Source organism: Delphinapterus leucas, chromosome 1 (assembly GCF_059928025.1).
Source record: "Delphinapterus leucas isolate spDelLeu-1000000601 "Yukka" chromosome 1, BTC_Dleu_Yukka2, whole genome shotgun sequence".
NCBI classification, from domain to species: domain Eukaryota; kingdom Metazoa; phylum Chordata; class Mammalia; order Artiodactyla; family Monodontidae; genus Delphinapterus; species Delphinapterus leucas.
The window spans coordinates 54,003,478-54,147,656 of NC_143129.1; the positions used below are offsets into that span (position 1 = coordinate 54,003,478).

The 144,179-nt window shown below is 44.1% G+C and overlaps 3 protein-coding genes, 1 long non-coding RNA gene and 1 pseudogene across 5 annotated transcripts; 4 read left to right on the forward strand and 1 right to left on the reverse strand.

Annotated features, from left to right (window-relative positions):
* The first annotated feature begins 22,813 nt into the window (after positions 1-22,813).
* LOC111165666 (RNA-binding protein with serine-rich domain 1 pseudogene) lies at positions 22,814-23,804 on the forward strand (annotated as a pseudogene).
* Positions 23,805-57,536: 33,732 nt separating this feature from the next.
* On the forward strand, positions 57,537-66,811 carry RGSL1 (regulator of G protein signaling like 1). The gene is given in 6 exon segments (XM_089895587.1): positions 57,537-59,634; positions 63,474-63,548; positions 64,395-64,704; positions 65,741-66,409; positions 66,412-66,671; positions 66,674-66,811. Coding segments are annotated over 6 exon segments (1,698 nt in total). The 5' UTR covers positions 57,537-59,388.
* Positions 66,812-80,482: 13,671 nt separating this feature from the next.
* On the reverse strand, positions 80,483-92,018 carry LOC111165667 (uncharacterized). The gene is made up of 3 exons (XR_002642418.3): positions 91,881-92,018; positions 90,897-91,551; positions 80,483-84,901 (listed from the first exon to the last, which is right to left on the reverse strand). It is a non-coding gene; the product is annotated as an uncharacterized LOC111165667 (long non-coding RNA).
* On the forward strand, positions 85,364-86,709 carry TEDDM1 (transmembrane epididymal protein 1). Its single transcript, XM_022556535.3, has one exon. It carries the CDS (start codon positions 85,691-85,693, stop codon positions 86,648-86,650), a length of 960 nt encoding a protein of 319 aa, XP_022412243.3. The 5' UTR covers positions 85,364-85,690; the 3' UTR covers positions 86,651-86,709.
* Positions 92,019-92,234: 216 nt separating the features above from the next.
* Positions 92,235-101,540, forward strand: GLUL (glutamate-ammonia ligase). 2 transcript variants are annotated; one of them, XM_022556525.3, is made up of 8 exons: positions 92,238-92,367; positions 93,392-93,505; positions 94,959-95,137; positions 96,432-96,593; positions 98,183-98,329; positions 98,741-98,868; positions 99,069-99,268; positions 99,846-101,540. In XM_022556525.3, the coding sequence occupies exons 2-8, from the start codon at positions 93,495-93,497 to the stop codon at positions 100,162-100,164; spliced, it is 1,146 nt and encodes a 381-aa protein (XP_022412233.1). In that variant the 5' UTR covers positions 92,238-92,367; positions 93,392-93,494; the 3' UTR covers positions 100,165-101,540. The 2 variants fall into 2 exon arrangements, with proteins under 2 accessions (XP_022412234.1, XP_022412233.1); XM_022556526.3 differs by lacking the exon at positions 93,392-93,505 and having other exon boundaries at positions 92,235-92,367.
* The last annotated feature ends 42,639 nt before the right edge of the window (positions 101,541-144,179 follow it).

Here is a 144,179-nt window from a genome sequence, read left to right on the forward strand (position 1 = left end):
AAGCAGTGACAGTTTTACTTTTTCTTTTCCAACTTGTATTCCTTCTATTTCTTTTCCTTCTCTGATTGCCATGGCTAGGAGTTGAAGAACTATGTTGAATAATAGTGGCAAGAGTGGATATCCTTGTCTTGTTCCTGATCTTAGAGGAAATGCTTTCAGTTTTTCACAATTGAGAATGAAATTTGCTGTGAGTTTGTCATTTATGACCTTTATTATGTTGAGGTAGGTTCCCTCTATGCCCACTTTCTGGAGAGTTTTTATCATAAATTGGTGTTAAATTTTGTCAAAAGCTATTCTGCATCTATTGACATGATCACATGGCTTTTTATTCTTTAATTTGTTAATATGGTGTATCACATTGATTGATTTGTGTATATTGAGGAATGCTTGCATCCCTGGGATAAATCTCACTTGATCATGGTGTGTGATCCTTTTAATGTGTTGTTGGATTCTCTTTGTTACTATTTTGTTGAGGATTGCTGTGTCTATGTTCATCAGTGGTATTGGTCTGTAATTTTCTTTTTTTGTGATATCTTTGTCTGGTTTTGCTATCAGGGTGATGGTGGCCTCATAGAATGAGTTTGGGAGTGTGTTCCTCCCTCTGCAAATTTTTGGAAGACTTTGAGAAGGATGGGTGTTAGCTCTTCTCTAAATGTTTGATAGAATTCGCCTGTGAAGCCATCTGATCCTGGACTTTTGTTTGTTGGAAGATTTTTAATTACAGTTTCAATTTCCTTACTTGTGATTTGTGTGTTTATATTTTCTAATTCTTCCTGGTTCAGTCTTGGAAAGTTGTACCAAGACTGAACCAGGAAGTTGCTTGTAGTAGTCCCTTAGGATGCTTTGTATTTCTGTGGTGCCTGTTGTAACTTCTCCTTTTTCATTTCTAATTGTATTGATTTGAGGCCTCTCCCTTTTTTTGTTAATGAGTCTGGCTAAAGGTTTATCAATTTTGTTTATCTTCTCTAAGAACCAACTTTTAATTTTATTCATCTTTGCTATTGTTTTCTTCTTTTTCTATTTCATTTATTTCTGCTGTGACCTGTATGATTTCTTTTCTTCTACTAACTTTGGCTTTTCTTTGTTCTCTTTCTAGTTGCTTTATGTGTAAGGTTAGATTGTTTATTTGAGATTTTTCTTGTTTTCAGTTTCAGGAACAGAAAAAGTATTCCCTTTTTCAGCTGTAATAGATACTGATAAATGTCCCATCAAAGTGGTGGTACTAATTTTCACTTAACCTCACAGCCCATTAATCAACAAGTTCTCAGATTCTCCTTCCTAAGTAACTTTTCTGGTCAGTTCCTTTCACTCCATCCCCACCCACTGCCCTTGTCCAGGCATCACCAACCCTGCATTGTTGCAATATCTCTTAACCTCTTAACCTCTTAATGAGGTTCCAATCCTCATTGATTCCTATCCACATTGCAACCACACTGAATGAAGACCTAATCTTGGGAATAAAGATCTAATCATGCCACTGGCTAATCTGAATTCTCTAGTGGCATCCCCTTGACTTATGGATAAAATCCACCTCCTTAGAATGAGCTTCAAGTCCCCTCATGTTTTGCCCTGGCCTCATTTCCAGTCCCTTCCCACATTCTCTCCAGACATATCAGAAGCTTCCAGCTCGGTCTGAAATGGGCTTCCTATTACACATTTTTTCTCTATCTGAGAAACTCTGCCTTTCCTTCAAGGCTTAGCTCAAGAACTGCCTCCTCTCAACTGGGAAGGATATCTCTCCATGCAACTTCTAGTCATCTCTATCGGTACACTTGTCACCCTGTTTCACCAGTCTTTTTTACTGGGAAGTCTTTGAAGTAGGAAACCATGTCCTGTCTTGTCTCTTTAGAATCTAGCCCTATGCCTGGAGGTGCTCAATGGATGTTTGTTGGATGAATGAATACATGAACACATAAACACATGAGCTCCACCATAAAATGCTTATGTTATAGTTATAAAGACAGGACAGATACATACAAATGATGCAAGTCACTAATGCTAAGAGTGAAATACCAAATGAGTGGAACAAATGACCAGAGCTATGCAATTACAAGGGAGAATTCACCCCAGCTGTCAAAGGCAGGGCAAATTGGATCATTCCCAAAGAACAGCTGGAGAGACTAACATATGTGTGTTCAAAGTTTATCTTGACTCCTTTCTCCTCAATTAAACACAGAAGAGGCCGAATGAAAGGGTGTGGATGACTTGGCATAATTATAACTTCCCAGAGACATAGGCCCCTTTTGTGTAAACCAGTGTTTTTCAACCCTTTTTTCATTTTTGTCCTCCTTAAGGAAGCTTTTCAACATATGTTCCCTTATCTCGTCCCCCCCGCCGCATGAAAATTTAATAACGAAATATACTGTCTATCTGTTTTATGTCCTATAGCCCTCTGGAAAGCCACACATCGTTGTAATATCTAAAATCACAAATGTGTACTTCCTTGGGGGTCATAATGCCCCCTTTGAGAGCACATGGTGTAAACCAAAGGCAGAGCGCGATCCCAGCAAAGAGCTTGGTGACGCAGCACAGAGCTCATCTTCAAAAACACTGGTCTTCAAGAAATGTGTTTTTAGCAATAGGCAGTGAGGGTTCTTTAGTGAGAGGCAGACTAGATGGCCTCAGAGGCACTTCCAAATTCTACATATGGAGCTGTCAGAACCCAGAGATCTCAGGGGGAATGTCCTGGTATTTAATTAGAAAACTAATTTAATTTGGAAAGAAAGTAATTAGGAAATTCATGTTCTATTACAGGGACTTGAATGAAAATCGTTTTCCTCTTACTCTTCTCCAGTCAATAACCAGGGTGACAACTATAGGAGAGAGGGAAGTGTTACCTAAAAGGATGAAAGGGATAAGCATACCTCTGGTTTAGGGACTTGTAGCCCAAAATAGATGAAATGCAAATCAGGAGACTGAGCTTGCCCAGATGTGGTGGAAGCAAGGAGCTCCCTTCTATTCAGCCACACATAGCACCGATGGGGTATCCAACTAGGACGGGGAAGGAGCAGCTGCCAAACTCACTAACTGATGTTCTGTGATCTGCAAGTAAGGCCTCCTCCGGAGACAACACTCCTGGTACTGTGGTGGACACTTGGCCACTCACTGGCTTACCCTCACGGACAGGGTCTGATGGGCACTTGTCTCAACAGTAAAGTATGCGTCTTGCTGCACATCAGAATCATCTCAGGAGAGCTTTTCTAAAATACAGAGTACTAAGTTTTGTATGACCCTACTAAATAAAGGCTCTGGGTTGGGGCCCAGGAATCTGCAGTTTGAATCATCCCCCCCTCTCCCACCACTGGTGATCCCAATGCAAGGGCATCTTTCACCTGATGTTTGGAGACCATTGCATTCGACTGGAAAGCACCACCCTGGTCATCAGGTCACACCTGGAAGCTATCTTCCTGCCCTCACTGACCCACAGACTCACACAGGAGTGTGGGGCAACGTCTTTGTAAAAGCAGAACTGAAAAGAATTTCCCAAGAAAGGCTGGCATGCAGGAGGAAAGGGAGGCAGGGGGAGGGAGGGGGATAAGGGGGGGATGAAGCGGGAAGGGAGAAGGAAGGGAGGGTGGAGGAGAGAAAGAGAGATGGAGAAGGCTGAGGGAGAACATGGAGAACTCCGCAGAAGGAAGACAAAGGGTGAACGCAGACCAGACCCTGGAAAGGAGAGGTGAGGAAAGGAGGAAACAAGGGAGCCAGAGGCCTGTGCTTCCTCTCTCAAGGTGGGAGAGAAGTAAAAAGTCCTCATGTCCAGGCCAAGGAGATAGTACCAGTTGGTGATTAAGAAAATGTGTGTTTGGCCAATTGCTAGGCGGGTGTTCTAAGACAAGGTACTTACTTTCTCTAACATTCATTCTCCTCACAGGTAAATGTGGAATTGTAATCGTGAGGACTCCATGAAGAGTGCATCTTAAAGCAGGTTATAAATATAAAGCACTTTAAGTTGTTAATCTTAGGGCTGGATGAGACCATTGGGTCTATTTCCTCCAAATCTCTCTTTTCACAGAGGAAGAAACGGAAGCCCAGAAACAAGTGACCCACAGGGTGTCACATGGTGAGCGGTGCGTCAGTAACAAAGTATATGCTGAGATACTCAGTCACCAGCTGTCAAGAAGTACGAGAGAACTCCAGCCCACCCTCAGGCAAAAGGGGAGGTAAGTGGGCGAAGGCTGTGAGCCCTCTTTCCCAATCAGCACCCTCAGCTGACGGCCCCCAGGCCACAGGAGAGCACAGCACTTGGGCCAGCCCGCGAGCTGGATCTTGGTCTGTCCCACCCTGCCCACCCCCTCAGCGGTCTTGTCAAGAGGAGAGGCCAAAGGAGGCATCCCCAGAATTGGGGGACGAGGAGAGTCAGCATCAAACAAGCAGAATTGTCCCTGCAGGAGCACCCCACCCTAAGAGGTACTGGGCACCACACACATGTCCACCATTAAAATGCTCACTTGAATGTACCCTCAAGACTGGAATGCAGCTGGAAAAAGCAAGAATAAAATCAGTTATTTTGAAGCTGGGCTTCGTGGTAGAAGGATGTGTTGGCTGAAGGGGAGTGGCTGGTCAATATGGAGTCCAGAAACACATATAGTTAGAAGCAAGAATTTATCGTCTTCATCCAGTGCTAACCAAGGAGAAAGACTGTACTGGGGAGGAAATAAGCATTACAGAAATGAAATCCTTTTGGAGAAGGGGCAACTTGTCAAGCTTTTCCTTTACCTGCTTTATTTTCCCCACGAGTCCATTTAGTTATGTATGTTCTGAGTCAATGTTCTGAGCTAAGCTATCCCTTGCTACTTTGATCTCAGGTGAGGGGCAGGGTGGGGGGCGGAGCGTGGATGGGTGGGGGCGGGGAGCATCTCATAAGCAGGCACAAGTAATTCAGTCACTGCAGAGACATACCCCTTAATGTTAATGAATACACGGGGCTTCTGGTTTATAAGCATCGGTCAGTCCTTCGGAACCTAAACAGACTGATAAACATGAGTTTCTGCATCTGTAAAGCTGAGGTCTTGGTCCTACTCAGGACTTATCCTGCCTTGCTGCGAGCCCCAAGCCCTGCCCCACCCTACTTGCCACCATCTCAGCTACAACAATACTCTAATACTGCCCAGATCACACACTTACATTAAGGGAAACACCCCAGAAACACCAGTGCCTTAACCCATTTCACTTCAACAAATGTATTAACCAGCTATAATCAGCCAGACACTACACTAAAAGCCGGTATTACAAAGATGAGTAAGACATGGCACCTGCCTTCAGGGAACTCGGAGGCAGAACCTTGCCACTGCAAGTGTGGTCCATAGGCCACCAGTGTCAGCATCACCGCGGAGCTCGTTAGAAATGTAGATTCCTAGGCCCTACGCCAGACCTACTGATTCTGAATCTGTATTTCACTAAGATCTCCAGGTGATTTGTATGCATATAAAGTTTGAGAAGCGCTGATCTAGTAGCAAAGATTCAACTAAAGCCATCTTGAATTAAACTTTATGACGATGAAGTAAACTAAGTATGGTGGGAACATCGAGAAGGGTTTGGTTAATTCTGAGGGAGAAGTAGCCACTTGCACTGAAATTGAACTGGCCAACAAGTTGGGGCTGGGGGCAACTGAGAGTAGGTAGGAGCACTCACCTGTGGAAAAGGGCATGAACAAAGCTGTGAATGTGCATTTTGTGTCGGTGGGGGTGGTGGTGAGGGGGAGGGTAGGCCATGTGCAGAGCCAGACTGGGACAGACTGGAAGAAACGTCTTTCAAGGGCTCCTAAATCTCACCCCAGGATGGATGGCTGCCCAGCCTATAGGTGCTGTGTTCTTTGCACTGCCCTTGTTACCAGCCCTCCATGCTAGGATCTGACCAGTGCATGGACAGGGAGAGGCCTCTTCCCAACTTCTGGCCCTCAGTGACCCCTTGGGGACGAGGGGCTGATGTTTGCAGACAGCAAAGGATGCCGAGTCTCAGATCTCACGCCAGGACACCTGGTCCCTGGCAACAGCTCTGCAGAACGACCTTGGTAGGAAGTGGATGCACAGATTCCCATGGATCCCACGGATTACTGGCAGCCCAAGCAGCCTCCGAAGAGAGGGCTTCCCCCTTATTCAGCTTGTAAGAGAAGCTGACCCTGGAGAAAGTTGAGAAAGTAATGACATGTTATGGAAGGGGATTGGGTCAGAGTCTGGAGGCTGGGTTCCAGTTCCGACCTGGCCTCTAGCTGTATAATCATAAGGAAGTCTCTGGGTCTCAGCTGTAAAATGAAGAAGATGGACAAGGTGATTCCCAGGTCCTTTCCAGCCCTGATAGTCTGTGATTCTGGAACCTTCCAGTTTTAGAAAGGTCTGCCATGTTCCCCTTTTTCAGACTACTTGGATTCTTGTGGAATTTACTGCTGACTGTCAAAATAAAACATCCTGAGGACAGGATCTCCATCCAACTAACAAGGGCATCTGGATTATATTGTCCATTGGGTTACATTTAGAGGACTAGATAGACTGATAGATAGATAGATAGATAGATAGATAGATAGATGACACACAGGCAGATGGGCAGATAGATAAATTATGAAACTGACATTAAACCTCTACCATGGGTTGTGTTTGGCAACTGAGTTAAACACCAAAAATGCAGAACCTTTGATTCTGGCCAAAATGTTGTCATATATATTTGGAGAAATATGACACATATTGACAAAGAAGAAAGCACTATATAATTTCATAATAAAGTGTTCTGTTAATGATAATTGTTAACATTTTACAGTGCTAAACACTTTATAGGAATTTCCTCATTTATCTCCCTCAAATCTGTAAGGTAATAAGTCATGTAATATGTTTTTGCCTGTAAATAATAGAAAACCCTGACGATGCTGGCCTAAGCATTAAGGAATTTATTCTCTCACTTAACAAGAACTCCAGAGGTAGTGTAGCTCCAGAGCTGGTTAATACAGTGACTGAATGAAATCATCAAGGGTCCAGTTCATTTCTAGTTTTTCTCTCTGCCATTCTCATTGGCCTTGTCCTCAGATTAGCGACCATAATCGTTTCAAGATGCTGTCACACTTAAAGATGCCATATCCTCATAGAATGTCCAGAGGCAGAAAAGACAGCTCTATCATATACATAAAGTATTCCTTTATGATGGGGGAGCACTTTACCAGAAGAACCAGAGCAGGCTTCCCCTCGCATCTCCCTGCCTGGGCTTGCATTTCACGCCCACCCCTAAACCCACCACCAGCGAGGGAATCACTGCGGGCTCAGCCTGTTTTACTGTTGTTTTACTCCTTGCCTGTGGTGGGCATGCAGGCCCACCTTCCTCGGAGAGGGAGGGGAGCTAGTGAAAAGAAAAGGAGGGGGTGTTCTACAGGAAAAAAGAAAGGCAAGTGGTTTTAAGGCAAAAAAAGAAAAAATATCATTTTACAGTATAAGATATGGAAGTTTCGAGAATTAAGTGACTTGTTCAAAGGCATGCAACTTGCAAGCAGCAGAGTTGGGATTCAAAACAGAGCCCATACCCTGACACATTCCAAATCAGGTCAAAGTCACCTGCCCCCTGCAGCCTCCTGCATTCCTGACCTCAACCCCCAGGCAGTTACTCACTCTGGGGTCAGAGGCTTCTTGCCCCATCAAGGTCACAATGCACAGATGTTATTTGCTCTCCCAGCCTTCTCCAGTGCAGGGACTAGATTTCATCCATCTTTTTATTTCTCTTTTATCCCCACCCTCTAACACCATGCTTAGTTTCTTTTTTTTTTTTAATTAATTAATTTATTTATTTTGGGCTGCATTGGGTCTTCGTTGTTGCCTTTGGATTTTGTCTAATTGTGGCGAGCGGGGGCTACTCTTCATTGCGGTGCGCGGGCTTCTCACTGCGGTAGCTTCTCTTGTTGTGGGGCACGGGCTATAGGCACGTGGGCTCAGTAGTTGTGGCACGCAGGGTCAGTAGCTATGACTCGCGGGCTCTAGAATGGAGGCTCAGTAGTTGTGGCGCACGAGCTTAGTTGCTCCGCGGCATGTGGGATCTTCCCGGCCGGGAAGTGGGATGTGGGGATTAAACCCTTCTGCTATGTTGCCAAACAATGGAAGTCCTTGGACTAGCTGTTCAAGAAAAGCTCATTTTCTAATTCATTTATGCAAATGAATTACTTTTTAGTGACAATAAAACCTGTTTATTTGCCATCAAGTTGTCTAGGAAGCTGGAATTAAATTCGGCGTTTAGTTTCAGTTTTTAAAATAATTTTAGACATGAATATTGCTAAAATATGTTGAAACTTCTCTGCTACCTTTAATAAGGGATGGTGAAAACAACTGAAGTTTTTATTTTTTATGGCTCAGTTAGTTATCTTGTTGTGCTATCATATAGGAAGGAACACCATGAGGTAGGGGGTGGGATACAGAGGGAGCGCTGTGATTATCTACACTTAACCCCAAACTGGTAAGATCGTTTAAGTTTTGTTTTGCTTGTCAGAGTTTTTTCTCTTAGGCTACCAGCTAGTTCTTCTCTGCTGTCAATATGTCAATTTTCTCTTCAATTAACATACTATTTCTAACTTACGACCTAATAAATGAATCAGGAAGATACACTTATTAACATTGCATATAAAAGAAGAGCGAATTGGCGCTGAGTGAGGTTTCCAGGTGCCTCTCTGCGTGATTGCCACTGCTTGAACTTTAGAACGTTGATTCCAGCTAAAGTGTTTAAGGGGGCTCTTTTCTCTTGGACCTTCTCTGTATTCTGGATACTTGAGGTTTCCGATCTATAATCTTCCAGAAGTGAGTCAAGTATAAGTATGGATAGTAGTCTTAGAGATTCCACTCTTTAACACCTAACTCCATGTGTAAAAGTGTGGATCTGAGCACTCTTTCATTTTTCCTTTCTGTGTTCCCTCCCTCTCCCGGCTAATATTGCCCTGTCCCCTTCTCTCTAAGCATTCATGCCAGCAGCATATTGTCAGGAAATAAAATTGGCCTCTGAATTTTCACCACTCAGTCGAATTCCTAATTTTTCTTAGGACGTAAATTTGGAACGTCAAATGGCTGCTCTGAACCTCAATCACCTAATTAAAAAGAGTGATGATTCTTAGATGGGAAAACTGAAGGTGGTAATGCTGTGAAAGCATTTCCTAAAAGTATTGTCATTAAGCAGTGTAACCTTCTCACATATCCTTGCTAACAATTATTGACAATTATTCTGTGACAGACACTGAATTAGCTTCATAGGTTTTTCTCATTTAATCTTCACCAAAAAATCCTAATTTATGCTACAATAATGCTAATTTTATCCTCATTTTAAGAAAGAGGAAACTGATGCTTAGAAAGGCTAATTAACCCAAGTTGATGCAGGTAATAAGTGTTAGAGTTAAGGTTTAAGCTCAGGCAGGAGGACACCAGACCCCCAATCTGAGTCTCCATACAATGGCAGAATTCAGATATCTTGTCTGGTGGGGGGATCAGGGAAAGAGGAGGGGTGAATTAGGGAAGCAGATTAGCAAAGGCCCCTCAGACCACAGCCCCACCGGTGGCTGTCTCTCCATCATTCTCCATTCAGGCCCAGGGCAGCCCTGGCCCCGCATTCCCACGACAGCTTTCAGAGTCCCACTTCAAGAATGATTCAAACCCCCTTCCAGGTAGAGGTCGGACCACCTCCCTCACAGGTCATGCTGAATTTCTCTGGATTCCTGTATGTAGCTGGCATTGCAACTTTTCGGTGGTGAAGTGGGGCAAGCAAGGCCCTAACACCCATGGAAACACATCTGTGTCTCCATCATGCCAGCCAGCACTTGCTGACCTAAGAGAAAGCTATAGCTCTATAGAGTTCCACATCTCTCCAAGCTGCTGATGGAGCCCAACGTCACTGGTTTACAAGCACTTTCTTTGCCTGCTCCTTCCCTCTGGCTATGCACCTGCCTGATCTCTCTATGTGAAAAGCCCCAGGATCAAAAAGGATATTGAGTCATTACCTAATAATCTAGCAATCTAAAGAATTCAGCAATGACTGCAATCTCCTGTGAGAGCTTTCCTTGTAACTTGGACCATGTAAACAAAGTAGGATTACCAAAGAGGGGACTATAATCTGGGGCTAAGTGGGGTCTAACTAGGCGGAACTGTCACGTTCTGGCCAAAAAGTACTGGCGCTTCTCTCCATTTACCCCATCGTTTATTGACTCCTCACAACTGGCTGGCATTTAAACATAAACTAATGGCATAACCCTTCTTATGCAACACACTCTGTGGGTAGCAGATCCTTACAATAAGCGTCACCCTATTTGACAGATAAAGTAATTGAGGTTTAAGGACTTGTCAGAGGTCACATAGGCAGGAGGTGAAAGACTGGGATTCAAACCCAGGTTCAGCTGGGACCAAAGCCTGGTGCTTGCCCCAGGACCACATTGCCTCTTGGACTGACCGTCACCACTCATTCCCCGGGTAACTTGACTGTGCCAACCATGCCTGGTCAGAATCTCAATACCGTACGTGATAAGATGAATAATCCTACCTCTAAAATAGCCAGCCGGCTAGCAGTTTTCTCGCCCTGATTCATTGGAATGAAGAGGCATTGTTAAAGCATATATTAGGCCCCTGCCTGAGAAACCAGAGCCTGCTGCTAACAGGCAGCTGACAGTAGTGCCTGGCTTTCTGCAGACACAGGCTGCTTTAAAGCCAGCATCAAATGCACTCATTCAGGAGGACCCCTTCTTCCCACCCCTCCTTAGATCCCTGGTGAGTTTCTATTCCCCATTAATCTTTATCCCAAGAATTGTATTCCCAGGATGGCCCTAACTCAGGAAGGAAACTGAAGGTTGGATTAGCATAAAAATATGTGCTTTTCATTAGATTGTCGGCAGGCAGCATGAGTTGTAACCTGCCCAACTTCAACACTTGGAATAGAAGCATAGCTCACAGTCTGAGAAATACAGTCAGTGCTAGATTCCCACTATGCCCCTGACTGTTCGGGATCTCTGGCTCCCTACTGGTGCATCAGACCCAAAATAAATGCCATAGTCTGGCATTCAAGGTCTTCTGTCCGCTGTCTCCAGGGCTCCCTAGTCAACCCTGGCTGCTCCGCCCAAAGCTCCCCGACTTGGCAGGCAGCTGCCCCCAGCTCCTCCCCATCTTGGTGCCTTGACTTACGCCTGAAACACCCTCTCATCTCCATCCTCCCCTTCTAAGCCCATCATTCCTTTTAAGACTCACAAGCCTCCAGGAAGGTCTTCCTGACCAGCCCCTATGTCTGCATTTCTTTCCATTAGCCCTTACTCGGTAGACCTCCCATGGGTCATCAAGCCCTTCTTTGGCCAACATTTTCTGAGCCCTTTCTGTGTGCTAGGCACTGGGATAAGTGCTTTGCATATGATCCTCTTGCTCTGCTCCCGTTTACAGGAAACCTCCTCAGAGAAGTTTTTTACACTCGCGTCTCAATTCCTGTCCCCTCATGCTCTTTTGAACCATCTTCAAACAGACCCTTTTCCCCACCTCTCTGCTGAAATTGTTCTTTTCACGGTCACTGATGATTTCTACACTGCTAAATCCAATGATCACTTTCCAATCCTCTTCCTCGTTGACGTTTCAACAGGATTTGATGCAAGCATCGGACTCTATCATACCTTCTCATGTTGAGTAAGTTTTACTAAAGAGAAGTTAGATAATACCCCACCAAAATTGTCTATTTCTTCCTATTTGACCTTAAGAAATAAAGGCTGAATATAAATACACACACTCCCCTACAATTACTATAATTGTTTCAGCTGCAACTGTAATCTCATATGAGGTGTGACTACTCAAATAATGGGTCTTGCTGCTAACAATGTATTTTGTCCCCCAAATGGTAACTTTCGATAATATTCTGAACAAACCAAAGTACAATGTTCCTTTGATTTAAATGATTAAATATTAAGCGTATATTGCCATACTAAAAAGAATTTTTTTTTTTTTTTTTTTTTTGCGGTTGCGGGCCTCTCACTGTTGCGGCCTCTCCCGTTGCGGAGCACAGGCTCTGGATGCGCAGGCTCAGCGGCCATGGCTCACGGGCCCAGCCGCTCCGCGGCATGTGGGATCTTCCCGGACCAGGGCACAAACCCGTGTCCCCTGCATCGTCAGGTGGACTCTCAACCACTGAGCCACCAGGGAAGCCCTATAAAGAATATTTTGTAAAGTGGAAAGAGAGTCGAGGTTCAAATAATTCAAAGAATTATAATTTTTTTCATTTCAGTGAATGCTTGACAAAACATTCAAAGTTGTGTGGGACATGAGATCGTTCTCTTTGTGTGATACTTGTCTCGCACATTGCAGGATATCGAATAGCCCTGGCTCCTGCCTATGAAGTGCCAGTAGCACCCCCAGGCATTGCAAAAGCCAACAGTGCCCCTTAAGAATTCCACAGTGCTGCTTCAGGGGTGACACCATGTGGGGAGACAATTGTCCTGCACTCCTGAACAGCTCATGAGCAGAGATGCCGACTGGCTTTATTCCGGACTGTCTTTCCAAGGATCTTTGTGTAGCAAACAGCTTTGGAACATACAGATAGTGTCCGTCTCAGAACAAAGGATAGGCGTGCCTATTGCCTGTTACAAAAGCTTCAGGCTCCCTCAGCCTGGGGTTCCTTTCCTGTCATGCAACCCACTGTGTGTATGCAGGCACCTCTGGCCCTCTCCACATTGCCTTAGGCAACTGAGACTCAGGGAACAGGGCAGGGAAGGGCGGGTACTCTGGTTACTGCTGTTGCTGAGAGTAATAATGTCTTTTGTCTGTGACCCCAGGAACACATGTTTTCTGCCAGCATCCGTGAGGCTGGGGTAAGCTGACCTTAAATAGGGTCAAACTCAGATCCTTCACACTTCCTGACAATCACTCCACTGAAAATCAGTAGAACTCTACGTTAACTCCCATTTCTGTATACTAGTCCTGACCCCTTCCTGAACTCCAGACACTTATAACCAATTACCATCAACACTTGAACGTCCAACAGGCATCTCAAACTTAAAGTGCCCCCCAATACACTCCTTAACTTTCCCCCAAATCCTTTCCTTCCTGAAGCATTTGTCATCTCAATGGAATGCAAATTCATCTTTTCTTGCCTCAGGCTGAAAATCTTGGCGTTGGGGTTTGGGGAGGTGCTTTCCTTCCTCTTGTATCACACATCTAGTCAGTCTCTTAGTCCTCTTGACGCTGCCTTCAAAAACCATACCAACTCTGACCACTTCTCACTGTCTTCACCTCTCTCACCCTGGTCCACACCACCATCACCTGCCATCTGGATAACTGCCATCGTCTTAACTGGTCCCTTCCCCAGACAGTGCATGACTCACTAGCTCATGTCACTTCTTTCAGGTCTCTGCTCAAATGTCACCATTATCGCACAGGTTTTCACGTATGACCCTATTTAAAATAGCATCCCCTTGCAGGCCTGGTGAAGCCTATTCCGTTTCTCTGCTCTATTTTTCTCTCTAGACTTTACTAGCATCTCATATATACATACATTGCTTGCTTATCTTTTATGATCTATTTCCTCCCATTAAAATGTAATTGTCTGTTGAATGGGTGAATCGATTGATACAATCTTCACAGCACACCCCTAGAATTCCAAAAGTAAAATTTGCAATAGTTGCCAGAACTGAACTGCTCATAACCTGTGTGGAGGGAGAGGATTAAATGCCATGAAACAACTGACAAACAAAACCTGGAACCAGGAAGCCTAGGGTCAGATCCTAGTTATATCGTTGGCTAGCTCTGTACTACTGGGTAAGATAATAACACTGACCTGCAGTTATTTCATTTGTCGAACAAGTACATTCCCTGCTGATCCCATGGGTTGCAGTGATTGTCAAACTTAGTAAGTTATCTCCCAAAGTTCTGCAAACTGTAAAGGACTGTAGGATTTGTTTTTTGCTGTTTATCTTTAAAACAAACATACCACATTTTTCATTCCCATTGTCACAGTTACAGCCCGTATGGTCTTGATCGGCAAGCATTCCTGTGCTTTGTTGTACACCTGGATTGTCTCAAGCAGTTCTGTCTGTTTTACATGCCTTTGCCCCACCCTTGCCATTTGCCCTGACCCAGATCCCCTGCTACAAAGACTCCAGGTCCTAAGATGGAATGTCTTTCCCATCCGTGTACTGCTTTGGAATGGTACTGTCAGGCTTCTCAGGGTGTGAGTGTTATTAAAGGTGTTACTGCTCCTTAGCAGCTCCTAGGTTGCAGGTATTGGGCCTATTCACCTTTGTGACTCCGTGACTCCTAACACAGTGTGGTTATAGCACAGCCTCTACTTGGCTGAATGAGCTCAGCATGTCGGGGAGCAAACTGGAAGCAGTTTATGATTTGTCACTGACATTCTCTGTAAAGAAAGCGCCACTTTCCAATCTCTTGTCAACCTCAGCTTCTTACATGGGCTGCGTGATGGACAACAGCCAGCAGCGGGACTCCAAGCCTCCCTTAGAAAGTCTTGCATAGGGGCTCCAGCATCTCCCCTTGGAATGACAGCAGGATTTCCCATCAACGGTTGTGTTACTAACCATTGAAGCCTCTGCCGAAACTTAGAGAGAAAAGAGTGAGGTACAGTGTAGATCTTATTTCAAGCATTTGTTGAATTGAATACAAAAATTCAAAATGACAAGATATACCTCCAAACGAGGTGTACGACACTTGAGGCGAGTCCAGAAGACCCACTCTGCTAGGAACGGAGCGGCTGGTGAACTCTTAAGCTCCTCTCTGGAAATGTCTGCAAACAGAAGACCGGGAAAGCAGTGAAGGAAATGCCTTTGAAAGAAGAGCTCTTTGGTGATGCGGATGTGAGAAGACACTTGGAAAGATGCTCATGCCATCCTGCAGTTTGTAACAGGATGGGGACAGTTCAGTCCTGGACCCGAGGGCCCTTTGATGACAGGGAGGAGCTACCTCAGCTGGGGACTGCCTGTGGCAATCCTAAACCTCCTCAGTTAACCCTCAGTATTGACCTGCCGATCCCTCCCTTTTCTGCCCCCAAATTCCATGTCCCAGTAGAAGTTCCTGGGAATCTGCTTCTCACCAGCGTAGGGACCGCCGTGAAGGGGAGAAACAGAAACAGGCATGAGGGACACTAACTTCCATTATTCAGGCACGTACAACGATCTACACACTTGCCTATTTTAAGCCATTTAATCTTTACAATTATTGTGAGGCGTACACAGAAGTAGCCCCATGGGGAAACCGAGGCTCAGGTTGCTGAAGACATTGTCCCATGAAAACACAGCTAGAAGAAACAGGGGAGGTACAATTTGCTGTTCCCAGAACCTTCCCGGACTGCCCTGCTGGCGCTCACCCTGTGTGCTCCACCTGAAAGACCACAGCTCATCTCTACTGGTCCAGAGCCCACTCTTCTTAAAGGGGCAGCTCCCATCTAATTACCTGCATACAGCAGTCTTGGTTCCTTCCAAGGTGGAAGCAACAGCTTCTTCTTCCATCAGATGGAACTTTGTACCTTTTATCCGACATGTCACAGTCCGCCCCCCACCCGCCCCCAACGAGGCCATTTGTGTACATCTTAGTTCCTCTACTAGAGGAAACAATCCTTGTGGGCTGTGACAGTGTCTTATTCACCTTGGTATTACCAAAGCATATAAGCAAAGCATTAGAGCAAGTTTCTTGCTCATAGTAGGTATTCAACACATGTTTGTTGAATGGGGAACACAGAGGCATTGTAAAAGGTGAAATCTCAGGTATTCTGGTCCCAGAGTCCCTTGTTTTCAGCTAGATGAACAAGATCTGAGGGTTCGCTGTCATCAAAAGCAAACGCTGGCCCAATTCCAGAGGGCATCTACCCCTTCCTGGCTTCTGCTTCAAAGTTTCCCCTAAGTCCCAGTCGCAGCCCTCTTGATCTTTCCCTGTTTGCTCATTAAAGTTAATTTGGGACATGAAAAGATCCAGGACTGAATACTTCGTTCAGTCCAGGTCTCCTTAATACAGCAACTGCAGACAAAACGTACCAAGATGGCAGAGGTTATCAGTACGAGGCCAGTGCACCGAGCACCTGTTTACACCCTGGACCCTCTGTTCACGGATATAGATCTTCAGTCAGCTTTGGGATGCTAAGAATAGCAGGAGAAGTAGATTGTGTCTCTTCATAGAGATGTCATGAGTCTTCAAGAAGTTCCACAGCTCTCCTTCTGGGAGGGATTAAGAAAGTGCCGATTTGTGTGAAAATGGTCTTATGTTGAGTCCTGGGTATGGAGGAAGATCATTGTTAAGAATATCAGTTGTTGGGACGTCCCTGGCAGTCCGGTGGTTAAGACTCCACGCTTCCCTTGCAAGGGGGCACAGCTTTGATCCCTGGTTGGGGAACTAAGGTCCCCCATGCCGCATGGCGCAGCCAAAGAATAAAGAAGAAAAGGAATATCAGTTATCATCTTCCGAGTTCTTACAGTGTGGCGAGGATTGTGCTGAGTGTTTTCACATGGATTACCTCTTCCAATCCTCCCAGCAATCCTCCGAGTGGTATTATAATTGGCCTTGTACTTCTTATGAGGAAAGCATGGCCTAGAGAAGTTAAGTTACTGGACTGAGATCTTACAGCTATCGGACGACAGGAAAGGTGACAAGGCTGAGATTCCAGCCACCGCAGAATAAGCCCAGGGTCTGGACTACTAACCACCACATCCTATTGTTTCTTAGGATGTCTCAAAGTGTAGTTTTTAGCAGGCAGAAAAGATACGAACCAATAAGTGCTCCCTTAGATGGTGCCGCTCTGAAGAGTGGGGTAAGGCCTTGGCTTTTGTGAAATTTCACATATAAAACTGATTTATTTGAGGAATGAAAGAACAGAGGTTGTCGCATAAACAGTTGGTGCCGTGAGAATCCAAGGACGACTTTGCCTTTGCGACATGCCTATATGGCATGTCAAGGTTTCAGGATTCAACGGGATGGTCTGTAAAGTTTACAAAGCTGGAGCCAGAGGGTGAGGAAAGTGGACGAACACAGAAGCACAGTAAAGTATCGCCAGTCTCAAGTGCCCATCGCCTTTGATACTAACAGACATATATTTGTTTTCGAAGAAATTGTAATTCTAGTCAATGTAAGTTACTCAGTCCTATGGAAATATTTTTAAAAGCGGAACTGGGGTCAGGACTAAAATAAGAAACGATGCAAGCATAAAATAAAATTCTACAAATAAGTCCAAATATATCAATGATCACGGTAAATGTAAGTATCTTAAATTCTTCTGTCAAAGTAATAGCTTTTCAGAAGAGGTTAAAATACAAAGTCAAGCTATATGCTGATTATAAGACATGTGCTTAAACAACTGGGCACAGAAAGGCTGAAAACATAGGCATTAAAGAAGACTAGAAAAATAATAAAAGAAAATAGATGTTATAATACTAACATCAGACAAAATAACACTAAAGTTGAGAATCACTAACATTAAAAGGGACAAATATATTTTGTCCTTTCTGTTACCTTCAAGTCACAAAGAAGATAGAACAATTATCAATTGTAATGCGTTAACACTGCGGCCTCTATATGCATAAAATAAAACCGATAGAAATAAAAAGAGAAATGTTTTCCAGATAACTTTTGGGTTAAATAAAAAATAAATAAAGTAATAATGACAATATACATGGAAAAATTATTCAGAAGTGAATGACGGTGAAAGCGCTCTACGTACCAAAACCCATGGGATGCAGCGAGACTGGACTCAGCTCAAAAAGAAGTCACCTTGCCATTTCCTGAGCCTTCAGGCTCTTTACACCAGCACTGCACCATTTGCTACAGTGGCCACTGTCCACATGTGGCTAGTTAAATTTCAGTCTATTACAATGAAAAAGTCGCTTCCCTATTTGCACTGAGCGCATTTCAAGTTCTCAATAGCCACAAGTGGCTAGAAGTTATCATAGTGGACAGCACAGATTTTAGGAACTTCTCATCCTTGAAGAATGTTCTGCTTGGCAGTCCTTCTCCAGAGTTTGCCAGGGAAGTTCCAGTATGTCAACTTTGCTGACTGTAGGCCGCCACTGAGCCCAGGTTTCAATTGGTCAAACTAGCCAACTATCCATATTTATACCATTCCCAGATGCTCAAGCCACGTATTAAACCTAGAATTTCAGGAGAGTCAACTCATATTGATAAATGAGGCTCAATCAACTCTTCAGTTTCATTTTACATAGTCAAACACCTTTAGAATTCATTCACATCCACGTTCCTCATACTCTTGCCAATGCCGATTGGTGAGGTCTTGTTACACTTTTGGTGGGTCGATTCCCTCTCTCACCTCAGGGCACGTCTTGTACCCCTTTTCTGGGCTGTGCTGGGATCTACTCTTGTTAGGGAGATGCAGGTATTAAGAGTGGTGGGAGTAGGACCTACAAAGACTGGCATCCTCTGGTGACGGGATCCTCCCGGGTGCAGTCACTGAAAGGTGTTTATGCAGAGGAAGACATTTTCTCTCAAGTGGGAAGACGTGTTTCCTCCATCAGAAATAGAGGTCCTATGGAATTGGGGAGTTCAAACCTCAGCCTCCCCTGTTTACCAATTCCAGATCTCAAGGTCCCATGCCTTCCTCTACAGGGCCTTGTCTTAGCACTAGAGACTGGGGGAGCAGGCCTTTAATTGGCCCTGCCACTCTACAACACACCCAGTACAGCACTGGGTTCTTAGCCATGTCGGCCCTGCAACGATAAGAACTGACGGATTCCTTTCAAGTTGGTATAAAGGCTTTTGAAAGTACTTGACACTAGAACCTTCCCTGAGTTTCTGGCAGTTTTCTAAGACATATCCAGGGATGATTCTGGCCAACCTTGAACCTCCCCCAGGAACACCTCCTGTCATGCAGCTATTCTAATCTGCACTCGACCCCTCATTCAGCGTGACATTCTCTCATTAGTGTGTAATTTGTGTATTTCCTGTGCGTGTCTGAGTCTGCTACACCTTTAACTATATCGTAAGCTTTGTGAGGGCAAGATTATCTCAAACATTTAGTAAATTCATATGTACTGAATTCCTGAAGGCATTCTGGCTCATCCTGGCATTTCATGCCAGACAAGTGGCAGTGGCTGTGCCTGGGGCCCCTCAAGCACGTGGGGTGGTGGTCAGGGAGACAGGTCTGAGGGGGAGTCTCGCCATGGAGCAGACAGGCCACGAAGGACGTCCGTGGGCTCCTGTGGTCAAGCTGAGTTTTCCTCAGGAAACTCTTTCGAGGCACTCGGTGTCCACAGGCTCTGGAGCTGTCTGCCAGCTCTGCTAATCATTCACCATCTTTGGCTTCCTTCTGACGACTGGTGGGCCGTGTCTGGTTTGGGATGGGTGATTCCTATCTTCAAAGTCTTGGTCAGGAGGTTCCTATTTTAATGAACACCATGCAGCCTTGGTGCCTGGCCAAGGTGGGGCCTGAGCAACCCGGACGGGACCTGAAGTGGGGCCCCTTGTCCTCATGCATGCCACTTGCAACCTCACACTGCTGTGGGCTCAGCGCTGCTGTTCTCTCTCCTCCTCCGGCCACTGGCAATCGGCTGCCGGAAATGGCCAAGAGGTGGAGAGAAATGTGGTGGTCAGGAGATGGCTGGTGTCTGCTTGTCCCTGAGTGTCCACTCTGTCCCTGAGATCTACAGCTCTGAGGTGCTGGAGATATCATTAGGAGCAACCGAAAACAGCCTTTTTGGACACCTGCAGTCCAATCTAGGCAGAACTGGGCTACCCAGAAACATGCACTGGCTCCTTGCTGATGGTGAATACTCAGCGGAGCAACGGCCTTTGCTGCACAGAGGGCCACTTCCGCTCACAGCAGCTCCACAGCTCCCCAGAGTGCGGGCAAGAATGAAAGAGAATACTGGAGATTTCTCCTCCCTGGTTCACTCATCACAGTGTCACGTGCATGGCTTCCCTTTGTACCTCCTCTCCCTGAGCATTTAGCTTTTTGAAGTTTTCTGTGTGTTTTGATCACTAGTTAAAAAGGAAATACTGTGGGGTTACACAATCACTCCCTTCTAGGCAACAACCCCATGCTTCCCTCCCTCCTTCTCTCTCTCCCTCCTTCTCTCTCTCCCTCCTTCTCTCTCTCCCTGCTTCTCTCTCTCCCTCCTTCTCTCCCTGCTTCTCTCTCTCCCTCCTTCTCTCTCTCCCTGCTTCTCTCTCTCCCTCCTTCTCTCTCCCTGCTTCTCTCTCTCCCTCCTTGTCTCTCTCCCTCCTTCTCTTTCTCCCTGCTTCTCTCTCTCCCTCCTTCTCTCTCTCCCATCATGCAAATGATGCTATATCATTTGCAAATATTTTCTCCCATTCTGTAAGTTGTCTTCTCATTTTTTCTTTTTTTATGGTTTCCTTTGCTGTGCAAAAGCTTGTAAGTTTGATAAGGTCCCATTTGTTTATTTTTGTTTTTATTTCTATTGCCTTGGGGGACTGACCTAAGAAAACATTGGTATGATTTATGTCAGAGAATGTTTTGCCTATGCTCTCTTCCGGGAGTTTTATGGTGTCATGTCTTACTTAACATGTGTTTAGTTCTCACACTGCATGTTTCTGTTTCTGGAGTCTCTGTTACATCATACTATGTTAATTTATGGGCATATGATACTTGCTTGCTCCTACACCACAGTTTTAATTATTGAATATGTATAATGTATTATGAAAATTGGTAAAGCAATTTATTCCTCAATTTTTCTTCTGGGAAAAAAAGAAGAAAAAGACTTGGGTTCTTCTCTAAATGTCTTTCCCAGATATATTTTAGAATGGGTTTGCTGAATTCCATTAAAATTATGTGGACAATTTTTTTTTTTTGGATTGGGAGTGCATTTAATTTAAATATGTTTCTATAAATGCAGGTATGTTACCCAAAAGATATGTTTTATGAGGTATTATGTTGGTAGAAATTCATTAATTATCAGAGATTTGCCTAGCAGTTTAGAAATGGAGCACAAATAACTTGCTAAGAGCAAGGAGGAAGTGTTTTCTGAGTTATTTCATCGTTTTCCATGAGTGCATTAAAAAACGGCGATAAAAAAGTGACATCCCAGAAGAAAAGTAATGGGAAAGAGCCAAGTAACTAAGTGTAACAGGAGAAACAAGAAGGATTTGAAACACTCTGACCTGTACCCAGAAAGGTAAGCTCCAGCCGGGAACGTGGAGGCTTGTTAGCCTCTCCACACCCTGGGGAACCTGGGGATAGAGACAGAAAGTATGATGTATACATACTGTTTAGGAGGATGGGGGGTATTTTCACTGTTCTGCTCATGCACACTGGGTCTCCTTGCTGCCCACTTTTTACCCATTTTGTTGTCTGATTAATCACCCCGTTCTCTGCAGAGAAGTCAGTGGAAGCCAGATGACAGAAGCAGGGGCTTGGCCTTCAAGCCTACCAGCTTAAATCCCTGTCCTGTCCCTGACCAGCCATGAGTCTTTGGGCAAATTAACCTGTTGGAGTCTCAGTTATGGAGATTTCTGGAAAACCAAGAGGGCGCACCTTACGTAGATATTAAGCAACGATATACAGAGAAACTCTTTCAAAGTCAGTGGCGTGTTTTTACACACAGACCAGAAAGAGAGTGGACCCGCTGCTTAGATAATTCAGACTTTAGACCATTGATGCCTCCCTGAGAGTTCACAGGGCAATCAGACATTACACTGAGGAGCGACAAGAAAGGGAGGCACTAGAAGCAAAGGAGACTTTATTAAGCATCAACTGTGTAGAGGACAACATTATATTCTTCTGGAACTTGCAGAGCAAATTAGGTAGCTAGGATATGATAAAGTCTCTGCTCCCTTTTTTTTTGTTCTGGCCATGTCCTGTGGCATGCAGGAGTTCCCTGATCAGGGATCGAACCCATGGCCCCTGCAGTGGAAGTGCGGAGTCTTAACCACTGGACCGCCAGGGAAGTTTCACAAAGTCCCTGCTCTTAAGCAGCCTCCCTTTTAGTTGGTGAGGCAAAACCTCCCCCCAAAAAACAATATGAGAAACAGGACAAGGCAGAATCCATCTGTCTAACAAAGCAGAGAAGAGCAAAACTCAGGAGGTCTCCACCCGCCTTCTCCCTGAGGGCTCCTCAAGTTTGGGGCTGTATATACAGAGCTAACTCCTACCTACTTTTGTCATCTCCCTCTGGCCACTGCCCCCAGGCAGAATGGAAAGTTGTGGACACGAGCTTACACGTCTGGTGAACTGGTTCTCACTGTTCCCTTCCATTCTAGCACACTGGGAACTAATTGCCTTCTGCCAAAGGAGGAAGGTAAATACTCCCCAGTGTGCACCTGCGAGAATGTGTGCACTCCTGACGTCTGTTTGGGCCTTTGAGATGCTTCTGGTTACACTTGTCCCTCTCTCCCATGGCCTGCTTTCTTCTGCTCCTGTCCAGTGCTTAGAGGAGAGGCGGACAGGTGCACAAACACGGAGACTATCCAGAAAAGGCCTGGGTTCCTCACAAACATTTGCACATCGTTTAAGATCCCTTACTCATATGTTTGGTCATATATTGAAAGCATGAAACCGTATAAACATTGGGGAGTGTGCTCACATTACACATACTGAGCATCTATCCAGCCTCTTCATTTTTCTGTAACAGACAGATTTGGGGGAGCACCTAGAAAGCCCCTCACCTGCCCCTAAATCTCTCTCCACTGGACAGTAGATGAACCTGAAAAACTAGCTTTTGAGATTAATTTTGGGATGTCAGGGTATCATTTATTAATATCAAGATATGTTGTTGAATATTACATATTCAACATATCTGCATATGTACTGGGTATGAATTAGCTCATCAACTTTATTCTCTAATCTTCATCTGCTGTGTGTCTAACACACAATAGGGCCTCCCCGCTCCCTAATTGTGACGCCCGAGCGGCGCGGGCCTCAGCGGCTGAGGAGAGGGGGAAGAGGTCGCGGCGGCGGGAAGATGCTGCACTTTGGCGTAAATTGCAATCGATTAGGGATCATTTCTCAGACTCAAGTTAGAAGTGAGAGTTCAGATAAGTGAGGCCGCCATTGCTGCTTTGAACACCTCAGAAGGGGAGAATGGATTTATCAGGAGTGGAAAAGAAGAGCTTGCTAAGAGTCAAAGAAAATAATACAAAGTCCAGCACTGGGGTCCTTCTACCAAACGCAAAGACCGCTCTGATGAGAAGTCCAAGGGTCGCTCTAAAGATAAGGGGGCCGCCAAGGAGTCCAGCGAGAAGGATCGTGGCAGGGATGAAACCCCAAGGAGGCGCAGCACTTCCAGTGGTAGCAGCAATACCAGGTCTCGGTCCAGCTCGACCTGCAGCTCGGGCTCCAGCTCATCTTCAGCATCGAGCCGCTCAGGAAGTTCCAGCACATCCCGCAGCTCCAGCTCCGGCAGCTCCCCTGGCTCTCCGAGTCCTTCTCGGCGCAGGCAGGACAACGGGCGGCGTTCCCGCTCCAAATCCAAACCACCCAGAAGAGATGAAAAGGAAAGGAAAAGGCGGAGCCCTTCCCCTAAACCCACCACAGTGCACATTGGAAGGCTCACCAGGAATGTGACCAAGGATCATATCCTGGAGATATTCTCCACCTATGGGAAAATTTAAATGATTGACATGCCTGTAGAAAGGATGCACCCCCGTGGAGTCTGAGAATCCAGATGAGGCCGAGAAGGCACTGAAGCACGTGGACGGAGGACACATCGATGGCCAGGAGATCACTGCCACCGCTGTGGTGGCTCCCTGGCCTCGGCCACACACCCCTGCCCCGCCCCCCAGCGATTCAGCCGTCCCTGGAGAATGCCGCCACCGCCTCCCATGTGGCGCAGGTCCCCTCCACGGATGAGGAGGAGGTCGCGTTCCCCTCGGCGCAGGTCCACGGTGCGCCGGCGCCACAGGAGCCGCTCCAGCTTCAACTCCTCCGTATAAGCAGGGCCACGGAAGCTCTGCCCTGTGACTTGTATCCCATCCAACTCACTTTTGTCACTTTTCTAGCCGAAGGAGGATCGGTAGGAAAGAAATCCCTCACTCAGGGGCAGGCTTTGGAGGTGAAGGCAGTAGTTGCTACGTTTCCCCTGGCGGCAGAGTTCCGGCTGCAGGGGCATTGTTGGTTTGGGGGTCACGCTTATAAAGATGCCCTCCAGTTTTCTGGCTAGAAAGCTTCCACATTTCTAGTTCCTGAGAGGCAGTTTAGTGGCAAAGCCAGCAGGGATGAGCAGGGGCCTCCAGGAGGTGGTACAGCCCCAGTCTGGGAGCATGTTTTCCCCTTCCACAGATGACCCGGGGCCGATCTGGTGGCCTGCTCGTGCCCTAACTGCTGGCCTGCAGGGTCCCACAGGAAAGGGTGTGCTTTTACGCAACTGCCGTTCCTGTTAGCCTGGCCCTGCGCCCCTGTTTGAGTCCTCTTCTGACCTCTAGGGCCAAATACCCGAAATGGTTCTTTTCACGTGTACTCATGTGCGTGCATACACACACACACACACACACACACATCTCCCTTTCCCTCTGAAACTGGTAAGTTGAGAGCCAGCTCTATCGGGTCATCACAGAACTTCCCCCCTCTCTCCCCCCCCCGCCCCCCCCTCCCGTTGTGTTGGTATTCATGGTGGTCGTGTAGGTTACCTTGCAATGTGTTCATTGCTTTTTTGGCTTTTATTGTACAGTCAGTACTATACATTTTCTCTGTTTTCAGTTTTGTAACTTTGTAGCATTTTAGATAATATTGTGTTTGTACTTTGTTGTGTAGAGAAAAGAATTGTGTTGAATAAACCTAGGATTAGAGTGCAAAAAATAAATAAATAAAACATACACAGGTAGAAAGAGTTCTAGGCACTAGGTGACTTTCAGTTGCATTTGCAGGACTGTATTCAAGGCAAGAGTCTACATGTAAAGGGGATGGTGAAGAACAAGGTACAGGGAATGTGAGACATGCCCTGGGAACACCAGTGGTTCTGGATTTATTGTAAGAGGTACATGGAACCAAAGTTTCTCTGGGAGGGAGGGACAGGAGTGCTTAGAGGAGAGGAAGGCCATTATTCAACATGAATGATGCTGACCTCACAGTCTTCTGCATAATCATCTGTCCTTACCGTGTAAGCAATGCTGTGGGGCAGAGAGGCAGCACTCATGTACTGACAGCGCCCCTAGTGGAGAGGAGCAGAGTTTGCACCCAGGTCACAGCACTGCCTGTGAACCCTCAGTCTCAGCCCTCAGCTTCTCCGTTTCCTATAACTCTTTAATATCAGAAAGTCCAATCTGTCCATGCCCTTGAGGATGAAGGTCATTTTCTTGACTGTGGGAGAGTGGGGATTTCAGTGTGAAAATGCTGTGGGAGAGAGAGCTTAAGATTGCTTTATGGAAGGGCTTACCTTCCTTATTCCATGTTAACTTCAACTTTCTTTTCTTTTTCTTGTGCAAGTGTGACATAGATTGGCCAGCAATTCACCATATTCATTTCCTTTTCCTCTGTATGCTGATAAACTACATTTTCCACCTACCTTGCAGGTGGATACAACTGGGTTCTGGCCAATGGAGTGTGAATGGAAGCGACATATATTACTTTCCGGTCACATCCATAAAATCCTGTCTCGCACACTCTTCCATGCTATTTTCCTTTCCTCTGGATTTATACAGAATATCACAGCTTACTTGAAAGCCATGTGTTGCTGAGGATGCAGGAGCTACAAGATGAAAAGGAAAGATTTCCTGGATTACACCTTTTAGGAGGCCTGTACATTGTTCAGGAACACTCATTTTAGACTACATGTGGTCAAGAAACAAACCGTTTTTGATTAAGCCATGGAAATTTTTCACATAGTTTGTTATAGCAGCTAGTTTACCTGAGCTAATGCAAAACTAATATGGAGCCTTTAGAGGAAAATTTGGAAAAATCTGTAAGCAAAAAATGAGAGAAAAAATAAGCACCTGCAATTCTAAACCTGATGATAACCACTGTTAATATTTTGCTGTAGAATCCTAGCTTTTAAGAAATCAGAGTGGTGAAATGGGGTAAAAGAATGACTGGAAGTAGAGAGACCAGGAATCTGGTCACCATTTCCCCCTAAATAGCAGAGCTTTGGTTTCTCTATGAAAAAAACCAAAGAGCTTTGTCACCTGTCTTGTCTAAGGATGGGCGTTGTGGGGTAGGGGGTTGGAGAGCAGAGAAGGGAAAAGAAGAGGGAGGGAGAGAGAGAAGGAGGGAGGGAAGTATGGGGTTGTTGCCTAGAAGGGAGTGATTGTGTAACCCCACAGTATTTCCTTTTTAACTAGTGATCAAAACACACAGAAAACTTCAAAAAGCTAAATGCTCAGGGAGAGGAGGTACAAAGGGAAGCCATGCACGTGACACTGTGATGAGTGAACCAGGGAGGAGAAATCTCCAGTATTCTCTTTCATTCTTGCCCGCGCTCTGGGGAGCTGTGGAGCTGCTGTGAGCGGAAGTGGCCCTCTGTGCAGCAAAGGCCGTTGCTCCGCTGAGTATTCACCATCAGCAAGGAGCCAGTGCACGTTTCTGGGTAGCCCAGTTCTGCCTAGATTGGACTGCAGGTGTCCAAAAAGGCTGTTTTCAGTTGCTCCTAATGATATCTCCAGCACCTCAGAGCTGTAGATCTCAGGGACAGAGTGCACACTCAGGGACAAGCAGACATCAGTCATCTCCTGACCACCACATTTCTCTCCACCTCTTGGCCATTTCCGGCAGCTGATTGCCAGTGGCCGGAGGAGGAGAGAGAACAGCAGCGCTGAGCCCACAGCAGTGTGAGGTTGCAAGTGGCATGCATGAGGACAAGGGGCCCCACTTCAGGTCCCGTCCGGGTTGCTCAGGCCCCACCTTGGCCAGGCACCAAGGCTGCATGGTGTTCATTAAAATAGGAACCTCCTGACCAAGACTTTGAAGATAGGAATCACCCATCCCAAACCAGACACGGCCCACCAGTCGTCAGAAGGAAGCCAAAGATGGTGAATGATTAGCAGAGCTGGCAGACAGCTCCAGAGCCTGTGGACACCGAGTGCCTCGAAAGAGTTTCCTGAGGAAAACTCAGCTTGACCACAGGAGCCCACGGACGTCCTTCATGGCCTGTGTGCTCCATGGCGAGACTCCCCCTCAGACCTGTCTCCCTGACCACCACCCCACGTGCTTGAGGGGCCCCAGGCACAGCCACTGCCACTTGTCTGGCATGAAATGCCAGGATGAGCCAGAATGCCTTCAGGAATTCAGTACATATGAATTTACTAAATGTTTGAGATAATCTTGCCCTCACAAAGCTTACGATATAGTTAAAGGTGTAGCAGACTCAGACACGCACAGGAAATACACAAATTACACACTAATGAGAGAATGTCACGCTGAATGAGGGGTCGAGTGCAGATTAGAATAGCTCCATGACAGGAGGTGTTCCTGGGGGAGGTTCAAGGTTGGCCAGAATCATCCCTGGATATGTCTTAGAAAACTGCCAGAAACTCAGGGAAGGTTCTAGTGTCAAGTACTTTCAAAAGCCTTTATACCAACTTGAAAGGAATCCGTCAGTTCTTATCGTTGCAGGGCCGACATGGCTAAGAACCCAGTGCTGTACTGGGTGTGTTGTAGAGTGGCAGGGCCAATTAAAGGCCTGCTCCCCCAGTCTCTAGCGCTAAGACAAGGCCCTGTGGAGGAAGGCATGGGACCTTGAGATCTGGAATGGGGAAACAGGGGAGGCTGAGGTTTGAACCCCCCAATTCCATAGGACCTCTCTTTCTGATGGAGGAAACCCGTCTTCCCACTTGAGAGAAAATGTCTTCCTCTGCATAAACACCTTTCAGTGACTGCATCCGGGATGGTCCCATCACCAGGGGATGCCAGTCTTTGTAGGCCCTACTCCCACCACTCTTAATACCTGCATCTTCCTAACAAGAGTAGATTCCAACACAGCCCAGAAAAGGGGTACAAGACGTGCCCTGAGGTGAGAGAGGGAATCGACCCACCAAAAGTGTAACAAGACCTCACCAACCGGCATTGGCAAGAGTATGGGGAACGTGGATGTGAATGAATTCTAAAGGTGTTTGACTATGTAGAATGAAACTGAAGAGTTGATTGAGCCTCATTTATCAATATGAGTTGACTCTCCTGATATTCTAGGTTTAATACGTGACTTGAGCATCTGGGAATGGTATAAATATCGATAGTTGGCTAGTTTGGCCAATTGAAACCTGGGCTCAATGGTGGCCTACAGTCAGCAAAGTTGACATACTGGAACTTCCCTGGCAAACTCTGGAGAAGGACTGCCAAGCAGAACATTCTTCAAGGATGAGAAGTTCCTAAAATCTGTGCTGTCCACTATGATAACTTCTAGCCACTTGTGGCTATTGAGAACTTGAAATGCGCTCAGTGCAAATAGGGAAGCGACTTTTTCATTGTAATAGACTGAAATTTAACTAGCCACATGTGGACAGTGGCCACTGTAGCAAATGGTGCAGTGCTGGTGTAAAGAGCCTGAAGGCTCAGGAAATGGCAAGGTGACTTCTTTTTGAGCTGAGTCCAGTCTCGCTGCATCCCATGGGTTTTGGTACGTAGAGCGCTTTCACCGTCATTCACTTCTGAATAATTTTTCCATGTATATTGTCATTATTACTTTATTTATTTTTTATTTAACCCAAAAGTTATCTGGAAAACATTTCTCTTTTTATTTCTGTCGGTTTTATTTTATGCATATAGAGGCCGCAGTGTTAACGCATTACAATTGATAATTGTTCTATCTTCTTTGTGACTTGAAGGTAACAGAAAGGACAAAATATATTTGTCCCTTTTAATGTTAGTGATTCTCATCTTTGGTGTTATTTTGTCTGATGTTAGTATTATAACATCTATTTTCTTTTATTATTTTTCTAGTCTTCTTTAATGCCTATGTTTTCAGCCTTTCTGTGCCCAGTTGTTTAAGCACATGTCTTATAATCAGCATATAGCTTGACTTTGTATTTTAACCTCTTCTGAAAAGCTATTACTTTGACAGAAGAATTTAAGATACTTACATTTACCGTGATCATTGATATATTTGGACTTATTTGTAGAATTTTATTTTATGCTTGCATCGTTTCTTATTTTAGTCCTGACCCCAGTTCCACTTTTAAAAATATTTCCATAGGACTGAGTAACTTACATTGACTAGAATTACAATTTCTTCGAAAACAAATATATGTCTGTTAGTATCAAAGGCGATGGGCACTTGAGACTGGCGATACTTTACTGTGCTTCTGTGTTCGTCCACTTTCCTCACCCTCTGGCTCCAGCTTTGTAAACTTTACAGACCATCCCGTTGAATCCTGAAACCTTGACATGCCATGTAGGCATGTCGCAAAGGCAAAGTCGTCCTTGGATTCTCACGGCACCAACTGTTTATGCGACAACCTCTGTTCTTTCATTCCTCAAATAAATCAGTTTTATATGTGAAATTTCACAAAAGCCAAGGCCTTACCCCACTCTTCAGAGCGGCACCATCTAAAGGAGCACTTATTGGTTCGTATCTTTTCTGCCTGCTAAAAACTACACTTTGAGACATCCTAAGAAACAATAGGATGTGGTGGTTAGTAGTCCAGACCCTGGGCTTATTCTGCCATGGCTGGAATCTCAGCCTTGTCACCTTTCCTGTCGTCCGATAGCTGTAAGATCTCAGTCCAGTAACTTAACTTCTCTAGGCCATGCTTTCCTCATAAGAAGTACAAGGCCAATTATAATACCACTCGGAGGATTGCTGGGAGGATTGGAAGAGGTAATCCATGTGAAAACACTCAGCACAATCCTCGCCACACTGTAAGAACTCGGAAGATGATAACTGATATTCCTTTTCTTCTTTATTCTTTGGCTGCGCCATGCGGCATGGGGGACCTTAGTTCCCCAACCAGGGATCAAAGCTGTGCCCCCTTGCTAGGGAAGCGTGGAGTCTTAACCACCGGACTGCCAGGGACATCCCAACAACTGATATTCTTAACAATGATCTTCCTCCATACCCAGGACTCAACATAAGACCATTTTCACACAAATCGGCATTTTCTTAATCCCTCCCAGAAGGAGAGCTGTGGAACTTCTTGAAGACTCATGACATCTCTATGAAGAGACACAATCTACTTCTCCTGCTATTCTTAGCATCCCAAAGCTGACTGAAGATCTATATCCGTGAACAGAGGGTCCAGGGTGTAAACAGGTGCTCAGTGCACTGGCCTCGTACTGATAACCTCTGCCATCTTGGTACGTTTTGTCTGCAGTTGCTGTATTAAGGAGACCTGGACTGAACGAAGTATTCAGTCCTGGATCTTTTCATGTCCCAAATTAACTTTAATGAGCAAACAGGGAAAGATCAAGAGGGCTGCGACTGGGACTTAGGGGAAACTTTGAAGCAGAAGCCAGGAAGGGTAGATGCCCTCTGGAATTGGGCCAGCGTTTGCTTTTGATGACAGCGAACCTTCAGATCTTGTTCATCTAGCTGAAAACAAGGGGCTCTGGGACCAGAATACTTGAGATTTCACCTTTTACAATGCCTCTGTGTTCCCCATTCAACAAACATGTGTTGAATACCTACTATGAGCAAGAAACTTGCTCTAATGCTTTGCTTATATGCTTTGGTAATACCCAGGTGAATAAGACACTGTCACAGCCCACAAGGCTTTTTACTTCTAGTAGAGGAACTAAGGTGTACACAAAAGGCCACGTTGCGGGCGGGTGGGGGGCGGACTGTGATATGTCGGATAAAAGGTACAAAGTTCCATCTGATGGAAGAAGAAGCCGTTGCTTCCACCTTGGGAGGAACCAAGACTGCTGTATGCAGGTAATTAGATGGGAGCTGCCCCTTTAAGAAGAGTGGGATCTGGACCAGTAGATGAGCAGTGGTCTTTCAGGTGGAGCACACAGGGTGAGCGCCAGCAGGGCAGTCCGGGAAGGTTCTGGGAACAGCAAATTGTACCTCCCCTGTTTCTTCTAGCTGTGTTTTCATGGGACAATGTCTTCAGCAACCTGAGCCTCGGTTTCCCCATGGGGCTACTTCTGTGTACTCCTCACAATAATTGTAAAGATTAAATGGCTTAAAATAGGCAAGTGTGTAGATCGTTGTACGTGCCTGAATAATGGAAGTTAGTGTCCCTCATGCCTGTTTCTGTTTCTCCCCTTCACGGCGGTCCCTACGCTGGTGAGAAGCAGATTCCCAGGAACTTCTACTGGGACATGGAATTTGGGGGCAGAAAAGGGAGGGATCGGCAGGTCAATACTGAGGGTTAACTGAGGAGGTTTAGGATTGCCACAGGCAGTCCCCAGCTGAGGTAGCTCCTCCCTGTCATCAAAGGGCCCTCGGGTCCAGGACTGAACTGTCCCCATCCTGTTACAAACTGCAGGATGGCATGAGCATCTTTCCAAGTGTCTTCTCACATCCGCATCACCAAAGAGCTCTTCTTTCAAAGGCATTTCCTTCACTGCTTTCCTGGTCTTCTGTTTGCAGACATTTCCAGAGAGGAGCTTAAGAGTTCACCAGCCGCTCCGTCCCTAGCAGAGTGGGTCTTCTGGACTCGCCTCAAGTGTCGTACACCTCGTTTGGAGGTATATCTTGTCATTTTGAATTTTTGGTATTCAATTCAACAAATGCTTGAAATAAGATCTTCACTGTACCTCACTCTTTTCTCTCTAAGTTTCGGCAGAGGCTTCAATGGTTAGTAACACAACCGTTGATGGGAAATCCTGCTGTCATTCCAAGGGGAGATGCTGGAGCCCCTATGCAAGACTTTCTAAGGGAGGCTTGGAGTCCCGCTGCTGGCTGTTGTCCATCACGCAGCCCATGTAAGAAGCCGAGGTTGACAAGAGATTGGAAAGTGGCGCTTTCTTTACAGAGAATGTCAGTGACAAATCATAAACTGCTTCCAGTTTGCTCCCCGACATGCTGAGCTCATTCAGCCAAGTAGAGGCTGTGCTATAACCACACTGTGTTAGGAGTCACGGAGTCACAAAGGTGAATAGGCCCAATACCTGCAACCTAGGAGCTGCTAAGGAGCAGTAACACCTTTAATAACACTCACACCCTGAGAAGCCTGACAGTACCATTCCAAAGCAGTACACGGATGGGAAAGACATTCCATCTTAGGACCTGGAGTCTTTGTAGCAGGGGATCTGGGTCAGGGCAAATGGCAAGGGTGGGGCAAAGGCATGTAAAACAGACAGAACTGCTTGAGACAATCCAGGTGTACAACAAAGCACAGGAATGCTTGCCGATCAAGACCATACGGGCTGTAACTGTGACAATGGGAATGAAAAATGTGGTATGTTTGTTTTAAAGATAAACAGCAAAAAACAAATCCTACAGTCCTTTACAGTTTGCAGAACTTTGGGAGATAACTTACTAAGTTTGACAATCACTGCAACCCATGGGATCAGCAGGGAATGTACTTGTTCGACAAATGAAATAACTGCAGGTCAGTGTTATTATCTTACCCAGTAGTACAGAGCTAGCCAACGATATAACTAGGATCTGACCCTAGGCTTCCTGGTTCCAGGTTTTGTTTGTCAGTTGTTTCATGGCATTTAATCCTCTCCCTCCACACAGGTTATGAGCAGTTCAGTTCTGGCAACTATTGCAAATTTTACTTTTGGAATTCTAGGGGTGTGCTGTGAAGATTGTATCAATCGATTCACCCATTCAACAGACAATTACATTTTAATGGGAGGAAATAGATCATAAAAGATAAGCAAGCAATGTATGTATATATGAGATGCTAGTAAAGTCTAGAGAGAAAAATAGAGCAGAGAAACGGAATAGGATTCACCAGGCCTGCAAGGGGATGCTATTTTAAATAGGGTCATACGTGAAAACCTGTGTGATAATGGTGACATTTGAGCAGAGACCTGAAAGAAGTGACATGAGCTAGTGAGTCATGCACTGTCTGGGGAAGGGACCAGTTAAGACGATGGCAGTTATCCAGATGGCAGGTGATGGTGGTGTGGACCAGGGTGAGAGAGGTGAAGACAGTGAGAAGTGGTCAGAGTTGGTATGGTTTTTGAAGGCAGCGTCAAGAGGACTAAGAGACTGACTAGATGTGTGATACTAGAGAAAGGAAAGCACCTCCCCAAACCCCAACGCCAAGATTTTCAGCCTGAGGCAAGAAAAGAGGAATTTGCATTCCATTGAGATGACAAAGGCGTCCGGAAGGAAAGGATTTGGGGGAGAGTTAAGGAGTGTATTGGGGGACACTTTAAGTTTGAGATGCCTGTTGCACGTTCAAGTGTTGATGGTAATTGGTTATAAGTGTCTGCAGTTCAGGAAGGGGTCAGGACTAGTATACAGAAATGGGAGTTAGCGTAGAGTTCTACTGATTTTCAGTGGAGTGATTGTCAGGAAGTGTGAAGGATCTGAGTTTGACCCTATTTAAGGTCAGCTTACCCCAGCCTCACGGATGCTGGCAGAAAACATGTGTTCCTGGGGTCACAGACAAAAGACATTATTACTCTCAGCAACAGCAGTAACCAGAGTACCCGCCCTTCCCTGCCCTGTTCCCTGAGTCTCAGTTGCCTAAGGCAATGTGGAGAGGGCCAGAGGTGCCTGCATACACACAGTGGGTTGCATGACAGGAAAGGAACCCCAGGCTGAGGGAGCCTGAAGCTTTTGTAACAGGCAATAGGCACGCCTATCCTTTGTTCTGAGACGGACACTATCTGTATGTTCCAAAGCTGTTTGCTACACAAAGGTCTTTGGAAAGACAGTCCAGAATAAAGCCAGTCGGCATCTCTGCTCATGAGCTGTTCAGGAGTGCAGGACAATTGTCTCCCCACATGGTGTCACCCCTGAAGCAGCACTGTGGAATTCTTAAGGGGCACTGTTGGCTTTTGCAATGCCTGGGGGTGCTACTGGCACTTCATAGGCAGGAGCCAGGGCTATTCGATATCCTGCAATGTGCGAGACAAGTATCACACAAAGAGAACGATCTCATGTCCCACACAACTTTGAATGTTTTGTCAAGCATTCACTGAAATGAAAAAAATTATAATTCTTTGAATTATTTGAACCTCAACTCTCTTTCCACTTTACAAAATATTCTTTATAGGGCTTCCCTGGTGGCTCAGTGGTTGAGAGTCCACCTGACGATGCAGGGGACACGGGTTTGTGCCCCGGTCCGGGAAGATCCCACATGCCGCGGAGCGGCTGGGCCCGTGAGCCATGGCCGCTGAGCCTGCGCATCCAGAGCCTGTGCTCCGCAACGGGAGAGGCCGCAACAGTGAGAGGCCCGCAACCGCCAAAAAAAAAAAAAAAAAAAAATTCTTTTTAGTATGGCAATATACGCTTAATATTTAATCATTTAAATCAAAGGAACATTGTACTTTGCTTTGTTCAGAATATTATCGAAAGTTACCATTTGGGGGACAAAATACATTGTTAGCAGCAAGACCCATTATTTGAGTAGTCACACCTCATATGAGATTACAGTTGCAGCTGAAACAATTATAGTAATTGTAGGGGAGTGTGTGTATTTATATTCAGCCTTTATTTCTTAAGGTCAAATAGGAAGAAATAGACAATTTTGGTGGGGTATTATCTAACTTCTCTTTAGTAAAACTTACTCAACATGAGAAGGTATGATAGAGTCCGATGCTTGCATCAAATCCTGTTGAAACGTCAACGAGGAAGAGGATTGGAAAGTGATCATTGGATTTAGCAGTGTAGAAATCATCAGTGACCGTGCAAAGAACAATTTCAGCAGAGAAGTGGGGAAAAGGGTCTGTTTGAAGATGGTTCAAAAGAGCATGAGGGGACAGGAATTGAGACGCGAGTGTAAAAAACTTCTCTGAGGAGGTTTCCTGTAAACGGGAGCAGAGCAAGAGGATCATATGCAAAGCACTTATCCCAGTGCCTAGCACACAGAAAGGGCTCAGAAAATGTTGGCCAAAGAAGGGCTTGATGACCCATGGGAGGTCTACCGAGTAAGGGCTAATGGAAAGAAATGCAGACATAGGGGCTGGTCAGGAAGACCTTCCTGGAGGCTTGTGAGTCTTAAAAGGAATGATGGGCTTAGAAGGGGAGGATGGAGATGAGAGGGTGTTTCAGGCGTAAGGCAAGGCACCAAGATGGGGAGGAGCTGGGGGCAGCTGCCTGCCAAGTCGGGGAGCTTTGGGCGGAGCAGCCAGGGTTGACTAGGGAGCCCTGGAGACAGCGGACAGAAGACCTTGAATGCCAGACTGTGGCATTTATTTTGGGTCTGATGCACCAGTAGGGAGCCAGAGATCCCGAACAGTCAGGGGCATAGTGGGAATCTAGCACTGATTGTATTTCTCAGACTGTGAGCTATGCTTCTATTCCAAGTGTTGAAGTTGGGCAGGTTACAACTCATGCTGCCTGCCGACAATCTAATGAAAAGCACATATTTTTATGCTAATCCAACCTTCAGTTTCCTTCCTGAGTTAGGGCCATCCTGGGAATACAATTCTTGGGATAAAGATTAATGGGGAATAGAAACTCACCAGGGATCTAAGGAGGGGTGGGAAGAAGGGGTCCTCCTGAATGAGTGCATTTGATGCTGGCTTTAAAGCAGCCTGTGTCTGCAGAAAGCCAGGCACTACTGTCAGCTGCCTGTTAGCAGCAGGCTCTGGTTTCTCAGGCAGGGGCCTAATATATGCTTTAACAATGCCTCTTCATTCCAATGAATCAGGGCGAGAAAACTGCTAGCCGGCTGGCTATTTTAGAGGTAGGATTATTCATCTTATCATGTACGGTATTGAGATTCTGACCAGGCATGGTTGGCACAGTCAAGTTACCCAGGGAATGAGTGGTGACGGTCAGTCCAAGAGGCAATGTGGTCCTGGGGCAAGCACCAGGCTTTGGTCCCAGCTGAACCTGGGTTTGAATCCCAGTCTTTCACCTCCTGCCTATGTGACCTCTGACAAGTCCTTAAACCTCAATTACTTTATCTGTCAAATAGGGTGACGCTTATTGTAAGGATCTGCTACCCACAGAGTGTGTTGCATAAGAAGGGTTATGCCATTAGTTTATGTTTAAATGCCAGCCAGTTGTGAGGAGTCAATAAACGATGGGGTAAATGGAGAGAAGCGCCAGTACTTTTTGGCCAGAACGTGACAGTTCCACCTAGTTAGACCCCACTTAGCCCCAGATTATAGTCCCCTCTTTGGTAATCCTACTTTGTTTACATGGTCCAAGTTACAAGGAAAGCTCTCACAGGAGATTGCAGTCATTGCTGAATTCTTTAGATTGCTAGATTATTAGGTAATGACTCAATATCCTTTTTGATCCTGGGGCTTTTCACATAGAGAGATCAGGCAGGTGCATAGCCAGAGGGAAGGAGCAGGCAAAGAAAGTGCTTGTAAACCAGTGACGTTGGGCTCCATCAGCAGCTTGGAGAGATGTGGAACTCTATAGAGCTATAGCTTTCTCTTAGGTCAGCAAGTGCTGGCTGGCATGATGGAGACACAGATGTGTTTCCATGGGTGTTAGGGCCTTGCTTGCCCCACTTCACCACCGAAAAGTTGCAATGCCAGCTACATACAGGAATCCAGAGAAATTCAGCATGACCTGTGAGGGAGGTGGTCCGACCTCTACCTGGAAGGGGGTTTGAATCATTCTTGAAGTGGGACTCTGAAAGCTGTCGTGGGAATGCGGGGCCAGGGCTGCCCTGGGCCTGAATGGAGAATGATGGAGAGACAGCCACCGGTGGGGCTGTGGTCTGAGGGGCCTTTGCTAGTCTGCTTCCCTAATTCACCCCTCCTCTTTCCCTGATCTCCCCACCAGACAAGATATCTGAATTCTGCCATTGTATGGAGACTCAGATTGGGGGTCTGGTGTCCTCCTGCCTGAGCTTAAACCTTAACTCTAACACTTATTACCTGCATCAACTTGGGTTAATTAGCCTTTCTAAGCATCAGTTTCCTCTTTCTCAAAATGAGGATAAAATTAGCATTATTGTAGCATAAATTAGGATTTTTTGGTGAAGATTAAATGAGAAAAACCTATGAAGCTAATTCAGTGTCTGTCACAGAATAATTGTCAATAATTGTTAGCAAGGATATGTGAGAAGGTTACACTGTTTAATGACAATACTTTTAGGAAATGCTTTCACAGCATTACCACCTTCAGTTTTCCCATCTAAGAATCATCACTCTTTTTAATTAGGTGATTGAGGTTCAGAGCAGCCATTTGACGTTCCAAATTTACGTCCTAAGAAAAATTAGGAATTCGACTGAGTGGTGAAAATTCAGAGGCCAATTTTATTTCCTGACAATATGCTGCTGGCATGAATGCTTAGAGAGAAGGGGACAGGGCAATATTAGCCGGGAGAGGGAGGGAACACAGAAAGGAAAAATGAAAGAGTGCTCAGATCCACACTTTTACACATGGAGTTAGGTGTTAAAGAGTGGAATCTCTAAGACTACTATCCATACTTATACTTGACTCACTTCTGGAAGATTATAGATCGGAAACCTCAAGTATCCAGAATACAGAGAAGGTCCAAGAGAAAAGAGCCCCCTTAAACACTTTAGCTGGAATCAACGTTCTAAAGTTCAAGCAGTGGCAATCCCGCAGAGAGGCACCTGGAAACCTCACTCAGCGCCAATTCGCTCTTCTTTTATATGCAATGTTAATAAGTGTATCTTCCTGATTCATTTATTAGGTCATAAGTTAGAAATAGTATGTTAATTGAAGAGAAAATTGACATATTGACAGCAGAGAAGAACTAGCTGGTAGCCTAAGAGAAAAAACTCTGACAAGCAAAACAAAACTTAAACGATCTTACCAGTTTGGGGTTAAGTGTAGATAATCACAGCGCTCCCTCTGTATCCCACCCCCTACCTCATGGTGTTCCTTCCTATATGATAGCACAACAAGATAACTAACTGAGCCATAAAAAATAAAAACTTCAGTTGTTTTCACCATCCCTTATTAAAGGTAGCAGAGAAGTTTCAACATATTTTAGCAATATTCATGTCTAAAATTATTTTAAAAACTGAAACTAAACGCCGAATTTAATTCCAGCTTCCTAGACAACTTGATGGCAAATAAACAGGTTTTATTGTCACTAAAAAGTAATTCATTTGCATAAATGAATTAGAAAATGAGCTTTTCTTGAACAGCTAGTCCAAGGACTTCCATTGTTTGGCAACATAGCAGAAGGGTTTAATCCCCACATCCCACTTCCCGGCCGGGAAGATCCCACATGCCGCGGAGCAACTAAGCTCGTGCGCCACAACTACTGAGCCTCCATTCTAGAGCCCGCGAGTCATAGCTACTGACCCTGCGTGCCACAACTACTGAGCCCACGTGCCTATAGCCCGTGCCCCACAACAAGAGAAGCTACCGCAGTGAGAAGCCCGCGCACCGCAATGAAGAGTAGCCCCCGCTCGCCACGATTAGACAAAATGCAAAGGCAACAACGAAGACCCAATGCAGCCAAAAATTAATTAATTAATTAATTAAAAAAAAAAAAAAAAAGAAACTAAGCATGGTGTTAGAGGGTGGGGATAAAAGAGAAATAAAAAGATGGATGAAATCTAGTCCCTGCCCTGGAGAAGGCTGGGAGAGCAAATAACATCTGTGCATTGTGACCTTGATGGGGCAAGAAGCCTCTGACCCCAGAGTGAGTAACTGCCTGGGGGTTGAGGTCAGGAATGCAGGAGGCTGCAGGGGGCAGGTGACTTTGACCTGATTTGGAATGTGTCAGGGTATGGGCTCTGTTTTGAATCCCAACTCTGCTGCTTGCAAGTTGCATGCCTTTGAACAAGTCACTTAATTCTCGAAACTTCCATATCTTATACTGTAAAATGATATTTTTTCTTTTTTTGCCTTAAAACCACTTGCCTTTCTTTTTTCCTGTAGAACACCCCCTCCTTTTCTTTTCACTAGCTCCCCTCCCTCTCCGAGGAAGGTGGGCCTGCGTGCCCACCACAGGCAAGGAGTAAAACAACAGTAAAACAGGCTGAGCCCGCAGTGATTCCCTCGCTGGTGGTGGGTTTAGGGGTGGGCGTGAAATGCAAGCCCAGGCAGGGAGATGCGAGGGGAAGCCTGCTCTGGTTCTTCTGGTAAAGTGCTCCCCCATCATAAAGGAATACTTTATGTATATGATAGAGCTGTCTTTTCTGCCTCTGGACATTCTATGAGGATATGGCATCTTTAAGTGTGACAGCATCTTGAAACGATTATGGTCGCTAATCTGAGGACAAGGCCAATGAGAATGGCAGAGAGAAAAACTAGAAATGAACTGGACCCTTGATGATTTCATTCAGTCACTGTATTAACCAGCTCTGGAGCTACACTACCTCTGGAGTTCTTGTTAAGTGAGAGAATAAATTCCTTAATGCTTAGGCCAGCATCGTCAGGGTTTTCTATTATTTACAGGCAAAAACATATTACATGACTTATTACCTTACAGATTTGAGGGAGATAAATGAGGAAATTCCTATAAAGTGTTTAGCACTGTAAAATGTTAACAATTATCATTAACAGAACACTTTATTATGAAATTATATAGTGCTTTCTTCTTTGTCAATATGTGTCATATTTCTCCAAATATATATGACAACATTTTGGCCAGAATCAAAGGTTCTGCATTTTTGGTGTTTAACTCAGTTGCCAAACACAACCCATGGTAGAGGTTTAATGTCAGTTTCATAATTTATCTATCTGCCCATCTGTCTGTGTGTCATCTATCTATCTATCTATCTATCTAGTCTTCTAAATGTAACCCAATGGACAATATAATCCAGATGCCCTTGTTAGTTGGATGGAGATCCTGTCCTCAGGATGTTTTATTTTGACAGTCAGCAGTAAATTCCACAAGAATCCAAGTAGTCTGAAAAAGGGGAACATGGCAGACCTTTCTAAAACTGGAAGGTTCCAGAATCACAGACTATCAGGGCTGGAAAGGACCTGGGAATCACCTTGTCCATCTTCTTCATTTTACAGCTGAGACCCAGAGACTTCCTTATGATTATACAGCTAGAGGCCAGGTCGGAACTGGAACCCAGCCTCCAGACTCTGACCCAATCCCCTTCCATAACATGTCATTACTTTCTCAACTTTCTCCAGGGTCAGCTTCTCTTACAAGCTGAATAAGGGGGACGCCCTCTCTTCGGAGGCTGTTTGGGCTGCCAGTAATCCGTGGGATCCGTGGGAATCTGTGCAACCACTTCCTACCAAGGTCGTTCTGCAGAGCTGTTGCCAGGGACCAGGTGTCCTGGCGTGAGATCTGAGACACGGCATCCTTTGCTGTCTGCAAACATCAGCCCCTCATCCCCAAGGGGTCACTGAGGGCCAGAAGTTGGGAAGAGGCCTCTCCCTGTCCATGCACTGGTCAGATCCTAGCATGGAGGGCTGGTAACAAGGGCAGTGCAAAGAACACAGCACCTATAGGCTGGGCAGCCATCCATCCTGGGGTGAGATTTAGGAGCCCTTGAAAGACCTTTCTTCCAGTCTGTCCCAGTCTGGCTCTGCACATGGCCTACCCTCCCCCTCACCACCACCCCCACCGACACAAAATGCACATTCACAGCTTTGTTCATGCCCTTTTCCACAGGTGAGTGCTCCTACCTACTCTCAGTTGCCCCCAGCCCCAACTTGTTGGCCAGTTCAATTTCAGTGCAAATGGCTACTTCTCCCTCAGAATTAACCAAACCCTTCTCGATGTTCCCACCATACTTGATTTACCTCATCGTCATAAAGTTTAATTCAAGATGGCTTTAGTTGAATCTTTGCTACTAGATCAGCGCTTCTCAAACTTTATATGCATACAAATCACCTGGAGATCTTAGTGAAATACAGATTCAGAATCAGTAGGTCTGGCGTAGGGCCTAGGAATCTACATTTCTAACGAGCTCCGCGGTGATGCTGACACTGGTGGCCTATGGACCACACTTGCAGTGGCAAGGTTCTGCCTCCGAGTTCCCTGAAGGAAGGTGCCATGTCTTATTCATCTTTTTAATACCGGCTTTTAGTGTAGTGTCTGGCTGATTATAGCTGGTTAATACACATTTGTTGAAGTGAAATGGGTTAAGGCACTGGTGTTTCTGGGGTGTTTCCCTTAATGTAAGTGTGTGATCTGGGCAGTATTAGAGTATTGTTGTAGCTGAGATGGTGGCAAGTAGGGTGGGGCAGGGCTTGGGGCTCGCAGCAAGGCAGGATAAATCCTGAGTAGGACCAAGACCTCAGCTTTACAGATGCAGAAACTCATGTTTATCAGTCTGTTTAGGTTCCGAAGGACTGACCGATGCTTATAAACCAGAAGCCCCGTGTATTCATTAACATTAAAGGGTATGTCTCTGCAGTGACTGAATTACTTGTGCCTGCTTATGAGATGCTCCCCGCCCCCACCCATCCACGCTCCGCCCCCCACCCTGCCCCTCACCTGAGATCAAAGTAGCAAGGGATAGCTTAGCTCAGAACATTGACTCAGAACATACATAACTAAATGGACTCTTGGGGAAAATAAAGCAGGTAAAGGAAAAGCTTGACAAGTTGCCCCTTCTCCAAAAGGATTTCATTTCTGTAATACTTATTTCCTCCCCAGTACAGTCTTTCTCCTTGGTTAGCACTGGATGAAGACGATAAATTCTTGCTTCTAACTATATGTGTTTCTGGACTCCATATTGACCAGCCACTCCCCTTCAGCCAACACATCCTTCTACCACGAAGCCCAGCTTCAAAATAACTGATTTTATTCTTGCTTTTTCCAGCTGCATTCCAGTCTTGAGGGTACATTCAAGTGAGCATTTTAATGGTGGACATGTGTGTGGTGCCCAGTACCTCTTAGGGTGGGGTGCTCCTGCAGGGACAATTCTGCTTGTTTGATGCTGACTCTCCTCGTCCCTCAATTCTGGGGATGCCTCCTTTGGCCTCTCCTCTTGACAAGACTGCTGAGGGGGTGGGCAGGGTGGGACAGGCCAAGATCCAGCTCATGGGCTGGCCCGAGTGCTGTGCTCTCCTGTGGCCTGGGGGCCATCAGCCGAGGGGGCTGATTGGGAAAGAGGGCTCACAGCTTTCGCCCACTTACCTCCCGTTTTGCCTGAGGGTGGGCTGGAGTTCTCTCGTACCTCTTGACAGCTGGTGACTGAGTATCTCAGCATATACTTTGTCACTGACGCACCGCTCACCATGTGACACCCTGTGGGTCACTTGTCTCTGGGTTTCGGGTTCTTCTTCTGTGAAAAGAGGGGTTTGGAGGAAATAGACCCAATGGTCTCATCCAGCCCTAAGATTAACAACTTAAAGTGCTTTATATTTATAACCTGCTTTAAGATGCACTATTCATGGAGTCCTCACAATTACAATTCCACATTTACCTGTGAGGAGAATGAATGTTAGAGAAAGTAAGTACCTTGTCTTAGAACACCCGCCTAGCAATTGGCCAAACACACATTTTCTTAATCACCAACTGGTACTATCTCCTTGGCCTGGACATGAGGACTTTTTACTTCTCTCTCACCTTGAGAGAGAAAGCACAGGCCTCTGGCTCCCTTGTTTCCTCCTTTCCTCACCTCTCCTTTCCAGGGTCTGGTCTGCGTTCACCCTCTTTGTCTTCTTTCTGCGGAGTTCTCCATGTTCTCCCTCAGCCTTCTCCATCTCTCTTTCTCTCCTCCACCCTCCCTTCCTTCTCCCTTCCCTCTCCATCCCCCTCTTAGCCACCTCCCTCCCCCTCCCTCCGTTTCCTCCTGCATGCTAGCCTTTCTTGGGAAATCCTTTTGGGTTCTGCTTTTACAAAGATGTTGCCTCACACTCCTGTGTGAGTCTGTGGGTCAGTGAGGGCAGGAAGATAGCTTCCAGGTGTGACCTGATGACCAGGGTGGTGCTTTCCAGTCGAATGCAATGGTCTCCAAACATCAGGTGAAAGATGCCCTTGCATTGGGATCACCAGTGGTGGGAGAGGGGGGGATGATTCAAACTGCAGATTCCTGGGCCCCAACTCAGAGCCTTTATTTGGTAGGGTCATACGAAACTTAGTACTCTGTATTTTAGAAAAGCTCTCCTGAGATGATTCTGATGTGTAGCAAGACGCATACTTTACTGTTGAGAAAGTGCCCATCAGACCCTGTCCCTGAGGGTAAGCCACTGAGTGGCCAAGTGTCCACCACAGTACCAGGAGTGTTGTCTCCGGAGGAGGCCTTACTTGCAGATCACAGAACATCAGTTAGTGAGTTTGACAGCTGCTCCTTCCCCGTCCTAGTTGGATACCCCATCGGTGCTATGTGTGGCTGAATAGAAGGGAGCTCCTTGCTTCCACCACATCTGGGCAAGCTCAGTCTCCTGATTTACATTTCATCTATTTTGGGCTACAAGTCCCTAAACCAGAGGTATGCTTATCCCTTTCATCCTTTTAGGTAACACTTCCCTCTCTCCTATAGTTGTCACCCTGGTTATTGACTGGAGAAGAGTAAGAGGAAAACGATTTTCATTCAAGTCCCTGTAATAGAACGTGAATTTCCTAATTACTTTCTTTCCAAATTAAATTAGTTTTCTAATTAAATACCAGGACATTCCCCCTGAGATCTCTGGGTTCTGACAGCTCCATATGTAGAATTTGGAAGTGCCTCTGAGGCCATCTAGTCTGCCTCTCACTAAAGAACCCTCACTGCCTATTGCTAAAAACACATTTCTTGAAGACCAGTGTTTTTGAAGATGAGCTCTGTGCTGCGTCACCAAGCTCTTTGCTGGGATCGCGCTCTGCCTTTGGTTTACACCATGTGCTCTCAAAGGGGGCATTATGACCCCCAAGGAAGTACACATTTGTGATTTTAGATATTACAACGATGTGTGGCTTTCCAGAGGGCTATAGGACATAAAACAGATAGACAGTATATTTCGTTATTAAATTTTCATGCGGCGGGGGGGACGAGATAAGGGAACATATGTTGAAAAGCTTCCTTAAGGAGGACAAAAATGAAAAAAGGGTTGAAAAACACTGGTTTACACAAAAGGGGCCTATGTCTCTGGGAAGTTATAATTATGCCAAGTCATCCACACCCTTTCATTCGGCCTCTTCTGTGTTTAATTGAGGAGAAAGGAGTCAAGATAAACTTTGAACACACATATGTTAGTTTCTCCAGCTGTTCTTTGGGAATGATCCAATTTGTCCTGCCTTTGACAGCTGGGGTGAATTCTCCCTTGTAATTGCATAGCTCTGGTCATTTGTTCCACTCATTTGGTATTTCACTCTTAGCATTAGTGACTTGCATCATTTGTATGTATCTGTTCTGTCTTTATAACTATAACATAAGCATTTTATGGTGGAGCTCATGTGTTTATGTGTTCATGTATTCATTCATCCAACAAACATCCATTGAGCACCTCCAGGCATAGGGCTAGATTCTAAAGAGACAAGACAGGACATGGTTTCCTACTTCAAAGACTTCCCAGTAAAAAAAGACTGGTGAAACATGGTGACAAGTGTACCGATAGAGATGACTAGAAGTTGCATGGAGAGATATCCTTCCCAGTTGAGAGGAGGCAGTGCTTGAGCTAAGCCTTGAAGGAAAGGCAGAGTTTCTCAGATAGAGAAAAAATGTGTAATAGGAAGCCCATTTCAGACCCAGCTAGAAGCTTCTGATATGTCTGGAGAGAATGTGGGAAGGGAGTGGAAATGAGGCCAGGGCAAAACACGAGGGGACTTGAAGCTCATTCTAAGGACGTGGATTTTATCCACAAGTCAAGGGGATGCCACTAGAGAATTCAGATTAGCCAGTGGCATGATTAGATCTTTATTCCCAAGATTAGGTCTTCATTCACTGTGGTTGCAATGTGGATAGGAATCAATGAAGACTGGAACCTCGTTAAGAGATATTGTAACAATGCAGGGTTGGTGATGCCTGAACAAGGGCAGTGGGTGGGGATGGAGTGAAAGGAACTGACCAGAAAAGTTACTTAGGAAGGAGAATCTGAGAACTTGTTGATTAATGGGCTGTGAGGTTGAGTAAAAATTAGTACCACCACTTTGATGGGACATTTATCAGTATTACAACTGAAAAAGGGAATACTTTTTCTGTTCCTGAAACTGAAAACAAGAAAAATCTCAAATAAACACTCTAACCTTACACATAAAGCAACTAGAAAGAGAACAAAGAAAAGCCAAAGTTAGTAGAAGAAAAGAAATCATACAGGTCACAGCAGAAATAAATGAAATAGAAAAAGAAGAAAACAATAGCAAAGATGAATAAAATTAAAAGTTGGTTCTTAGAGAAGATAAACAAAATTGATAAACCTTTAGCCAGACTCATTAACAAAAAAAGGGAGAGGCCTCAAATCAATACAATTAGAAATGAAAAAGGAGAAGTTACAACAGACACCACAGAAATACAAAGCATCCTAAGAGACTACTACAAGCAACTTCCTGGTTCAGTCTGGGTACAACTTTCCAAGACTGAACCAGGAAGAATTAGAAAATATAAACAAACAAATCAAAAGTAAGGAAATTGAAACTGTAATTAAAAATCTTCCAACAAACAAAAGTCCAGGATCAGATGGCTTCACAGGTGAATTCTTTCAAACATTTAGAGAAGAGCTAACACCCATCCTTCTCAAAGTCTTCCAAAAATTTGCAGAGGGAGGAACACACTCCCAAACTCATTCTATGAGGCCACCATCACCCTGATAGCAAAACCAGACAAAGATATCACAAAAAAAGAAAATTACAGACCAATACCACTGATGAACATAGACACAGCAATCCTCAACAAAATAGTAGCAAAGAGGATCCAACAACACATTAAAAGGATCACACACCATGATCAAGTGAGATTTATCCCAGGGATGCAAGCATTCCTCAATATACACAAATCAATCAATGTGATACACCATATTAACAAATTAAAGGATAAAAAGCCATGTGATCATGTCAATAGATGCAGAATAGCTTTTGACAAAATTTAACACCAATTTATGATAAAAACTCTCCAGAAAGTGGGCATAGAGGGAACATACCTCAACATAATAAAGGTCATAAATGACAAACTCACAGCAAATTTCATTCTCAATGGTGAAACACTGAAAGCATTTCCTCTAAGATCAGGAACAAGGCAAGGATATCCACTCTTGCCACTATTATTCGACATAGTTCTTCAACTCCTAGCCATGGCAATCAGAGAAGGAAAAGAAATAGAAAGAATACAAGTTGGAAAAGAAAAAGTAAAACTGTCACTGCTTGCAGATGACATGACACTATATGTAAAAAATCCTAAAGATGCCACCAGAAAACTACTAGAACTAATCAATGAATCTGGAAAATTTGCAGGATACAACATTGATGCACAGAAATCTCTTGAATTCCTATTCACTAACATTGAAAGATCAGAAAGAAAAATTAAGGAACCAATCCCATTTACCATTGCAACAAAAAGAATAAAACACCTAGGAATAAATCTACCTAAGGAGGCAAAAGACCTGTATTCAGAAAACTATAAAACACTGATGAAGGAAATCAAAGATGACACAAACAGATGGAGAGGTATACCATGTTCTTGGATTGGAAGAATCAATATTGTGAAAATGACTAAACCACCTAAAGCAATTTACATGTTCAGTGCAATCCGTATCAAATTACCACTGGCATTTTTCAAAGAACTAGAACAAAAAATTTTACAATTTGTATGGAAACAAAAAAGACCCCAACTAGCCAAAGCAATCTTGAGAAAGAAATATGGAGCCAAAGGCATCAGGTTCCCTGACTTCAGACTATTCTAGAAAGCTACAGTAATCAAGACAGTATGGTAGTGGCACAAAAATAGAAATATAGATCAATGGTACAGGACAGAAAGCCTAGAGATAATCCCATGCACCTATGGTCAGTTAATCTATGACAAAGGAGGCAAGAATATACCATGGAGAAAAGACAGCCCCTTCAATAAGTGGTGCTGCGAAAACTGGATAGCTGCACATAAAAGAATGAAATTAGAACACTCCCTAACACCATACACAAAAATAAACTCAAAATGGATTAAAGACCTAAATATAAGACCAGACACTGTAAAACTTTTAGAGGAAAACATAGGAAAAACACTCTGACATAAATGACAGCAAGATCTTTTATAACCTACCTCCTAGAGTAACGGAAATAAAAACAAAAATAAGCAAATGGGACCTAATGAAACTTACAAGCTTTTGCACAGCAAAGGAAACCATAAACAAGATGAAAAGATAACCCTCAGAATGGAAGAAAAGATTTGCAAATGAAACAATGGACAAAGGATTAATCTCCAAAATATACAAACAGCTCATGCAGCTCAATATCAAAAAACAAACAGCCCAATCCAAAAATGGGTGGAAGACCAAAACAGACATTTCACCAAAGAAGACATACAGATGGCTACGAGGCACATGAAAAGATGCTCAACATCACTAATCATTAGAGAAATGCAAATCAAAACCACAGTGAGGTATTACCTCACACCAGTCAGGATGGCCATCATCAAACTAAATGCCGAGAGGGTGTGGAGAAAAGGGAACCCTCTTGCACTGTTGGTGGGAATGTAAATTAATACAGCTACCGTGGGGAACAGTAGGGAGGTTGCTAAAAAAACTAAAAATAGAACTACCATATGACCCAAAATCCCACTACTGTGCATATACCCCAAGAAAACCATAATTCAAAAAGTCACATGTGCCCCCATGTTCATTGCAGCTCTATTTACAGTACCTGGGTCATGGAAGCAACTCAAATGCCCATCGATAAACAAATGGATAAAGAAGATGTGGTCCATATATATAATGGACTATTACTCAGCCATAAAAGGAGAGGAAATTGGGTCATTTGTAGAGATGTGGATGGACATTGTCTTACAGAGTGAAGTAAGCCAGAAAGAGAAAAACATATATCGTATATTAATGCATATATGTGGAATCTAGAAAAGTGATACAGATGAACCTATTTGCAGTGCAGGAATAGAAATGTAGACGTAGAGAATGGACATGTGGACACAGGGTAGGGGAAGGAGAGGGTGGGATGAATTGGGAGATTAGGTTTGACATAAATACAGTACCATAGATAGCTAGTGGGAAAATGCTATATAGCACAGGGAGCTCAGCTCAGTGCGCTGTGATGACCTAGATAGGTGGGATGGAGGGGAGGGAGGTCCAAAAGGGAAGGGATATATATATATATATATATATATATATATATATGGCTGATATAGTTCATTGCACAGCAGAAACTAACACAACATCGTAAAGCAATTATACTCCGATACAAAATCCAATGGCTTGTTTATTCTGCATATTTTTCTTTTTAATCCTCACTACTATTCTATGAAGTAGACTTATAGATGATAACCTAAAACTCCAAAATTGTAACAAAGTGGCTTAATGTAGGTAGACATTTAGCCATGTCACATAATGCTATAGCTGCGAGTCAAAGGGAATAGAATTCTGTGCGGGTAGAGTTCAAGTATTGGGATCTTGCAAAAGAATGTCTTTATGCCACCCATTCTGCTTTTTTCCCTGCTGTCCCCAGGATGTGGAGAATCTAAGCTTCCCTACTTGTGGTCACGGCTAAAATATTTATGCTTCGAACAGAGTGAGGCTGGGACAAGGATTCTAGAGAGCTATTATCCTTCTAGTTTCCCCCTTACTTCTAGTTCCTAGGAAAACAAGATGTAACCCTTTTCCTTTGGTTCTGGCGTTATTCTTCCGTGTTAATTTTCTTGTTCAAAAGTTAAGGTGTAGCAGGGGTAAATTGTTGTCTGGCTGTTAAGAGCCTCTACTCTCTGGTTTTGGGGATCTGTGAGCATTCTGACGATTGCAAAGGAGGGAGGTACTACCCAGTGTTATTTACAGGGGGCTCAGCAGTGTCTCAGGATGCAGGCTGGCATGCATGTGCTGAACGTCCAGTGTGTGAGCAGCGGGCAGCTCTCCACGGGAGGTGTACACCCTGCACCAGGGGGATGATCAGGTAATGATGCTGTCCACAGGAGATGAGCCATGGTCCCCGGGGTGGAAATAAAATATTCCCCAGACATTAGTTCAGCTTCTGTGCTTCTCCTTGCTCCTGGTGACCGTGGAGCTCTGCACTTTCCCCTGGAGGTTCTTCTCTGTTCCTGGTTGTCACCTCTGGGTCCCGTCCCCTTGTTTCTTACCCACAACCTTGGGTACATTTTCAGGCCTTGCCCAGCCTTGCAGCTCCTCCTTCCTGTGGCCTCGTTCGAACTCCTCTAGTGCCTTGAGTTTGGGGTGGCAGGGAGTCTGGTTTTCCTCTATATTCGTTCCTAGTGATTTGACAAAACTCTGTTTTCTACTTCATGCAGGCCTCCTCTTCTTCATATTAAAAGCATATTTTCGATTTATTTTAACCTAAAAATTGACTTTATTTTTTTGGTATTACAATATGACCTCATCTTGAGGCAATGCCTTTCACTAATGGGAGAAAAGTTATATACAAGGGCAGAAAAGAACAGACAAAATATTACTATTTTAAGGTATTTTCTCTCTACAAAGGTAGAAGTTGAAGAGATACCTAAGCCACTTTTTGACAGATCTGTCTTGCTTCTGAGTACTTTTGAGATCAGATACTGATGAGCTCATCTCTTGTAGTAAATTAATGCCTCAAAATATTATTATGTCTCACAATGTGTACCTTTGAGGTAAAATAATAAATAGTAGCAGGGACCTTCAAAGCCACAAAGGATCATTACTGAGGCCTGATATAATGGTGGAATGGGCAGGGCTGCTGTTTGGGTGATAAGGAACTTTCTGCATTCCTCATATCACAGTAGCTATGAGCACTCTGACAGTAATCCTAATGACGCTGGAATGTAAAATCAACTGAAGATAAATCTGGGAAAAAGAGAAAAATAAAAAAACCCAAACAGAATTCTGGAGAGAATGGTGTAATTTTTACCACCATCCACCAGAGGGCACCATCTTTGCATGAGCTAGGAAAGGGCCCTTGCTCTCCATTTGTGCTGAGGTATCAATTTTAAAAGAAATGAGGGAAGGATGAAGAGGAAGGTAGAAAAATACATAAGCCACTGTTTTCCAAGCATCTAGTAAGCATAATGAAGGTCTGTTTGTTTCCTATTAAACTTAGATGTGTGGACATGAATAAGCATAAAATCCAGCGGATAGATATAGAGTATATATGTATAGATCTACATACACAGATACATAGATGGATATATAGATATATAGATAGATATATAGATACAGATAGCTGTATATACATAAACATATAGATATATATGTTTGTGTGTCTCAAAAACACAGTAGTGTCAAAACGCTTGAGCTAAAATGGCTGTTTTTTTAGCAACTCTATAAAAATCAGCAAAATGCTCATTTAGCTCATCCCATAGGCATACAATAAATAGTTGGTGAATGAGTAAACAAAGCATCTAGTACAGGTGTAACATGGATGAAATGTCAATTTAATTCTGATCTGGGTTTTGAGGGATACGCAGGAGTTTGTTAGAGGGGTTCAGGGGAGGCACTCTGAGATCATACATTCCTGTACTCATAAGCCCAGCAGTGCAGCTCAAGTGATGGGATTTCATGGCCCGATGGTACCAGAGAAAACTCTTGAGTTCCTGCCCCCTAGGAAGGATGGCTAAGGAAGAGCCACACAAATTGTTTTATGCAAAGTTCGTTAATTTGCATTTCAGGTGAAAGGTAGAAGATTATTAATGGGCTCTTCCAATGGAGCGCGGTGCCAACCACAAAATGCTGGCAATTGCTGTGTTATAATCAATATTCAACATATTATGGTACACATTTGTAAACTAATTGTTAAGCTTTTAAACTTGGCATGTAGAATTACTTTTAAATGTAATTTTATTTTAAATTGCTTTCACTTTTTCCTCATTTTTCAATAAAATCATACATTTGATAAATCAAATTTTCCTAAACAGATACCATTTCCATATTTTGTTAACTAAAATTCCTTAGGCTTTTCATATTATGGGCTGAAAATATGATTCTAAAAAATACTTTACATACCTAACAAGGCAGATTTACAAACCTAACAAAGAAGTTTCTCCTAAGAACTTAAAAAGGCTCTTGTAAATTTAGTGTCAGATTTTAAAATGCAAAACAAAATTTAAGCATTTTATTGTACAAAAAACAGCATACACAAAATAGCACACATTTTTTTTAAAGTACAATATATTTGCATGTGTGTCTTGATGTTTCATGTGTTCCAAGATGAGTTTGTAGCCTACCATGCTTCTTCAATCATCAATTACCTCATTCATTAATCAGGGTAACACACACACATGCACACATCTTTCCTTAGATTATCACTTCCTTTGGAAAAGAGAGATCATAACCTGGGGAAAGGAAATTCTTTCAGTTCTCTTCCTAGAAGAGTGGTCTATACAGCACTGATATATACCCACATTCCTTAAGACACTATGCTTTTATTTTTATTAACATCGTTATTGGAGTATAATTGCTTTACAATGGTGTGTTAGATTCTGCTTTATAACAAAGTGAATCAGTTATACATATACATATATCCCCATATCTCCTCCCTCTTGCATGCCCCTCCCACCCTTCCCATCCCACCCTCCCTATCCTACCCCTCTAGGTGGTCACAAAGCACTGAGCTGATCTCCCTGTGCTATGTGGCTGCTTCCCACTAAGTAGCTATTTTACATTTGGTAGTGTGTTTATGCCCATGCCATTCTCTCACTACGTCCCAGCTTACCCTTCCCACTTCTCGTGTCCTCAAGTCCATTCTCTACATCTGCATCTTTATTCCTGTCCTGTCCCTAGGTTCTTCAGAACCTTTTATTTTCTAGATTCCATATATATGTGTTAACATATGGTATTTGCTTTTCTCTTTCTGACTTACTTCACTCTGTATGACAGACTCTAGGTCCAACCACCTCACTACAAATAACTCAATTTAGTTTCTTTTTTTGGCTGAGTAATATTCCATTGTATATATGTGCCACATCTTCTTTATCCATTCATCTGTTGATGGGCACTTAGGTTGCTTCCATGCCCTGGGTATTGTAAATAGAGCTACAATGAACATTGTGGTTCCTGAATCTTTTTGAAATATGGTTTTCTCAGAGTATATGCCCCGTAGTGGGATTGCTGGGTCATATGGTAATTCTATTTTTAGTTTCTTAAGGAACCTCCATACTGTTCTCCATAGTGGCTGTATCAATTTACATTCCCACCAACAGTGCAAGAGGGTTTCCTCTTCTCCACAGCCTCTCCAGCATTTATTGTTTGTAGGTTTTTTGTTGATGGCCATTCTGACAGGTAGTTTTGATTTGCATTTCTCTAATGATTAGTGATGTTGAGCATTCTTTCATGTGTTTGTTGGCAATCTGTATATCTTCTTTGGAGAAATGTCTGTTTAGGTCTTCAGCCCATTTTTGGATTGGTTTGTTTGTTTTTTTATATTGAGCTGCATGAGCAGCTTGTAAATTTTGGAAATTAATCTTTTGTCAGTTGCTTCATTTGCAAATATTTTCTCCCATTCAAAGGGTTGTCTTTTTATCTTGTTTATGGTTTCCTTTGCTGTGCAAAAACTTTTAAGTTTCATTAGGTCCCATTTGTTTATTTTTATTTCCACCTAAACTTACAGCTAAAGCAATTAGAGAAAGAAGAACAGAAAAACCCCACAGTTAGCAGAAGGAAAGAAATCATAAAAATCTGATCCGAAATAAATGAAAAAGAAATGAAGGAAACAATACCAAAGATCAATGAAACTAAAAGCTGGTACTTTGCAAAGATAAACAAAATTGATAAATCATTAGCCAGACTCAACAAGAAAAAAAGGGAGAAGACTCACATCAATAGAATTAGAAATGAAAAAGAAGTAACAACTGACACTGCAGAAATACAAAGGATCGTGAGAGATTATTACAAGCAAGTATATGCCAATAAAATGGACAACCTGGAAGAAATGGACTAATTCTTAGAAATGCACAACCTTCCAAGACTGAACCAGGAAGAAATAGAAAATACAAACAGACCAATCACAAGCACTGAAATTGAGACTGTGGTTAAAAATCTTCCAACAAACAAAAGCCCCGGACCAAATGGCTTCACAGGCGAAGTCTATCAAACATTTAGAGCAGAGCTAACACCTATCCTTCTCAAACTCTTCCAAAATATAGCAGAGGGAGGAACACTCCCAAACTCATTCTACAAGGCCACCATCACCTTGATACCAAAACCAGACAAAGATGTCACAAAGAAAGAAATCTACAGGCTAATATCGCCGATGAACATAGATGCAAAAATCCTCAAGAAAATACTAGCAAACAGAATCCAACAGCACATTAAAAGGATCATACACCATGATCAAGTGGGGTTTATTCCAGGAAGGCAAGGATTCTTCAATATATGCAAATCAATCAATGTGATACACCATATTAACAAATTAAAGGAGAAAAACCATATGATCATCTCAATAGATGCAGAAAAAGCTTTTGACAAAGTTCAACACCCATTAATGATAAGACACTATGCTTTTAGACTTGTCTTCAATGAAGTTATGTGAAGCCACCCTCTACTCCTTATCACTGCCCTGCTATCTTCCCTGCAGCTCAAAGAGGCTGACTACTGGAGCTATTAGCAACCAAATGGAGAGTTGTCACCCCAATAATAGCAAGGACTAAAAGCCAACAACGCTGGCTAGAGGCTTGAATTACATGATGGTTACATCCCTGATCCTTTCAAGACCTTCTAGTTCCCAAAGTGAAAGGGTACCAGATGTCTCCCTTACTTGTGTGATGATAAGAATCACCTGGGGTGCTTGCTAAACACATTCATTGGGCTTCCCTGGTGGCGCAGTGGTTAAGAATCCGCCTGCCAGTGCAGGAGACACGGGTTCAAGCCCTGGTCCGGGAAGATCCCACAGGCTGTGGAGCAACCAACCCCGTGCACCACAACTATAGAGCCTGCAAGCCACAACTACCGAGCCCGCATGCCTAGAGCCCATGCTCTGCAACAAGAGAAGCCACAGCAATGAGAAGGCTGCGCACCGCAAGAAGGAGAAGCCCCCACTTGCCACAAAAAAAGAAAGCCTGCGCACAGCAACAAAGACGCAACATGGCCAAAAATAAATAAATAAACAAATAATAAAACAAAACAAAAAACACATACATTACCATGTTCATGCTCTGACAACTCTAGCTTAGAAGAGCCTGGGTGAGGCTCAAGTGTTTTGTATATTTTACAAGTGCCCCAGATGATTATTATTATCAGGCAAATATAAATATATATTGTTTTTTAAAAAATTATACCTAAGTTCACGTCTCAGCTCTACCACTTACCAGTTGTGTGTTGGAGCAGATCTAGTGTGCAATGATTTCCCAAAGCTCTGGGCATCTCCTTTACTCCAGTGCACCCTTACCCTGGAAATGGCGGCAGATCTCTGGCAAAAGTTAAGAAGAGACTCCCAGGAAATACTTGCAAAAATATCACAAGGTTCTTCCTAAGGGGCAAAATGCTTTCTTTTCATTTAAGAGCTTCTAGTTCTGACTCAGGACTGAAAATTGGATGAGGGGTCTGGAATTCTACCTGACGGCTCATTTATGGTTCATATTCGTATTAATTCATTCACTCAAATATTTATTGAGCACTTCCACGTGACAGAAACTGCTCTAGATGTTGGGGATGCATCACTTGAAAAAACGGTAAAAAATTCCTGCCACCATGTAGTTTATGTTCTCAAGTAGAATCTCACTGAGCCTGCCACACAGTTTTTCCAAGGGACCCTATGATCATTTGCCACCACAAAGAATCTGTGTGTTGGATCATTCTGATATCCATACACCATAGCTGCTATTATGATATCCACATATACTTTGGTGGTTAGCACCACCTCCCATTGCAATCAAAGGTAATTTTCAACTACAGCATCTTCTTTCAGCCTTTGTGGACACCTCCACTGTGTCACTACTGCTGGCACCATCACCAATGAGCCTTTGCTGTAATAAGCACCACCATGCATAATCTCTCATTGCCCCTGAGCTTTTTCCTCTTGCTTTTTAAAATTATTATAATTATTATTGTTTATTGGAGTATAACTGCTTTGAGTCACCCCTTCAAGATGAAGAGCCCTGGATGGAGGATCTGACTGCTGAGTCTCGGACAGGTGCCCGTGTCCTTGCGGCCAGGACAGGAGAGGGACTGTCCGGCCTCTCTGGCAGGAGACAGTCCCTCCAAGACTCACACAATTTTTCAGCCCAAATAAGAAGGATGGTCAGAGACTGAGTGACCAAAACAAAGCTACACAAAACCCTAATAAATGCACTTGCCCCTGGCCCACTCAGTGTTCAGGATCCTCTTTGGGCTAATTTACAGGGATCCTAGGACAGTGTAAGGAGGGATCTAAATGTGGCAAATCAGACCCAAACCCGGGACTACCCAAAATCATTTGCCTCTCCTTCAAGTGAACAAGAACTTACTCTGCAAACCCATTTGAAGGCAATAAAAATGAGTATCAAAAGTTAATTTCCACATTAAAATCTTCTGAACACTTGTCTTATAACCAGCTGTTCTCTGTGAGTAAACTCATGCTGAGCTCCAAATTTCCAACTTGCTACAAATGTTTTAGACCTTGCTAGAAATTACTTCTGCCTCCTTTCTCTTCAGTTATTATTGTTCTTCATCTCTAAAACTCTTTCTATGTGGATCAAAAGTGTTCTGCTATTTTCTTTGAGCTACTCATGATCCCAGAAGTAGGCCTGGCCCAGTTTACAATAGAAAATCATTATACCATCCTGAGAAAAATTAAAATGAAAGAATTATAACTTCTTTCCCATATTGCCTCTTGCTTGCCTCTATTTTTCTGGAGTGACTGGTCTAGACGAATGAGGGATTGATCAGGGTTAGAACATTTCTGGTCAAAATTGGTCACAGAAAATCTGCAGTTCTTTTGTATGCTATGATTTGATGAAAATATTAAATGACTTTGTCTCAGTCTTATGGTAAAATTCTTAGATATGTGGGGTACCTTTTTCTAAGTAGCTCCTTTCCATATAGATATTGTTTATGTCTTCCTTTATAACATCTGTGGGAAAGAAAGTCTAATTAAACATATAAGGATACGCACAAGAAGTGGCAGGAGAAATTATACAGAAAAACACATCATTGTGAGCAAGTCCAAGAGACTTATTTCTAAGCCCATTAAAACATGTTTTACATGTGAAAGGGAGGTTTGAGTTACTGGCACATTTGAAATAAGATGGGCTCTTGAATCACATAGGCAGAGTCCAATCTCAGTGTTGCACTTACTATCTTTCGTTGAAAAGGAGGTGATGATAATCCCTATTTTGCATGGCTGAGAATGGAATGAGAATCAAGTATAAACACCTCATCTAATTCTTCCTCATGGAAGGCATTCAGCTAATGTTTATTCAATCTTTTTTCAAAGCCAGTGGATAGTAACCCACAGCCAACCAGAGGAAACTATTTGGGAAGGAAGAGAAGGGGTGGAAAACAGCATGGATATTAGGTTGAATTTTCCAGCTTCTCTGAGAGACAAGTCATTAAACATTCACTGTGTACCTGTTAAATTTCTAGCAGGATATTGGATCCAAAAGACACATGAGAAATGAATGAACAGATTCCTACTCCCTCCAAGCATAAAATCAAGTTAAAAAGACAGAACTTAAACTCAGGATCTAGAATTAGACAACAATTTTAAAGAAACTGTCGAACCACACCAAACAGTATGGACTAAAGCCCTAAGTATGGGAAGAGTCTGTATGGTTAAGGGAATCCAGAAGATTAGGTAACGTAAAGACTTATTTTCAGACTGAGGTCTCTACCAGAGGTATAGAATCTGGAACCCCTAGGGGAAGGTGTCATTGTGCATTCATAAGGAGCAGGGTTCTGTTGACTGGGGGCTAATTCTGCTCCTAATCAATCACAGTGGCAGGAAGAGCAAGGCCACATGAGCAATGCTGGTGAGTCTCTGAGAGGGATGTCTCCGCGGCTTTGAGCCCCCCAAATAAGGCAAACCACTCACCTTCGTGGTCGTTGACAGGAATGAGTCAGTCATTCAGGGCCACCACATGTAGATTTTATGTTATTCATACCAGTTGTTTTTCTTCTCTTTTCTCCCTTTAACCCACCTTATGCCACCACATCTTTTAGGATCAGATAGAGTCCCATTCATAAGACAACTAAGGCAACTAGGCGGGATAAGTAAGAGGGAAGAATTAAAATGCATATTGGCCCATTTTTGTGTCATACCGCCTCCAGGGAGAAGGCTAGCATGAGGTTTGGGGTTATCCAACAATTTCTTTGTTACCACATCAGTATCACTATTGTGTGGAACGAATGTTGAAAGCCTGCTCAGATTATTATAAAGTTTGAAGGCAAAACAGGTGAGAATGGAAAAACAAGAATGGAGAAATAGGACAGGGAAGTGGAGGATATGGAGAGCCTTGTTCCTATATCCTGTGAAGACTGTATTGTTAATGCCAAGCACTGCTCTCAGTCAAGCCCCTTGTCACCAACAGTACGTGTGACTATAGAAAACAATCGATTGAGAAATTTATCCAAAGCCTTGCTTTCCTGCACTCAGATCGTCCCAATAATCTTATTCAGCAAATCCATGCCAGGATTTGTGAATAACAACAAATGAACAGAAGTCCAAACGATTGAAGATCTTTTCTTGAAAGAATAATTCATTCAACATTTACAGAACTTAGACACTGTGCAAACACTCTTAGTGTCTAGAGGAAGAAAGATGAAAAGACAAAAATCCCACCTCTCATGGAGCTCAGTCTGTTGAGGCAGACAGTTGAGGAATACTCCTCCACTGCATAGGGGAGTATTGAGAGAGAGAGAGAGTGAAACAGAGCAACAGGAATCAAAGATGATTTTCAAGTTTCTGGTTTAGACAATTGGATGGTGGTTCCAGTAACTGAGACTGAGAAAACAGGAAAAGGAGAAGGTTGGGAAGGAAAATTATCAGATCAGCTTTGAAAACGTTGAGATGAAAGTGCTTGACAGGTGTCCATAGCCCATAGCTCATTGGATATTTAAAACTAGAGCCAAAGAAAGAAGTCTGGACTGAGAACATAGATTTTGAAATTATCCATGTGGAATAGATAAATTAAATCAGGGAATTATCATAAAAAGATGAGCAGAGGGCTGAGGAGGAGGAAGATAGAAAAAAACACATAAATATTTACAACACTAGGTAGCAAAAGAAAAAGACATCTATGGATCAGAGGGCAAGAACGGGCATCAGTTCTGTTACAATCGTGTTTGATTGTCTGGGTTTCTATTTCTATTTCTATTATTAGAAGACAATAACCGCCAAAGTGTCATTAGGAAAAGTAATGAAGGGGATTATTTAGTTTTCTTATGTTATTACAACTTCACCCAGGTGGAGTGCCATGTACTTTTCTCACCAGACATTTAGCTAGCTGACAGATAGGACTAGTGTATAATATTTAAGTTTCTCATTATATGAGTGTTTTTTTTAATAATTTTATTTATTTATTTTTGGCTGCGTTCAGTCTTCGTTGCTGTGCGCGGGCTTTCTCTAGTTGCGGTGAGCAGGGGCTACTCTTTGTTGCAGTGCACGGGCTTCTCAATACAGTGGCCTGTCTTGTTGTGGAGCATGGGCTCTAGGCAGGTGGCCGTCAGTAGTTGCGGCACACGGGCTCAGTAGTTGTGGCTCGCGGGCTCTAGAGCACAGGCTCAGTGGTTGTGACTCACGGGCTTAGTTGCTCCGTGGCATGTGGGATCTTCCTGGATCAGGGTTCAACCAGCGTCCCCTGCATTGGCAGGTGGATTCTTAACCACTGTGCCACCGGGGAAGCCCCGTAAGTCTTTCATTATACACTTTAGGTATGATGGAAAAATGCTGGGCCATTGATAGAACAATTAACTTACTATTTACCAGTTGACATTATACACTAAAATTAGGGGCAGTGAATTAGAATGAACCTAGAGAGGCCACCTTGTCCACCTGTGGTATCTATGCTTGGTTTTGAGGCAGTCAACATTTATTTCCTTAGATTAACTTGGGAAGCACAATGATCAAGCTTGAGAGAAATAATAAATATGTTGCATTACCGATATATTCAAAAAAGCCTATTTTGGGGGCTTTAATGTTGGGCCCAAACTGACAAGTTGAAATTTGACTTGATTTCTGAAAAGTGACTGCACAAATTAAAGATGGTGAAAGCTAACCCCATTTCCGGCCATGCTAATATAACATAGAACATGGGTAATAGTTGTCTTATGCTCCTCCCTAAGAAGGATGTGGAATGCTTGAGTTGTGGGTGCCCCTTCAGGCAATGAGAAGGGAACCAGAGAGAAAGGAGGCCATGTGATGAATTACTGAAGAAATGCTTAGTGACTAGCCAGAGGGGGTGGAGGTAGGCAGAAGGTTGTAATGACTTTGTAAATATGGGATCTCTGTCCATTAAAAGAGGACTTAGATGAATTCAATCAAGCTTCAGAGGGCAGAGTTTCAACAAACGGAAAGAAGGTAAAGGAAGGCAGTTCACGGTAGGAAAGATCTTACGAAACTATTTTCTCTCTTCATAAATGGAACGGGCAGTCCTGTGAGGCGGGGAGCTCCCCACAGCTGGGAGTGTTTAAGCAATGCGATGTTGCAGACGAGGGTCCTGGAGAGGGGAGATATTGAGTTAGATGACCCTAAAAGCCATCGTCATGCTGAGATTTACCCTTGTGAAATGATCCATTCAATTGCTTCATTTTCCCATGCTCAAAGCAATCCTGCTTATGAGAGATTTTTTTCTCCCCATATAGAGATGATTGGTTCCACAAATCTTATAATTCTTCTAGAGGATGAAACCTTTGCTGATTTTTTCAACACATCTCTTTCTCTCCTAGTAAGCATTCTCAGACTTAAATCCAAATGTTTCATCTACAGCTGAATAGTGAATCTTACTGAGCTGAGTGTCTTTTTAAAAAAATTTTATATTATTTACTTTTTATACAGCAGGTTCTTATTAGTTATCCATTTTATACATAATAGTCTATATATGTCAGTACGAATCTCCCAATTCATCCCACCACCACCACCACCCCCAGCCACTTTACCCCCTTGGTGTCTATACGTTTGTTCTCTACATCTGTGTCTCTATTTCTGCCCTGCAAACAGGTTCATCTGTACCATTTTTCTAGGTTCCATATATATGCGTTAATATATGATATTTGTTTTTCTGTTTCTGACTTACTTCACTCTGTATGACAGTCTCTAGATTCATCCACGTCTCTACAAATGACCCAAAATTTCATTCCTTTTTATGGCTGAGTAATATTCCATTGTATATATGTGCCACATCTTCTTTATCCATTCATCTGTCGATGGACACTTAGGTTGCTTCCATGCCCTGGGTATTGTACATAGAGCTACAGTGAATATTGTGGTACCTGAATCTTTTTGAAATATGGTTTTCTCAGGGTATATGTCCAGTAGTGGGATTGCTGGGTCATCTGGTAGTTCTATTTTTAGTTTCTTAAGGAACCTCCATACTGTTCCTCATAATGGCTGTATCAATTTACATTGCCACCAACAGTGCAAGAGGGTTCCCTTTTCTCCACACCCTCTCCAGCATTTTTTAAAAAATAAACTTCTTACCAAATCAAAACTATTTCAATTTGAGCAAATAAATATGAAGTAGAAAATCCTCTAAAATCTCCAGGAGTTCCAATTATTGATATAATGAAATCCTAAATCCCCAGGCTCCCCGATCACCTTTGCCTGTACACAGTTATCTTTCATCACACCCTTTGCTGGTACCCAGTGCTGCAGTGATGGCCGCTCTACCCCTGCAAAGCACACCTGGCATTCTCCCACCTCTACGCTTCTCCTTGGCTGTGTTCTTAGTTTCCATAGTTTCACCCACCAAACTCTTAACCATTTTTCAGATCTCTAGTTAAATCCTGCTCTGCTTAAGGAGTTCCTAGGTCCTCCCAATAGGAACTTATTTCTCCCTGCCTCTGTGCCCCTTGGCACTTTGCAACTTTCTTGTGTTATATGTGTGTATCTGCCCCACTGGATTGTGAAGTTGTGAATTCCTCCAGGAGAAGGACCATGGATTATTCATTCTGCTCTACTCCCTTCACCCAGTGTTTGGCAGATAGCAATTGCTGAGTTGTTAACTGAAACCAAATTTATATATATTCTCAATCTATGCAACTAAAACAAACCTCAAATACCAAAATATTCTTAAAACCAAACCTACACTAATCCTGCTTCTTTTTTGGCTTAAATATTTGGTTACATCTGAATGCTGGTGCCTTATAAATAGTTGCTCATCTCAGTGCACATTTTTCCATGGATGCTGCCTGTTAAAAGGTGAAATTTCACAAAACTAGGAAAAAACACTATTATTCCACAAACACCTATTGGGTGGCCACTTTGTGCTAGACACTGAGCTTAGTCCTGGGGACACAGATATTAATGATACCATCTGTGTCTTCAAGGAATTCCAGTCTAATGTGAGAGACCAGTATTTAAGGTTAGTGTGCAAAGGGTTTTGAGTGACATGATTGAAGTCTCTGGGAGGCAGTGGGGTACATTGGAGGAAGAGGCCACTCCTACCTGGAGGAGTCAGAAAGGTGCCAGTGAAGAGGTCACACAAGCCAAGCCTGGAAAGAAGACTAGTTATTGACAATTGTCTGGGGACGAAGATGGGGAGGGAAGGGTGGATAAAGAAGCAAGAGGAAAAGACGGGGGTTGAGTATCAAGAGAAGCAGGGGCCTTAGGGACAGGACAGAGTAAGAAAAGGCACCATGGAATACAGTCCTATGGCACCTTGGGGGAAACTCTAAGGCTGAAGAAAAAGTTGTGAGAGGCAGACATAGCAAGAGATGAGGCTGCACAGCCAGGCCTCCGAGAGTAGGTAGGCCGAGCTTAGGAGTTTGGACATCATTCTGAGGTTAGGAGAAAATCATCAGAGGTTTAGGTAAAGGAGTGACATGATCAGACTTTCATCTAGGAAAATTATTTCTGCAGAAGTCTGGCCATGGATAGAGCTGGCAGGGGGCCTCAGTGGAGGCAGGGAAACTAGTCAGGAGATTATTTCAAGAGTCTAGGTGAGAGGTGATGAGAGTCTAAAGGCAAAATGATGAAGAGGATGGATAAATAGGAGAGATTTTTCACAAAGCGAAATGCAGGACCTATCACTTTGAATGTCAGAGAGAAGTGGTAACAAGAAGAGAGGGATCAGGGTAGCAGGCTTGGGTGCCTGGGTGGATGGTGGTGCCAGCGACATGGTAAAAAAGGGAAGGAGGAAAAGGCCTCGAAGAGCAGGTGTTTGGGGGTGATCCGCACTCATACTCTAGCATCTGCCACTGTCTTAATGAAAGGTTTCAGAAGTAACCTTAAGGCATTTTAGCTAATCAGTTTGTCAACTTAATTATGCAGCCCACAATAATGTTATAGAAATGGCGAACGTAATGTGGGAAGTAGAATCCTGAGAATGTCCTGGCCATTTAGGTGGCTGTGGTCTATTTAGGAAGACAGTGGTATTTCATGTTGAGTGTTGCTGTCAATTTACAAATTTCTACTATTTAATTTCCATAATCACCCTGTCAGGTCAACATCACTCCCTCCTTACAGATGGGTCTCAGAAGTTAAATGTCTTGCCTAAGATCACTTGGCAAATCTGGGACAGTACTAGAGTTGACCACGTCCTGTGGCTCCAGGCCCAGCATGTTTTCCACATCAGCCTCCTGCCCTGAATGGCACAAATGTCACATGGTGAAAATGCTCCCACGCGCTACTCCCACAAAATCTCACGATTTCACAGTCCCACTGCACATCCCATAAAGGTAACTTCACAAGCCAGGCAGGGCGTGTCTTGTCCAACACTGAGTGCAGAGCAGGGAGGGGTCACTAAGGATTGAGTCTCCTTCATAGACCGATATTTGTGAAGTGCAGGCAACACTATCACCTTCCATCGATACAGCCAAGGACAAAGGGAAGAGAAGGAGGGGGCCGCAGACTGACAAAAGTTTGGGGCTGCCGGTCTCGGGGAGAAGGTCAGAATGACGTGCTGTGCTGAGAGTTCACTTTAGCCCCTCTGGTTTATCACAAGTACTTTGGGGGCACCTTGAGATATTTTGATGCCTACAGTGAGACTGCTAAGCATAGCTACCTGTAAACATACAAGCCCTTTCACATTAGTCCCAAAACTGCCTAGGTCACAGACCCTTCTCCTTGACAAAAGAGGACAGTAGCCTAGAATTTTCTATCAATTTTGGACACTCTTAATGCCCCCCTAAGTAATTTGTACCTTTAATCCTCACATCCTCTGTTCTCTCTACTTTCTCCAGTTAAAGAATTTAGGCAAATCCAAAGGTATTTCTCTTTATGAAAAGGCTTTAAGCCTTTGCTCTTTCTAAGTCCTGTAGAAATGAATAATGCAATACACAAAATAAATACCTTTTAATGTCATGAGCTTTGGCCTTTGCACACGGGCAAGATAACTCCCAGGTCGGGGCAGGATGGAGCCAAAAGATAAGTGAATCTTGCAGTTTAATCTTTCTTGGTTGTTTTGAAAAAAGCAAGTTGATTCAGTGCAATAAAGTTAAGAATTAATGTCCCTTGAAATAGGAACGCAATGGAACCTCTCTTCGCCTGTGGCTGCAGATGGACTGTGACATTTTCATGAAGAGAAACTCTAGACCCCTTTGGCTGTTTCTTAGCTTTCTTTTGCAGGTCTTTTGTCAGACACCATTTTACACTCTTGAAAATTCATAGTGGAGCTTGTGGCCAGAAATACACCATGACTTGGTGAGTATGATTCTTGAATGGTGTATGGTTTGGGATGGGGGAAGAGGCAGCTGAATTTGATGTGTGGATTAGGAGAGGGAGAGGGATAGGAGCTCCTGAGGGTGACTATGGAAGAAACTATAAAGCAGGTAAGTAGGACAAACAGCATCAAGCCAGGTAGACATTTCTGCTTTTTACATTTTTACCACTTGGGCAAGCAACTGCTGGTGAGTTCTTTCCTCTATATTTTAGTCCATGGTTAGCAAAAGGGATTAAACTCTCATGTCGACTGTGGTGGTTGGGTAGTAGATACTTGGAGGACTGTGTTGAGAAGAACTCTGAGGCCACACCTATGCCAGAAAGTGTTGAGATGTCCTGCTTTCTGTTCTATGGGGTCCAGTAGTTGATGAGTCTAGGAAGCTGGCAGTGAGCACTGGCTGACATTCCTGTTCATCATCATTACATTTCATGGAGGAACAAATCCTAGTTTAAAGGTGAAATTCTGGATCACCAGGGATCAGGCAGGGAAGAACTAGACCGACTGTCTCACAGTTTGTCACTCAGACTTCTGCCCTGGCAAAGCTGTGAAACAGGGAATGTAGTCTTTGGCACCTTTTGGCTCCAGTGTCCTCTGCAGGCTGCTCTGAGTCATGATCTAGGAAATGTTCTTTTACCCCTGATCTTTATTTTTTGGACAAAACCTAAATGTCTAATGATTTATTCTCAGAGTCTCGTGGTTTTCCCTAAACTGACAGTTTTTCTAACAACCAAAAAAAACTCATGAAAGACTCCTATGCATTAAGTCCCTTTTTTCCGTGCCTTCCATCAGCTCCTGCATTAGGACGTTTCTGGAGGTGACGCCTTAAGCCAAAGGAGTGGCTGAAGGTGATGTTGGAGGCACTAGAGCAAGCTGGTGGTTGGGGGTGGGGGGATCAGAGGCCACATGCAGATGCAGCCGCTGAGGGGCAAGATTGGGGTGCAGCTCGGTGCCTATCCTATCCTGTCCGACCCATAGGTGAAGAGCTGGTGGATTTCTGGATTCTTGCTGAGAAGATCCTGAGCATAGATGAGGTGGACATGGAAGTGAGAGACTACTACCTGTCCCTCCTCTTCATGCTGAAGGCCACCCATCTGCAGGAAAGCTCACGGGTGGTGACTCTCTGCAACATGAACATCAGTGAGAATTATAAAGCATATCCGAAGTGAAATCCCTGGGAGATATAAGAAAAAAATCAATCCAGTGTCTGATAGTCCCCAGTCTCTTGCCTTGCAGACTGCTACCCTCTCCATCAGGGATATCAGTGGGAACCCCAACCCTAAACAGGGAAGGGCTTGAGAGAGACCAGTTGTCCTGAAGCTGGTATGTGCCTGTTCCTGAGATAGTACTTGTCAGTGAAGGGTGGCTGGCAAGAATGAAGGGGAATTGGGACAGAGTAATTGAATAGCTCCTGCACTTCTAAGCCTGCATGGCATGTTTTTGTTGTTGGTTTGTTTTATTTTTCAGTTGGGATTCTTGAGAACAAACTACAGTCCACAGGCCAAATGCAGTACATGTGGCCTAGGAGCTAAGAGTGTTTTTGTATTTTTAAAGGCTTAAAGAAGAAGAAGACTGTGCAACAGAGGCTATATATGGGTTACAAAGCATAAAATACTTACTACTGGCTCTTTACAGAAAAAAGTTTGCCAACCCCTTCTCTAGAACATCAGATTCATTCAAATGTATTTATTTATTAACTGAGAAGGTGTTCCTAACCCAAATACAAATGTGTTCCAGAAGATTCGCTGTTTGGGCTTAGTCACACTCCTCTTTATTCATGTAGATAACTGAGAATTGATGACATTAAAATCAGGGCTAGTTGGGATTTTTTCAATTTGTCCAGTCCAAACTCTTTCCTTCAGTCAGATCTAACTTTGAGAAATCCCATTCAGAGGTACATGTTTCCTGTTCTTGAACATGGTTTTGTGTACCTCTTGCTTTCCTTTACAATAACTTTCAGTAGTCTGAAAAGTAACTTGAGGAATCCCACAGAACGGTTATTTCTCTGGGGAAGAAGGAAGGTAACCAGAAGAAGGGGTCACTGTGTGTTGAACAAACCCTAAAAACATGTTCACTATATATCTGACCTGTCTACACCCCAGGACACAAAAACATTTGGAAAAATTCAAAAACCTCACCATTCCACATCATTTTCATCCTTTATCTTTCTTTCCAGAGGCCCTTCTGAACCTTTCCGTCTGGCATCCCAACCAGTCAACCACCAGGAGGGAAATCCTGAGTCACAAGCAAAAAGTGGCTCTGTTCAAACTCCAGAGCTATTGGCTCCCAAACTTTTACACCCACGCTAAGACGATCATGGCCAAGGAGGAATCGTGCCAGGCTCTGATGCAGGAATACGAGACTCGCCTGTACAGTATCTGCTATACCCACGTAGGAGGGCTCCCTCTGAGTATGAGCATCAAGAAGGGGCACCACCCCCAGAAGCGGTACTCGAGCGGGAAGGCCAAGAGGAAGATGTGGCAGTTGACAGACCATGGCTCTTGGTCTCTGGAAGTGAGTACCAGCCCAGCTATCAACGCTTTGCTCCCCCAGGAGCTGTTTCCTCAAGGCAAGTTGGTTATACAAATGCCTTCCCCGAAAGAGACCTCTTTAAAGGAGAGAATTATCAGTTTCTGGGAAAAGGATATTCTCTGTGCCAAGAAGTCCAATGTGAAGAACAAAGCCAAGAGCCACCTCCACGTGGAGGGCCTCTCTGAGACATCATTCTTTACCCACCTGAGGACTGTCACCCCCATCATCAATTACTCCCCCCACATGACAATTAAGAAGGCCGTGGAGCAAAACCTCTCCTTGGGGTACAGCCACTGGGCCTTGTGTGCTGATGCCTTGCAGGGAGTCCCTTTTGGGACCACCTGAAGAAGCAAAATTTGAAAGTGGAGGTCCAACTCCTGGACCTATGGCAGGACCTGCACGATTTCCTCAGTGTCCTGATGAGTAACAGGAAGACTGGGAAAGCCATCTTTTGGCACATGCTGGGCAACCGGATCTGTGAGCTCTGCCTTAATGAGCAGATTGGTCTACGCCTACCACTAAAATCCCAAACCATCAAAGGCCTGAAGGAGCTGCTGCCATCTGGGGATGTGAACACCCCTGGATTCCCAGAGCCCAGAAGGAGATCTGCAATGCAGGCCATGCCTCACAGAAATGGGTTGGTATCTGGAAGATTAGGTCAAGACTGACCAAAAATCCTATCTGGTCATCTATCCTGGCTAACTTAATGATATAACTACCCACACAACACTTTCCATACTGAAGAGTTGGTTGATCACTTAGGAGCAAGTTATATAAATTCCCAAGAAGCAGCCAAAACTCCAAAGTAGGACGGAGGCGGAGGAGTGGTCTTCAATTCCCCCTTATAGGGAGTCACCCAAAATTGTGAACCTCGGACTGTTCTATTGAGGGAAGTTTTAAGAACTCTGTTCTAAACCTCATGTACTGAAATACAGGGTCTCTGTTCCCTAGACTAGCCATCACGGAAATGGCCAAATCGGAGGGTTTATTCTTTATTATTATTATTATTTTTTTGCGGTACGTGGGCTTCTCACTGTTGTGGCCCCTCGCGTTGTGGAGCACAGGCTCCGGACGCACAGGCTCAGCGGCCATGGCTCACGGGCCCAGCCACTCCGTGGCATGTGGGATCCTCCCTGACTGGGGCACGAACCCGTGTCCCCTGCATCGGCAGGCGGACTCTCAACCACTGCGCCACCAGGGAAGCCCGGGAGGGTTTATTCTTATCCCCAAACAGTAGACAAAAGCATGGGACTATCCTGGAGACACAGGAAGTAATAGTTTGATGACTGTAAGTCAAGATCTTGGCAGAAAACAAATGGTGGAGCCAAATTGGTAACAGATGAGAGCTTAATAAAAAGGCACTACTTACAAAGGAGGGTAGGGAAACCACAGGGATACCCCGTGCAATACCCCAGGGCCAGTAAGGGTGGGCCACCTTCATCACTCTTAGGCCTGAAGAGTGGAAGAGAGGGAGCAGTTACCAGAACCAGGGGATAAAGAGCTGTGTAGAGTGGAGCACTGGTCAGGAGCTGTGACTGTCAGTAGAGGGACGTCTGGAAGGATCGGGGGAATAGGTATTCCAAGCTCACTCTCCACCTTTTGTTTCCCTTTTCCTACCAGCTCCGGATATATCCAATGAGAGGTCAAGGGAGTGTGTTAATGTGTCCATACAGGTTAATTTCCCCAGGCACAAGCAGGGTGAAGAAGGGTAGAGAGTGGATCTGGAGGGCAATGGCTATAAACAAAAAGCTATTTGGTGCATTATAACATATTTACCTGATAAGCACACTCACTACCTCCTTTGGGCTTCTTAGCACCTCCAAGCAGCAGACAGGGTAGTATTATTGACACTACTATACAACTGAGGAAAATGAGACTTAGAGAGGGTGTGTGGATTATCCCAAAGTCATGCAGCAGACTAGCGGAGGAATCAGGGTTAGAACTCAGGAGTCCTTGGCTCTAAATCCAGCACAATTTCTAATGCACCTTAATTATCCAGGGTTGCACATCTGGGCAGTGTAGGGATGATATCAGTCCAGTGGGTCCACAGCCAAAGCTGTTTGCACAGTTCTCGAGTAGTAGAAGCTCCAGAGAAGTCCTCCCTCCCCTCCCTTCCCCACCCTTTGTAGAGGCATTTGGGGCTAAAGGCTTAGACAGGCTGTGCTTTCTGGATCAGCAAATCCACACAGTAAAGCTCCCTCTCTAGGCCTTTGGTCTTCAGCAAAGATATTGAAGGTATTTGTGTTATCGATAATGCTGGACTATCACAGTTTCTAAGATTAAAAATCTTGATATCATCTATGACTCTCCTCTTTGTCTCATACTCACGTCCAGTCTACCAGTGAATCCTGTTGGTTCAACCTTAAAAATATATCCAGAGTCTGGTATTCTTCCCCTCACCTGTTACAACCACTCTCGTCCAAGCCCTGTCCAAACTCGCCTGGGTCACTACAGCGGCCTCCTACCTGATGCCTCTGGGTCTGCTTTTGGCCCTCAGCAGGTTCATTTCCAGTGTGGCCACAGTGATTCTGCCAGAACATAAGCTGTGTAATTTAACTGAAAGTAAGTAAAGGAAAGTCAGTGAGGACCTTGAAAAGAGATGGCTGTCTCCAGTAAAAGCCAAAGCCCTTGCTAAAACCAACAAGGTCTACACTATCTGTCCTCTGCCTCTCCTCTCTGGCTTCATCTTCCTCTGCCTCTGTGCTCATCACATTGGCTAAAGCCAGACACACCCCTAGCTCGGTTGTGCTGCTCCTGCTGTATGTAACGTGCAGATTCCTGCACGGCTGAGTCCCCCACTCCCTCAGGTCTTTACTCAAGTCATCTCATGAGGCCTTCCCTGCCCACTTGATATAAAACTTCAACCCTATCTCCATTTTACTTTTCTCCTTGGCACTTATCACGATCTGGATCAATGCATCCATCCTTCCATCCATACATACATACGCTTTGCCTGCATTCATGTATAATACATGTATAATCCTTACAATGCACATGTATGCATTTGTGTATACAATGTACATCTATCATATACACATATAATATACTTGTACTATATTTCAAATAAATACACTATATATGTTATGTATGTTATATATATTGTGTTATATATATGTATATATAAATACATATATATTTAACTTAATTTGCTTATTTTCCTTCTCCCTATGAGGGCAGAAGTTTTCATCTGATTCGTCACTACTGTCTCCACAGCATCTAGAAAACTACTGGCAGTGCAGCGTTTAGTTCTCAGTAGGGCTGATAGATAGTCAAATGTCAACAGACATTTGTTGAATCAATCAGTCCTAGTTGGAGATGACCCTTCTTTGGGCTTTTCCACAATCTTTTCTGGTCTAAGACACCTGTCTCAGCGAGAACTCTGATTTTCATCCACCTGTTCAACCATCCTCCAATTATACAATCAGCTTTTGTTGAATGCTGATAGCATGCCAGCTAATATGTCTATATCCTGACTTTTGACTCACTGATGTGGAAACAGAGTCCACGTGGAATAGAGGAAATTACTCTAGAATTTGTCCTAATTCTAGAGAATTGGGACAAAATCATATTTTGTTATTATATTTGTGAATTCAATAAGTTTATACTTATGTTGAGAATACTATACTGTAAAAGGTAAATAAGTAGAGAGAAAAGGGTGTGAACCTGGAAGACACAGCATCAGCCTTAAAGTCTGCTCTTGCTTCTAACCAAAGAGGGGAAGATTGAGAGATGGTGCTGAAGATGTCTGGGGTATGCAGTTTCATAGACACTGATCGGAGACCAAGTAGGATGACAAGAAATTTAACTAAAATTTCCTTAATTAAATAAAATCTAATGGAAAATAGATTCATAGTTACCAGAGGCTGGGGGAAAGGAAAATGGGGAGTTGTTTCTTAATTAGTACAGAGTTTCCATTTGGGGTGATAAAAGGTTTTGGAAATAGACGGTGGTGATTGTTGCATAATGATGCATGTAATTAACGCCACTGAATTGTACACTTAAAAATGGTTAAAATGGCAAATTCATGCTGTATATATTTTACAACAATAAAAAGTTTCTTTTTGAGAGAAAGTAAAAGATACAAAGGACACTGAGTTTTAGTGAGGAGAGCAGACAGCAGTGAATTTGAATTCTAGCTTCTCCACTTTCAAATAATTTGATCTTAAGCAGAAGGCTGCCGGGCCCCTTTGATCCTTGTCTCCTCATCAGTACAGTGGGGATCATAAGGGCTCCTCAAAGAAAGACACTGTGTGTATAGTGTCTGGCAAGTGGTAGTACACAAATGTTCACCTCTTACGACCCTTAATCAGAACCATAGAACCTTAGAATAGGACGAAGCCCTCGAGGTTCCCTCAGCCTCCCCTCTCATTGTACAGATGATAGAGCAGGGTCTAAGGTCCCACTGCTGTTTCCTGACAAGTTTGGAGCCAGTGTCCAGATTCCCCCAGTCTACGGCAGAGTCAGCAAACTTCAGTCTGGGAGCCAAATCCAGCTTACCTCCTGTATTTGAATAATCAGTGAGCTAAGAGTGGTTTTACATTTTTTAAATGGTAGAAAAATATCAAAAGAAGAAGTCATCATGCCACATGGGTATTATATGAAATTCAAATTTCAGTGTCCATAAATAAAGTTTTATTGCAACACAGCTATGCCCGTTTGTTTACATGTTGTCATGTGCTCTAACTACGCAGTTGAATCATTGCAACAGAGACCGTTTGGTCTGTGGCCCACGCAGACTAAAATATTTACTATCTAGCTCTTTACACACTGTTCTGAGGAGAGGCCAAGAAGGTTGACCAAGTGATGGACAAACACAGTTCTGAAGGAAACACTAATACATTCTAACAAAAAAGAATTACAGAAAAATAAAATATAGGGACTCCCCTGGTGGCACAGTGGTTAAGAATCCGCCTGCCAATGCAGGGGACGTGGGTTTGATCCCTGGTCAAGGAAGATCCCACATACCGCGGAGCAACTAAGCCTGTGTGCCACAACTACTGAGCCGGAGCTCTAGAGCCCACGGGCGACAACTACTGAGCCTGTGGGCAACAACTACTGAAGCCCGCGTGTCTTAGATCCCATGCTCCACAACAAGAGAGGCCACTGCAATGAGAAGCCTGTGCACCACAATGAAGAGTAGCCCCCGCTCGCCGCAACTAGGGAAAGACCGCACCCAGCAATGAAGACCCAAAGCAGCAATAAATAAATAAATAAATTTTAAAAAAGAAGAAAAAGAAAAATAGTTCAAATTTTATTTAGGTCTTCTGCCCATTTTTGGATTGGGTTGTTTGTTTTTTTGTTATTGAGCTGCATGAGCTGCTTATAAATTTTGGAGATTAATCCTTTGTCAGTTGCTTCATTTGCAAATATTTTCTCCCATTCTGAGGGTTGTCTTTTGGTCTTGTTTATGGTTTCCTTTGCTGTGCAAAAGCTTTGAAGTTTCATTAGGTCCCATTTGTTTATTTTTGTTTTTATTTCCATTTCTCTAGGAGGTAGGTCAAAAAGGATCTTGCTGTGATTTATGTCATAGAGTGTTCTGCCTATGTTTTCCTCTAAGAGTTTGATAGTTTCTGGCCTTACATTTAGGTCTTTAATCCATTATGAGCTTATTTTTGTGTATGGTGTTAGGGAGTGATCTAATCTCATACTTTTACATGTACCTGTCCAGTTTTCCCAGCACCACTTATTGAAGAGGCTGTCCTTTCTCCACTGTACATTCCTGCCTCCTTTATCAAAGATAAGGTGACCATATGTGCGTGGGTTTATCTCTGGGCTTTCTATCCTGTTCCATTGATCTATATTTCTGTTTTTGTGCCAGTACCATACTGCCTTGATTACTGAAGCTTTGTAGTATAGTCTGAAGTCAGGGAGCCTGATTCCTCCAGCTCCGTTTTTCATTCTCAAGATTGATTCTGCTATTCGGGGTCTTTATTTCTCCAAAGAAGATATACAGACTGCCAACAAACACATGAAAGAATGCTCAACATCATTAATCATTAGAGAAATGCAAATCAAAACTACAATGAGATATCATCTCACACCAGTCAGAATGGCCATCATCAAAAAATCTAGAAACAATAAATGCTGGAGAGGGTGTGGAGAAAAGGGAACACTCTTGCACTGCTGGTGGGGATATGAATTGGTACAGCCACTATGGAGAACAGTATGGAGGTTCCTTAAAAAACTACAAATAGGACTACCATATGACCCAGCAATCCCACTACTGGGCATATGCCCTGAGAAAACCATAATTCAAAAAGAGTCATGTACCAAATTGTTCATTGCAGCTCTATTTACAATAGCCCGGAGATGGAAACAACCTAAGTGTCCACCATCAGATGAATGGATAAAGAAGATGTGGCACATATATACAATGGAATATTACTCAGCCATAAAAAGAAACGAAATTGAGCTATTTGTAATGAGGTGGATAGACCTAGAGTCTGTCATACAGAGTGAAGTAAGTCAGAAAGAGAAAGACAAATACCGTATGCTAACACATATATATGGAATTTAAGAAATAAATAATGTCATGAAGAACCTAGGCGTAAGACAGGAATAAAGACACAGACCTACTAGAGAATGGACTTGAGGATATGGGGAGGTAGAAGGGTAAGCTGTGACAAAGCGAGAGAGAGGCATGGACATATATACACTACCAAACGTAAGGTAGATAGCTAGTGGGAAGCAGCCGCATAGCACAGGGAGATCAGCTCGGTGCTTTGTGACCGCCTGGAGGGGTGGGATAGGGAGGGTGGGAGGGAGAGAGACGCAAGAGGGAAGAGATATGGGAACATATGTATATGTATAACTGATTCACTTTGTTATAAAGCAGAAACTAACACACCATTGTAAAGCAATTATACCCCAATAAAGATGTTAAAAAAAAATAAAGATTATAGTCTAAACATAAAAAAAAAAGCTAAAAATAGAGTTGCCATATGATCTAGCAACTCCACCCCTGAGCATATATCTGGAGAAAACTATAATTTGAAAAGATACATGCACCCCAACGTTCATAGTAGCACTATTTACAACAGTCAAGACATGGAAGAAACTTAAACATCCATTGACAGATGAATGGATATAGAAGATGTGGTATATATATACAATGGAATATTACTCAGCCACAAAAAGAATGAAATAATGCCATTTGCAGCAACATGGATGAACCTAGAGAGTATCATGTTAAATGAAGTTAAGTCAGAAAGAGAAAGACAAATACCATACAATATCACTTATATGTGGAATCTAAAATGTGATAAAAATGAACTTATTTACAAAGCAGAAACAGACTCAGAGACATGGAATACAAAGTTATGTTTACCAACGGGGAAAGGAGGTGGAGGAGGGATAAATTAGGAGTTTGGGTTTAGCAGATACAAACTATTCAATACTATATATAAAATAAATAAACAACAAACTCCTATTGTATAGCACAATATATGTAACGTACACTCAAAATCAATACCCAGATTATATAGACAAAACATTAATAGGCAAACAAAAACACAACTAAGTACAAAAAGATAGTAGGATATATAAGTAACTATGACTCAGAAGAAGAGCAAATGATTAATAAAGATTAAAAATATGTTAACCTAAGGACTTCCCTGATGGCACATTGGTTAAGAATCCACCTGCCAATGCAGGTGACATGGGTTTGATCCTTGGTCTGGGAAGATCCCACATGCTGTGGAGCAACAAAGCCCATGCACCACAACTACTGAGCCTGCGCTCTAGAGCCCACGAGCCACAACCACTGAGCCCTAGTGACACAACTACTGAAGCCCGCGTGCCTAGAGGCCATGCTCCACAACAAGAGAAGCCACCACAATGGGAAGCCTGTGCACCGCAACGAAGAGTAGCCCCTGCTCACTGAAGCTAGAGAAAGCCCGTGCGCAGCAACGAAGACCCAACACAGCCAGAAATAAATAAATAAATAAATAAATAGGCAGACTGAAATAGAGCTGTTCAAAACACAAATAAAAAATTAGTTTTTTGAATTTTATTTTATTTAATTTTTTATACAGCAGGTTCTTATTAGTCATCAAAAAATTATTTTAAAAAATGTTAACCTAAACAATTTTGAGAAAAACAGATTTAAATAAAGTAGGATCTTTTTTTCACCATCAGGTTGCCAAAAATTGTCACAAGTTTTGAAGAAACAATATTATCTACTGCTGGAGAAGATTAGGGAAAAAGGAATTATCATACACTGTAGGTGGAAATATGAATTGGTCTACATTTCCTTGAAGTCAGCTTGGCAGACTTTTGGTGTGCCAGAATTTAAAGTGCATATATCCTTCAAGCAAACAATTCCACTTCCTGCTACCTGCAGTGGACATTTGTCATGTGAACCTAACAACATCTTTGAAATACCCTCCCAACACTTTCATCAGTTTCCACATTGTCAGGCCTGCCTTCCTGATAGATTTCTGTTTTTAACCCCTGACCTCCCTTGTAGCCAGCTAGGGTACAGGCATGTGACCAGTTAGACACACCCACTTAAGATTTCAACTGAGAATTGAGCAATGTAGGAAAACTGAATCTGCATGGGGTCTCTATTCTGTAACAAGAGTAGTGGCAAAGATGGCAGCCTCTGTTCATCACCAAGCTGGTTTGCCCTGTAGTTCTGAGGTCAGTGCCAGAAGCAAAAACCTAAACCCATCTGACAGTGAAGTCCTGGGCATTGGTCCTTCAAACTTAACCTGGAGGCTTTCTCCAGCCTTCCTAATGATTCTGTGAACTAACATCTATTTTAATAAATTTCTTTCCCTTAAACTAGCCAGAATGGATTCTTGTCTGTAGCTAAGAACTCTTTCACAGTGTCTATTCTAGAAATACTCACATATCTACACAAAAAACATGTACAAGAATAGTCACTGAAGCACTGTGTCCATAGGTAGCTTTATTTATTTTTTATAAATTAATTTGTTTTTATTTATTTATTTTTGGCTGCATTGGGTCTGCATTGCTGTGCTGGCTTTCTCTAGTTGCAGCAAGCAGAGGCTACTCTTTGTTGCGGTGCGTGGGCTTCTCATCGCGGTGGCTTCTCTTGTTGCACAGCACAGCCTCTAGGCATGCGGGATTCAGTAGTTGTGGCATGCAGGCTCAGTAGTTGTGGCTCGCGGGCTCTAGAGCGCAGGCTCAGTAGTTGTGGAGCATGGGCTTAGTTGTTCCATGGCATGTGGGATCTTCCCGGACCAGGGATAGAAACTGTGTCCCCTGCATTGGCAGGTGGATTCTTAACCACCGTGCCACAAGGGAAGTCCCCATAGATAACTTTAAATAATAAATGTTCACCAGTAGGGGAATGGGTAAATAAATTATGGGGTACTATGAACTAATGAAAAGGAATAGGGGAGATCTGTGTCTTAAAAGATCTCCAAGATGCAGTGAAAAAAGTTAAATGCAGAAAATATGGGGCATATGATCCAGGTTTTGGAGACAGTTGTGTTCTTGTTAACTTCAGAAAGTCTTAAATTTTCACCTTACACCTGTCAAGAATGGCTAGGACCATAGAGCAATCAAGAGAGAGGACATCTTGATGGGTGTGACTTGCTTTACTTAACATACCCTACAGCAGATTTTATCTCCATTTGAATAATGATCCAATTGGATTTTAACCTATAATTAATGTGACTATATAATTTATTATTTAAACTTGGACACAAGAGAGAGAAGATGCAAAATTAACTCTTCCACTGAAACAACAGGTAAACACCAAACTACTCCAGGCAAATCAGGATCTACGGTTACCCTACCATAACCTAAAAAGAGATGTGCCATATATTTTCAATTTGCCCCTCCAAATCCATCTTTCACCTCCACCCTTCTCCCTCTCCCAGGAGACTGCCCTGGTCTGTAACACATCATTGAGCCCCCTTATCCTCTGGCTTCGGGCAGCACTTGGCCAATGACCAGCCCCAGCAGGAGGATGGAAAGAATAGTGAGATTAGGGTAGTATTCTCTTAGCTACTATCTCTGGGGTCACCTCAGGCTGGCTGTACCCTGCCACCACAACACCATCAGTATTAGTTTCCCAGGCTGCCACAACAAATGACCACAAACGTGGTGGCTTAAGACAACAGGAATTTATGCTCTCACAGTTATGGATGCCGAAGTCCAACATCAAGGTGTAGGCAGTACTGGTTCCTTCCGGAGGCTCTAGGAGGCTCTGTGCCATGCTTCTCTCCTAGCTTCTGACGGCTGCTGGAAATCCTCAGTGTTCCTTGGCTTGTAGACGCATCACTCCAAGCTCTGCCTCCACCTTCACATTGCTCCTCTGTGTGCCTCTGTGTCTCAAAAATCCCTCTGCCTTTCTCTTATAAGCTCATCTGTCATTGGTTTAGAGCTCACCCTAAATCCAGGATGATCTCACCTCAAGATCCTTAATTATATCTACAAAGACCCCTTTGCCAAATAAGGTCATGTTCACCGGTTCTGGGATTAGGACTTGGAAGTATCTTCTTAGGGGCCATCATGCAACCCACAACACTGTACTTGCACATACCCAGGAACTTCGCTCATCCCATGTCTCTTGGGGCCTAGAGGTAGTAATAGCTCCAACGGTTACTCAACTATTCCTTGTGGTGTCCTTACACTGTACCCATGTCTATGTAAGAAGTACCTTTATCAAACCTTCCTTGAACTATCCCAACTTGGGTTGCCATCAATTTTCTGTTGGGACCCTATCTGAAACATCAGTGGAGTACTTGCACAGGAGGCCATAAGCCTTAAACAGAATTCACTCCCAGATATTTGGAACAATGACAAGAGAAAAAACTTTACAACTGAATTTCACAAAAGTGCACATACAACGAAGGAATTAATTTGTAAATTTGCAGGTAATACATTAAGGAGGTCTTCCAAATTCAATCAAGGTGACCAAATGATTAATTAATTCATTTAAAAAATCCTAAAATAGCTACTATTTTCCAGGTACTGTGAAGGTATTAGCAATATAATAATGAGAAAGATACAAAGATGTGCACAATTGTATTGCAACTTACAGTAATGAACAGAAACGAGGATTGGATGGTCTGGTAAGCAGAATTCTAGATGGCCCCCAAGATTCCTGCCCCTGGTATACATGCTCTGTACCCTGCCCTTGAGCGTGAGTGGGACCAGAGAATATAATGGAATATCACTCCCATGATTAGTTACTAATCAGTTGAGTTATGAAGTAGTGAAAAAGAAGATTGTCCTGAATGGGTCTGACCTAGTCAGGTGAATCATCTAGGAGATGTACTCCAGTTGGCCTGGAAGAAAGCAAACAGCCATGCTGTGAACTTCCACTGAGGGCCACATGGCAAGGAACTGTGGGCAACCACTAACAGCCAGCAAGAAATGGGAGCTTCAGTCCTAGAACAGCAAGGAGCTGAATTTCGGAAACAGCCAGTGAGCTTGCAAGAGGATCCTGAGCCAGACAACACCTTGATATCAGCTTGGTGAGAGTTTGAGCAGAGGACTCAACTAACCCATATTGGATTCCTGACCCATGGAAACTGTGAGATAATAAATGTGTGTTGTTTAAGCTCCTAATTTTATGTTAATTTGTGGCATAGCAATAGGAAACCAATTACAGGTGGTATTAGTTTGGCGTGAAGCACTGGTCAGTGAGGAGAAACACCGTATCTCATTAAGATGTGCGGCCCCGTTATTGGAAGATTGTATCCAAAATGAAGCAGAGGTCCTAATGAGAATGAGAAGCTTCAGGACCACCAAGATATTGTGCTCCGTATCCAGAATCATAAGGCACCTTTGTGAATTCACTTTCCTGGGCCCCAGAAGCAGTGGCTTGGACAGGGTATGTGAGAATTCTAGACTTTGGGATACTGGAGGCAGAGGAGGGAGTTGGATGGGAGTAATCAACTTAACCCTTCAGGTAGTTTACATCAAAGGTGATGGCCAAGAGTTGCATTTACATGAGCTCTCAGTGGGCCTGTTAGAGGCCTGGTAGACAATGTAGATTCATTAACTGATTTCAAACAGATAAACCCTTAAATCATATTGGCTTAACACAGCAGAAGGTTATTTCTCCCACATTCATAAAATTAAATGCCAACACTTCTAGTTAGTAGGCAGCCTTTCACCTGGCCCTTCAGAAGCCAGACTCTTCCCATCTTGTAACTTTGTCCTCTAGTGCCTCACAATCTTCTGTATTCAGCCAGCAGATACGGAGAAAGAAAGGGTGAAGAATGAGGAGAGAGGTTTCTACGGGCCACGTCTTGAAGTGCTGTACATCACTTCCACACACATTCCACTGGCCCAGGCTCAATCACTGAACACGCAGGTAACAAGGTCCCTGGCTAGATGGCAACTTCCCAACAACACCCTACATTGTGGGAGGGGAGCAAGGATATTCAGTGGGGAGATAGATGTGTCTCCCACAGGGAATTTTGAAATTTACAGTGGGGTTCCCAAATGGCAGAGTTAAGAATCCTGCACAAGAGGGCATGAAGGTTAACTCCTGATTTGGGGATGCAGATTCTGGTTTGGAAGAGGACTGATCTATGGAGAAACAGACTCTGGGTCCTTGAGTTCTCTCCTCAGCCACGGGTGTGAGTTAATACCATAGTCATAAGGGAAGAAATAGGTATAACAGAGGTAAGGTGAGTATGTGCTTCCACCTTGCCAAAAGTTTCCAGAAGAAAAAGAAATTTGCAGCTGTTGAAATGTGATCACCAAAAGTAACTGAAATCTATTATATGAACTATGAAACCTAAGTCATGGTTATGCAATGAGGTATAAAACTCCCATTATAGGAGATTTCAAAGAGGAAAATTATGAGCTGGCGTGCCAGGAGAAATAAAGCAAATATGTCCTTTCAAACTAAGAAATGAGAATGTTGTTTTCCATCTCTCATGAGCTTTGTTTTGGTAAGTTAGTGACAAACCCCAAGGCTTAGTAACCCCTACTTGAAATAAGATGAAAGTTTGGCACATAAACAAATGGGCTCTGACATTGTTCTGCTTCCATGGACCCACTCCCTGGGTAGTTCTGCTCAAGCACCTACCTCTGGCTTTCTCCCTTCCTGTGGTGTATTTCTGCCTAGCAGCAAGGTGAGTTGTAATCATTTTTTTATGATGGTGATGATAATGGTGCCCCTCCCAAACAGAAAGGAAGTAAATTAAAAGATGCTTTTGGAAAGCACCATACTAAAATCCTGCAAACATTAAGTTTATAGTATAGCTGTCTAGATGCCATTTCTGAAGAAACCTCTACCTCCACCATGAACTATTCCTTTCACTAAAACTAAAATTCACTCAACATGTCATTCTATACTGTCTAAATCTGTGTATATCAATATAGCAGCCACTAATCACATGTAGCTATTGAGCATGTAATATGGCTCTTCTGAAATGAGATGCACTGTACATGTTAAACATAACGCTGGTGGGACTTCCCTGGCAGTACAGTGGTTAAGACTCGGTGCTTTCACTGCGGTGGGCCCGGGTTCAACCTCTGGTCGGGGAACTAAGACCCCACAAGTCCTGACGCACGGCCAAAAACAAAAAACAAAACATTGTAGTTTGTAGACTTAGTATGAAAAATGGAATCTAAAGTACTTCATTTATAAAAAAAAATACTTCATTTATAACTTTTATATTAATTACATGTTGAAATGATATGTGGGCATATTGAGTTAAATATCTCATTAAAATTAATTTCATCTTTTTATGTTTTTAATGTTGCTGTTAGAAAATTTGTTTTTGCTTTTTAATTCTTTATCGAAGTATAGTTGATTTATAATGTTGTGTTAGTTTCTGGTGTACAGCAGATAAATTCATATATATATTATATATATGTTCTTTTTCATATTCTTTTATATATATATATAAAATATATTTTATATAATAAAAATATAATATATAAAAATATATATATTTCATATTCTTTTTCAATTCATATATATATTATGTATATGTTCTTTTTCATATTATTTTCCATTACAGTTTTTATTACAGGATATTGAATATAGTTCCCTGAGCTATATAGTACGAGTTTGTTGTTTATCTATTTTATATAGTTTGTATCTGCTAAACCCAAACTCCTAATTTATCCCTCCTCCACCTCCTTTCCCCTTTGGTAAGCATAACTTTGTTTTCCATGTCTCTGAGTCTGTTTCTGCTTTGTAAATAAGTGCATTTTTATCATATTTTAGATTCCACATATAAGTGATACCATATGGTATTTGTCGTTCTCTTTCTGATTTACTTCATTTAACCTGATAATCTCTAGGTTCATCCATGTTGCTGCAAATGGCATTATTTCATTCTTTTTTGTGGCTGAGTAATATTCCATTGTGTATGTATGTATGTGTATATATATATATATATATATACACACACACCCTACATCTTCTTTATCCATTCATCTGTCTATGGACATTTAAGTTGCTTCAATGTCTTGGCTATTGTAAATAGTGCTGCTATGAACGTTGGAGTGCATGTATCTTTTGAAATCATAGTTTTTCTATATGCCCAGGAGTGGGGTTGCTGGATCATATGGCAGCTCTACTTTTAGCTTTTTAAGGAACCTCCATACTGTTTTTCATAGTAGGTGTACCAATTTACATTCTCACTAACAGCAAAGGAGGGTTCCCTTTTTTCTACACCCTCTCCAGCATTTGTTGTTTGTAGACTTTTTAATGATGGCTATTCTGACCGTGTGAGGTGATACCTCATTGTAGTTTTAATTTGCATTTCTCTAATAATTAGCAATGTTGAGCATCTTTTCATATACCTATTGGCCATATGTATGTCTTCTTTTGAACACGCAAAAAATGTCCATTTTTTGATTGGGTTGTTTGTTCTTTTGCTATTGAATTGTATGAACTGTTTGTATATTTTGGAAATTAAGCCCTTGTTGGTCGACACATTTGCAAATATTTTCTCCCAGTCCATAGGTTGTCTTTTTGTTTCATTTATGGTTTCCTTTGCTGTGCAAAGGCTTATAAGTTCGATTAGGTCCCATTTGTTTATTTTTGCTTTCACTTCTATTGCCATGGGAGACTGACCTAAGAAAACTTTACTATGATTTATGTCAGAGAATGTTTTGCCTATGTTCTCTTCTAGGAGTTTTACAGTATCATGTCTTATATCTAAGTCTTTAAGCCATTTTGAGTTTATTTTTGTGTATGTTGTGAGGGAGTGCTAACTTCATTGATTTACATGTGGCTGTCCAGCTTTTCCCCACTTGCTGAAGAGACTGTCTTTTCTCCATTGCATATTCTTGCCTCGTTTGTTGAAGATTAATTGATCATAGGTGTGTTGGGCTTTCTGTCTCATCCATTGATCCATATGTCTGTTTTCTGTGCCAATACCACAGTGTTTTGATTGCTGTAGCTCTGTAGTTTTGTCTGAAGTCTGGGAGGGTTATGTATCCAGCTTTGTTCTTTTTCCTCAGGGTTTCCTTGGCAATTCTGGATCTTTTATGCTTCCATATAAATTTTAGGATTACTCGTTCTAATTCTGTGAAAAATGTCATGGGTAATTTGATAAGGATCACATTAAACCTGTAGATTGCTTTGGGTAGTATGGCCATTTTAACAATATGAAATCTTGCAGTCCAAGAGCATAGGATATCTTTCCATTTATTTGTGTCCTCTTCAGTTTCCTTTATCATTGTTTTATAGTTCTTGGCACATAGGTCTTTCACCTCCTTGGTCAGGTTTATTCCTAAGTATTTTTTTTGGATGCGATTTTAAAAGGATTTTTTTTTAAACTTTCTCTTTCTGATATTTGATTATTAGTGTAAAGAAATGCAACAGATTTCTGCATGTTAATCTTGTATCCTGTTATCTTGCTGAATTCATTTATTAGTTCTAGTAGTTTTTGTGTGGAGTCTTTAGGGTTTTCTATATATACTATCATGTCATTTACATATAGTGACAATTTTACTTTTTCTCTTCCAATTTGGATACCTTTTATTTCTTTTTCTTGTCTGATTACTGTGACTAGGACTACCAATACTATGTTGAATAGAAGTGGTGAGAGTGGGCATCTTTACCTCCTTCCAGATTTTAGTGGGAAGGCTTTCAGCTTTTCACCATTGAGTATTAGGCTGGCCATGGGTTTGTCATAAACGTTGAGATATGTTCCCTCTGTACCCACTTTGGTAAGAGTTTTATTTTATTACGTTGAGATATGTTCCCTCTGTACCCACTTTGGTAAGAGTTTTCATCATGAATGGATGTTGAATTTTATCAAATGCTTTAGAAAATTAAAAATTACATACATGACATTTGATTTCTATGGAACCAAGGTAGTCTAAATAGTTCTCTATATGTTGTGTTTGTGTATGTGTGTTTGAGTGTGTGTAGAGATGTGTGCCTTCAAATTGTAAGCCCTTTGTGGATAAGAACTACATCATATACTTTTTTATATGCCTGCTGTGTTCAGCAGAATCCACAGCAGCTAGTAAATTCATATGTACTGAATTCCTGAAGGCATTCTGGCTCATCCTGGCATTTCATGCCAGACAAGTGGCAGTGGCTGTGCCTGGGGCCCCTCAAGAACATGGCAGTGGGGGAAACAGGTCTGAGGGGGAGTTTCGCCATGGAGCAGCCAGGCCATGAAGGACCTCTGTGGGCTCCTGTGGTCAAGCTGAGTTTGTCTTAGGAAACTCTTTCCAGGTACTTGGTGTCCACAGACTCTGGAGCTGTCTGCCAGCTCTGCTAATCATTCACCACCCTTCGCTTCCTTGTTGGCTACTTGTGGGCAGTGAGTGTCTGGTTTGGGATGGGCGATTCCTATCTTCAAAGTCTTGGTCAGGATGTTCACGTTTTAATGAACAACATGCAGCCCTGGTGCCTGGCCAAGGTGGGGCCTGAGCAACCTGGACGGGACCTGAAGTGGGGCCCCTTGTCCTCATATGTTCCACTTTCAACCTCACATTGCTCTGGGGTCAGTGCTGCTGTTCTCTCTCCTCTTCTGACCCCTGACTCACAGCTGCAGGAACAACTGGGGAGAGGGGGATAGGAGCTGGAGAAAGCTCTGCTGCACCCACCTTACTAGGACCACAGCCTCGAAGTATTAGAAGCAACATTAAAAGCAACCAAATGTGGCTCCTCTTGAGGCCTGTAACCATATGCTTCCTGTCCCGGTCCTGCTGATACATAGCGGAGCGATGGACCCTGTGCCTCTCCCAGAGCAAATCCAAGAACCTAAGAGAATCCCTCGGGTTCTCTCCTCCTGACGACTTCAGAAGCGTCACTCAGATTTTCCCTTTGAATCTCTTACCTCTGAGCATTGAGCACTACAGAGCTCTCCCAGTGTTTTGATAATTCACCAAAAGGGAGAAGACAGAAGATAAACATGTTCACTTCTGTGCAACCATATTCATGCCCTTTTATTTTCACTTTAATAGAAAGTTAAGTTCAACACTCAGCTTTTTTTAGATGAGGGGTATGACATGCAGCAAATCAAGGGGAACTGGAGTGAGAAGGCAGATTTCTGACTTCCATCGATGCATTTTCCATTCTTCATGCTGCTTTCTTAGAACTGTGTTTCTACACCTCAGTGGTAAAAACGGTCACCTCCAGATTATGAAATTAGATGATTTGTAACGTTCTTCTTTTTGCTGATGCATTTTATCTGACTTTTCTATAATGACTGTATATTAATTGAATAAAAATACTTAATTTTAAAATTTAAAGTTAGAAAATTCCCCCAGAAAGATGAATTAAGTTTTGCTTTTCTAATTTCCCTTCACACTCAAATCCCTAGCCCCACCAAACCTCTAAATAGCAAGAAGAAATCTGAATTATTGTCATCCTCAAGGTCAGAAAGAGATTTTAACTTTTTCTGGAATTAAGTGGACTTGCGGAAGTGTAGGTAGTTGGGTAGGAGTGAGGTCTCAGAGGCAGTGCTGTGACCTGTGTGTAAGTTCTCCTCCTCTTCACTAGGGGCGCTGTCAGCATACAGGTGCTGCCTCTCTGCCCCACAGCATTACTTGTACCATAAGGACAGATGATTATGCAGAAAACTGTGATGTCAGTACCGTTCATGTTGAGCAGTGAACTTCTCCCCTCAGCGTTATTATAACCCCCAGAGAAATTCCTATGCCATGTACCTTCCACAGTAAACCCAGAACCACTGTGAGCTTCACATTATCTGTACTTTGTTCTTCACCATCCTCTCTGCCTTATACTCAGCTGGCTGTTACCCAATACCTAGGACTCTGTCTTCTGAGGTGCATTAGACACTAGCAGAGTCATAGATAAATGAAGCTGATGGGCTAATTCACATTAAAATCCAAATGGCCAACACTAGCTCACTGGAGTCACTCCTCTCAACGGTATCTACATTTTCGGGATGACACCTTAATCCCTTGCATCAGTTAGGGATAGATCATGGGAATATGGATTTCTTATGGATATTAGACCTTACACATTTGTAGTGAGGAAGTCTATGGAAGGCTCTTGCCTCTCTGTGTGATGGGGTGGAGGCCATTTCAGCTCAAATTGGCAGCAGTCAGGAAGAAGTACATTACACGAAGTTGGGGAAGAGTAAGGACAAACTGCAGCTTACGAAGATAGACTGAAGCCTCTGTCTTCCTCTCATCACCTCATACTTCAGTGGCAGGTGGCCTGCAGAAGCAGCTGGTGCCCTTCGCACAAAGAGAAGCTGAGGGAGCTGTAGGCCTGGCTGTCCATGCCAAGGAGTTGAGCCAGCAGATCAGTAACTGAACGCGTGAACTGCAGTGGCGCCTGGTACCCTACGCCTTCAGAGTGTCTTAGGTTGCTTCATTTCCATCTTTAGGTTCTCTTGTAAACTTCTCTTGCAGCCAACTCAATCTGGAATCATAGAGGGAAGGTAACTCTAGGAAACATGGCTCAAGCTTAGTTAGGTTGACACAGTACAAAATACCCACTGTTCCTGAAATCAGTATCAAAAGTTAGCTTTTCAGATCCATTTACTGGCCAGTAGAAATGCTGAAGTGGGGAGACAAAGGTGGGGGGGTGAAAAGATAAGGGGAGGAGAGGAAGGGACCTTTCTCGGTGATCCTCAGAACGTGTCTATAAAAGAAGAAAAGCCAGATAGGTACGAAACATGCTCATATAGCCAAATGTTTTTAAATTTATGTGTCCAGAAAGAAAACTTTGTAATCAGGCCAAAGTTATGTCTGAGAGATACCAAAGGAAACCTGAGGATTTGTGAGTGCCCAGGCTTCCTCTGGAGACCATGGCAACCCCTAACCCCATCCCATGCTTCTGTGCCCTTCTCTGAGTGCTGGGCAGTACCAGGGGAAGGAAGCCATAGGAGAAAGGGACAAGTATGACCAGAAGCGCCCCAAGGGCCCTAGAGGCCCCTAAAGGCACATTCACCAGCTGTCTTCTTTGGCTGAAGCCAGTTAGTCCCCAACGTCCCAGAATGGAATGGAGCAATGAGGCTTTACACCACCAAAGTCGTAGGCTTGTTTCAAGAAGCATTTCCTCTCTGTGGGGGAGCAGCGGGTGGGGCGAAATGATAAAAGTTGGTGGAAGGCAATTCCTTCCAAAGTCCAGATCTTGAAGTGGCCCCAGAAGGTGTGGACGTGCCTTGGTTTTACTCTTCTCGCCTTCTTTAGAGGGATTTCTAGTTCAATGGGAACCTTTATCGGTCATGCGTACCCAGGGCTGTTTCTACTCTCATATGGACTGTATCAAGCAGTAATGGTCTCCAAAGCTGTGATATTCAGTGACTCTTTCCTGTATCCTTCATCACCTCCCAGGAATAAGGGGAGATGGGCCAGGCTGTGGAAAATATCCTACGGTGGTTTGCTGAAGACGCTGGCTGGCTCCGGCTTGTTAGTGTATGAGATAAGCTGCATGAAGAGAGGGCTGATACTGATGAACAGGGAGCTGCCCCTGAGAGTTATGTACGCCAAAGAGTGGCAGCATGTCACCATGTACATCCTTCTCACCCTCAACGGCTGTGTAGAGGTCGTGAGCAAGAACTTGCTGCCTCAGCACTGTGTGCCCCTAGAAGAAGGGACCTTGGTGCTGACTTTCTATGTGCTCCTGCTGTTGCTGGTGTCACATGTTCAGGACTCAGCAGGGGTGGAGCTGCAGGTTCACTCTGTGCTCATCTTGGTGGTGTTGCTGCTCATGCTGGTGTTGACCGTACAGCTGTGGGTTCCCGACACGTTTCAACTCTCAGTGATCGAGACCTTTCTGTTTCAGATCATGGGCTTCTGGCTGGTACAGGCCGGCTTCATTCTGTACAAACCAGGCACCGGCTACCCGGGGCAGGATGATGACCTCATTGACATCATGTTTGTCACCACCTTCTTCTGCTGGCATGTGATGATCGATGCTTTGTGCCTGTTGGGAATCTATGGCGTCTCTTCCTCTTGGCATTGTTGTTACCTTCCCAGCTGGAAGCTAACAGGGTCCAGAGAAGCTCCATGTTACACGACCACCGTGGGACCTCTCTACAAATTGTTGCGGGAAGGGGATCAATCAGAGTCTGACAGACTCTCAACCTCTAGCTGGGTCTTAAATGTCTGGGCTCAGATCCTAGTGAGGGCTGAGGATAACAACTGTTGTGACCAAGTTTTCTGATCCCTGCTATTTTCCCTTAATTCTTGGTCCCTAGACTCTTTCCAATTACCTTTGTTGGGGGAACCCCTTTTTTGTCTACCTCTCATACACATTGACGTCAGATGATGAAAAAGCACAGGTGCTGCCAGCTGCCCATTTCTAGTCATTTGAGGCCTAATTTTATAATGATAAACCTCAAGTGATCAATTGATATCCCCCACACAATATCTCTAAAATATCCAGTGTAGGTAATAAACTTGCATGCTATTAATTTACTATAGTATTTGAGATGTAACAGAGAAGCCCTCCCCTTGAAGGCCAGCCAAGAAAAGACTTCTCAAACACTCTTAAGGTTGGGGGGAGAAATTTGCAATTCTCACAAAATTCCACCAGAGGGCACTATATTCACATCGCCCCAGCCAAGCCTCTAACTCTCCAACCCAGTAAAAAGTCTCCTAAGAACCGGTTCAAAAAAAGTGGGGGGAGGGGAAAGGAGGTCAGGAAAAATATAGAGCCAAGTTTACGTATTGTCCAAATATCCAGAAAATGTACCCAAGCGCTGTTTGCTTCCCGCTAATATTTGGCGTGGAAATGTGAAATAAACAAGGATTCAAATCAACTAATGGGATAGGAGTGAGGGAGGATGAGCTGTGGATCCAGTTGAGGATATCTTTGGGAAAAGTACCAACTCCAGGACACACTCTGATCCTAGTCAGTTTTTGACCACAATGCTAAATTTCCTAAACTTCTAAATAAGCTTCAATAATGTTCCAATCAATCTAGAGAACAAAGATAAATCCACACATACCTTGAGAATAGGAAGAAAATTTCTCTATGAAGATCCCAGATTCACAAAACAATGAAACAGATTATTAAATACACAAAATGATCTCCAAAGATTACTTTAAAAAGAACCTGTCATACAGCACTTTTCCCCCTGGTAATCTAGTTATTCACAAAGAATATATTGAATGTCCATTGTATGTAAGGCACTGGGTAAGCCACTATGCAGGATTCAGAGGTAAACTAGTTGGTTCCTGGACAGGGTACTTTCCTTAGCGGGTACAGTAGGGATTTCGGAGTTTAGAGGTGGTGGCCCAGGAATGCATCATCCACAGCCCGAGAAGGCTGAAGGAAGGGAAACAGAAAAAGGCTCTCAAGGGAATTGCACCTTGGAAGCATATTAGCCTGTGAAATACTGCACTAAGGTGAATCCAGCTAACTACTGCAAGTGAGCACGTCCTCAGCTTCCTCACTGGTCAGCTAGAATTATTTGAAGGTTCATTCTAGAATTATACAGCTGTAATTTTCTCAGTAGCACTTATTTTACCATGTCGTTAGCTAAGATGAACTTAATTCCTCCCAACTCTCCAAGCAGTTTCCTATTAGAGACAAGATTTGGGGTAGGGCTCAGACCCAAACCTTCAATCATAAGGTGTAGGCTGGGAAACGAAGTGTTCTCTATATTTGAATGGTTTCCAGGGGCCTTCAACAAAACTCAAATCAGACAAAAAAAAGCTGAGACTTGAATTTCTAATTTCCTAACCTGAGCTTAAGAATATCAAACAATCAGAAAACAGATAAAGAACAATTCCTCTGGGTTCAGTGTTAGATACCAAATTGACGTAAAACCTGGTCTTTTCTTCTTTAATTGTGCACTGTGAAATTTGAAGGCTTGGTCAATTGCAGCTTTTCCCCAAAATGTGCTTTAAGAGTAATGACATCAACTTCCAAGGCTGTTTCTTTTTCTTTTGTTTTATTTTTGTTTTGCTTTAAGATATACAATGGTCTATTCTTTTGGAAAGAACTGGCGTTGGTTTATTGAAAAAAAAAATTTATAATTCTGGGTTGGGTTTCCAGGGTGTTCCTCAAGCCTGAGTCTCAGCTATGTCTCTTTAGTCTAAGTTAAGCTTTGTTCAATGCCTACTGAAATCATTCAAATGTTGGAAAACTCCATTTCCCAAACTACATGTTCTGGTTGAAGGTTTGAGTACGTTTGAGCCTTACCCCAAAACTTGTCTCCAATGAGTGCAAGGCAACCAACCACACAGGCCCTGGGAAGGCACGCTCAGATCACTAGATTAAGGGCTTACGACCTGCAGAGTGAGAACAGGTCCTTTAAAAGAGAGTGAAAGAAATTGAGAGAACTCACAGGTAAAGCCCACCCAAGACAAGGCCTTTATTTCAAGCAGCAGAGCAACACTGAAGAAATGCTTTTTTTCAGTCCCCAGTCATTTCTGCAGATTTGGAACCAAATTTTTACCTGTGATATTTCTCTCCCACTCCACCCACCCCTTGGACACAGCTGCTCTATTCTAAGAGAGGAAAAACCTGACTTCAAAGCACACGTAACAGAATCCCCTGTGTGCTTTGATACTGGGTGTACCAGGAGACAGAAGAGTTCATCGTTCAAGTGCTCTAATGCTTTTTAGGGAGCGAGTGGAGAATGTGGGCGGGTAGCAATTTAGGGAAGAAGGAGAAAGAGAACAAAGGGCAGCAGACACAGCAAAGTCAAACAGGATCAAACAGTCCATTCTACTTCTAACTTCTCTAAAAGTACAGTCTGGGTTTCTGGGGGCGAACCAGTTAGTTTAAGGGCTTTCTTCTGCTTTTTCTTCCCTCATACTCTTTTAAGGTTCCCTGAACAATCATTGGACTCATTTGGGCCCTAATTCGGTTGGGTTAAGTAAGTATGGTGCTGACTAAGGGGGACAAGTCTTCTTGTTCTGCCTGAAAAACTCAGTAGTCATGTATTACCTTCCTAACCCTCACAAAGTATGCCCCCGTCACGTGAATGGATCAAAGCAAATCCATTTCCATTCTTGGAAAAGCAGCTCAAAGCACATGTTCTCTTGATGGGGCCGCTGTCATTTCTGTGTGGTCAACAAACATCGGTTATTGACCACTCACCCTGGACACTCCTGGGGGACACTAAGATGAATAAGCTGCTCAGGGAGGTTAAGACACCAGCAAGGGCGGCAGGCACCCACAGACTAGAAGCTTTAAGAACTGCACATGCTTCCTACTTTTCCATTTTCTATTCTGTGTGCCATCCCCACCTCGGGTGCTGGTGGTGACAAGTACAGTAAAAAGCTCTGGCTCACTTCTGGCAGTTTGGCAACTGGAAATTAACATTTTTTAAAACAAGAACATGACTCTTCCCCTCCCTCACGCCCCCTCCTCAACAATTTAAACTCAAGACCTCACAGAAAGAAATGGAATGAAGACATCTCAGTTTGCTACCAGGTCTAAGCCCACTCTCATAAAACCAACGGTAGAGCATTACACGAAGTTAGGAAGTTGTACTTCACAGGTTGTGGTGGGGAAAGAAAGAATCCAATCCCATCAGATTATCTTGACCTATAATAATTATTATTGCTCTTTTCTAAAAATTTACTATATGCATGTGCCATCACAATTAATCCTTACAATATACAAGGTAGCCGTTATTCTTATTTTGGAGGCAAGGAATCTGAGGCTCTAGCGCTAAGTATCTACCCCAACACAAAGCTGGTAAGAAGTAAAGCCCAGATCTGAACCTGCGTTGCCTGAACTGAAGCCCAGCTTTTAACCATCATATCGAAGGATCACATAAAGGATGGAATCCCTTACACTTGCAAGGCGACTTACCTGGTCCACAATGTTACCTGTCTGAAACATACCAAAAGCCCCTGTTTGAGATGAATCTTGCATCTCTCATTTTAAATCACTACAGTGTTAGACATACTCTCACAGGGAAGGGATGTTGACCAAAGAAGCCAAGTTATGTGTGTGTGGTCACAGGCAACATTTCTTTTCCATATTTGTGGTACAAAAAATAACCAGAAGTGCAAACTTCTTCCCTTCCTCTTCCAAAGGCCCTGGAAACATGACTTCTTAGTCTTCAAATAGAAAACCTCGAAGTCTCAAATACTGGGGCTCTTGAAAGATGCAATAAAGGCTAGACACCATCAGATGGATTCAGGCAATAAAAATAGTATGATCAAGTAATAGCACTGGTAGAAATGAAAACATTACATTCACGTGTGTGTTGTGTATGTGTTGTATACATATATATATAGTTATTGTGTATCTGTTGACAAGCATCCACTTCAAGACTGTGTTCACATACACATACACGTTTTCTCAACTATCATAGTAAGGCTATAAGGAGAGAGGAGGAAGGGGTACTGATTCTCATTTTCCATATTACAAAAACGTGCAATAAATTACTTGACAAACAAAAACAGACAGAATTCGTTTCAGGAATTCTAAATTTTTGACATACCCTGAGCTTCGAAGAGGAGATGCCAAGACTTCACCTTCCTTTCAGCTGTCCTCGGGAAACAGTTCGCACACAGAATTTCAAATCTGATGGGCAACTCTTAAGGTCCTTTCTTGAACCGCTTTACTGCACAGAATTTCAAATCTGATGGGCGACTCTTAAGGTCCTTTCTTGAACCACTCTATTTTATTTTTTTAATTAATTTATTTTATTTTATTTATTTTGGCTGTGTTGGGTCTTTGCTGCTGCGCACGGGCTTTCTCTAGCTGCAGAGAGCGGGTGCTACTCTTTGTTGCGGTGCGCGGACTTCTCATTGCAGTGGCTTCTCTTATTGCAGAGCACGGGCTCTAGGCGCGTGGTCTTCAGTAGTTGTGGCTCATGGGCTCAGTAGTTGTGGCTCACGGGCTCTGGAGCGCAGGCTCGGTAGTTGTGGCGCACGGGCTTAGTTGCTCCGCGGCATGTGGTATCTTCCCAGACCAGGGCTCGAACCTGTGTCCCCTGCAGTGGCAGGCAGATTCTTAACCACTGCACCACCAGGGAAGTTCCGCTTTATTTATAGATGAGGGAACTTGGGCCCAGAGGCTGCGAGAATTGCCTCAGGTGTGGCAGAGGCAGAATCAGGTCTCCCGACTTGTGTCTCCGCCCGCCAGGATCCCTTCTATGGAATGAGACAAAACACAGCACTTTCACTACCAATGTGAGATCCTAGACTTCTGTCCACATCCCCAAACCCGCCGAGAGACCTCCGGCATGCCCCCTGTCTGCGCCGCCCCCTCCGACGCCTGGCCACGACTGCGGCGAGCCCAGGGCTTCCCCCACCCCGCGAGCTCCCTCACAAACTTGACCCGAGGGCCAGGAAAGGGGGCCGGGGGTTCTCTAACAACAAAAGGCAAAAGTGGGTGCCCATGGGTCAGAATTTCCTCTGGGAGCTCTGGGGCGTGCAGTGTGACCTAGTAAAAGAGAGAACTCTCCCGCAAAATATCCGACCTGAATGCAATACTGGGCTGCGGGGCCGGCCCCAGGCCGGGCGGGCGGGGGCGCCGCGTCGCTGCGCGGCAGCCCCGGCCGGCGGGGTCCTTCCCGGCAGGCACTGGGCCCCCCGCCGCCGCCGCCGCCGCCCCGCCCTTCCTCGCTCCCCTCCCCCACACCCCCTTCCCCCACCGCCCTTTCTCTTTCTTTCTTTCCCGGGCCGGATCGCCCCCACCCCGGCGGCGCCTGCTCGGCGGCTCGCCCAATGGCCGAGTTGCCGGGACGCGCATCAGCTGATCCGCCCGGGCTCCGGGCCTCTGGGAGCCAATCAGGGCGCCGGGGGCGGCCCCGGCTGCAGATAAAGCGTGCGGGGCCGCAGACGGCCCAGCAGAGCTGAGAATGGGAGAAGAGCCGGCTGTGTGAGCAGTTCTTCCGGCCTCCTCGCCTCTCCTCTCCGCACCTCGCTCTCGCAGCCTGCCCACCCTGCCGCCTGCTCGCCGCATAGGTAAGCGCCTGGCCGGCCCGGGGGGCTCGGAAGTGTTGCGAGCCGCCGCGCTCTGACCGATCGGCTGAGCTCGGTTCGGCCCCTTCCCACCTCCAGCCTCTACTCTGCGCCCCGGCCTGCGGGCCCTCCCGCTTGCTTCCGCCGCCCGTGCCTCCCGGCGGGTCTGGGTCGGCGATGGCGGGGCGCGCGAGTCGCCAGGGCTTCGAGAAGGGCGGGGAGTTGTTTTGATCTTCCTTCAGCTGCTTGCAGCCCCAAGCGCCGCCCCTGGATGTCGCTCGGCAGGGCGAGCTGTGGAGGCACTGCCCGGGCCCGGCGCCCCCGGCTCGGCCATGTGGTGTGCGTGGTGGATGGAGTGGTGCCCTGCTGGAGCCTCGCTCTCTTCCTCCGCGGAGGCGGGCCCTGGGGCGGTCGTCGCGGTTAGCCGCCTGCGCGGAGGCGAGGGGCAGTGAGCGTCTGTGTTGCGGCCCGCTCCCGCCGCGGGCTCCCGGGGGCCTACCCCTGTGACTGAACAATGGGGAGCCCGGGATGCGGCATGGCCGGCGGGCGCGGCGGGTGGAGAGGACTGGCCGGCCGGACAGGGGCAGCAGCGGCACGCTGTCCCTCTGGCGGATGTCCCCATCCCCCGCCCCTCCTAGCCCTGTCCTTGGAGAGGGATGGCCCCCTCGGCTAGGCCCTGAGATCCAGACGGGGGCCCAAGGGGCGGGGCGCCGACTTTCGGGACCTTTCTGTGGGAAAGGGCTGCTCTCAAAGTGGATTATCCCAACCACCCCGGGGGCGGGAAGCGGGGATCCTCCCCTGGCCGCAAATCCGTGAAGAAGACCACGAACGAAGGTGAAGACCTGGAGTCTCGGTCCTCGGGGTCCCCCTCCAACTGCTTCGGCTTCGTCGCCTACTCAGTGAACGCCAGAGAGAAACCGCGAGTCAAGATCGAGACGTTGACCCACCAGCCTTCGCATTCCAGCTCGTCCCGGTCCGATCCCTACCGCTCTCCAACTCCCTCTCCCTCTCCGTCTCCCTCGCCCAGAAAGCTCCGGTGCCTGGACCAGCGAGAGCCGGAGACCCACGAGAGGCGCGAACGCCACTCGAAAAGGAGAAAGGCTAAGGAGGGCATCGATACCGTTGACCTTATGTGGCTGGGGTGAGTGAGGAGCAGGGATGAGGACGCCGGCTCCCACTGCATCTGCAGAAACAGCTAAAAACTGCAGAATCCCATCCCTCCCAGCACCCACCACGTAATCTTGGCACCTCGGCGGCACCAGTTGATATAGTAGACTAGGCTGTTGGCATTGCAACTCGTCACCAAAAAGAGCAGGATCTGAGGCTTAAAGAGAGACAGCGTGGTTTGAAATTGGAGGTGTAACAGGTTGGGGACGAAAGCCAGAGACCGGGTTATAGCTTTTAGTGGGAGCTGAAAGGGTCAGGGATTGCTCCCTCTGGCTTTTAAAGGCAGGATGGGCGTCGGGGGTGGGATTTGACTGACCAAGTCTTCTACAGGGAGTAGGCAAAGGTAGTGATTGTCTGGTAACACTGTTTGACAGACAGCTTCTCCGCTTTCGGGGGGGTGGGGGGGAAGGGTGAGGCTGTTGGAGGGAGAAGCAGTTATGTTTTCAGCTGGGCAAACATGGACGGTTGCCCATAGAAACTTTGCCACTGTACTTCAGAAAGTTACCCAAGTCATTGGAGGAGAACAGTGTGTTCCCTTTCCAGCCACCCTGGGCTGTCGACAGCAGAGGGAGGGGTAGAACGTCCTCTTAATGTTGAGGTTTGGTTTTGTGGCTTCAGTGTCTCTTCTTTCAGGGGTTTTGCGGTGGAGCCTCGCAGTTTTTAGCATGCCTCAGCTTTTGAAACCCCAGAGCTTTTTGATTTAGAAGTGGGAATTTCTTAATTACTTGAAAAGCTCTCTGGTGGAATCTGGTCAAACTTAAATCTCCTGCCTGAAGTGAGAACTTTGCCTCAGACTGATGCAAATTATGCCATCGTGTATCTTAGAATCCAGCTTGGATTGGCTATTTTTACATCTTGGTAATTGTAATAACTGCTGTTCTTCTAGGAAGCCACCAGTCTCTTAAATCTTCTAGCTAGCCCCCTTGTTTCATCCTACCAACTAAATGGGGGGGGGGTGTTTGTTTTTTGGAAGGGTGGAGGAATCTTCAAAAGCACTGTTTACTGAGATATCCTCTGGGGTGTAAGGAAAAGGGAAGACTTAACCCAGAGATCATAGCAGCCAAGCCTTTCTGTGGCTGGATTTTACTTGGAGACGATGTCTGTTCGGCAGACTTTGTTTCAGAACTTTTGTATCTTCATTGTGTTTTGGGGTTTTTTTTCTCCCTCTAGTATCTTAGTGTGAAAAATGAAACAATTCCTCTACCTCTGATAAACTGCAAAAAGTAGAGCTTAGTGCTCACAAGTTTAGATTCTGGCTTGAGGAAGCTTGTAAGGAGACTTTTGTCTAGTATAAAAGTTTAATCTCCCTGAAAGCAAGTTAAATAGGGAGGGGCCACCACTCCCGCTGCTTCTTGATTTAGTTGTCCTTATTGCGTCAGAGGATCTGTTTGGAGTTGGTGTTCTTATTTTATTTTGTCTCTCTCCAGAACACCTTCCACCATGGCCACCTCGGCGAGCTCCCACTTGAACAAAGGCATCAAGCAGGTGTACATGTCCCTGCCTCAGGGTGAGAAAGTCCAAGCTATGTATATCTGGATTGATGGTACTGGAGAAGGACTGCGCTGCAAGACCCGGACCCTGGACTGTGAGCCCAAGTGTATAGAAGGTGAGAGACTGAGCTGGCTGGGAGCAGCGTGAGGGTGGGCGGCAGCCTGAGACCAAGCCACTAGATTTGGCCTCTGTTTGTGAAGCTTTTCGAAGGCGGGACTTTTCAGACTTCATTCAACCAACATTAAGCTCCTACACTGCCTCCAAGCATAACAGCAATGGACCCCTTCATTTAAATGAAATCTTGCGTGTAAGCCAGTATATTGAAGGAAAAGAGACTAAGTCTGGGGGCGAGAGGGGTTGGAAACTTTGTTTACTTGGGCAGTCCTACTTAATTGGCCCTAAGGTACGGCCAGGAACCCAGTTTGAAAACCACCTGACTATGCCATCTACTATACAAACTCTTTGAATGCTGTTTCAGACTCATGTGTCACTGAGGTTCTACATGCAAAACAAACACCCTAAAGTGGTCTCTATGACCAGCCATCATTAGTTTTTAGTTGATGCCACTTCTGGAAATTCTTAAACTGGCTGATTGCTTATCCTACAGGAGCTATTATATGAGTTGTGACAACTTCATTCTTTTGGTCTAGAACAAACCATAGCCACTCTCCTTCTGGAAAGGGACCGTGGTCCATCATCTTTTACCTGCTTTTAGGTTAGGTTACTCTTCTGATAATGTTCACATTTGAGCAAATGAATGAATGACTGTAATATAAAGCGTATACTGTGCACCTGCTATGTGGCAGGTATTGGATAGGCCCTGGGAATACAAGATGAGAGTCTGGTCTCTGCCTTGGGAGAACTCATAGTCAACTGGAGTGATGAAGGAACTGGCCTTTAAAACATAGTGTGGATACGTGACATGGGAGCACCATTGAATAAGTCATCCGGCTGGTGTCTGTTTCCTCATCTGTTAAAATAAGGACACCACTTGAACTAGGACAGTCCGTCACACAGTGGGGGGAGGAATTAGAGAAAGAAGCAACAGAGTTGGCTCTCAAAGAATCTTTATTTCTCCGATTTCAATACTTTAAATGAGGACTGACTGACTGACTGGTGATATCCAGTTTGTCTCCTTGGTGTCCAGTAGACTTATTTACAGAGGAAACGTCATTCTTAGGTTGTTCTTGTGACTGTTACTTCCTTTAGGAAAGTGATGTGGTGGTCTTACTTGGAACTCAGATAGGAAGGACTATAGGGCTACCTGCAAACATCAGGGTTTGCATGTTAATAGTGGCAGTCATGCATGCCTCACTGGCTTTCTGGACAAGAGAGTATAGATCTTGTGAAGATCTGAAAAGTTCCTTGTGCATTTTAACTATAATTTTCCCCTCTCTTTTTTATCCCAGAGTTGCCGGAGTGGAATTTTGATGGCTCTAGTACTTTTCAGTCCGAAGGCTCCAACAGTGACATGTATCTCGTCCCTGCGGCCATGTTTCGGGACCCTTTCCGCAAGGACCCCAACAAGCTGGTGTTCTGTGAAGTCTTCAAGTACAACCGAAAGCCTGCAGGTGTGTATAGGATAGGTATGGACGCCCCAGTCCATGCATTGTAAAGGTGGGCGGGAGAGGATATTCCAAGATCGGTATTGGAAATCAAGCTCATCTCAGAACTGTCTTAGAAGTCTGAAGGATTGGACATGGACCTCTCCATCCTGAACTTCCTTGTTCAGAGAGGTTGTATGGTCCATCCTCCCATTGTTGGTTCCATAAAACGACATTGGATTCTTCTAAATCTGCTGGGGGAGTGCCGCATGTCACAGTCGTCCTGCCTGTAGATTTTAAGAACACGGATTCTGAAGTGAGAATGTTGGGTTTGAGTTCTAGATCTGCCACTTATTTGGTATGAGCTTGGGCAAGTTATTTTTCTCCTATACTTTTCACTTCCCCGATTTTAAAATGGGGAAAATAATGAAATCCGTCTCATAAAGTTGTTTAGAGGATTAATTGAGTTAATATGTGCAAATGATTGAGAAGAATTGTATGTTAAATATTGGTTGCCTTTTCATTCCAGAGAGCTTGTCTTCTTTCTCTGTCCACTGACTAAAATAAGAGCATCTTGGTTCACTGATAACATACGTTTGCCTTGAGGTTTGCTGTAACTGCACCTTTGGTTTTTGTCTGGCATACCCATTGCTCCCAGTTCTCCACCATTCACCTTTTTAAGCTCAGCTGGAGTCTCACTTCCATGAAGTCTCTTGCTACACTCAGCCAGTGAGACTTTTTGGCAAGTCACTTAGTGACTCTGGACCTTACTTGTCTTTGTTTTGAGAGGCATTATCAAATTGTGGTAAAGGGCCTGAGCTCTGAAGTCGACAAGCAGGGTTTCCTGACCTTGCTGCTTGTGCTGTACCCTGGGCAGGCTACCTACCATCTCTGAGCCTCATTTTCTCATTTGTGAAAATGGAGACTCGTAATACCCACCTCAGGGCTGTTAGGAAAACGAAGTTGGGGGTTTTCTTTGATGTAACGTAGAGATCTTAAAATGGTTCCTGGGACATAGTGAAACAGCCTAATGAGTCTATAAAGTTCCGGTCTGGGTTAGAAATTGTTCCCAGTTGAGCTCGTCGCATTTTATTTTATTTTTATTTTTTTGTACTAACCAGTACTATAGAACTTAGCACTTTATCTGCTCTCCTGGAATGTAAAGCTCTTAATAGGCAAATGATTCTCTCAATAAAAATTGTAGATTTGGCTCTAAATGCTTGAGAAACTAGGAATAAGTCTGACAGCTAGAAGCAGTTCTTTTGTGAATAGAGGGTTTACGTGCCTGACATTTGGTATTTGGGAAGGAGCCAGCTTGCAGATAAGGTGAAAACTTGCTCTGTTCTGGATCCACTCCCATGTGACTCTGTTGTAACCCAGTTTAGTTATAAATAAAGCCTTTTGAGAGTCTCCCTGCAGATATATAATCATAGCTTCTCTCATCGTCCCCTTTTACACCGACCGACCGGGGCACAGAAAGGTTAACACTGGGTCAATTCAGCTTATAATCAACATCTCAAGTACCTGGAGTCCAAGGAGTGTTTCCCATCAATGCAGGGATTCAGTACATTTGTCCATATGTCTCTAATAGTGTGTTGACTCTTTCTTTTTCCTAGAGACCAATTTAAGGCACACCTGTAAACGGATAATGGACATGGTGAGCAACCAGCGCCCCTGGTTTGGAATGGAGCAGGAATATACTCTCATGGGCACAGATGGGCATCCCTTTGGTTGGCCTTCCAACGGCTTCCCTGGGCCCCAAGGTAAGTCCCCTTGGTGAGGGGTGAATCTTGCTCCTCCCCAAGTGCTTAATTAGCAAGGAAAGTCTCTCTCTCCAGAGATGGGAGTGAATCCTTGTGGATCAAAAAGCTAAGGGAGTATCTCTGAGATTGGCTGAAATAATACTGTAAAGAGAGAGAGCCCTCGTGCTACCCAAATCCAGACGTGGATGTTGAGACATTAACATTGCGGGAAAACCTTTGGCCCTACTGAGAATGTGGCCAGGAGGGCCCCCTGCACTCCACTCCTGCACCTCCAGGTGAAGGCAGGGATGGTGATTCCAGAGAGCAAGTGTTGAGAGCTTTCTGACTTCTGACTTTGGGCCGTGCATCTCACATAGATAGGAATTTTCTTGATGTCCTGCCTCTTGACCTTCCATCTTGACGCCTCTGCAGGTCCCTACTACTGTGGTGTGGGAGCAGACAAAGCCTATGGCAGGGATATCGTGGAGGCTCACTACCGGGCCTGCTTGTATGCCGGCATCAAGATCGGGGGTACGAATGCCGAGGTCATGCCTGCCCAGGTAAATGGCTCTAGTCCGTCACCTTCCCCACCTAGAGGCGAGTGGGGACTTTTGCTAGCAAGGGCTGCTAAGGGCTCCTTAACCCGAAGTCCTCAAGGTGGCTTGGAGTAGGGGTGAGAAGGGTGCACGTGTCAGAGCTTCTGGGTTGGGGGGTGAGCAGTGGGTTTTGCTTTAAAGGCCAGTCTTCTTGTTCTCTCTAGTGGGAATTCCAGATAGGGCCCTGTGAAGGAATCGACATGGGAGATCATCTCTGGGTGGCCCGCTTCATCTTGCATCGTGTGTGTGAAGACTTCGGAGTGATTGCCACCTTTGATCCTAAGCCCATTCCTGGGAACTGGAATGGTGCCGGCTGCCACACCAACTTCAGCACCAAGGCCATGCGAGAGGAGAATGGTCTGAAGTGAGTGCCGCCTCCTGCTGGGGCTGTTTCACTCTCTTTGCAAGAATACTTGCCAAGGGTTTGATGTATCGGGGATGAGTCAGCCGCCTTCTCAGTTCGTACCTTAGCCCTTGGCTTCAAAAATTGTCTTCTGATCCTGTCATTTTGTTTCTATTTGAAAAGTACCCCAAAAATACTCTAGGAGTAGGATTCAAGGATGGTGATAGGGGAAAGTTGACACAGATGAATGCATTTGAAAGTCTTTAGTAAGAACTAAATTAGTAACCGTACAGGCTTATGAATGAATTCAATGCCTGTGGGTGGGAGAAAGTCCTTGACTGGGATCTTTTCATTCAACAAATGCCATCTACTGCATGTCTAGCACTCTTCTGAGCACTAAGAGACACAGGTTACAAGGCAAAGTGCTGCCCTTGTGGAGAATTTGTTCTCCTGGGGCCATGTTTTGGTGAAGTAGACCCTGGACAACAGTCTTTGGTAGATGAGTCACTCCATTCTTGGATCCACACCTGCTCCTCTGCCCTTGAAGGGTGGGTTTCCTGGTGGCGGGTTGGACCCTCATCTTAACTGTCTCCTCCAGGTACATTGAGGAGGCCATCGAGAAACTAAGCAAGCGACACCAGTACCACATCCGAGCCTACGATCCCAAGGGGGGCCTGGACAACGCCCGGCGCCTAACTGGATTCCACGAAACCTCCAACATCAACGACTTCTCTGCCGGTGTGGCCAACCGTGGCGCTAGCATCCGCATTCCCCGGACTGTCGGCCAGGAGAAGAAGGGTTACTTTGAAGACCGTCGCCCCTCTGCCAACTGTGACCCCTTTGCGGTGACAGAAGCCCTCATCCGCACGTGTCTTCTCAACGAAACTGGCGACGAGCCCTTCCAGTACAAAAACTAAGTGGACTAGACTTGCAGCCGTCAAAACCCCTCCTAATCCTACATCCTGCTGCCACTCTCGCCCCTTCTCACCTGTTATAATAGCTGTTAACTCAAAGGGCGGGATGTCAAGGTCTTTTTTTATTCCTCACTCTTGCTTTCTTTGGCCAGGATAGAGGGGTCAAGTTCTTAATCTCCTCACACCCACCTACCCCCCCACCATTTTTTTTCCTATCACTGAAGCTTTCTAGTGCGTTAGTCGGGGTGGGGTTGGGGAAACATAACCACTGCTTCCATTTAATCAGGTGTGTTTGTCCAATAGGCATAGCTATCCGGACAGAGAGCATAGTATTTGTGAAGGGAGGGGGAGGACTTTCTCTGCGTGGTAGCTGAGTGGGGGGCAGGGGGCTTGATTCTGTGGTAAGGTTAGGATTTCCCTTTCTTGGTGAGAAATTCCATTACTTATAAGGTTATAACCAACTTTCTATTAAAAGTGAGAATTAGGGGAGAAGGAATGGTGGGAAATCAGGTAGGAAAATGCCCTAAATCTCCTAGTGTGGTGCTTCCCTTGCCTGGGGCTGAATGCCCTGACAAGCTCAGCATAAATGGATGGATAGCCCTACCTTAAAAGAAAGAGTTCCATGTTGTTTGGTCCTCCATTTATAACACAAAGCAGAGTAGTATTTTTATATTTAAATGTAAAAACAAAAAAATTATATATACGGGTGTGCAGATAAATGTGTGTTTTCTCCTTAGCAAGTAAAAACCATTCTGGTCACGGGGAACCAAATTTGAGTTGAGTAGTCTGGTCTCCTTTTGGGGGGGGGAGGGGGGGTGCTTGACAAGTTGGCTACTCGGCTCTCATCCCCTCACTACCACTTCAGGGCTTCTCTGCCCTGCTCACCCTTCTGGGGAGGCTGGCACGGGTTGGCTGTGTCAGCCCGCGGGAGCAGCAGCAGTCACCTGAGCCCTGGGGCTTTGGTTCAAAAGACACACACGTACTTGTACACACAGGGGTTTGGAAATATGAGTTGGCTGGTCAACTTGAGCATGTTACTGACAAGGGGGTTTGGGGGTTATTTTCTGGTGGGACTAGCATGTCACTAAAGCAGGCCTTTTGATATATTAAAAAAAATTTTTTTAAAGCAAAAGTTTAGATTTTAATCGTATTTGTAGGGTTTCTAAGTCTTTGTTTTACAGAATTGCTTGTTTGCTTCAGCTGTCTCCTTCCCATGTCTGCTGTTGGAGGAGATGAGGACAGGTCTGGAGTCAAAACACTTGTAATTTTGTGTCCTGGTGTCTATTCTCTGAGTGTGAAATATTCCCTTCCTTTGTTTAGATTCCTGAGGAGTTTTTTTTTTTCTTTTATAATAAAAACAAACCCCACCTTTGTCCCTACGTCTCCCCTACTGTTTCTGGCTGTTTTTATGTTGGCTGCAGCAGGCAGGCTATGGTTTTTTCTTACCATGACAACTTCTAATTGCCATGTACATACAGTATGTTCAGAGTCAGATAACTACTCATTGTAAACAAACTGTGTTAACTGCCCAGAGCAGCTCTTATAAATCAACCTAACATTTATAAGATCTCTTCTGACTTGATTCTTTGTGATTCTTTTAAATCGCTATGTGCCTCTTCATTCCCTTTTACTACCAAAACAAGGGGAGTTTTTTAAAAGAGGCAAAGTAAGTTCAGGTTTACCTGTTCTTGGAATTAAAAAAAAAAATCTTTCCTGAGTCTTGTTGCCAACCAGATCTTTCCCATGCTTTGGGAATTTGGATATGTGGGTTAAGGCATATCCCAGCCTTAGAATTTTGCAGTAGGGTACAAACACCAGCCGCCCCCTGCCTGTGTTCCAGAGCTTGCCTTTGACCTATCGTGCTGTCACATTGTTCTGAATACCCCTCTGCCTTAATTTTATAGCAGCCTGAAGTGTTTAGTGTGCTTTCAACTGGTCTCACGATCCCTACTGGTCTCCATTTCATCCTGTGCCCAGCTGCCAGTGATTCAACTAAATAGCAAATATTGACCACGTTGCTACGCTGGTTAAAGCCTTTTTTTTTGCGGTATGCAGGCCTCTCACTGCTGTGGCCTCTCCTGTTGCGGAGCACAGGCTCTGGACGCGCAGGCTCAGCGGCCATGGCTCACGGGCCCAGCCGCTCCGTGGCACGTGGTGTCCTCCCGGACCGGGGCACGAACCCGTGTCCCCTGCATCAGCAGGCAGACTCTCAACCACTGCGCCACCAGGAAAGCCCTGGTTAAAGCCTTTTGAGGCTGCCTGTGCTGAGGGCAAGCCAGCCCCAGACATGCCTTGGATACGCTTTTCCTTGCACCAGACCAGTGAGCTGCTTGTGATACCCTCAAAAGCACTATGTTGACACCTCAGTGCCTTTGCTCCCTGTCCCTCTACCTGGAAATTCTTCCACCTCGTCCTGGCTTCTTCCTACCCTAGTTTCATTTCCACATCAGGCTGGGTAGGAGCTCCCTCCTGCTCTCTGGTGCTGTGCACATACCTCTAGCAAAAGCACTCATTCATCCTTTGTCCTTGTAAGGTACCAGGTATTGTGGGCAATCGTAATTACCTTTTTAAAAAGTAGTGTCCTCTATCAGTTTGGAGGTAGCTGGTGCCTGTTAACAGCAAACTTATTATAGAGATGGGTTTTCTTTGGGCAAGTGCTTATTGCTCTAGTCTTAGGTGATCCTAGATATCTGCATTTTTTTTTTCTAAGTTATATCCCATTTTCAAAGTAGGATGATCTTACCTGTTGGTTTGCTGGGAGTGGTCCCAGTTTGCACCATGTTTTGGCATGATTTGAGAGTGCCCTCTTGCTCTTGGTGTTTTCCAGGTTTTGCTGATAAATTATTTATTTCAACTGAAGCTCTATTTCCCTGTCTCCAGCCGAAGTTGGCTTCCCTTCCCTGGGTCACCAGCACAGTTCCTGGTGAGGGGGTATCTGCACAGCGCGAGCACTGCATTAAGGAAATAACCCGAGCACTTTGCTTGTGTGCTCCTTGTAAGCAATTCCCTGACAGACTACACAGAAAGGAATTCTCAGTGTGATCAGGATTTAGGTGGAGACAACTAGCATGTTTCCTTCTCCAGCCTCTTACATAGAGTTAGCTTTGACCTACAGGTCGCAGTGCAATCCCCTTGTATTTCTAAGGTGTTTTTTATAGCTCATTTAGCAGACATTAGGTTACGTGATAACTTTATCGGTGATAGATTAAACAGAATGACGGCCAAGCCTTCAGCCTTAAAGAGACAGGCTAGTATTCACAAAAGGAGTTTCTCCATTTTAAACACGAGTTCCCTTAATTCCATCCTACCAGTTATTGGATAAGAGCTAAATGACAACACAAGCTAGAAGAAGAACGTCAAGGAGCTGATAAAGGATTCCAAGGAGTTCCTAGGATGGTTATTACTGGGATCATTTAACAAGCCAGATCTGCGCTGCTGGGTAGAATTTTACCCTAGTGGATAAAAGAACTTCCTAAACAAATACTTGGTGCTGGGGCTCCAAATATCTCACCAAAGGCTGCACTTAGGTAATTCCAGCTACCCCTTGGCCCTTACACCAATAAAAGTACAAAGTTTGAAAAGTAACTTGCTATCGCAAAGAAAGCCCTTCACTCACTAGACTTTTTGATTGTAAACTTCATGAAGGCAGGGATCCTGTTTTTCTTTCTCAGGGCTGTATCCCGACCTGTCATGGTGCCTGCAGGGCTTGTTTCATGAATTATTTTTAAGTACCAGTTTTGCAAGCTTTAAGCCCACAATTCTATTGGGTGGTGTTAAACCCACGAGGTCTTGGTGGTTTGGCTGTGTTTTAACTCTGGTCATGGCACTAAGGTGAAGCTCTGTTTTACTGAATTTTTAATGACTGCTGGCGTGGTTGGTTCCGGCTGGAGTCAGGCTGCCAAGAGCCTCATGTTGCTTTACAAGTAGTGGCAAGTTACCGTGTCATTCCAAAGGCTTCAGGTAGATTGCTACTGTAACCAATTTGACTTGATTAGAGCCCTATCATTTTATAGGCTTTAGCTCAATCACCACCTACTCATTAAAAAAAAAAGGTCAACTTGATTTTATAATATGCAGATATATGCACATATATAAAATATAGACACATACCATATTGGGACATATGCATATATGTACACATTAGAACACAATCTAGGTACCCTACACGAACCTTCTGCAAAAGCTATAGCACCTTATAAAGGAGACAGGAACTTAAGAATATCTCTTCCAGAAGCAGTACATATTCAAGCAGATTCACTGGTCTGAAAAGCTGTCGCTAGGAGTGGGGGGCAGGACATAGATGCTATAATCAGTCTCAAAGCATGGTTCTACCGCCAACCCTTTCTAATTCTACCCTCTACTTTGCTTGATGGACAAGAAGTTTTGGGGCACTGTCAACTAATTGTTTATCTATGATTGACTGCCTGGAGCCCCTCTGATATAAAGGGGATGGTGTCCTAGTCCCATGTTACAGAGGAAGTGTCTATGCAGTTCCTATTGTTATTTGATGACTTTCTTTTGCAGGGCCTTGGACCTCAGCAAGTTGTCCTCTTTCTCATGGATTTCAGATTAAGTTACTTGCATTGTCTTGAGGTTGTGACTGTCTCAGCTTCCTCTACTCCTCCACCTTATGGCATAGTCAGCAGATCTATAGGCTTAACTCCAGTGGGTGCACACTCGTCAAATCTAAATTCCGCATGACAGCATTTCTGCACTTGCCTTTCAAGAAAGATTCAGAATAACTCCTCCTTTGTGACTATTATTCTGCTCTACTGACGTTAAATGGAAGAGGCATTCAAGATACCTCCAAAATTTAATAGATATAATGTGGACCAAATAGGCACTACTTTTTGGTGTTTTGGTGCAAACATAGGAATGAGGGTATCAACTGAATAGAAGTTCTTCCCCTTCTTCATGCCCCTCCCTCTTACAGCTAAAAGAGTGTCATTGGCATCATGAAACAGTATGAGACTTCAGGACATATTGCTATGTATACTAGTTTATCCTCAAATGATTTTTTGAGCTGTTTTGATAACTCCTCAAATAATGCTATATAATGAAGTACAGTATCATACTGGTAGAAGGGAGGAAAGAGGATTGGGCGAGGGGCAGAGAAGTGAGTTGTCTGGTCTCTGGCAAGGAATTTGTGATATGTTAAGAGAGACAGTATAGTAGGAGAATCCACTTCCCCAGGGCTTTGTTTACAAGAGAGGATCATGAAATGAATGTACTGGGTTTCTCCTCCCCAAATAACCTACCTCCAGACTCATTCCTAGGTGGGCTTAGGAACCAGAAACTGCCACCCTATTAACATCTTTACATAAATACATTATGGCCTAACCTACTTAAGGCACTGTAGCCATGTAAGCCTTTGGTAAATGTTTGTCGAATTAACTGGAAAGGTCATTATCAGTGTCAGTGGCTAAAAGAAGTGAATAGAGGGTGGAGGATGGGGGTGGGAGGGCAGTTTATCACAAGCATGAATCTTAGATGTTTATGATTTGTGTATGAGCTTCCTTACTCCTGCAATTCATCCCAAATTACCTGGTCCAGAAATAGTCTCCTCTCCCTGGTCCCAAATGCAGGGCCTTCAAGGATGATCACCCCAACTGCTCTATCCTGGAAACAGCTGAGACTTGCAGGTTCCTCCCTTCCCTAAGGAGGGAACAGTTGGGAACACATTGATACCTAGACTATTTGGCATTAAATGATTCATTTCTACAGAAATTGACACCATCCTAATAGAATCAGCCTGAGATAAGCTATGGACATCCATGAAATTCCTTCTGGATTTAGAATTCCATGCAGTGAACCATGTTCTGCCGTGAAATGAAGCAGTTAAGGGTTAAATTTGCTTTCTTGGAGGATGACTGCTTTCAATTTACAGTTATTTATTTGTGATCAAGGTTCACAGCTAAATTCAGAAAGTCAGGGATGTTGGAGAAGTCTGAAAGAAATGAACAAGTCACACCTTGACACAATGTTTCTTTGGGGGTAAAAAATATGAGGCAACATTTTAGTATGAGGAATGACAGGAACATTTAACCTATTTAAAACTCATTTCTTCTAGGTTAGAGAGAACAGTTTCTCTCTGTTTGAAGACTCCTGCTTCATGTACAGGAATCTTAAAGCTGGATGACAATCTTTCCCAGGGAAATTAGCCCAGTACTCTCCATCCCTGAGGGCTATATATAATTTGAAAGCATTGAAGTGTGTTACCCATCACTGCATAACAAATTACTCCAAAAATATAGCAGCTGAAAACAGCAAATATTTATTATCTGATACGGTTTCCTGGTGTCAGGAATCTGGGAGTGATGTAGCTGGGTGGTTCTGCCTCAGAGTTTCTTTGGAGGTTGAGTCAAACTGTCAGAGCTGCAGTTTATGAAGATGTGACTGCACTACAGGATCTGTTCCCAAGCTCAGTCACATGACTGGGTAGGAGGCTATAGTTCCTTGCCACACAGGCCTCTCCACAGTGCCACTCGTGACACATCTTTCTTCAGAGTGAGTGAAGCAAGAAAGAAAATGAAAGCAAGAGAGAGAGAGATGGAAGACACAGGCTTTTTATAACCTAATCTTAGAAGTGATATCCCATCACTTTTTTTTGCGGTACGCGGGCCTCGCACTGTTGTGGCCTCTCTCGTGGCGGAGCACAGGCTCCGGCCACGCAGGCCCAGCGGCCATGGCTCACGGGCCCAGCGGCATGTGGGATCCTCCCGGATCGGGGCACGAACCTGCGTCCCCTGCATTGGCAGGCGGACTCTCAACCACTGCGCCACCAGGGAAGCCCCTCCCATCACTTTTGCCGTGCTCTATATGCTGGAACTGAGTCACGAAATTCAGTCCACGCTTAGAGGAAGGAAAAGCTCCACCTCTTGAGCTTAGGCCAATCTTTAAATGTATCACGGTGAGCAGCTTTGGCCCTAAGACAATAGTAAAGATTAAAGTATTATCCTGGGGAGAAAGTCTTTTATTTACAGTTTCTGGTTTCATTTCTTTGATTCCTGTTTTTAATGATTCTCTCTTGTCTGTCAGAGAGTGGAATTAAGGATTTCCAGTTCAATGCCTGCACTTAATTGGGAGCGAGGAATAATTTGGATATGTCTTTCCCTTTCTCCCTCCCAAACCGCAGGAAGGTCCTCTGGGAGCTATACAGGGAACACGGAGAAGGCAAGAAAATAGAGGCAATGTTTCCAGGGACCAAAAATGCCCCCAAGTGTGTGTGCATATAAAGTAAATTCCCAGACTGGACTCCTATAGGCCTTCCAAAGCCAGGTGCAACCTCTCCATTCATATTAGCTCCACTACAAGCCCAAACCTGCATGCTCCTCTGTGAGATATCGCCTTCCTGTCAAAGATGCCCTTGATGGTCATTGTAATCCACATTTCACCTGGATTAAAATGTTTGGAGAAGATATATACACAGTGTGATTGATTCCCCTTTAGCCTGGGCTAAACTTTCTCTAATCCTAGAAAATGACATTATGGATCAGCCCTTCTCCTGATCCATATACTTAGGAAAAAAAGGTGAGTCCTCAGCAGAATGAATACAAACCCAGAAACCGCAAAAAAACTATTTTCTTACCACAGCATTCCCAGGAGAGACCCCTGGGGAGGGCTTGCATTAATATTTCTGCCTGAATAATCAAGATCTGGGAGCCAGGGACATCTCCCAGGGGACGAGGTTAACTTAAGTCACTTCTGGGAGCTTGAAACTATTGATATGGACCTGCCCTTTGTCTTCCCATCTATTGAGAAACCAAGAAATACATCTAGGGGCTAGTAAACTAGTGTGTATTGTGCAAAGTTTTCAGCAGAGATGCCAACTTAGAATTCCAGAGGTGGTGACAGAGTATGGAAAGGATGGAAGGTTCCTGTCCTAGTTCACACGTTTATTTAATCATTGAGTCTGTCTTTGCCACCGCTTACTGCAGCCCCACCTTCCCTTGTCTCTGACCTGTTCTGCCTCTGCCTTCTGGAAAGCTCCAAGACCTGACTGAGTTCATCTCAAGAGAGACTCAGATGTCTGGTGCCCTCAGAGTACGCAAGCCCTTTTCTGCTGACCCTCCTTGCGAAGAATCCAAGAAAACCCAGAAGCGCCGAGCACCAGGTGTTTTTTTTTTTTTCATCTGGGTTTCACCCAGCCTGACATGGCAGGCGGCAGGGTTATTTTCTTTCATAAGCCATGTTATGTAACTAAAATTTTGAATAGTGACACTAAGCCAACTGAGATGTCACACAGAAGGGGAGGGGAAGAGCAATCAAAGAAGTGGAGAGAGAATACGGAAAGAGAGTAAGAATGGAGGAGCAGAAAAGAGAGAAAAACTGGAAGGGAGAGTAGGGATAAGGAGACTATTTATTTCTCCTGCCTGTTCGTATGTTCTTGGTCTCCAGTGACAGGATATGCTACCTGAAAAGTTCTCCTCCCCTCATTTGAGCTGGGCTGGAGGCCTCCTTCAGGTCCCAGTCTGTGGAAAACCTTGCTGAGTGCCAGCTGTCTGCAGGCATCACCCCGGGGCCCACTGGTGTCCTATTGGAGGCTGCAGCTGCCTGGCATGGTGTAGCACAGAGTGTTCTAGGTGGAAGACAAACAGGCATGACACTGTCTCCAATCATGCAGCCTCCAAGACAATTCCAGGCTGACTGCAGGAGTCAGGGGCTGGTGAGTAGGAAAGCCCCAGAGGGTTCTGGAGACCTGAGGCCTTTTTCTTCTGCCATATTTCAGAAGATTAGAGCCTACTCTCGCCTGCTTCCAGGAGCTTGGGTAGACATCAGGAGCAGGTATCAAAGAAGGCTAAAGGGTTTTGAATTTGTACCCACAAAATGTCACTTTGTTTCACTTACTACAGATTAGATCTGAAGCCAAGGGAATTCCCTGGCGGTTCAGTGGTTAGGACTCCAAGTTTCCAATGCGGGGGGCCTGGGTTTGATCCCTGGTTAGGGAACTAAGACCCTGCAAGCCATGGTGTGGCATGGCCAAAAAAAGAAAAAAATCTGAAGCCAAAAGTAGTGATGCTGAGGTAGGGATGGCCCACATCTACATCCCAGGCATCCACAGAATCCTCTTTGCTTGTCAATGCATGCTCATTGGAAGTTTCACTGACCTTTGGCACACAAAGATGTTGGTGCAGGAATTTCAATCCTAGAATCAGAGGTGGAAGTCAGCCTAGGGCAGTCACCCTAAACTTTATTTTGGGTTATTCCTTTCTTGGACACTCTGGTTTAAACATACAAATAGAAGCAGTTATGGATAGATACAGATGCCCCCCTAAAATAAGCTTTATTTATAATTTCAGTGTGTTCAGAGTCTGCCTGAAGCCTACCCAGGGATTCAGGTTAAAAACTCCTGCCCAACGGCTGATTTTGTGCAGCCTTCCAGGTTTAGAAACTGTTTTTACAGCATTCATTATAGGCTATCATGTACTTTATGCTCAAACTCTCTAGGGCAGGGAGATCTCACTATATCATAAGGAAGCCCTTTCCATTTATGCAATGCTTTATGCTTTTCTTTATGATGAGGTAGAAGTTGCTTCTCTGTAGTTGTTGTTTGTTCTTTCCTTTCTTTTTTCTTTTCTTTTCAGCTTTATCCTCATTCTGCCCTCTGAAATTACACAGACCCAGGAGGCTAATCTTTCTCAGATGAAAATTCTTCAGAGTTGAAGACAGGACTCATGTCTCCATTGAGTCGTTTCTTTTTCACATTGAACATTCCCAGTTACTTCTGTCCTGCAATGACTTCTAGATCCTTCCCTAGCCTGTTCTCATTCCTCTAGATATTCTCTGGATCACTGATCCAGTTCTAAAAGGCTGATTCTCTAGGACATTTCTAATGGATATGATTTTTAAACAGGTGTCTTGGACATCCCTGATGGCACAGTGGTTAAGAATCCGACTGCCAATGCAGGGGACACGGGTTCATGCCCTGGTCCGGGAAGATCCCACCTGCCATGGAGCAACTAAGCCCCTGCGCCACAACTACTGAGCCTGCGCTCTAGAGCCCACAAGCCACAACTACTGAGCCCGCGTGCTGTAAGTACTGAAGCCCACACCGAGAGCCCATACTCTGCAACAAAGAGAAGCCACCGCAATGAGAAGCCCGCGCATCGCAATGAAGAGCAGCCCCCACTCACCGCAACTAGAGAAAGCCCGCACACAGCAACGAGGACCCAACACAGCCAAAAATAAATAAATTTAAAAAATTTTTAAATAAAAATAAAATAAAAAGCTTGCCAGTCTCACTACCAAAATTTGTATTTTAAAAAATTAGGGCAGCGTTCACCCAGTGTATAGTATCCTGTCTACCCTTGTGCTAAGGTTACTGAGGGTGGTTCCAAGAGCACTTTATCAGGTAGTCCTCCCCTCCCCCACCCCCAGCTGACCCCACAGCTTGGCCAACGGTTAGCTGGGATTTTTGTTTCTTTGCCTCAGGGGAAGGTTGGGTTGCTGGGTGGAAACCGAAGCTGGGTGGAAATCTGAAGCTACCGGGGAGACTACTTCCCCAGTAGTCCTTAAATGAAAACTCAAACACTTTAAATCTCACTGGGGGAGGGCACAGAGGGCTCCCCAAGAAAGGGAGCCTCTGAGAAGACTTAAAGGAAATACTCCCCAAGACATAAGGGACATTGATATTGTTTTGGGGGTCCAGGAAGGGGGCAGGTTTCACCTGAAGAGGCTGGGTCAGAGTGGCGAGGAGGCCACCTGCTTCCAGGGTACCATGGGCAGTGACATCGCGAGCAGCAGACACTTGCCACCTTTTCCTTGTGTTCTGGGCACCAGGTAGTTCTCCTGAATTTATTTCCAGCTCTGGGCAGGGCCAGGGACCCAGCAATGCAGGCTCGGAGTGCAGCGAGGGCTCCATTGAAAGGAGGGGCACAGGGCAGCTCTTCGGTCATCAGGGCAGCCTGGAGACTTGTCCCTGAGTTTAGAGAACAGGGACACTTTTTACATAGCTTGTAAATCTATTTGGAATGGCTGAGTAGAGATTCTGATGGAGGTTATGAGATTGCTGAAGCCACCTCAATACCACTACTATTGGCCTCAGATGAAGTAAAATACCATTTTATGGGTGTAAATTCAGAACCCTCTACCTTATCTTTGGCATTCTTTCTGATATCTATCCAAGTTCCTAGTAGATACTCAATAAGTGTTGTTGAATGCATGGATAAATTCAGGGGTTTTTTGTTTGTTCTTTTTGGCCCTGCTGCTCAGCTTGTGAGATCTTAGTTCCCTGACCAGGGATCGAACTGTGCCCCCTGCAGTGGAAGCTCAGAGTCTTAACCATTGGACAGCCAGGGAATTCCCATGTGGATGAATTCTTAATGGAGCTGAGCTACTCATTTATATTCCTTTATCTTTTCAGCATGTGCTTTAAAAAAAGTATAAACTCAGGACTTCCCTGGTAGTGCAGTGGTTAAGAATCTGCCTGCCAGTGCAGAGGACATGGGTTTGAGTCCTGGTCTGGGAAGATCCCATATGCTGTGGAGCAACTGAGCCCGTGTACCACAGCTACTGAGCCTGCATGCCACAACTACTGAAGCCCGCGCGCCTAGAGCCCGTGCTCCGCCACAAGAGAAGCCACTGCAATGAGAAGCCTGCACACCGCAACGAAGGGTAGCCCCTGCTCGCTGCAACTAGAGAAAGCCCGTGTGCAGCAACGAGGACCCAACGCAGCCAAAAATAAATAAATAAATAAATAAAAATAAATTTAAAAAAATATAAACTTTACAAAAATCTCTATAATAAAAGACTATCGGTAAAGGATTTTTTTTTTCCCTATTGGTAATTACTGCATGCTAGGTGCTGTTGACTCACTTAACTGCACAACAATCCTATGAGCTGCTGTTGCTATTATTATTCCCATTTTGCAGATAAACAAGTTGAGGCACATAAAGATTAAGTCACTTGCTAAAGGCCACACACAAGTAAGAGGCATAGTTAGGATCTGATCCCAGACAGTCTAGTTCCACAGCTTCCTGGGACTCTGGTCTGTCATCCTTAAAATGGCAGTGATAGCTGTCCTGTGCCCACCACTACTGCTGCACGGACACAGTGAATGTGAAAGTGCTTTGTAACTTGCACTATGTGGCACTGGTGTACAGTAATTTTAGCTACGAGAGTAACAGAGCCCTTTCTCTTGTTTTAACTTTCTGTGATGTGGCCACAGTTTTATTTTAGAGGCTGTGTTCTTGGCTCCTGCTCCACTGCCTTTGTGTCTCAGAAAGGGAACATTTCTAACTCAGGTTAAATTTGACTTCTTGGTTGCCTCGGTGTGTTCCTCTGAAACCTTTCCTAAGAAGTCGAGATGGTGTAGCTCACAGAAGCAATCACCTTAGGACACATCTAAATTGAGATCAAGCACAGGCGCTCACAGACACAGTTCAAAGTTATGGCGGTTTGATGCTGAGATGCTGAGTGTGGTTCCCAGGAAATAGCTTGCTGGGGCCACTCTCACTGCTTGGGTGGGGTGTGTGCTGCTCTACAAAGGAGGCTCCGGCAAAACAAACACTGAACCCTACTTTCACTTTTCCACGTTTTTTGTAAAAGCAAAAATCCTCTTCGGATTTATTTCAGTTAGCAAAAACAGGTACTACCGTAGGTCTTTCCTAAAATCGGAGAGGTGTAAAGGTACCTGGAATAAAGTGAACTTTTTTAAGAAATTTTATTGATTGATTGATTTTTGGCTGCATTGGGTCTTCGTTGCTGTGCGTGGGCTTTCTCTGGTTGCGGCGAGAGGGGGCTACTCTTCGTTGCGGTTCGTGGGCTTCTTTTTTTTTTTTTTTTTTCGTACGCGAGCCTCTCACTGTTGTGGCCTCTCCCGTTGTGGAGCACAGGCTCCGGACGCACAGGCTCAGCGGCCATGGCTCACGGGCCCAGCCACTCCGCGGCATGTGGGATCTTCCCGGACCGGGGCACGAACCCGTGTCCCCTGCATCGGCAGGCGGACTCCCAACCACTGCGCCACCAGGGAAGCCCCGTGGGCTTCTTATTGCTGTGGTTTCTCTTGTTGCGGAGCACGGGTCTCTAGGCGCACGGGCTTCAGTAGTTGCAGCACACGGGCTCAGTTGTTGTGGCTCACGGGCTCTAGAGCTCAGGCTTGGTATTTCTGGCACACGGGCTTAGTTGCTCCGCGGCATGTGAGATCTTCCAGACCAGGGATCGAACCCGTGTCCCCTCCATTGGCAGGCGGATTCTTAACCACTGCGCCACCAGGGAAGTCCCTAAAGTGAACTTTTGAAAACTGGGGGATACCTGTATGTGAAATCCATTTAACTTTTCCTTTGTGATATGAAAAGACTAAGTGTAATGATAATAACTCTATAGTTTTGTTTTTTTTTTCTTTTCTGGCTATGCCTCACAGCATCAGGATCTTAGCTCCCAGGCCAGGGATCGAACCCGCGCCCCCTGCATTGGAAGGGGAGTCTTAACCACTGGACCGCCAGGGAAGTCCCTCTACTGTATTCTTAAAGAACTGCAACAAGGGTTAAAATGACCAGATGGATGAAGAAGAAAAACAAACAGCTTGAATTTTCCACTATGATTCTCACAGTTTCCCGAGCTCTTCACACCTAAGGACATACTAGGAGCTAACGGGCAACCTTCAGGACCTCCCTAAAAGGCAGGTGGACATGAGGTTCAAGTAAAGAAAGGAGCAAGGAAACTAAGTGTGATGTCCCTGAGAAAAATGATTAATAGATCTACAATTGCTATACAGCTAGTGTATTCGTTGACCATATAATTCTTGCTTTCAAAAGGCAAAGGACTTATTTGTATGCTGTTTGTTTTTAATTGGTGGGGATACATGAGACTAAACTAGAGCCAACCTCTCACTTCCCCTCTACCTTTTCCTCAAACATCACAATCATATAAAAGATCGTCCTGTAAAATTCCAAACTAACCAAAGAGTTCTGTGTTCCCAGCAGCATCTTCTTTCCACAACTGCAGTAATGGGGCAAATTATAAACTTTCAGAATTAGGGACCCCACCGTAGACCTAACTACATGATAATCTCCAGAGGAGGGAGAGAGGGAGTACATGTTTTTAAGAACCATTCCAGATGACTCTTCTCAGTCAAGTTTAGGAAATACCTCTGAGCTTCGGAGTGCCGGGCCAAGCCCAAATTTTGGACTCAAAGGACCTAGTTCACTCTCCATCTGGCATCAATTTTCTCAAACTCATCAAGTGTAATTTTCTACACTTGTAAAGCGGGACTCATAATACCTCAAGCTTCACAAGGGAGCTTGTTGCTACAAAGCCTAATCTCCTCACTCAGACATTAGGAATATTCTGGAGTGTACTTTGAACTGATTACCCAATACGAATTCCATCCCTCAGCCTTTATCGCAGGGTCTCTCATATCCATGCTGTCCCACACATTCCCTAATGTGGACCAATTTATTCCTCCCTTCCCCACATCTGACCCCTCCACTGTGCTTGCTAGAACGCCTGGCTTGTGATCAGCAGACTTTCTATACATATAGCCCTAACTTATTCCTTCCATCTCATTGCCTGGACCAAGGCTCCCCTTCAGGGCTAGTTGGATATGAGTCCGGAGCTCTTGGTTCCCAGATGTTTCTGTGAGTTCTTAGCCCTTTCTCATCCCCTACATCTCACCTGGCCTTTCCTTTTCAATCTCTTTCACTGGTTCCTCCTCCTCCCTTGACTGGCTCCAATGTCTACATTTTGGAGAGTTTCTAGGGCTCTATCCTAGACTCTTTTTTTAATGTATATCCCTCCCCTGGTAACCCTCAGACTACATGTCCCAACTTTTACCTCCAGCCTAGATCCTTCCCTTGAGCTCTTGACTTCTATATCCAACTACATACTTGAGAACCTCACTTGGTTATCAATAAGAATCTAAAACTCAAGTATGTCCAACAAAGAGCTCTTCATTTCAGAGCACCATTTCTAAGACTCTTCCTCCTCTTCTCTCTGGTACCAGTCATTGTTGCCCCAAACCTAGCAACTGATCTTGCTTCTTCCTTTTCATTTACGGCATGCTCTTTCCCCATCTTGTCTATCAGCAAATCCTCTATGTTTTATTTACAAATGTATTGTGAATCCTCCCATTTTTATCTATCTCCACCATTACATTCCTAGTCCAAGTCACCATCATCTCTCACTGGTCCTTCCACTTAAGCCTTGCAAATGGTCTTTCTCCTTCAACTCTAAGCTCTGATGAATGCATTTCCCAACAGCAACCAGGGAAATCTTTCAAAAACCCAACCTGGATTATGTCTCATCTCTTCTAACACTTTTTAATGGTTTCCCATTGTTGCTATGGAATTCAAGCTCCATTCTGTTGTCTCTTAGGTCTTGCTTTGATCTGGACCCTTCCTGCTTCTCCAACTTCATCTTAGACCAGTCCACCCTCACTCCCCCTGCTCAGTCCCTCCGTTCTGCTTTCTGTTCTGTGAACACACCAAGATGGTGACCTCTGGGTGTGCTGTTTCTTCATTCAGAAGAGGTGCTTCCTCAAATTCCAAGCAGAGCTGTCTGTTTTTCGTAAGTCTCAGCTCAACTGCCACCTTCTCAGAAAAGCCTTCCCTAACCATACTCTCTAAACCCTCTACTCTGGCCTCTGCTTTATTCTAGCACATCCATCTTAACATTTCTTTCATCACAAGTATCATAATTAGCATAACATTATCATGCTAATCTATTTATTTGTGTGTTGATTATCTGTATTCCTTATGATAACTATTATTTTCAATATGAGATACTAGAAAGAGTTTGGGATGGAATTCAATGGAAGGCATAGGTTAATTTTAGGTCTCATTACTTACCTACAATATGATCTTGGCAATTTACTTTCTCTCTGTCTTATTTTTCTCATTAGTAGATGGGATTAACATAGCAATATAAAGTCATTACAATTAATGAGCTAACATCCATGAAGGGCTAAGCAAAGTTTTTCCTGTTACTATGCACTGGACGTGGCATTTTTAAAGACGTTCACTTTCACAAAATTACTTCCCAAGTAAAATCATTTTAAGAATTACTTAAGGGCTTCCCTGGTGGCGCAGTGGTTGAGAGTCCGCCTGCTGATGCAGGGGACGCGGGTTCGTGCCCCGGTCCGGGAGGATCCCACATGCCGCGGAGCGGCTGGGCCCGTGAGCCATGGCCGCTGAGCCTGCGCGTCCGGAGCCTGTGCTCCACAACAGGAGAGAGGCCACAACAGTGAGAGGCCCGCGTACCGCAAAAAAAGAAGAATTACTTAAGAAGTTTTTTTCTATAGTTCACCTCCCATTTTTATGGTATGAATCAGGGAATGCTCTGGGCACCTGTATCTTGCAAACCAGTAGAATAGACACAAGGGCCCTCACTCTTGGAGAACAGACACTAGGGAAAGAAGGCAAAGTTTTATGGACCCACACAGTAAAAACTTCAGAGCCAGACAAGCCCAGTGAGGCCCAGGGAAGGCCTTGGAGAGATTCAGTGGAGACAAGGTAGTACTATAAAGTAGATCCATGCAAGCGCTGGACTTCTGAGGCTCAGAAAGAGGGCTGGCCATTGGACCTTCGGTTGTTTAGTGATTTGTTCAAAAGTTTGTATTGCTTTCTTTACTCCTAGGAGCTAAGCTCCAAAGGTAGAGACACTATCCCTTCTGTTTCATTTAAATTCTGACTTTCTCCCACCTCCTTTAGACTATGTCTATGTGGAAGGTAATTTTGCATAAAAGGAAAAATAAACAAATACTAGAATTAAAAACAGAAGTCCTGGGTCTGGGCACTGGTTCTGTCAGATACAATGTGGAAAGGTTCTGGGTCTTATGGCAGGTTGGGAATCACCAGCAGTCTCTCAGACATTGTTACTGGAGGTGGAAGTTGGGACATCCTTTTGGGAGGGCAATCTGGCAATTTAAATTACTATTTCCCGTACGTGTACCACAGTGTTCATTGTAGCACTATTTATAATAGCCAGGACATGGAAGCAACCTAAATGTCCATCAACAGATGAACGGATAAAGATGTGGCACATACACACGATGGAATATTACTCAACCATTAAAAGAAATGAAATTGGGTTATTTGTAATGAGGTGGATGGACCTAGAGTCTGTCATACAGAGTGAAGTAAGTCAGAAAGAGAAAAACAAATACCGTATGCTAACACACATATATGGAATCTAAAAAAACAGTACTGATGAACCTAGTGGCAGGGCAGGAATAAAGACGCAGACTTAGAGAATGGACTTGAGGACACAGTGGGGGAAGAGGAAGCTGGGACGATGTGAGAGAGTAGCATTGACATAAATACACTACCAAATGTAAAATAGATGGCTAGTGGGAAGCAGCTGCATAGCACAGGGAGATCAGCTCGGTGCTTTGTGACCACCTAGAGGGGTGGGATAGGGAGGGTGGGAGGGAGGAGTATGGGGATATATGTACACATATAACTGACTCACTTTGTTATACAGCAGAAACTAACACCATTGTAAAGCAATTATACGCCAATAAAGATATTAAAAAAAACTAAAAAAAAATGACTATTTCCAATGCACATATCCTTTTGACACAGCAAGTATCCTTCTAGAAATATATATGCTTGTATATATGCATAAATACGTGTAAGGAAAGATCATTGCCCTATTGTTTATATTAGCAAAATATTGAAACCAAGTGGTTAGATAAGTAAGGTCCATTCATAGGTATTACGCAGCTGTTAAGACGAAAGAAGGAGGTCTATGTGTACTGATAGGGAAATTGGACCTATATTGTTAAGTGAAAAAGCAAAGGTGGGAGCACACCAAAAGCAGACACACACACTCCCAGGCACAATTATATGCTTATATTCGTAAATTATTCCTGGTAAAATTTTCAAGTACTGATGGTGACTTCCTTGAGACAAGGATAAGAGCAAATTGTTTGTGGTTGCTTTTCTCTGCAGTTTGGAGTTTTAAAAAAATCATGCATTTATCATCTTTTCAGAAGAAAAAGTCTACACTCTTCAGCCCCATGGCCGTAAGTCTACAGCACTGAGTCCGTGAAGGAGCGATGTCTGATCCTCTTACCTTTGGGCAAGTCATTTAATCTTGCTGAGATTTTTCATCACCTACAACATGTTTATAATGATATACAGCCCTCGGGATTAAGTAAGGTCACTCTGTGGATGCGCCAAAGCACACCAGTAGGGAACACAGCCGATGTCTAATAAATGCTCGTCAGCCTCCCTTTGTGTCCTTGCCACAGTAGGTAGAGCTGTGGGCACATCGTCTCTTGCGGCTTGGGTTTCCTTTCTTAGGCCAGGAAAGTTGCTGCAGATGCCACAGCTATTTAAATCAACCGACCTTTCCTGCTAAGGCTGCAGGGCAGCCTCTATCTTAGGCTGGGGATGACTAAAGCTGCTGCTGATGGAGGCTGCTGACGGTGGGTGTGTTGGGAGGTGGGGCAGGGGTGGGGCCATTCTTTCCTCAGACCCTTCTGACCTACTGGCTCTCATGCTCTGCAAATTTCTCTTGACAAGAGATGCCTGCCAGCCAGACTGGTAATCTCTGGGAAGATAGAAATAGCAGGGCTCACGGCTCCACCTCCCATTCTTTGGGAAGGGGACTTTGGCCTGAAGTCTTTTTTCACTTTTGCCAGAGTTTTAATTCCCTTTATTGCCTTGGCCGCCCCAAGCCCTCTCCTGAGGGTGATGGAGCTTTGTCAAAGCAGTAGGCTGGGCTTGCATGCTTTCCAGAGGACACGATCTAGAGAAACACCCAAGAACATTTCATTGTCTCCTTAAGAGGTGCTGTCAGGATGTCATTGTCCCACCTGGTTCCTTCAAGCCAAGTGACCTCACTAAGGAAAGTCATGTGATTTAACCACCTCCATCCACAATTTCCATCAGCTCTACTGCGAACTCCTATCCTCATCACACAATCTAAACAAAAGCAGTGAGCTTGCTCATTCCAGAGAGTAAAGCACTCCACGCATACTACCACACCTACGAGAAAACTCTTCCTAGAATTAAGTAAGCTTGCCCAGGGTTCAGCACCTGGCATGATTTCCACAAATACCGTTATGGTATGAGAAGCAGCTTACACAGAGCTCCATTTGACCCTCAGAACTTTTATTTATAAAAAACTTTTACAAAGTGTTAATTTTTTTTTTCTTTTTAATTTTTGACCACATTATGTGGCATGTGGGATCTCAGTTCCCCGACCAGGGATCGAATCCGCACCCCCTGCAGTGGAGGCACAGAGTCTTAAACCACTGGACGGCCGTGGAAGTACCAAAGTGTTAGCTTTATATATCAACGAGCCTGGGCCATGGTGCCTGCCCGTGGTTTCTGTGAAGGTGTTTTTGGATGAGATTAACATTTCAATTGGTGGACTTTGAGAAAAGCAGTTTACCCTTAATAATGTGGGTGGGCCTCCTCTAATCTGTTGAAGTGGGACAAAGAGTAACTTCCCAGAGCAAGAAGGGACTTTGCTGTGACTCAAACTGGAACTCTTCCCTCAATCTCCACCCCCTTTGGATTTGCCAAGCCTCCATGATCCTGTGAGCCAGTTCCTGAAAATAAACCTCTCTCTCTCCCTCCCTCTCTCTCCCTGTCTCTGTCTCTCTCTCTGTCTCTCACTCTCATATATATATTTTATATATTTATATATTATATATTTATATTATATTTATTATAGGTATACATATATATATTTGTATTTACAATTTTGTCCTAGAAGAAAATAAAACCTAATTAGGTTTTATCAGCATCTTACCAAGTCAAAACCAAAAAAAAAGCACACATTGAAAAAAACTGGAAAAAATATGTTAAAATTAAATGGTAGAACTATGGGTGATTTTCCTACATTTTAAAATGTTTAGTAATGAGAATGTAGGACTTTATAATGAAAATGTTAAAAATTAATTTTTTAATAGGGAGGTTTATGTTATGACAAGATAGAAGTTTTAAGTAAAACAAAACAAAAAAGGGTGTGCTTCCTAAGCAAATAGAGCTTCAAATCAAATATCCCAGAGCTCTCTTTCAACCATGCTGCCACTAAGACCCTGTAGCTAGGAATCTTGCTGAGGTTTTCCCTGAGAGCTGGGGCTGCCAGTCTCCCAAGATTCAGATGTGACCAACAGTCTATGAAGGCCAACTACATGCCAAGCTTGAGCTGGGTGCACTTGCTCACTGCACGTGTTCATCTGATTCTCACAACTCCTCTACGTGAGAGGTAAGTTATTCTCAACAGATGAAGAAACTGAGGTTCCAGGACTTCCCTGGTAGCACAGTGGTTAAGAACCTGCCTGCCAATGCAGGGGACATGGGTTCGAGCCCTGGTCCAGGAAGATCCCACATGCCATGGAGCAACTAAGCCCATGAGCCACAACTACTGAGCCGGCGTGCTGCAACTCCTGAAGCCTGCTAGCCTAGAGCCTGTGCTCCGTCACAGGAGAAGCCACTGCAACGAGAAGCCCGTGCACTGCAACCAAGAGTAGCCCCCACTCGCCGCAACTAGAGAGTCTGCTCAGCAACTGGACTCAACGCAGCCAAAAAGAAAAAAAAAAAAAAGAAACTGAGGTTCCAAGAAATGATGTGATTTCCTTAAGGCCACACAGTTAGTTAAGTGGCAGAGCCAGGATCTGAACCCTAATTTCCTAACTCCAGCCTCAGTGCTCTTGCCTCTATCATGGCTGTCTTTCCTGGGATCCCAGGAGATGTGGGAGAGGGCAATACGCAGAGTCTGGTTCATTCTACAGCAGCTTTTGTACTGGAGGAGGTGTAATGTGAAAAAATGCATATGATCAAAGTTTTGCATACCATTTCCCCGGGCTTGTCATCCCCGCCTCACCAAGTCTCTAGGAAACCCACATTCCAACTTTCTGTTCCAAACAAGAGAGGGAGACGAGGCCAGTTCACCCCGGGAGCTCAGCAAAGGCTTAGGCCCTGATCCTCGTTGGCTCATGCCTCAGCCCCTGCCTGGCCTCCATGGTGGCCATCTGCCCTTTACTCGTACTCTGCCATTTTCTTCACACCACAGGAAACCAGCCTTCTCTCCTGCCTCTACCCGAACATGAACACAGGAGAAAGGCAAGGACATCCTATTGACATTGAAAGGAGATGGTAGGCGGGGGTGGGGGTGGTGGGGGTGTGGATAGTACTGTCAAGGAAGTAGAGGGATGGGGGGTGGTGGAGGTAGCTTGGGAGAGTGGAGAAAAAGCTACTGAGGAAGCAAGGGAATAAAAAGTGGTTAAGAGAGCACAGACTCTCTGGAGGCAGATTATGTGGGTTCAAACCCCAGCTCTGCAGCTTATTGTCTCTGTGTGACCTCAGATGAATTACTTTGCCTCAGAATATCCACTTGATAGGGCTGATGTAAAAATTAAATGAATTAGTGGATGGAAAGTGTAAAGTTCCTGGTATATGTGCTCTGTGTTTGCTTTTATAATACCCAAACTAGCTGTGTGACTTGGGCTACTCACTTCCTCTCTCTGACCTTCAGTTTTCTCATTTATAAAGTAAAGGGGTTGGATTAGGTGGTCCAAATTCCTTTCTCACTTTCAAGTTTTAGGCTGCTGACCTCTCTTTAGTCATTAGGAAATATTCTCAAGTTTCTATTGAGAGCTGGCTCTGTGTCTCGTCCTTTAAATGATCACAGTACCCTTGTCACTTGGCATTTACCATTATAACATGTCTTTGGACATTAAAAATGTTTCATTTTTAATATTGTCTAGCTGAAGTTCAAATTCTCTAGGAGATCCTAAAAGCAAAAAAGATTAAAGGACCCTAAGAGCAAACAAAAGGATAGGAGGCACCCGAGGAGATGGGGTGGCAGTGCAGGCATGGCTGCAGCCTGCCACCATCTAAAATTCCCACTCTGTGTGCCCCTTCGGTCCTGCTGGCTACCTCTCTTGCCTGGACCTCCCTTCTTTCCTCAACTCCACCGTGTTGTTAAAGCTGCTACCATATTTGTTTCTTTCCTCACTAGCAGACTTTAGGAAACAATGGCCAACCCCACCTGCCTACACGGCCTGGCCAACTGGCCACACCACCATCTTCCCAGGCCTCTCTGAGTAGCTCCACCCAGTTGACTCCTTCTCAAAAGGTTCCTCCCCTTTCATGTCAGTGACTGACACTTTGGTCTCCTTTTGACATTCAAACAGCCTCCAGTCTAGTCTAGCTCTAGTCTGGCTGACCCTTGGCTGAGCCCAGGTCTAGGGTGTGGTCAGGCTCCGGGAAATCCCATCAGGGGAGATTTGGCCCATCTGAAAAGACTAAGATTGCCTTGGGGAATATAATCCATTTCAAGGGTGTGTGCCATTCCTTTCCCTTCTCCTAAGCTCTTTTTTTCCACCCCTGAAATGTCCCCTTCCCTTGCCTGCTTTTGAAATAAATGTTCAGGGAGCTGCCCAGGCAGGTTCAAAACAAACAGCTGCCTAAGCACCAGCTCTTCCCCCACACTTGCTGCTGCTATATGTAGAGTGGGATCTATGGCCCTAAACGCTGGAGTCAAATTGCAGGTACTCAGCTCTTTAGCAGCCTGTCCTTCTGCCCTGTGTTTTTGCTTAGGGGGATCTGAAACCCGTGCACCCCCGCCCCCTTCATTCCATGTTTCCCCGAGGCTTTGAGGGCTGTGGCTCTATCTGATGCCCAGTGTGTCTGGCACATGCTCTGGGCGTGGTGGTCCCAGGGAACCTTGGAGTGGAGCAGCAATTCTCTTACATTTTCAAAGCCATGCTAGGCTAATGCCTTTCAGGCACCTCTATTCTTTCCCCAAAATGAACCTCTCCAGAGTCCCGTGTGTTTGTTAGACAACACTTGTCAGCATGGAACCTAACTGTGGGCTTAACCAAAAGGTTTATTTTTCTCACAGAACAAGAAGTCATAGGTAGCGGCCCAGGCTATGCAGCAATGCCAGGATGTAATTAAGGTACCAAACTCCTTAGATGTTTTTGCTCCACCATCCTTAGTAAGTGGCTCTTCTCATGGCCTAAAGATGGCTTTTGCATCTCCCAGCATTATTGAGAAAGGATGCTACCTTCTCCTTTTCTCTGCTTTTAAGTATGAAAGCAACTATTTTAACTAAATGAGTGATCCATAAATTCACAGGCCTTGTAAAAATTTAGAAAATTACAGAGAAGGCTAAAGGCATCCCTTCACCATTCCTTTTCCCAGTCCCTGGAAGTGAACATTGTTATCACTTTTTGGTTTTCCTTCAGACCTTTTCCTGCATATTGCATACACGTATATGTGCACATGGAAAATACAAAGTTTTAAAATAATTTTACTTGTATCATATTGTATGGATAATCCTTCAACTTTATTTTTCTTTCCAATTCAACCATAAATTTTGGCAATCTATTCTTTTATTACATGTAGCTTTCTCAAGTTGTCTTTTATTTTCTTTTTCCAAACTGCTTCCTGGTATTTCCTACTATGAATATATAATGCTGTAGTTTCTTTAGCCAGTCAATCCCCTATTAATTGACATATAGGTCATTTCCAACTTAGGATACTGCAGAACAATGATGCAAAGATTATCCTTATACATATGCCTCTTTTGTACATGTAGATACCATAAAATGAAATTTCTGGGTTTTAGGATGCAGGTATTTTTTAAAATATATTTATTTAGTTATTTGGTTGCACTAGGTGTTAATTGCGGTATGCAAACTCTTAGTTACAGCATGCATGTGGGATCGAACCCGGGCCTCTGCATTGGGAGCGTGGAGTCTTATCCACTGCGCCACCAGGAATGTCCCAGGCATTTTAAATCTTTACAGATATTGCCAAGTAACCCTCTCCTCCCCCGCAGAGAGAGCCATATCTAAGAATTTGGTTTGTTCATCTTTAACTCCGTTCTACCTTTGGGTCTAGCATGGTCTAAGCTCAATAAATGTCTGTTAAATTGCATGCTCCACCAAGATTTTATATGGAGATTACACAGGCAATTAGCTACTTCTCCCTTAGACTGCTTTCTCTGTTAAAAGTACATTCTGTTGAGTCTTATGTTCTCTCTCTCTCTCTTTTTTATTTATTTATTTATTTTTGTGGGATCTTACTTCCCCAACCAGGGATTGAACCTGGGTCCTTGGCAGTGAAAGCATGGAGTCCTAACCGCTGGACCGTGAGGGAATTCCCCTCTCTCTCTTTACCATTAAATTACTTTGGTTCTTTCCTATCCCTAAGATCCTGGGAGAACAAACCTAATTCCTGTTTCATGTGACATGCCCAGCCTGTATCAGACTGAAGATTCCTGCTTCCCCCTCCCCCATGCCCGTTTTTAATTTTTCAGGGTTTTTGTGAAGATAAATGAGATAATCTTTGTGAAAGTAGTCTGAGTTCTCTTCAAGGCTGGAATGTAACTATGGCAACAACATGTCCCCAGTTTTTGAGGACAGATTCGTTTCTATCTGATGAACTCTTATTTCATACATTTAAGTTTTTGAATATGTAATACATTCACAGGGCTCAAAAATTCAAAAGTACAAAAGGGTATACATTGAAAAGTCTTGCTGCCATCCTTATCCCTCCCCCCCATCCTTTTAGTTACTGACTTCTGTCTCCATGCCCCCCACGTAACCACTTTAATTCATTTTTGGATAGCATCCCATAATTTCCTTATTTAAGTCCTTACAGATGTATGTTTCCCCACTGTGTCCCCCCATCCTGCTCCTCACTTCTTTCTATTCACATGTATATCTTGAAGATATTTCCATATGAAAACATAGAGTGCTTCCCAATGATTACTTTTGCCTTTTTCTATTAATAGAAAAATTTAAACTTAGTATATAGAAAATTTAACCTTTCATATAACCTCCATCCAGCTTCAACAATTATTGACAATTTACCAATTTTTAAATCTACTCTTCTTTTAAAATTTTTGTTGTAGGATCCTAAAGCATATCATATTTCTATTTTCATCTTTATTATTTTTAATGGATACACAATGATATAAAGATATGCACCATAGTTTAATTTAGCAGTCCTTCACTGATGGATATTTGTTTCCATAGTATAATTCTTTTTAATAAATGGGATTATATCTACATATGTATATATGTGTATATGTGTGTGTATATATATATATATATAAATACAGATATAGATAAACACATACATACACATGTAGTATATTTTTTACTGTTTAAAATGTTCACATAAATTCACTACTCAGAAAAGGAAAATTTTTATCAAACCATGGCTTCAATTTGGAGTTCATAAAATAGAATCACTGCAGAACCTGAACAGCAACTATGGAGTTTCTAATCTGCTCTTCTCAAAATGCTGCAGGATCTTTGATTTTAAGTATTAAAATCATATTAACACTCTTCTCGCAATTTCATGATTAAGAAAGCTATGGATTTCCTGAATTTTATTTTCTCTTTTCAAGGCTTTTCTCAACTTACCCAGACTTTGTCCAGTTTCTCAACCTCAGCACTACTGACATATTGCATAACTTTTTTGCTTATCCAATTGTTCTGTGAATTGCAGGATGATTAGCATCATCCCTGGTCTCTATCCACTACATGCCAATAGCACTTCCCACCCCCCTCCATTTTAACAATCAAATGTCCCAGACACTGCCAAATCAAGTGTCCCAGACACTGCCAAATGTCCCCTGGGGAGCAATTTCCCGACCTTGAGAACTATTGCTTCAGACTTAGAGCAAATGGAGGAAAATTGGACAAGATGGCCAGTAGCAGACATAGAAACACGTCATGCTCTACTAGCTGATATCCAAACAAAAACAAGTAAACTGAATTATGCTTCTGTTTCATTTTCCATTCTGAGCTAATTACTTCTTTGTTTATTTAATCAAAAAGTTCTAACTTAACTAGTTTAAACAACGTTTGAGGATATTATTAGAAGCAGAAGGCTAATGAATGAATTTTCTAATTCCTCTTTCCAGCCAGTGACCTTGGTTAATATTTCTTAGCAGTGACATGTCTCAAGTACTGTTTATCTTTTTACCTCTGATAAGTCATATTTTGTGTATTTATTTTGTGATTTAATGCTGTGTTTTCCATTGAATGCCTCAAAGTGAACTCTATGAAGTTGAAACATTTTTTATATGTGAATTTATATATAAGTCTTGATTAATTTCTGCATCAAAAGTTCTCTGTTGTGGTCTAGGTGGCTCTCAAGATGTGTATTCAGTTTTAGAATTGGATACTGACTTCAGATGAGAAAATGGAAGAGGAATATGGAGTCTCCTTTATCCTCCTTTTTGAGAAACAACTTGTCTTCTTTGCAGAGGGAAGAATGTAACCAAATTTTCTCAGCCTAGACTATAAACATGCTGTCAGATGCCTAGAAATCCTGCCTAGCTAGCCAGGGTCAGTTCACTTTCCTACTTTTCTATGAGTTCCTGCACCTGCTAAGCCACACTGGCCAGTCTCATCCTCTTTGCTCTGACAGTGTTTTAAAACTCTGCCTGACATCATGGTGAGGTGTGGACACATGTCCCGTTTTTTTTTTTTTTAATGAAACTGTGTGACTTTATTAATTTACTTATTTATATTTTGGCCATGCTGCACAGCTTGCAGGATCTCAGTTCCCTGACCAGGGATTAAACCCGAGCCACAGCAGTGAAAGCACCTAATCTTAACCACTAGACCACCAGGGAACTCTCCACATGTCCCCTCTTAACCTGTCACCTCCTCCATTTGATTGTGAGCAGCTTAAGGGCATGAACTCATTTATATGATATGCCCAGTATCTGTTATCTTACTTGGCACACACTAATTGCCAAGTAAATCTCAGTTTAGTTTGAATTAGTTAAATAATTGAACCGTTTCCCCTCAAATCTTCTGACTGCTTGAGGAGCATTTATTGCTTATTCCTTTTGGAGTTTATGCCTTTGGGATATTCCTTCTATGCCCAGTGACCAGCGTTGCTGTGTTGCTATCAGTGAAAGATGACGTTCATTATCATCGTCATCATTACTATTAATAAGAGTCTCTTATGTGCCAGATATTTTACACATAATCTCATCTGTTATTTTGTAATTATGTTGCAAAGTAGGCATTCTTATACCCATTTTTCAGATGCATTAGAAAGCAGAAGCTGCGACTTCCCTGGTGGTGCAGTGCTTAAGAATTTGCCTGCCAATGCCGGGGACACGGGTTCGAGCCCTGGGCCAGGAAGATCCCACATGCCACGGAGCAACTAAGCCCGAGTGCCACAACTACTGAAGCCCACGCGCTCTAAGGCTCACGTGCTGCAACTACTGAAGGCTACTGGCCTAGAGCCAGTGTTCCACAACAAGAGAAGCCACCACAATGAGAAGTCTGTGCACTGCAACGAAATGTAGCCCCCGCTCACCACAACTAAAGAAAGCCCACACTCAGCAAAGAAGACCCAATGCAGCCAAAAAAAAAAAAAAGGAAAGCTGAAGCTCAGAAAAGTTAAGAAACGTACCCAAGGTCACCCAACTCATAAGTGGACAAGTTAGAATACAAACTCAAATGTCTGATCTCTAAATATTTGCTCTTTCCATGTGTCATTTCACTATGTGATCAAGGAGAATCTCTGGGGGAGAGCCCATGTGGGGTAAAAGCTTTGGTCAAACAGGACATTCAAAACCTTGGTGGTCTCTTAGATTTCTCCTCCACAGGAGAGAGTCCTTTATCTGTTAGGGTTAGAAGGACGTGGGTCTCCTGCTTGGAGAATTAGTTTGCTCACAGTAAGGCAGGGATCCACTGGAAGGGTCACTTGGGGTCATAAGAATCCTCCGGCATGTTCCAGCCTTATTTCCTCCTGTCCTGTAGGTCATAGCTCTGGCATTGTGCAAGGAGGGGTATGAGCATTTTGGAAGAGAGCATCTGAGGCAAAGCCGGCGGGAGTAGCAGGGGTGGGGCAGACCCTGAGAACATCAAAGCCCTAATGAGGCCTTTTCCATGCCTGCTGCTCAGTGACCTCTTGAGCAATTCTTTTTGTAGTTTTTTCTATTCCTTTGCTCCTGGTCTATCTTGGATAGGGTGACTATGTAACATTGTCCAAACTAAGACAATTTTGAGAAGAGGACAATATTAATAATAACGCTGGGATATCAGAACCTCCTGGGGAAACCAGGATGCATGATCTCTCTATTTAGTTTGTAATTTTTTAATTTTTTTGGCTGCACCAAGTGGCATGTGGGATCTTAGTTCCCTGACCAGGGATGGAACCTAGGCCACAGCAGTGAAAGCACTGAGTCCTAACCACTGGACCACCACAGAATTCCCTTGTCTCTCTATTTTTGAAGTCCTATTTCCATAACATTTCAGAAACCTTTCAGAGGTGAATGTCCCTGACACCCTTGAACACAGAGAACACATTTGTATAGGCTAGATAGGAAATGTCATAAGGCAGTAAAAATTGACGGGGCCTTTTCCAAACTACATGACCTTGGATAAGCCACTCAATTTCACTGAACTCAGTTTCCTCATGTATATAAGGGCATAATGGCATTTATCTCAGGGGGGCTTACATGGAATAAGTAAGATATCATAGATGCTATCTGCATAGTAATCCCTTTCTCAGCTGAGTTGGGAACCCTTGTGGCTTTGGGGTGATGGTGGGGACCCCTGAATATTTGGTCCAAGGTCAGGGGATCTCTGGAAACCTTGAGAGATGGTCTGAATGTCACGTTCCTGTGATCTGAGGATTCTTGGCCCACCCTTAGTTAATGAAAGTGGGGCCCACTCATTTTTACTGGTTAAAGAATATTCATCCACCAGCTGGGAATAAGAAAGGAAAAAAAGAAAAGAAAAAAGAGCTTCAAAAATGTGCGTTTTGTACTGCCCTGGAGATAGGGCAGAGAAGGGTCCGGGGAGACTCTGACACGATCCCACCCATAACAACGTGGAGAGAGTATGAGAGTTCATCTTGGTTGCTGTGTTTGCAGTTTCTGTACAAATAGGAACTGAATAAATAGGAAGTGAAGGAAAGAGCTGAGATCCTAAGCTTAGGGCTGGAAATGACCTCAGTTTTGGCCTTTTACCTGTTTTCTTGGCCCTGACAAATAGGCTTGCAGTTTCCTGATTGGACAATGATCCGTCAGGCATCCAAGCTCAGGGAGCATTTTCCAAGACTAATTAGAGTTTAGGAGAGACTTTTCCTGGTAAAATGGCCTCCACCTTACGCTTCCTTGTCCTGAGGGGAGGAGAGAGGGAGGCCTTGCTTGCCTGAGACCTACTAGTTTTGCTTAGAAGGGAAGACTGTTGAGTCCCATGCTTGCTTGGTCGGTCCTGACTTCATTAGTTTTGCTGGAACAGCTACAAGATGGGCCACATGACATCTGTTCCCTGAGAGTAAGCTGAGAATACCACGTAAATAATGGTCACGAATTCCATCCAAAGAGACAAGGACACAAGTGACTCTGCTTACTGGGCTTCGAACAAAACACAGCGGGCCTGGGCTGGCACCCGGGGGCTGGGAGATTGTCATGAATTCTCATCTTCCCTACCTTTGAGCTCCTTCTCAAGGCCTGGGGCTGTGTCTCTGTTTTCAGCCCTCCAGGCTCCTCTGCTCTTCCAGTGGGATGAGGACCAGATGTGCTGAAATGCTGGAAGGCACATGGGGTGCTGCGATGCTATTTCTGGCTTGGGCTGAACTCACAAGTCCTAGAAAGAATGTTTCTGACACTACTTGCCTTCTGAGAATTCATGATGCTCTGCCTGGTTGTTCCTGGTACTCATTCAGACAATAAGCTTGCGGACCGTGGCATCCAGAGGGGCCAGGGCAGAAGGGTGATGGAGGTGGTGACCCAGCACACACCGAAGCAGCTTTCTAGTGGCTGGCTCAGAGCAAGCCACACCCTTGGCTGCTTCATTTATTTATTCATTTGTGCATTTATTAAGCAACTATACTTGTCAGACATTGTTCTGGGAACTTGACAGGCATAAGAGAAAAGATCAGACTTAACATTCCTGCTTTCATGGATTTTATATTCTAGCAAGGGGAATATAGATAGTAAATAATAAGTATCATAAATAAGTAAAATGTTTAATGTTAGAAGATGTTAAATGCTATAGAAAAAAGAAAGAGCAGAGCAAAAGAGACCAGGAGTGCCAGTGGGGATGTTGCACTATTAGCCAGGGTGGTCAGATTAGATGTCATTGAGAAAGTCTTCCTTCAAAGACTTGAAGGAAGTGGTTAACTTAGGTTATATCTGAGGGAAGAGTGATCAAAGTAGAGTTAACTTCTAGAGCAAAGGTGCAAAGATGGAAGATGTCTGGACTGTTCAATGAACAGCAAGGAAACGAGCGTAGCTGGAGGGGAAACAGCTAAGAGGGGAAGAATAGAAGAAGGGTTCAAAGAAGTGAGGAGTATGGGGGGAGGCACTGACCTTACAGGGTCTTGTAAGCCATTGTAAAGACCTTGGCTTTCACTTTAAGTGAAATGGGAAGTCATTTCAGGATTTTTGAGAAGTGGCATGATCTGACATGATTCAAAAGGATCATTCTGGTAAGATGGCAGCAGCAGTGGTGGCATACTTTTTAGATGTTTCTGAATCTCCACATAAAAACAGACAGAGAAACTAGAATGAAAATTAAAAACCCTTGGACGTCATTTAGCTCAAAACTAGGTGACACTCAGCTTGGTGCTCTCTGATGACCTAGATAGGTGGGATTGGGGGGTGGAGGTGGGGTGGGAGGGCGGCCCAAGAGGGAGGGGATGTACGTATGCATATAGCTGACTCACTTCATTGTACAGCAGAAACTAACACAACACTGTAAAGCGACTATACTCCAATTAAAAAAACCCCAAAAAACTAGGTGACAAGGTGTTTTCACAACTCCCCAAAAAAGAAATGGACACAGAACAAGTCACCAAAAGCCACAAGACCTGCGTAGTATCAGCTTCTCTGCAGGGGAAAGGAAGGGGTTTGAGGGACCTGAGGACAGGAGAATCACAAAATAGCCAACAGTTATCCGCTGGAAGACACAGGAGGCCAGTCTGAGAACAGCATTCGGCTGCTGGGGGACTTCAGGGCCTGGGTTAAGGTCAGGGCTGGAGCACACCAGTCCCGTTGAACTTTTGAAACTGCCCATTCCAGTCTCCCTCCCTGGACACAGTCCTGTTTGAGGAGAAACTGCTGGGAGTGGATTCAAAATACAACAAAATAGGACAACAGAGATGCAGAAAGAGAAGCCAAGTGGTAGAGGAAAATGGAACCAGGAAATCTCAGAAAAAAAAGCCACCATGGCTCATTTTGTTTTGGTTTGCTTGGTTTTCAATATTGCCCGAAACAACAGAGGAGGAGGTTCTTCGAAAGTAGAGAAGCTATCTGAACCAAGGCTCCTTCTAACAATTCTAGAAAATTTAACTCACATCAAAATGAGCAACAGAAAAGTATCAAATTTAAGTCCATACAAAACGGCTATAAGAAAAACAGAATATGGATCATGAAATCATGCCAGAAAGGCGTGCTCAAAAAGCAAAAAATCAAGGCAGTAGTATATATTTTTTCAAAATGAAATAAAAGATGCTAATAAAATGTCTTACATTTGAATTCGAGAAACGGAAATCAAAATTACATAAGCTCAGAAATGATGTGACAAAACTCAAGAACTAATCAGAAATGAAAAGAAAAAAAATTGAAATAAATATCATAATAGAAAGACCACAAAAGCAAACTAAAAAAAAAAAAAAAAACCTTAACAGAAATAGAAGGTAAAAAGGCAGAACACTTTTAAATATCAAAAAGTAATGGGGCTTCCCTGTGGCGCCGTGGTTAAGAATCTGCCTGCCAATGCAGGGGACACAGGTTCGTGCCCTGGTCTGGGAAGATCCCACATGCCTCCAAGCAACTAAGCCCGTGCACCACAGCTACTGAGCCTGCACTCTAGAGCCCACGAGCCACAACTGCTGAGCCCGTGAGCCACAACTACTGAAGCCCATGTACCTAGAGCCTATGCTCTGCAACAAGAAAAGCCACCGCAATGAGAAGCCCGCGCACCGCAACGAGGAGTTGCCCCCACTCGCCGCAACTAGAGAAAGCCTGCGCACGGCAACGCAGACCCAAAGCAGCCAAAGATAAATAAATAAATAAATTTATATATTAAAAAAAAGAAGTAACGAAGAAGATAAAGATTTGAGAGAATGTGACAAATATTTCAGATTGGTAAAAAGATACAAAATAAAGGTAATGGGAGTCCTGAAGAAGAAAACCAAAGCAAGGAAACTAAATACTAAACACTATAACTTAAGAAAATTTGCCTAAATTGCAAAAAAAAAAGAAAAAGAAAAAAAGATTTAAAACTACATATTGGAAGAGCATATAATGTGCTGGAGAATAAACATATCTTAGTAAAATTTTTAGATTGTGAAGAAAGTGAAATGAGCATGTTACTTATAAGGGAAAGAAAATTTGTTTATCATCAGACTTTTTCACAGCAATGCATTATGCCAGAAGCAAGTGGAGTACCATTTTTAAGGTACTCAGGGAAAGTAAATATGAACTGAGGATATTAAATCCAGCTAAATTTACCTTAAAATAGAAAGGCCCTGACAAATCTATCAACATGCAAGAGCTCAAGGAATATTGTTCCCATGAGCCCTTCCTAAAGAATTTTCCAAAAAATGTGCTTCAGACAACCACAATGACTTAGGAATAATTAATATAAGGACTGTTGGTGAATATTAAATATACAGTTACTTGTAGAATTAGATTAAATGAGAGTTAAAAGGCGTAAGGCATAGTGAATGCAATAGCTATGTGCTCTGACACCGTAAATTTAATATAACCATTAACAAATAGGAAAGAAGAGAATAGGAATGGCATCAGCAAAAGCGATTGAAGGGCTGGGGTGGAAAAAATATTCTTACAAAGGAAAATATGTCCTTTCTACCGGTTCTCAGGAATGTCTCCTACCCTAGCCAGTCTTCTATTTTCATCTATAAAGGGGCCTGACTGAAAGGAGCTTTGCTTTCGCAGTGAAGTTCAAACAGCCACCCACCCACATTTTTCTAGCCCACAGGCTGTTTCCCTGCCCAACAAACATCGTCCTGTGTCACTGCACTGCTGTCTGTGGCGCTAACAATATCCTGAAGACATACCTTAGACAGTTCAGGAGTTCACATTTTTATGAAGTTTCTCATTTGCCACCTGTGTTCTTTTTGGCCTGGCTTAACATTCCCCAGCCCTGGAGAACAGGCTTCAAGGAAACCGTGCGGACTGATTTAAAGCTAGAGGTCCTTGTTCCTGTTGTTCTCTTTAATCTGTGTCTGTAATCCCTAGCAATCCTGACATGGCATGTACCCTCTCACGATCTCCTGGGTCCCCAGCGACTTCCTGGCACAGATAGACTCAGGGTCCCCAGGACTACCACCTCCCGTGCCCTCCACTGCCCTGCGCCTTGCCTCTTTCTTCCCTGCCCCTGGAGCTTGAGCCTGATGTCCAAACACTCAGAATCCGACTCGTTATGTAAGTTTCCTGGTCCCTGAACTGGGTGACTCAGCACGGGGTGGTGCCCTGCTGTTTCCCAGCCTGGGGCAGCACGCTAGCAAGCTGCAGTGGAAAACAGGCCTGCTGATGGGGTCCAGCCCTGCAGCCTTCCTTCCCAGTGTGTCTGCTGAGCCCAGGAAACCCATGGGAACCACCTGAGGGCTGTAGCACACTAACCCATGGGTGGAGTTCTCCAGCTCCCTGCCCACTTCCTGTTTCCTCCTCACTCACCTTTGACTGAGCGTCACAGAAGCTGCACATTTGGTTCCCCTCTGCCCTGAGGCTGCCACTTTCTGGGTCCTTGTTAAGAACTGAATGTTTGTGTCCCTCCAAAATTTGCATGGTGAAGCCCTAACCCCCCAATGTTAAGAGGTGTTAAGAGGTGGGCCTTTGGGAGGTGATTAGTTTAGATGAGGTCATGAAGGTTGAGAGTCCCTCTCCTTCTCTGCCATGTGAGGACACAGCAAGAAGGTGGCCATCTGAGAGCCAGGAAGAGGGTCCTCATCAGAAAACCACCCCGCTGGCACCCTGATCTTGAACTTCTAGCCTCCAGAACTGTGAGAAAATTAATTTGTTTCAGCCTGAGCTAAGACAGTCCCACTGACTTGAGCCCTCACCTCTGAGTTCTATCAAGGCTCAGGCAGGCAGCAATGTTGGTGCAGGAGGAGGCCCCTTGGGTGCGGTTCGCCTGGACCCAGACTCTATCTCTCCTCTGCCCCAGGTCCCAAGCACAAAGGAGGAAACCCACTGGGAACACTGGTCATAGAGAGGACAGACTTTGGCTGATTTTGGTCTTGGGTCTGGTTCTTCCTCATTTCCCTTTCCTGCAGGCATATAATTGAGTTTTCTTTCCTTTCTAGGACAGGGACAGGTGCTGGCATCCTGCTAACTGTTGGACTAGGAGCCAGAGACCCCAGATTCTAGTACAGGTTTTGCCACTAATCAGGTGTTCAGGGTTATAGGCAGCACACTTTTTCTCTCTGTGCCCCAGGGATTCATCTGAGTGACACCCGCCTTAGAACTATTACTCGTTCATTAATAAAAATTGTGTGCCAGCTCTTCTAGTGTTGGGATATGGTGCTAAACAAGATAGCTATGATTGCTGCCCTCCTGGAGTCTGCATTCCAGAGTGAGGAGGCACGAAGGAAATAGGTAAATAAGACAATTACTGATAGTGACAAATGCTCTGAGGGAGATAAATAGAATGATGAAATAGACAGCCACTGGGAGGAGGTGACATTTATTTAAAAGACTCCTCCACCTGCAAACTGAGAAGGCGCTAGCCCTGCCACCAGGGAAGAGCATTTCAGGCAGAGCTCTGAGCTAACAAAAGTAAACATGCTCTACAAACTGTATAGTGCAATGCAGATATCAAGTTTAATAGGAGTTAAATCGCCTTCATCCTCTGTGGCTTTGCCGCACATTCCTTGATCACAGCCTGGAGTTGGCACCACTGGCCAGTGTCTGGAAAGCAGTGTGAGGACAATTTAAGTCCCAGAGTGTGGTAAAAAGAAGGGTGGACTGAGTTCTGCTCTCTTTGAGGATGTGATGATCCAGTCTATGTAGGCAGACCCTTCTCCTCCCACAGACTCGTGTCCCCAAATGCTTCAGTTCTCTGTCACTGTGCTTGCAACATTCAGCTGGCATTTATGGAGCACCTTCTGAGAGACAGGGACTCTCCCCTCCTCCAGGCAGGAACTCAGGCCTGTGGGAGGCCCCTTCTCCCAGCCTGTCCATGTTTGGGTCCATGTTGCCTGCTGTCCATTTTGTTTATTATTTTGCTGTCCAGCTAGATCCTAAGCATGTGGCTCCAAGCATGCTGCGATTGTAAACTGATGCCATTTACCACCCAGAGGGGCCATTTGGGGCTGGAATGTTTCCACGTGTGTCTTCTCTCTGTGGACAAATATCCAGGGGCATGTGGAGCAGTCATGTGGTGCATCTCCCTCAGGGCACCCCAGCAGAAAAGTTCCCCAGCTGACCGAGTGAGCCAGCCTCAGCACAGTGGCACAGCAGGGCTGCTGCTTCACATCCTTTCTGGGCACGTCCCCTCAGAGCCAGGGACGCTGGACAGAGTGCCATAACACCAGGGTCTCCACCTGCTAAGCGTGGAAGCTGCTCTGCAGTTTTATGTTCCTTTGGTGCTAACATTCTCTAGCTGTGTGACTTTAGGGGGACAGTGGTTTTCAAACTTCAGCGGGCATCAGAATTCTCTAAGAGGTTATAGAAGCATAGCTCCTTGGACCTGCTAAATCAGTAGCTCATTGAGTAGCAGTGCAGGAATGTTCGTTTTTAACAGGCACTGAAGAGCGATTCTGACTGCAGGTAAACTGCAGCTGAGGAAACATGGCTGTTTAAAGATGTAATTCAGTTCACTCCTCCCTTGAAGCACTAATGGTTCCTCAGGGAGCCTTGAAGCCAGGCTGCCTGACAGGGTCTATGCAGGCAGCAAAGGTGACAGTGCCTCCTCTCAGGTGGCACCGATGCTTCACAGAGTGCAGGGCTCAGGAGTGTGTGCTAATGTCGGCTGAATGGATGAAGGGCCCAGAGACGCAGAGAGATGGGAAGGGCAGCTGGGGGTGGGCTGTTAATTATGTTTGTGCTGCCAGAATGCAAGTTCCAAAAAAGTAGGGAAGCAAGAATAATAATTCTTAATTATTCCCAGGGCCTGATCCATACTGAAAATGCTAAATGAATTAATGACACCACCCACTTCTCTCTCCCTTGGGAAAGAGAGAATGTCTAAAAGCCCAGTGAAATAGACCTACCATAGCTAATGAAATTCCCTAATTCCCCAAATACTTGATTTAAATAGACTCCCATAGGATCAGCATTGTGTGATTAAAAACCAAGTTCAGGGGACTTCCCCGGTGGTCCAGTGAATAAGTCTCCACACTCCCAATGCAGGGGTCCAAGGTTCAATTGCTGGTCAGGGAACTAGACCCTGCATGCCGCAACTAAAGATCCTAAGTGCTGCAACTAAGACCTGGCACAACCAGGTAAATAAATCAATAATAAATAAATAAATAAATAAATATTTAAAAATAAATCAGGTTAAGACTTCAAGGTTTTTAAAATTTATTTATTTTATTTTTTGTCTGCAGTGGGTCTTCGTTGCTGTGCACGGGCTTCCTTTAGTTGTGGCGAGCGGGGGCTACTCTTCGTTGCAGTGCACGGGCTTCTCATTGAGGTGGCTTCTCTTGTTGCAGAGCACGGGCTATAGGCATGCGGGCTTCAGTAGTTGTGGCTCACGGCCTCTAGAGCACAGGCTCAGTACTTGTGGCACACGGGCTTTGTTACTCCGCAGCATCTGGGATCTTCCCGGACCAGGGCTTGAACCCGTGTCCCCTGCATTGGCAGGAGGATTCTTAGCCACTGATCCAGTACTTCAAGCCCCAGGACTTCAAGATATTTTTGATACCCAGTGACAGGCAAACACATCAACTGGGCATAACAAAGTGAGTCATGCAATTTCTATTGTAATGAGAAAGGATGGAGTAACTGATTTCCCATTCTTCCCCTTAAAACACCAGGGCCAGAACAGCTGGGCCATTAGGAAAATTTACTAAATAACAAACCTCATTAGAAGCAAAGAAAGAGTAAATTAAACTGATAATGGAAAACCATTTTAGAACCACCAGGTGGACAAAAAGTAAAAAGTCTGACAATAGCAAGTGTCAGCAAGGATGTTAGTATGATAAAAACTAGTTGACTGAGGATGGTCAACCACTTTGGAAGAAGAGTACACATCCTCAAGCAAAGTTGCAAATGTGCCTTCATGTTTTATGACTCAGCATTCCCACTTCTAGGGAGTTACTCCATTCTTGCACGTATACAAGAAACATATAAGAATGCTCACAGCAGCACAGTTTTATATGGCAAAAACCTGAAACAAGCAGCCCAAACGTACATCAATGGTAGAATAAAGAAACCATTAAGCACATACAATGGCAAACTATATAGCCGTGAAAATAAATGAACTACAGTTGTGCATAAATATAAATGAAATTCAGTAGTATAGTATTGATTGAAAAAAGCCAAGTCACAGAAGAATTTACACTATGATTCCCCTGATTTAAAGATCAATAACAGGACTTCCCTGGTGGTGAAGTGGTTAAGAATCCACCTGTCAATGCAGGGAACACGGGTTTGATCCCTGATCCGGGAAGATCCCATGCGCCTCAGAGCAACTAAGCCCGTGTACCACAACGACTGAGCCTGCACTCTAGAGCCAGCGAGCCACAACTGTTGAGCCCGCATGCCACAACTACTGAGGCCCGTGTGCCTAGAGCCCATGCTCCGCAACAAGAGAAACCACCACAATGAGAAGCCCGCGCACCACAGAGAAGAGTAGCCCCTGCTCTCCACAGCTAGAGAAAGCCCGCACACAGCAACGAAGACCCAATGCAACCAAAAAATAAATAAAATAGGTTCTTTAAAAATAAATAAAGATCAATAACAGAACAAACAGAACAGGTTATCAAATTTGGGCAAAACTTTATGTTCTAGAATCTTTGGGGTTTCTTTCCCTGGAATTCCCTTCCTTATTTTATTTAAGAACTTCTCATTCTTTCCTCAAGATAAAACTTAAAGGCATCCTCTATGATGCCTTCCCCAAAGGCTCCAAGTAAAGTTATTGCCCACCTCTCTGTCCTGACATATCTTTCCCTTGCACATACACTGTCACAGCTCTTGTCACATCATGTTGGTACAAATGTTGGCAATGTCTGAGCCAGTCGTGTGCTGGTAGCTGGTTACTAACTGGATTTCCATGGCTATCTTTCTATCTATCTACCTATCTATCTATCTATCCATCTATCATCTATCTACCTGCATATAAATTTATTACAAATTTTACTGATATAAAGGGTATATAACACATAATCTATAAATAATAATAAAATATTCAGTCTCCTTATGTGAATTCTATGTAGCCAAATTGATTCTCACAGAATGTTTTTTATTGTCTGCAGAATCTTGAATGCATAGCCAGCCTTACATTAATTAATAAGAAAAAGTAAAATAATAAAGACATTAGGACTTCATTTGTTCGTTTGCTGATGACTTTGCTGAAATGGATGATAACTTTTGAGTACTGGAAGAATATTTCCTCAATTTTCTGTGCCATTTACAATGTAGTAGCTATAGACATGAGACACTTTGAGTTTTTATCTGCATTCTTAACATTTTCTCCATCGCTCAGGTCTGACAGCCAACCAAACAAGAAATGAAGCACTGATTTGTAGTGTTTGCCAATTTCCATGGTGTAAATTCTCCCACCATGGAAAATTCAGGGTTTTAGGGTGATGTTGAATGAAGAGTTGGAAAGAGATGCATGGGAGCATAGCATTATACATACTTGTACCACATAGACACAGTACAGGTAAGTCATCACAGGAGCATAGATAACAGTGAAATGTAGTAAATAGTAAAAGACCAAAATGAAGCTATAAGTAATTAGGAAGTGATGAGTACTACTTTTGCTTGTAATATAATTTACTTATTGGTAAGTTTATATAATTTTAAAAATAATGGCTGTGTTTAACAACTGGCTCTTAAAATTCCTGAAAATGTAACCACCAGCATTTGTATAGCATTTGTCTGCATGAGTCAGCTCCAGCAAGTGTCACTGTGTGTCTCCCAACCGAAAATGCAGCTCCTGTGTGGTGTGGATGTGCCTTATTAGTTTTGTCTCCCAGTGACTATCATAGTCCATGGAACATAAGAGTCATTTAATAAAAATTGGACAAATGAATGAATGAATGAAATACACTGCAGGCCATTTTGCAAAAATTCTGGGAGTGTAAGTGGCTTGGTTCTGGTATCACACAACATCTAGGACTTCTGAGTCTCCTTTATGTTAAGGGTCTCCCAGCTCTAGGAAGCATTCTCATATGCTCACACCCAGAGAACAGTGCAGGTGTGCACCTGACTTATATGGCAGGGAGAAGGGTCTGTAACTGGCAACTAGAAGAGTGCAGGAAGAGTCCAGGACTCTACCTGAAAGAAAAATTTGTAAGATATAAGTTCAAAGGCAGGCTGGGTGCCCTGTGCTGAAAAATGTGTGTTTAAGAGGCAGAGGTGAAGGGGAAGGGGTGCCATCTGAATTTCCTCTTGTGGCTTCGAAACACAGCATGTAGGCTTTCCCCCTAGTGATTTACTGTCCTCATGATCAAACTGCCTGTTTGGCTCAGTGAGTCTTAAAAGAGGTTGTTTACCCTTGGCCCACCATAGCAAGAACTAAGGAAAGTAGTTTGTTCCTAGAAGAAACCCATCTGAAATTAAATACTATGTTTTGGGCTTTTTGTCTGTTTTAAGGGTCAGACCCAGGAGCAAAACCAATAGCTGAACACATCCTTGGTTCTTGCAATGCACCCAGAACAGAAACCAGCCTACATGACTCCCTTCATGAGCTCCCACTGCTGTCGGAGTAAAATCTAACTGCAATCTGACTGCGGCCGACCATGGCAAGCCCCTAGTATATTTCTACCTCTCTGCCTTCTTTCTTGTCCTCTGAAACCCTGCGCTCTTTCTTTCCTTGGTGGTTTGACATTGCTGCCCCTGCTGTCTGAATAGTTCTTCTTCTGGTTCCTTAAAAGGATGGCTTATCCTCATGCTGCAGATCTCAGCTTAGATGTTACCAACTTACAGAAGCCCTTGCTGACCTAATTCACCCCCCTCATTTATTTGCCTACGAGCCTATTTCCTTCGTCACGCTCACAGCAGTGTTTAATTATCTGGTTTATTTGTTTATTGCTGCTTCTCCCATTAATGTCCTTTCCTTCTAGTTAAGGACCTTGTCTGTCTTGAACATTACTCTAGCCAAGGCCTTCAGCAAATATTTGTAGAATGAGTGAACGAAAATGTAAAAGAGGATTCCTCAACACAGGGGTTCTCAAACTTCAGCATGTAAGGGAATCCATGGAAAGGCTTTTTAACACAAGATTATTTGACCTTCACTCCCAAGGTTTCTGATTCTGAACATCTGAATGAGCTGAGGGGTTTCCAACAAGTTTCCAAATGCTGCTGGTCCAGGGACCATAGTTTGAGAGACACTGCGCACCCCCATCTGTACCCCATTAAAATGTATCTGTTGACCAGTCACAGGAGGAGCCTGGGAGGGGGGAGTTCATGTTGAGGGAGAGGAGAAATCAAGACAAGTTGACCTCAGAGGTACCGTGGAAAAGGTAAGGGGCTCCAGGACAATGGTTGGGTCTCTTTCTACTCAGAGATCCTGGACTTCGGAGATAAAAGGCTGCTTTTCCAATGAGGAAGCCATGGTGGATAAACAGATCTTTCCTTCCTCAGCTGCCAGAACAAGCAGGGCTAAATAATGGTTTGTAGGCTCCCAAACTGTACACCCATCATATTCTTGACTTGCAGTGGTGATTTGTGCTCTAAATGAGTTCTGCCTCCAACAATCCCCAAAGACCTAACCCAAAGGTTAAAAAGTGGAAAAAGGGGGAATTTCCATCTTCATCCAAAGTCAGCTTTTCCCAAAGGGTACTCTGAAGAATATTTGTTCCATAGAGTCACACCATGACAAAAGCCTTCCATAGTCAGATGAAATGAGAGGATTCTGAAAGCCATATCCCTTTCTCAGAGATCCACAGGACATGTCTGAGAAGTCTTGTGGTCAAGAAATCAACTTAAGATTGTTAAACTCAGTCTTGGGAAATAGAACCAAAGAGCATTTTTGCTTATAACACATGTTTTGTGGCACATACTTAGAGAAGCACTGCTTTTGAATGCCTTCTTTCTTCAAAGAGAGGAATTTTGTTTTGTTGGTGATGGCAACTTCATGTAGGCATACAAGACCAATCTGATACACGCGCGCGCGCGCGCACACACACACACACACACACACACACACACACACACGCAAGGCTGCCTCCAGCCTCAATCCCTAGATAGGCAGGAGAGGAAGTATCCAGAATGACCACTTCAGTTCTCTTTCCTTCCAGATGTGAAGCTGCCCCAAGGTATGACATTAATTGCTGCCTGGGTGGGGCACAGGGGCTGCTTTTTGTTTGTTTGTTTGTTTTGCAGTACGCGGGCCTCTCACTGTTGTGGCCTCTCCCGTTGCGGAGCACAGGCTCCGGACGCGCAGGCTCAGCGGCCATGGCTCACGGGCCCAGCTGCTCCGCGGCATGTGGGATCCTCCCAGACCGGGGCACGAACCCGTGTCCCCTGCATTGGCAGGCGGACTCTCAACCACTGCGCCACCAGGGAAGCCCGGGGCTGCTTTTTAATGGGGCAGTTCAGGTGGGTGGAGGAGGAGGAAGCTCTGGGCATAAGTGATAGGCAGCCAGGAAAGTGCTGGCCTAGGGAACACCAAGTGGAATTTTCCTCTTGAAATCCTTTTGAACTAAGTGGATTTGAATGTTGCACCCCTGGTTGCTTAGATCCCGTGGCTAAGTGATTTTGTCTTCATTTTCCAGTAATGATTAACATTGCTGTAGTCACTGCAGTTTGGGGACGGTTTATTTAACTGTGGTGATGGAAACGAGGAGAAAACCCTTCCCCAAACCCCTCAGCAAAATCTGCTTTCCACTTCTGACTGTTGGTGGGAAGAGGAAGGACACTAAAATGTCCCTGTGTTTGGAAGGATTGTTCTGCCTTTTCTTAAATCAAATACTTCTCAGTGTCTTATTATATTCTTGTAACAAAGCACCCATCTGGGGCTGATGGGTGATGTTTCCATTAGTCATCCTAGTGAAACTCCGCTAGGAAATGGTGTTTTTAGATTAGGAAGCAGAGGCTGATAGGCCCAAATCTTTTGGGGGCAGGAGTGGGGAAGAATGGGGTGCCTTGTCTCCTAACCTGTTGGAGACCTCTGACACCACCTGGCAAGTTGTCTGGGTTCCACATTTCACTTTGAATAAACAAGTGGGATGTGATAACCAAGTGGGGTCAAAGAGTCATGGCTTATAGGATGTAATGCCACTTACCCAGCCCCTGAATTGCAGGGGAGCACTGCACCCCCTACCCCCAGCAACCAACCAACACTAAAAAGCATGGCTCTATTTTGTGATTTTTTATTTTGTTTCCAAGAGCTTTTCTCTCTCTTCCCTCTCTCCCTCCTTCTCTCTCTCCCTCCCTTCTTTCCTTCCTTCCTTCCTCCCTTCCCTCTCTCCTTCCTTCCTTCTTTCCTTTCTCTCAATGAAAGAGGAAAGGATAACAAAATATTGTTCATTTGAGAGAGGTAACAATAGAAAGCCATCAGAATCTGCATCTGGGAGTAAGGGGAGAGCTTCCTCTTCCATGACACAGCGGATGCCTAGAATGTCAAAATAAGGAGGGACCTCAGGCATTGTCCTGACCCATCCTGTCAAAGAAGATGGAGGCCAAATGCTGAGCTCTTGCACAGGACTCTTCATCACAACACTGCCCCTTTCTACTGCTCCAGGCTAGAGGTGGGAATAGAGTTTGTTAGGCAATGTCACAAGTTCTGCTGCAGCTCTCCCTGAAGCATGGCATGCATGACATGACACTTTTTGGAAACTTTGAGCTGGAGCATCCTCTGGATCGTGCTGAGGACTTGGTCAGCTTGGGCATATTCGTGGGTGCACAGGGTGGGCTGAGATAGGGATGAGATGACCGCCTGCAAATAAAGGCTGCTTATCCTAAAACCTAAAGTTATTGAAAACATGATTGATGCATTTCTGAGCACTCTGCCAAAATAAGTCTGCCAAAATTATAATGTTTGAGGTTTCTATGATGGAGAAAGGGGGACATGGAGCAAGGTGTGGAATACCCCAGGCACAGGAAAACCCACCAGGACTCCGACATCATTTGAAGCCCCTGTGTAACTCCATCTCTCATGAGGTGATGGCTGAGTTTAAATGCTGGGCCTCATAGTTTCATGTCATTCGATGCTATGGAACCGCTGATGAAAAGCATGGCAGTGTTTGTTCTAGATAGTTTATTCCTTATTCTTGTGACAGTGGGATAAATGTAGACTTTTTTATCATTGGGAATATTATCAAGTATCAATTATTTGTTAACCACATTCTTAAAGTTAATATGCAATGACGGGGACTTCCCTGGTGGTCCAGTGGTTAAGAATCTGCCTTTCAATGCAGGGGATGCGAGTCCAATCCCTGGTTGGGGAACTAAGATCCCACATGCCGTGGGGCAACTAGGCCCGCGGACCGCGACTACTGAGCCTGAGCACTCTGGAGCCTGTGCGTCACAACTAAAGAGAAGCCCGCGTGCCGTGATGAAAGATCCCACATGTCACAATGAAGATCCCATGTGCTGCAACTAAGACCCGATGCAGCCAAATAAATTAATTAATTAATTTTAAAAATCTTAAAAAAATATGCAGTGATGGGAACTGTTAATTATACCCGTGACTACAGTAGTAAAAATCATTTTTAAGGTAGAGTATAGAGATCGAGTGACGGAGGGGGTAGGGAGGATAAGAGCAAGGAAAGGGGAAAAGACACAGAGACAAGAGAGTTTTGTGGGTGATTGAGGTTGTTGAAGTTTGTGTCTCTAAACTCTCAGCCAAGTCCTCATCTAATCATGTATGTTGTTTTCTCTGGATCTAAAGTAATAACAACGTATGAACAAGAATTTAAAAGCCTGGGAAAGTGCATTTCCCAGAGCAGGGGTATGAATATGTGGTTTAGAGCCTCAAAGTGAATCCC

Excerpts from the sequence above, each read along its gene's own strand:
- TEDDM1 (XM_022556535.3), top strand. The coding sequence starts at position 85,691 with ATGGGAACCTTTATCGGTCATGCGTACCCAGGGCTGTTTCTACTCTCA.
- GLUL (XM_022556525.3), top strand. Across the intron at positions 98,330-98,740 it reads CGGCTTCCCTGGGCCCCAAG|GTCCCTACTACTGTGGTGTG; the intron begins GTAAGTCCCCTT and ends ACGCCTCTGCAG. Across the intron at positions 98,869-99,068 it reads CCGAGGTCATGCCTGCCCAG|TGGGAATTCCAGATAGGGCC; the intron begins GTAAATGGCTCT and ends TGTTCTCTCTAG.